Source organism: Pelecanus crispus, chromosome 19 (genome assembly GCF_030463565.1).
Source record: "Pelecanus crispus isolate bPelCri1 chromosome 19, bPelCri1.pri, whole genome shotgun sequence".
NCBI classification, from domain to species: domain Eukaryota; kingdom Metazoa; phylum Chordata; class Aves; order Pelecaniformes; family Pelecanidae; genus Pelecanus; species Pelecanus crispus.
Genome location: NC_134661.1, coordinates 2,146,983 through 2,289,022, shown reverse-complemented (window position 1 = coordinate 2,289,022; position 142,040 = coordinate 2,146,983). Strand labels below are relative to the sequence as shown.

The 142,040-nt window shown below is 45.5% G+C and overlaps 4 protein-coding genes across 8 annotated transcripts in view; 1 reads left to right on the top strand and 3 right to left on the bottom strand.

The window, feature by feature from the left end:
- PRDM10 (PR/SET domain 10) overlaps positions 1 to 39,793 on the bottom strand; it is a 46,714-nt gene extending 6,921 nt beyond the window's left edge. Inside the window, exons 1-18 of one of the 3 annotated variants that reach the window (XM_075723125.1) lie at positions 31,417 to 31,463; positions 28,998 to 29,187; positions 27,011 to 27,175; positions 25,313 to 25,372; positions 22,415 to 22,534; positions 21,187 to 21,394; positions 20,562 to 20,803; positions 19,354 to 19,557; positions 17,263 to 17,335; positions 16,485 to 16,602; positions 15,391 to 15,520; positions 13,008 to 13,235; positions 7,264 to 7,611; positions 5,286 to 5,441; positions 4,057 to 4,236; positions 3,158 to 3,268; positions 1,871 to 2,071; positions 1,135 to 1,278 (exon numbers count right to left, since the gene is read on the bottom strand). In XM_075723125.1, the coding sequence (XP_075579240.1) occupies positions 1,135 to 1,278; positions 1,871 to 2,071; positions 3,158 to 3,268; positions 4,057 to 4,236; positions 5,286 to 5,441; positions 7,264 to 7,611; positions 13,008 to 13,235; positions 15,391 to 15,520; positions 16,485 to 16,602; positions 17,263 to 17,335; positions 19,354 to 19,557; positions 20,562 to 20,803; positions 21,187 to 21,394; positions 22,415 to 22,534; positions 25,313 to 25,372; positions 27,011 to 27,175; positions 28,998 to 29,066 (2,757 nt within the window). In that variant the 5' untranslated portion in view covers positions 29,067 to 29,187; positions 31,417 to 31,463. Of the gene's footprint in view, positions 1 to 1,134; positions 1,279 to 1,870; positions 2,072 to 3,157; positions 3,269 to 4,056; positions 4,237 to 5,285; positions 5,442 to 7,263; positions 7,612 to 13,007; positions 13,236 to 15,390; positions 15,521 to 16,484; positions 16,603 to 17,262; positions 17,336 to 19,353; positions 19,558 to 20,561; positions 20,804 to 21,186; positions 21,395 to 22,414; positions 22,535 to 25,312; positions 25,373 to 27,010; positions 27,176 to 28,997; positions 29,188 to 31,416; positions 31,464 to 39,760 lie in introns of those variants that run through there. The other 2 variants (XM_075723126.1, XM_075723127.1) reach the window with 2 other exon arrangements.
- Positions 39,794 to 58,342: 18,549 nt separating this feature from the next.
- Positions 58,343 to 105,338, top strand: APLP2 (amyloid beta precursor like protein 2). Of its 3 annotated transcripts, XM_075723365.1 has the most exons (18): positions 58,343 to 58,375; positions 81,762 to 81,935; positions 83,164 to 83,293; positions 86,844 to 86,956; positions 88,475 to 88,650; positions 89,198 to 89,415; positions 91,120 to 91,287; positions 93,277 to 93,392; positions 93,758 to 93,832; positions 95,038 to 95,196; positions 95,617 to 95,745; positions 98,019 to 98,118; positions 98,681 to 98,851; positions 99,462 to 99,497; positions 102,370 to 102,452; positions 103,279 to 103,353; positions 103,834 to 103,989; positions 104,787 to 105,338. In XM_075723365.1, the coding sequence occupies exons 2-18, from the start codon at positions 81,816 to 81,818 to the stop codon at positions 104,886 to 104,888; spliced, it is 2,127 nt and encodes a 708-aa protein (XP_075579480.1). In that variant the 5' UTR covers positions 58,343 to 58,375; positions 81,762 to 81,815; the 3' UTR covers positions 104,889 to 105,338. The 3 variants fall into 3 exon arrangements, with proteins under 3 accessions (XP_075579480.1, XP_075579479.1, XP_009477999.1); XM_075723364.1 differs by lacking the exons at positions 58,343 to 58,375; positions 99,462 to 99,497 and having other exon boundaries at positions 81,784 to 81,935; XM_009479724.2 differs by lacking the exons at positions 58,343 to 58,375; positions 91,120 to 91,287; positions 99,462 to 99,497 and having other exon boundaries at positions 81,784 to 81,935.
- Positions 105,339 to 123,423: 18,085 nt separating this feature from the next.
- On the bottom strand, positions 123,424 to 127,261 carry LOC104033466 (transmembrane protein 45B-like). The gene is made up of 6 exons (XM_075723310.1): positions 127,206 to 127,261; positions 126,162 to 126,385; positions 125,678 to 125,890; positions 124,818 to 125,002; positions 123,844 to 123,989; positions 123,424 to 123,553 (listed from the first exon to the last, which is right to left on the bottom strand). Exons 1-6 carry the CDS (start codon positions 127,259 to 127,261, stop codon positions 123,424 to 123,426), a joined length of 954 nt encoding a protein of 317 aa, XP_075579425.1.
- An 8,934-nt stretch (positions 127,262 to 136,195) lies between these two features.
- LOC104036046 (transmembrane protein 45B) overlaps positions 136,196 to 142,040 on the bottom strand; it is a 19,344-nt gene continuing 13,499 nt past the window's right edge. Inside the window, 5 exon segments of the mRNA XM_009489524.2 lie at positions 136,196 to 136,310; positions 137,077 to 137,222; positions 138,106 to 138,290; positions 139,303 to 139,515; positions 139,863 to 140,064. Of these exon segments, the coding sequence (XP_009487799.2) occupies positions 136,196 to 136,310; positions 137,077 to 137,222; positions 138,106 to 138,290; positions 139,303 to 139,515; positions 139,863 to 140,064 (861 nt within the window).

The window sequence follows — 142,040 nt, the reverse complement described above, 5'->3', positions numbered from 1 at the left end:
AAAAATACAGATGGTCATCACATATTGTCTACTGAATTGAGTACTTTTGCAGGGCTGTAGTTCTATCATCACTGAATCTGCACTTACACCACTGGGCCTAGTCATTTATTTACAAGAGCTTAATGTGTACAGAGGATGGGGTCGTAAGCAATCACCAGGGATCATGCGCTAGGATTGCTCTCTTCTGTCTAAATGCTAGTCAGAACCACTAAGGGCTAACTTAACATACAATAATAAAAAAAATTATTTTCATCCACTTACTTAAAAGTATTCTAATTGGACAACAAAAATGCTGCATTTGTAAGGGGTTGACTTAGTTTCCAAGTCAAAAAGTGCTTCTCGGATGCATTCTACCTCTCCTCCCCACCTGCCAGGGTGATACTTTTCTTGACAACTCTATTTCTAAAGTGTGTAAAGACATCTAGCACATAGCTAATCAGGTTTACGAAGCCAACAGCATCCTGGTTGAATCCGCCCATTTTTCAAGCAAAACAGACTTTTATCCAGTTTCAGTCTTCAAATAGGAACTTTTAAACCATGGTTAAGATTTTTAAAACCATGCAGCATCCCAGCACCACTACAAGACACAAGACTGATGTTCTAGTCTCAGCTCTCACTTCCCTAACACCTGATCCATTAACAGCGGAGAGATCAGCCACTGGAGGTTCACGTTGCTCAGCACTGCGCTGTCTAAAGGATTACAGAAAGATTTTGACTCCTCTGAACAGTTTGATCCACGCCCCAGTCATCATTAAAACACATCCTCTTGATCCCAAAGACTGCAGGCATGTCAAGAGAACAGTTCCAGTGAAAATCCACGAGGTGTATTCCTGAGTTAATTAGGCACTTGTGAAAGCATTATGTGGAGTCAGTAGCATATGGGTCTGAATGAAAGAAGGGAATGGAGCAGGGGAAAAAGACAAATCCTTAGAGCTCCAAAAAGAGAAATACGTAGTTCCTGGCAGAGCAAAACTACAACACACAGATTCAGGAACAGAAGTGATCTCAAATAATGTCCTAACACATGCTTTAAAACGATGCCTGCCAAATAAACACTACGACTCCTATACCAGAGGGCTTCTGTTCTGCTTGTTTCGCTCCATTGGCCTGATCTAGCACGTCTTGAATCCTTACCACAACAGTCTCTCCAGTAGTGCTGTCGGTGGTTAGAACGGCAGGAGTGGAACTGATGACGGCTGTCGCCAGCGGGGCATGTATTGTGTTAGGGAGCTGAGCAAACTCCGGGTGCTTCTTGCGAATGTGTTGTACCATCTTCGTCTACAGAGAGATGCAAAAGAGCATTAGAAAGACGGTCAGCAACTCTGCTTTGGGCCAGCTGAAATCAAACAGCCCTGCAGACTGCAGCTTTTGTGTTTCCCTCAGTAAGGCAGCATCGAGACTCACGCTATGGGATGCTTTGGTCAACAAGAAGGAAACAAGGATCAGAGAGATGCTGCTGATTAGAGCTGTCTGATACTGAAATACTGCCCCAAACCTCACAACCTGTAAGCTTTTTACCCCAACACAGCCGAATACTTTGGGGACCTTTTCCAGAGGTCACCTTCTCTGCATTTTGTTTCCCTACTCCTCTCCCTCATCACTGTCAGCGAGCTGTCTCCGAACTTTTCCGTTTGTGACCGCGCTCTGACAACATTTCCATTTCTTCTTTCAAGCTCATGCCCTCTATTTAGTGAGCCTTTTTGCCATAAACCGAGCAGGCTGTACCCATATTGTCAGCATGCAGCATGAAGCCAGCACTCTGACTCAGAACAGAGAGCTCTGCTCATGGACCGACAGATGACAGAGACAGTGGTAAGAAAGCATCACCAGGGAGAGGCTGTTTTCTGAGGCTATGAGACAACCCCCGTACCTTACTGCTGTACTGCTTGGAACAGTGCGGACAGCAGACCGGAGGAGTGGCTATGGTGCCTGTCAGCTGGGTATGGGTGCTCAGCATGGGATCTGGCTCTCCTGGGCCCGCAGGGCGCAGTTTCCGGATGCTTGGAGGTAGCTCAGCACCAGGATGGTTCTTCAGGATGTGTGCTTTGCGTTTGCTGGCACTCTTGTACACCTGCAGGGTAAAGATTTGGAATGCAAGTGGTGTAATCCCGATGTCTGCACAGAAAACAGCTACCGGTTATCTTTCTCAATGGTCTGCATGTTGCTTTAGACAATATGTTCAGTTAAATCCCCAAACCATTACAACACAATTCATGAATATACATACACCTTCCAGTGTTTAATCAACCTCTAAAAGCAACCCCTTTTTGTGTAGCATGCAGAAGCCATTTGAGAACATGTGTGCCACAACAAAGCAAAGCAGGACAGGAAGGTAAGAGGAAAACTTTTTTTGCCTGATACTTGAAGTTCAAATGTCAGAGAAGCCACTGATCAAAGTTGTAATTTGTCCAATGTTAGTTTGTCATGAGGGTTGATGCCTCTGCTCTCACACAAAGCATCAAATGCTTTTAATAGCCTTCAGTGATCAACATATTTTTAAATTCTTTTCAGACACAGCAGACAAGTATTCTGTAATATGATTTAAAACGATCAATTTTTTCCCCTTTAGACAAAAGGAAGGAGGCATCGTGGAAGAATATACTGAGGATAAGAACAGTCAGTCAAAATACACTCCCTGGTAAATAAAGGCCCACACACATCAAAAGCAAAAGCCAGGGAGTAAGAACAGGAACCCAAAGGCAGTGCAGAAGAAGCTTCAGGCTCCACTGAACAGTGGGAATTGCTGGCATGTGACTAAGTAAGCAGCTTAAAATGAGTTAAAGACTAACTTTCAGAAGTGATACAGAAACCAAAATAAATTAGTGTTCAGGAATTATAGATAGATAGGATACTTAGTCCTGGGTTGCAAAAAGTCATACAGGACTAAGGGTGGGTGAATGCTTGCTGGATCACAGTATTCAAGTTTTACCAACTCCAAAGACGGCAGAAAAGGAGAACTGCCGTTTTCAATTAGCATTCAGCTGCCTTGGCCTAAATGCATTTTGTCCTAATTTCTTTTGGATAGCACCACAGAAATGTTGCTGGCAAGCACCTCAAAAGAGCTACAAACCCCGCCAGATGTTTCTGTGCAGAGACAAATTGGTTGTATACAGGTCTAGGACTGAGCTACCCTCTGAGGGGTGATTTCCTTACATACCTTATCACAGTACTGACAGAAGTAATCTCTGTTGGGTTTGATGATGGGCAACGTGAGCTCTGGCACCTCTTCTATTTTCATGTCTGGATGTCTCTTTGATAAATGATTCACCTTAGGAGAAAGAAACAAAAAGAACAAGAGAACACATTACAGATGGAAGCTGAGCAATTGCTGCTTCTCCTAGACACAGATAACATCCAAACCAAACCTGTACTGATGGTAGCCAGCAGCACCGGAAGCATTTGCTGCTGCAAGGGTTATTGTGCATTCAGTCAGCTGCTAAAGGTAAACACGGTTTTGCTAGATCTCATTTACAGCTTCTCTAATCAAAATAAAGTGGGAAGGTGTAAAACAACTTGCCAGAACTCTCTTGCAGCTGAGAGTGAAGTAATGTAAAGGATGTCTGCCCAAGGAGACCTTTGCTAGCAGAGATAACAAGCCTCATGAAATATTTGCAAGTAAGAGTTCTGGCTGCATAACACCCTTTACACAGTGGCAGATACAGGGCATGGCCAGGAGAGGTCCCTCAAGAAGGGGGAGAAAAAAAAAAATAGGAAAGACAGTCAGGAAAACTGAGGCAGTAAGGCTGAACTAGGCAATGTATCAATCTCATGTTCTGCTAAATACATTACACATCAATCAGCATTTGTGTTGAGATATGGTAGTGACAACCAGACATACAAACACAAGCAAGGAAATACACAAAGACACACATTTGCTGAAGAGACAAGACATAACAGCTTTAGAAAGAGATATGTAACATCAACTCAGCTACAAAATCCTCCCAGTTTCACAGCATCCTTATGTTCCAACCGCTGGAATTCCATCTTTATTCCTTAACCATTCATCAAAATTGAGTACAGAAGTTGTAAGAGAAGCTAGAACACACAGACACTCACCAACATCCCCCTCCGGCGGAAACCCATCATACAGAGTCGGCACTTGAACATGAAGCTTTCGTAGTCAGTGGACGCTATCCGAGGCTTGAACGTTTTTGAGCGGCTGATTCGATCAGCTTTCTTGGCCTCCCTCTCCGGGTTGTGCATCCTCTGCATGTGCTCTCGCAGCTTGTCTTTCCTCTAGGGAAAGAGCAATTGGGGAGAAGAAAATCAGCACCGCTTACTGCCTTATTACCCATTACAAGGAAGAGCCACAATGCACGTTGTTCAGAGATCTCTTTGGCTTTTCCTCTCCAGTGTTGCTGTGAAACAGAGTTGCATGCTCAGTGTTGGACAGCTCAGCAGGAACCCTTTGGGCTTAGGTTTCTCCTTCAAACCAAGCTGAGGTTGCTCAGCCACAAAAGCAGAGCCAAACTAATGCTAGTTTAGCAGCCTCTGTGAGAACAAACCCCTCCACTGCTTGCTGTTCTTTGAACTTATCCAAAATATTCACGTATGGCTGGAAACTTGCATCAAATAATGCTCTTGACTGAGGAGGACCTCAAGTCCTACAATGGTACTGAACCTACTGCCCAGATGCAATCCAGCCTCTCTGGACATACACTGTCTAGAATGTGCTTCTCCACCCAAAAATATCCAGTTCCTCAGTATCCCGCAGAAAAATAAGAGACAAGGAGCAGGCTGCTGCCACCACCACAGTCTACCTGGCTCACAGGTCTGCTCCATCTGTACTGGAGGGATCTGGAGAGGCATCTGGATGTCATGTGCTGACATGATGCGTCCCATAGACACAGGCACCTCAGCCTGGAGTATTATTAATCCACTGATATCAGCAAGAAGTTTTCTATCAGCAGGAAGTGTTCTTAACTAAGCTGATTAAAGCAACACAACCCAAGCACTTGGCAATTGAGCTGTACAATGACCCAGTTCTTAATGAGCAGATGAAACTTCCTTTGCTTTTAAATTATTAGAAATAAGATTTCATAGATGACACATGCTGTTACAGCAGAGCACACTGGTGTGGATCTTGCCCCTTGTCCATCAGAAACGAAATGTTGTAGCTCACACGACAAAGCAGAGCATGCAACTTGCAAGCGAGTCTAGCATGTTTATACATTAGTTTCTTCCACCTTTGAGAACATGAGCTTGTCTACTTGAAGGAGGGGAAAAAAAAAAAAAAAGGTGTTCTCCACCCGTATCGGGAATGATCCAGTCAAGAGTCATCTTACCTTGAACTGCTTGCCACACGTGGAGCACAGGAAGTCTTTGCGGTCTGAGTGTCGCAACATATGGAGTCGCAGCTTGTCAGGACGGCAGAAAGCCTTGTCACATTCTGTACACTGGTAAATCTTTTCTGAATGGAAACTGCGTACATGTTTCTTGACCTAGAATTGCAGATCATAGAAAAATGGAATTTATTCAAAAGAGAAGAGTGTGTGGTAAAACAGTCTAGGAAATTCTTAGCAAAAGGAAAAAAAAAGAGAGGAAAAAGGTTGTAAGAGTTCTCTAGTCTGCTTTGACTTAAAAAGTATTTTATCAGAACAGTTGGTATCTAGGCAATAGTTTCTATAAAGCCGTAACATCTTTGTGATCCATCTGGATGGACAATTTGATTTCCTCAAGACTGATTCTTGAAGGCATCAGCTATTGCACAGTTGAGCACTTAATGGGCAGCAAAAGTCCACGATGTACCAGTTTTACTCAGTCATCCTTGGAGTTAACACGTTCATCTGAGGTTCATTATCTTTACCTCATTTCTAATAAATCTAAACTCAAGGACTACTTCCTTTCAATCAGAGAGAACGAGCTTGCAATTAGAGTTGGAAAAAAAGAAAAACCCAACCAGAAAAGCATTTGCATACCATTCCTGAATGGCAATTACTTTTGCATACTTTGGGACTATCCTTGACCTCTTCAAGCATCTAGTGAGATTTTTTTTCCCCAATAAAGTAACTAATGAGGTTTGACATTTGAAATCCAAGCACCACTCAAGAAATGGATCTCTAATTAATTCTTTACCATCTTCTAATACTGATCATACATGGAACAACTTCGTATCTTTATCTGTTCCACAAAAAAGTATTTACGTAGGCAGCAATCCGTGATGACTAGACTTAATTATTCACATAGCACCAAATGAAAAAATCATCTTTAAATTCCAAAATAGAGCTGAACACCTGGTAAAAAGCCGTGGGACCTTCTGACTGGCTCAGTTGCACAGCAAAGTTTATGGGGAATTAGGTTGCAGTACAGCATTTCTGAATCATCAGCATTTTTCCTTGTTCTACATTTACAGAAGATAAAAAGTTTTTTGCCGGGATGATATTACATTAGTAAATCACGCTTCCCCGTCCTTTCCTCTTTAGCCAACTGGATAGTCTATCAGTCCCTGTTACTTGACATAAGCTGGATTTCTACATTTCAATTTAAGTCAGGCAGCTCAGCAAGACATATCAAGCTCTTTGTCCAAATGAAGGATAATATATACACCGTACGTCTCCCTTTCTTACTGAACATCAAAATAGCATCCTTAAATTCTATTAACGATCTTCTCCAACAGCTCTGCACACTGCACAAAGTAGTTACATTACTCGCTACCCCAGTGCAACCTCTCCTAAGCAGCGTGCAGAGAAGAGGAGGAATCAAGTAACCAGCTGAAGCCCAGGAGGGAAGTCAGGAAGCAAAGTAGTCTGATCCGTTCTGGCATTTCTGCCAGGTCTTCAAATGAATTACCCTGACAAGAACAGTCAAGGGATTAAAAGATATTTGTGTCACGTAAAACCACAATTTTGTTTGGTTCAGAGTCTTAACGACAAAGGACAAGATGTACTCAAGTACAAGCTGCATACAGCAAAAGACAATTCCTTTTTGTGCCATGGATCTGTACTGACAAACAGCAGTCACGACCTCTGCTTTCGGCATTTTCTGGGGATAAGGGACCACCCCTCCCACAGTACAGTGCCTTCTAATGCCAGAGTGAAGTACCATATCTGATGATTTAGTGGAAAGAGCACTTCAATGGCATAAGACAACACCTAGCCATGCTTGGTCACTCTTCCTTGTTGTTTTCTGACTGACATGGACCCGTTTATCTTGTGAGAATGAACTGACATGCAGCATTACACAAGAACAGTACCAAAAAATTCATAAAGAGAGTGCTTGCAAGAGACCCAGAAGGCAGTGCTTCAAACCAGTACGGCATCTCACCTGGATAAAATCTGGAAAGCGTTTTTTGCAGGTAGGGCAGGTGAAATAGCCATCATTGACATGGATGGCCACATGATCTTTAAGCAGATCCAAGCGGTCAAAGGACTCCGGACAGAAAATGCAGGAGTATGTTTTCTGGTCCATGTGGAACTTCATGTGGCTCTCGAGAGCACCGCTGTTGATGAAGCCCTTGTTGCAGATGTCACAAGTCAAAGGGCAGTTCCCTTCCCGTCCGTGAAACCGCAAATGCTGATCCAGTTTGTCCTTCTCGCGGAAGGCCTTCCCACACTGGAGGCATTTGAACGGGCGAAAGGATTTCCGTATGAACAGGTGCTGAAGAGCTGCATTCTGAAAGAAACATCAAAGAGACTGTTAGCTTTCGTAATTTCATATAGATTCCACATCCAAATATTTTCAAGATTCAATACACCAGCTGATCAGTGAACCTAAACGTCAAAAAATACTTTTGCATTATAGATACTGCTTCCATTTTACAGAAGGGGAGGCTGTGACAGGCAGAGGTTAAGGGATATACCTGCAGTTACAGACTGAGTTAGGAGAACACAGTGCAGGAGTTTCCTCTCCAGCCCCTGTTTTCTGCTGATTTAGCTAACTTTTGTCTTTAGCACGGCATTTTCCTGTAAAATAAAACTAAGTCTTCTCTGAAGTGCAGACCTGGGCCCGAGAAAAGCTGCAATCCCAGCTGATTTTGGGGGATTGAGTCAAAAGTTCAGCCACCATACAGAGGAAGGGCAAGCTAATACCCTGTCTTTCACGCAGGAGCTGGGCTTGTGAAATGCCACAGCCCTTTACAAAATCAGCTTCTGCACCAAAGATCACCACAGAGATGTGCAGCAGTGGTTTAGCATTGCCTGGAAAACTTCTGGTAGAACATACATTCAACCTCTTTGTTATTATCAAAAAGAAGAATGGAGTTTCAAAACATTACAGCAGGGGCAGAATGGCAGGTTTACAACCAACAGGTAAGAACTCACAAGCAATTCTCCTATCTTTGCCATTTAGCATGTATCATGTGCGAGAGCCTGAAAATGAAGAAGAAAGATGGGAGACCAACACACTGGTGCCAAATCAAGAGGAACTCTGATAGATTCTGTTGTCTACTCAAAGGGTAGTTGTTTATATACAAACTTGAAATTGCTTTTCTTGGTGCTGCAAGAAACTTTAAGACGACTGTGAATTGAGCGTAATGCGGGTTGTGCCAACATTCATTTTAAAATTTAATACATTGGGCTGCTCTTCTCCGTTTTCCTCCACTCCTACTATGCACAATTTCTCTTCTCAGTCCCTGCTTTGTTTTGGCGTGTGCCTTCCTTCAGTCTACCTCTTCTGTAGCATTTCATGATTGTTATCTTTTTCCTTCCTCCCCTTCCCCTTCAGATAAATGTTATGGAGCCATCCCAGTCCTGATAACAGTACTGTCTGCTGGAAGAACAGATGCTGCCGGACACGTTGCCTGTAGGAATAGGCAAGCGTGCCCTGCACCTGCATTTCAATATTGGACGAGAACTTTCACATTGGACAGCTGCAAAGCTGGGAGTCAGTCACACCTCCGCATGCATCAAATCCCACAGCACACTAACACCCATACAGTACTGAAACTACACTGCAGTTTTGCCACTTCTCTGCGAGACGTCTAAGGAGTATTTACTCTTCTCCAAAACAAGATCTGTACATCAGCATTTATTGATGTCTTCTCTTTTCAGATGTTACACACAGAATCTGCATCACAATAGTGAGAGAAACAGCGCTAGAACATTGCTGGCACCTATGCTCACACACGTTCAATATTACATACATCTCTGTGAGATACATTCAGGACTTCTGCAAACAGATTTCCCTGGTTTCCTCTCTCCTTCTCTTGTGGGAATGTCTGGGCTGACATTTGCTGCGTCCCTTAAGCATGTGCCAACAGCTGACACTGAGAAAGTCAAGTTAGGAGCTTTTCTGCTGGAATGAGAGAACAGCTTGGGAATACTGTGAAATGCTGTGCTAGAGATTAAATCAGTGAACCCGAACGATCCTTTTCACCATCTGAACTGCAGAGGGAAACCTATACTTTCATTCCAGAAAAAGGGAACATAAGAGCAACTGTTTTGCTATAAACAAGCTAACAGTTTCATACAGGAGCCCCAAATGAGCTCTCCCATGAGTTGTTGTCATCTCCATTCTCCATTTTAAAAGTGGAGAAGCGGAGACAATGGGAAATACAGGCATCTGCTCTAAGTCACACTGTGAGCTGGAAAGATAGACACGTGCTGTGTAAAAATGAACACGTTGCTTGAAGTCAGAAGTATATAGCTTTCCCCTTAACTATAGGGATATGCCAATAAACCAAGTAGTTGAAGAGATGCACTTCGAGTTCTTAACTCCACTATTACTGTACTTTGCTATTTGGAACCCCCAACAATCTGACTGGTAAGATAGCAGGCCAGACTTCTACACCACATAAGTCAACATCGTCCCATTACTATCTCAAAGGCTACAGAAGGGTGAAACCTTTTACTGCTCTTTGGTTAGATAAACTATCAACTATAAAAACAGAAGAAGAGAACTAAGTGTTGTCTCATTAACTGATAACATTGATCCAGTGCAAACAATTGCATAAACAAATCCTCCAAAACTTTAAGATGGATATTATAGTATTCCATCCAAGCAGCGTTCTCCTATAATATTCACCTTAAATCCACAATTAATTAGTATGAAAAGAACTAGAAGAATGCCAATTGTTATTCAGATAACACTTAGTTCTGGACATCGGTCACTTGAAGAACAGATGTGACAACTTATGATGCAGGGTCAATCAGGAGACACTAAACAGAAGTTGGACAAAACAACATGGAAGGCGATGTTGTTACGTACCATTCGATTAGATACAGCAAAAACCCAACGAAACAAAAAACCAGTCAAACCTACCTGCAGCTCCAACTGAGCAGGCAGCATTGAGGGAGAGAAAAATACTTATGTTATGCAATGGACTTTAAAACAGAAGCCTTGACTTCTGCAATAGTCACGCTTCTGCGGGTCACTATGAGGGCCAGCTCTTCCAGCTAGAGTTTACTTAGGCAAAACTCCTTTGAGGTTTTTACCTCAGGAAACACTAAGCAGATCTTCAAGGTTTACCCTGCAGTTAATAACTGCCCAAGGGGAGTTAAAGGGCAAAAGATAAAAACCACAGATAATCCTGAAGGTGTTTTGTGACCTTTCATGTTTTCTCAGAGTTGATTAATAATGATGTAATGCATACTGCAGAGCCCCAGTGAGAATGAAATGCTTTTAGCAGAAGGGGATAGTTTGGGCAGGATGACAACAGGGCAAGGATTAGAAGAGTGAAACAGTTAAGGAGCAGGAACTTTTTCTTAACCTCATCTTACTGTTTTTACTCTTCATTATACAACTGGTTGCATTTCTTTCAGCACAAAGGAAGTGACTGTGCTTTCCAAATCCTATCCCTGCCAGTTGCCTCCTCCAAGTAAAGCAGTCACCTACACATTTTAGGATCAGATCTGCATGTAAAAAAAATTTGGAAATGCAGATGTTTCTGGGATCAGCCCATAGACACTCTGGACGCTGCCCAGAACTGAATTAAAAACAAATATTCATTTTGGCTGTGGACCACACGTTCCTCTAATTTGTTACAAGAGTATCTTGAAGGGTGGGTGTATTTTTTTTCAATACGAAGGACATGACTGCCATATTTAAGGTCTGATCTCCAAGGAAACTCCACAGGCTCTAAAGCAGAGGCTGAAAAACTGACTGATCCTATCAGGACTTGAATCCTGGGGCAGAGATCAGTGCTTCCAGCTAGAATGAAAGCACTCTCAGAGCATCACTGCCTTAAACCTTAAAAAGGCTGAAGCAATTCACAAGAATTATCGGGTTTGAAAATTAAATCCTACATGAGTAATAAGGAAGAACTTGAGCTGCACAGGTCTCCAGGTCATAATCAGGAAACAAGACTTTCTACGTGTCCTTTGGAAGTGAATGATGTACTACACACCTTAAAACCAAATCTTAAAACCAAATGTTTGCTTGCTTATAACGTTAAGCGCATGTTTTTATAAGAAGGTGCTGTGAATAGCTGAATTGAATGAGTGCTCATAGGGTGCTACACCTTGCTGTGCTTTTTCAATGCTTAAAAAAGAAAATAACGCTTGCTCGTTTTATCTCAAGTTCTCCTTGCTCAGTCTGACGCACCTTGAAAAGGCCCTACGCAGCCACCCATCTGCCATTCTGCCAGTGCCCCTATCTTGAAACGTCTCCAGGACTCTGCTGAACACAAGCTGCCAGATGTATGGGAAGTTAGGGAGATTTGGCAACACAAGCACGTCACCAAGGACTAAACCACCACTGCACTCCTCTTCGTTGTCACCCATTTGTGATGAATTACCAGGCAACAAAAGCTAAGTCACAAGACAAAGAAGTTAACCTCAGAATTTCTGTCCCTTTCTTCCCACATTTACTGTTTAAGAAGATCTTAAGTTCACATCTTGGGTTCAAAAGTTCAGGGAAACAGGCAACACTTTCCCCTTCCATCACACCCAGGCCTCAACTTTCTACTGAGGAAGTTGTGGCATATCATAAGCAGTTAATACCCGTGCTCTTTACTGTCAAAACTCAGCATCTGCCTTTGGTACTCTGTTACTCACCCTTCAATACATTCAGTAAAAATCCCCCAAGCTTTTAACATATGAAAATCAAATTACTGGTAGAAACTTGTCATTCAGAGAGTGCAAGTGTTTCATACGGTTAAAAATTCTGCAATCTTAATGTGCCCCAGCCAAATTCTTTCTTCAAGATATGGGGTAACACCACGACTGGTCTTGCATATATATATATATATATAGTGTGTATATATATATTGCTGTAAACTGAGAGCAAAATTTGACTTAACATCTTCTTACAAAAGAACAGCTACTCAACTCTTTTCTAATCCTTTCTCATCCCCTAAAAATGAAGTCTTACCCCAGTTGCAGCTGTTCCTTTCCGTAATCAAAATTTTACACATGGAAGAAAAAGAAAAAGATTTTAGGCTAAATAAGCCAATCTCACAGTGACATGGCTTGAAGGATTATTCGCTTGAATCATTTCCCTCCCACACACAGTAGAGGAAAAAAAACCCAGCTCACCCAGCTGACACAAAGCTCAGGCTCAAAGTGTTTGCTGTCGATACACAAAGCTCTTCGCACAGGTTTTAATCTCAAAGACAGGCAGTTTTTTCTACCCCAAGAAAGGACTTTATCACTAAATATCATCATCATCAAGTGAGTGGATCTAAACCGAGGTCATGGTTCCTCTTTGGCAACTATTTGCAAGACAAGAGTTCCGAGAGACACAGATGGTGCTGTGAACAAGTCATTACTCCGTGCCACAGCACCGTAATTCAGCCGGCTGTTTGAAGCACTCCTGCTTGCCAGCTTGGAGGGACTGTGTTTCTATGAAAGAATTACTGTGCTGGAATTGAATCGGCTCCAATTGGTGACCAGTTCTCACTAGCATCTCATGAGATACTAGTTCTTTACATGAGATTTGTCTTCCTCTCAGCACAAAGAAATAAAAAAAAAAAAAAAATTGCTAGGAATGAGATGTTTTATTCAGGATTTGGAAATGGATACGACAGTGAGAGAAAGAGACCAGCTGGTCCTGGCAGGCAGGTCCGGCATTTTCTGGGTTACAGCAAGTGGAGAGGGCGAGAGAAGACATGAACCGCCGTCCTCTTTGCTTACCCTGATACGCTTTGCTCGCCTCATGTCATCTGCTGTCATGGTGCTCTGCGTAGGCACCGCGCTCTCATCGTGCTGCGGCTGGATTTGTAGCGGGTGGTTTTCTGACTGCTGCTCCAGTGCCGACTGCGTCTCTGATGGCACTGGAGTCTGTTCCTGCTGCTCCAACCCATTCAGTGTGGCTTGTCCGGCCTCATCAAACTGCCCCTTGCTGGAAAAATGCAGCAAGTCCTGAAATCGCAAATCATACAACCAGTGATTATTCCCCCCACCCACTGAAAAATGCTTTGATAAACTCAGCAGACAACAAGATTTCTACATATTTAATCACAAGCTATAAACAAAATGTTTCTATGCTAACGCTTTCCTGCTGTGCTCCATTGATGCTCTCAGCAGATCACCTCCACCAACAGCAACAAGGTTCAGAGCGCTAGGGAAGAAACGCTGCAGGTAGGTGACTCTCTTGGCCATCACGTCATCTCACCGGACACAGACAATCAAAACAACCTGGCTGTTAATAGCCAAGCAAGTTCTTCTGCACTCGTGACGCTGTTACTGCTTTAACCAAAGATGACATAGGCTGACCGGTGAGAAATTAAGACCAAAGTGACTAGCACAGACCAGGGAAAGCAGAGAATTTCTGTCTCGTCGAAATTGCCGTCACTTTGAAACATTATCATGTATCGTTATGCAGCGTCTCCTCCTTTCCAACAAACTAGCTGGAGTGCTTGAACTGGAGAGTGACAAACGAGATCATTATACTGTACACTGCGTGTTTTGCTATCTGGTTTCTAAGCTCTGCATACTCTCACCTACTCAGCTGCATACATCACTTATATTTATCACACAAAGCTGTTTTCCTCCTTTTTTTTGCATTAGCGTAAAAGAAAAGGGAGGGTGTTGGGAGCAGTAAGCACATATCAGAAATCTACATTCTTTCCGTATAAATTCCAGTAACTCCTCTGGGGTGGAATCCTCTCGTATTACAAGAAAAAAAAAACCCAAACATAGATCCTTCCTTGACATTGCTTAATGCAACTAAGTAAACTTAAAAGCACAAGCTAGGAAACAGAGTGCCAAAAGTATATCAGCTCAAGGCTGGGACTGTCAAAGCACAAAAGCAGGTGTGGGAGAAGAAAAACAGGGAGGTGCCAGAAGGAGCACAGCTGTTCTAAACTGTGAATGCTTACCAGATAAAGCCACTTAGAGCAATACACCAGCCAAATATCCAGTCCTGGTCTAGGTGGCAAGTTTCCACACTTGCTGACACTAAACCGTGCCCACGGCATCCTGAGTTTCAAGTTCTCAGGCGGATGAGCTTGTGCCTAGTCATTAGCGAGGCAGGCAGACCTCCAAAGGCTTGGGACATAAACATGGCCCTGCTCGAGTGTATAGACACACGTGAGCTCGCTCTGGGCCACGCTCCAAGCCGGCAGGACGCGAGCCACCTCCAGTCCAGAGGCCATTCAGACACATTAGCACGGGACTGCGCCCAGTAAGCCCTGTCTCTCCGGAGTTAAGAGTTTGGGAACAGCATTATGTTTACTTGTCTAAACAGAGCTGGCTTGGGTCACATCAGCTTGCAAAGAGGGTGATCTCGCAACTGCCTGTGCTTATTGAAACATTTAGGGCAATTCTGTACCCTCAGAAAATGAGCGGCAGGCATTCACAGGCAACAGAGACATTCATCCCTCTGAGTCAGCACTGAACCATGGCCCGGTGAGATGCCAGCGGAAAATTACCACTCCAGATATCAGCATCCAGCTAAGTCATAAAAACAGAGTCACTGATCCCTTGTGACACCTTTCATAAAAGGACTTGGTGGTAACCTAAGCATGGTCAGCATCAGAGAGAATTTAGCCTTTTACTTGGATAAATGCATCACATTAGGTCCCTACAGAATATAACCAACAGCCACAAGCAAGAGAACATTTTGCAATAAGAATGGCTACGGGATGCCCTTTTGTTAATATTAAAACATCATAAAGAATCGTAACTCAAACTGATTTAATTCTACCAGCAACAGTTATAAGAGCAGACTCTGACCTCACGTTCCAGAAAGGACAAACGCGAACCTAAATTCCCATTACAGTTTTACTGTCTAAATTACTTTTGTAATGCTCCTAAACTGCTGCAATAACCTATCTCACTACTAAGTGCTTTGGGATGAAAGTTGCTGCAGAAATGCAAGCGATTTTACAGTTTTTAGAGAAGGCAAGTAGTGTGCCCCCCTGGCAGAGAATCACAGCTAGAAAACCAAGAATTACTTGGGTATAAACCCAAAGCACACCCTCAATTCGCACCTACGCCCCAAATTCTTTTAATTAAGAGTTTGCATCCCAGGTCATGTTTTTTTTTTCCTCCTCCCCATCCCCCCCAAATATACCTGCGTCCCTTCTTCACACTTTTCCCCATTTTCACTGGTTACTTCCATACGCATGAATTTGGGAGGGCGCCCTGGGCGTCTGCCTGGTCCAAACCTCCTCTTTCCTCGCCCACGACCTCGGCCTCTGGCTCTGCAGAATACATAGTGCTCCAGGTTAAAGACAAAAAAAGATGGATTTGGAATCTCCACTGATTTTATGCATTCTTTCTCAGCATCGCTATTTACACATTCCTCAGTAACAATGGCATGCATTAACTAATAAAAAACCTGAAGGAAGTCTGGCAGCAAAATAGGGTACTGGCTGGTATCTATTTATTTTGTGCTCTATGACAAATCAAAGTCCAGAACGCATTAAAATTTATTTCACTAATCATAGGACTGAGAGGACTACTGGCTTCTAGCAAGTCCTCTGCCATGGCAACTCTCCTACTTCCAACATCCCAGTGGATGGTGTGCTGGAAAGCATTTTCAGCTAGATGAAACAAGCACACAAGGAAAACAATTTAAAACCCAAAGCTGTAACATCCCTCCCAAAAAAGGTGCTCAGCCATTGATGTCAGGCAGTAAACTGAAGGGAACAGTTTTCTGTGTCAAAAAAACCAACCCAACCAAAATGGCAGCCACTTGCTAAGTTTCAGGAAAAAGGCGGCACCAATGTCTTCTGCTCCCTGATGGATGTTTGTAGGTTCAGCTTTTAATAGGTCAGGATTCTTGCTAGCCCAATGAGGAGCCAAAGCACTAGAAGTCTTGTTCTGCAAGCTCTGTATCTGCATACATCTGAGAAGCATCAGCATTTCAATACTGTGGTGCTGAAATACCGCGATTTTTTAAGTCATTGACAAAAAACCAAAAGCAAACCAAAAAAAAAATCTCACCAGTTTCAATAGGGTATTTATTTCCCTCAAGCTACTTCTTTAGCAAAGTCTCTTACTGATCAGCTTCCTGGTGCCATATTCTTACCTTCTGGTGCGGAGCCATTCTCTCATAGGTACCCAAGTAGGTCAGCAAGATCTGTAGGGCAAAGACCCTCCTCCTCCCTGCAAGTTTGGGGAAGCACCGTAGCGATACACAGACAAAGCTAAATCTTTCAGTACCTGCTGAAGAAGTCCAGCTTCTCGTCGTGGGAGTTGAGGTGCTGCTGGAGTTGCTCTGAGCTCATGAAACGACGATTGCACTCGTAACACGGCCAGTTCTTCTCTTGCTCTCTGAGAACTACGTTCAATTAGAAATGTCAATAACAGCATTTCAGTCACCACCAATTAAACACCTCATTTCCCCCCCCCCCCAAGCCTTTCTGTCCTCTGTGGGCCACATTTCTCCCCTGAAGGTTAGACAGACTGTAGAATACTAAGCACTACTCCATTTAGCTTTGCTTTTATCCCCTCTGCACTGTGGCATGACTACAGCTCATCACAGAAAGACCAAAAGGTCGCTGGGGACAATTCACATGGATTATATACACTGCTTGCAATTCAGGGAGATTTTGAAACATACCCTTGTATGGAAGAGCACCTACAGGACTGTGTCTCTGGCATAAGTTAGGGGAGGTCAAGAGAAATTTCTCAACCTAAAGCAGTAGCACATTGGTTTGTGACAGACTTGAACATTAGACATCAAGTACAGAAACATACCTCTTTCCAGCAGCAACCTAATGCTTCCCAGAAACTGAGGCAGAACGTTAAATTATTATAATATTGGCATGAGAAGACTGAGCAGAAATAAATCCCAATAATACAATCTAGATTCAGTTTAACTTTTCTTAACCTAGCAGAAATTTGGGAGCACCGTACAGGCCATATACTTGAGCCTAAGAAGTACGACCCCCAGCCACCATCACACTGCAAAAACTGAGAGCGGAAGTGCCCAAGTTACCCTTCCTTTCTTCCTCAGATATGTCATGGATCTTCTGGTTCACAAACTCTGCGTAAGAGGCAGCGTACCACACCTGCAGCAGGGATACAAGATAGCAGAACACTTTCTTAGATGGAACCAGAACTAAGGGGAATTAATTTGAAAATGGTTTTTAAGCAATACATTTACTTCACTCGCCTCAACCACTGACTCTTATTGCTCCTTTCATCCTCAATAATAAAGCCTATTGAGATCAATATGCCCCCACTGAGGAATAAAAGAGCTTTGCTCAGAAAGCATATCCATTTAATTTTAAGGTATAGCCTCCTAATGCGAATGTTAATCTCACACATGGCTACCAGTAGCTTTAAAGGAAATAAGATTTATCTCTTTAGACCCGACTGTATGATTTTAACGGATGGATGTCAGCAGTGCACTGTTACTTGTTGTACCAAGAGGAATAGAAAATAGTTTTTAAACTCAGGGGATTTCCCACTTCTTTCCTGCTCTCTTTACATAGACAATAGGCAGCACCATCCGCAGAGACTCATCTAAAAGGTTTCTGAAGTACTGAACGATTGGAGCAATACGGTCCTGCTTCCCAAAACAAAGAACTGCCAGGCTGCAGCATGCTGGACCCACTTTCCTTATACAAGGGATTTAGGAAGCCTTCAGCAGAGAGAACCACAAGAGGCAGAAAGACAAAGTTTCTAAGAGCCTAAGATCAGACGCTCACATTTAGCTGAGAATTCTTGCTCCGTTTCTCGTTTTATCTTACTGTTTGATTCAAAAGGTTCAATTTTAGAAGAGATTTCTTTAAGAAGGCACAAACAGATTTTCCACAAGAAAAACCTAGGCAAGTTTAAACTTGTAGTGGGCCGCAGGCGTTTTCATAGCAGTGGTGAGTGGCATTTCTAACTCCTTCAAAGACTCACTAGCAGGCGCGTGTTTCTCTGCAGGCATCTCACAAGCCTGGAGCTCCTAGACTACTCACCTGTCACACAATACAGAAGTTGTCTACTTTAACTGACTGATCCTCCTAGTCCAATCTTTGGATGAAATTTATATGAATGCCCTACATCCACTTGGGAGGAAGACCCATTACAGAGCCTAGGTAATTAGCTTTCAATTATCAAACCAGTTTTACCCCAAAAGACACTACTAACACATGAAGCAAGAAAAACGGTGCTTCTACAGGCAGGTCTGTACAGATTTAATTAAAGTCTGATTTCGGATTGATTTAAAAACTGTTGAGAAAATGATGTTTGGATACACTTAAAATGGATTAACAAGGTTTCTAGCGATTCAGCTTAAACAAATTAAGGACTGATTTCAGAGAAACCAACAAGAATCCTACTCTTAAAAATCAGCAACAAGTGTGTAAGCAGGCTTTTGCCCTGGTTTAGCTAAGTGTGCCTAGAACTGTTTTTTGTTAAATTGTTGAAATCGACTTGCAAGAAAAGATTTCAAGAAGAACAAACAATTTCCTGACACCAAAGTTTTTTGTTTCCCCCAGTTCCCCAAAAGATGTTGAAAATGAAGGCCACCTCAGCCAGCCACGCTGCTTTGAGCTCAAAGTAATCAATACATTTTTAGAGGGAACAAAAAGTAACTCACAGGGAAGTCACAATATCCTTTATCATTTTCCACATGCAAAGTTTCAAAAGTTCCAGGAAAGCCAGGTAAAGTGAGAGACCATATTCACTTAAGGCACCAGAAAACAAGTCAAGGGCACACAGGACTAACTGGAAAGGGCATCCAGAACTAAAAAGAATAAGACTGCTGCAATAAAAATTAGATTGCATCAGCAAAATATATGCAGTGTAAAGCATGACAGTGACAGACAAATCATTTACATACTCTTATTTTAAACTTCCCCATTTCATATCTGAGCCAAAGCTCATTTAAAATCTGTAAGTCGGTGGCTAACTACTTACTGACTTCAGTGACATTTGATTCAGGCCATCATGTGCTTTATCAGAGGAAAAAAAAACCCTAAAACTATTTACAGCAATCATTTCTGGCACTTGGAGATGCACTTATTAGGCAGCAACTCTAAGATTTTATTTCATCAGTAGAAACATGAGTCACAAAACACAAGCAATGCCATACCTTGAGCTCCTGCTTGGGCTCCACGTTTTTAATGGTTGTGTAATAAATATGGTGGCCGTACTGATACGCTACCAGGTTCTGTTCCAAATGGTTTTGAGCTGGACGGACAAACATCATCCAGTTACAGAGAGCCTCGCTAGAAAGTTCAAACCACAGGTCCTCTTGCAAATCTCTGTCTTTTCTGTCACCCTTATCAAGAGACACCTGCAGCAAAATTCAATTACATATGATTGTAACCGCCTGGCAGCAGGTTCAAAAACATTTGAGTTTTGAAATAAACTACTATGTCCATGCAACTTTGAGATTAGGAAAGCAATGAAGGCATAGCTAATTTTCCCTCTTTGCTAACAGGGATCCAGAGACAGGCAGCACTTTGAAAAATACTTAAAAACAGGTAGAGATTTAACTAGGGAGACACCATAGACCCTTCCATGGCTTTCAAGGGCAAGAAGCATTCATTAAAAGGGTCAGGCACAGTACTTGATGTGTGGCTATAAGCAAGGCACACAAGAAACTGTAGCTTTAGCACACTATACAGCATCAGTCGTCCGATGTTTCTGACGGGCAGACCCACTTCTCCTTTCATTTCCTGACTCGTGACACTGCCTCAAGCTGGAAGCAGCGCTGCTTTAGCTGAACTTCCACTGGGTTACTGAATCTGCCTGGGGTCACACCTTCTTGTCAGACACTGACCATCGGAGACCAACGCTCCTAAGACTGTGGGTCTAGTTTTCAGCAAATAAAGGACCAATTCCTATAAGGAAACCAGTAAATAAATGCATAAAAAAGTGAGTCAAATCCATCATACCTCACACCAACGACTTGACACAAGGAAGGGAAGAAAACCACTTTTAACTTAAGTTACAGTATGACACAAAATAATGGATGCAAGACATCCTCAGATGGGGCTGCTATTTTTATGTCCAAATGCTGCTTCAGCCCATGTAAGAGTGACTCACAGCATTCCACGTTATGTGTCCTACATATCATAACACCATAACACCAGAATGTTCACCAAGATTACTGTGTCTCCCTGAATAACAGAGCAAATTTCAAGCCAAAGCAATCCGGGTATTTCCGAGTTACACTCGGAGATGGAAGTAACAAAAGAACATCTCAGTGAAGTAACTGATTAAGAAGTTAAAAAGCTTTTCATGAAAAACAAAGCTTAAGCACAAACTGATCCCTCTTGCACACCCCCCCCTTACCTTCAAGTGGATATAGCAGTCTTTGAGTTCAGTTTGTCTAACCAGGGGTCCTTCCACAGGTCCAAACTGCGTGCGTTTTGGGATACGCCTTTTGGAAAACACACCTCCCAAAAACCTGTCTATATAGAGCACCAAGGGGAGGCTGGCTCTTGCCCGGGTCAGCACAGGTCGGTTTGGGATTGGATGCAAAGGTCCGTGTTTTGGACACACAGAGGGATGTGCGTTATTACACTCTTCACACCCTACAACACAAAATCAGAGAGGACAGGACTGTCAGGCAGACACTCACGCACCAGCTCAGAAGAGACAGCTTTATCTCACTCTAAACATCTTTGGCTCAGATGTGGGAACATTTATTCCAATAGTCTGTCTACATTTTAAAATGTTAGAGAGGGCAGCCTCCTGCAAAACGAAAAACAAAGCAGCTCAGAGACTCCACCTGAGGCAGAATCTCATCTTTTCAGTAAGGCAGCCCAATAGGAGTCTGCGTCTACGGGTATAAAGGGGTTTACATATTACTGCTAAAATCTGAATGGTTTTCGACCCCATTTACCATAGGGTCGATGAAGGGGAAAGAAAAAAGGGGAAGGCGGCTAATACACTACATACTACTTCATACGCTTACATAAATCATTGGGATCAAAGGGTCGAGGTGGATCTGGATCCCATTCATCCATGTCAGTGTCTTCCCCATCTTCATCCTCATCTTCATCCTCATCATCTTCCTCTTTTGTTTCCATCCTTCCCATCTGATTCTGCAGAGGTGCCAAAGGGTCAGAACCATCCACTGCCTCCATAGGAGGTAACACCTGGTTATGCACCGGTAATGATGCCTGAGGAGAGAATTCACAGCAAACGATCAAGACTGATTCACGAGGAAAAACACTCCTACAAAGACGAGCAATGAAGGTTCTTGCTAGTCTACCCTTTCTGCTTCCTTTGGCAGTGGAAAGAAGGGCAAGGGAGAGTGAAGCACATGATAAAATGATCGCTGAAGGATGTTTTGCATCGCTGCTCCTGACAGCCTCACTCGTGACAGCTCTGTGTCACCACCTAACTCTGCCCTGTCAAGAGCTGACTTCTCAGGAGAAGCAACTGGAATCAGAGAAGTTCTGGACCCTCACAGAAGGTCTGAAACAAAGTGCAGGCTCTGTGGAAATTATCTAGAGCCTAAAGCTGTTTTTTTAACTTCTTCTGTACAAGTGAGAGAATCCTGCATTTTGGCACATGATCTTTTCTCTCCTATCATACAATCAAACAAAAACAATCCCCAGAGCACACACGTAGAGATCAATAAGGGATGAGACAACACGGCGACTAGATACAAACTATGGCACATGGAGGACAGTTGAGGGCATTGTATTCTCTCACTAATTCTGAAGTCTATCCCTTTCTTTCCCTACAAAAAAGAAAAGCAAAAATTAATTGAAGTGCACTGCACAGAATATTCCGTCACCCACGCCAGTTTCTCACGTAGAGAACAAGAAATACTACGCACAGTAAAGATGCCTTAAAAGACTGGCAAAAAGACCCAGTGGATGTTGGTCCTATGTGACAGTCAGCATCACACCTTCTGTTAACTTTGCTTTTCAAAGCTGAGAAGAGTATTTTAAGGTGGCTGCTCAAGACAGAACAATCTGTAGAACAGGTTTCTCTGTATATTAAATACATGATCTCTCCCTAAAAATCCCCACACGTTCCAGGGTGAGACTATGAAAGACAGGACAAATCTGTGCTACAGTTTTCTCGCATCTCCTCCTGTATCACTCAGACACGTTTCATCACCTGAGACAATGGAGCAATGAAATCAGTGTACTCGTACATTTAAAAGAAAAGGGTGCCTGGCAACTTACTCTATCTGCTTGTGGACCCTGCTCCAGAGCCATTTGCTGGGGGGATTCGGCAACGTTGCCGAGCACGGACAGGTTGGTGGGATTCATGCTCTGAGCAGCAGCAGGCAAGAGCACAGTTACCTAAAATTATAGGCACTCATTTTAGCACTGCGTCATTTCCATCAGTCACTTACATACGGGCAGTGCCCTGCATGCAAAGCTCCCTGGAGTCCTACACTAGGCCAAAACCTGCAGCATTGTAATGATTTTTTTTTTTTTTCAGTAGGGATGATGGACTTGGACAAAACCTGCAGATCCAGGGACAAAGGGAAAGGCTTCAAAATTCAGTCTAGATTTTGCAGCTTTTCAATTTCCTACCTCCCTCTTTTGGCTTTAACTTAAGGTCCTATCCAGCCAGGGTTCAAACTGCACTAAAAACAGATGTGAGGAGCTCTTTAGGTCTTGGTGAAACCAGTGATTTGGGGTCTTTTTCTCTTCTATCTCCAAATATACTTTTTTTTTTTTTTTAAGGGAAAAGGTAAAAAAGGAAAAAGCAGCATGTCCTCTTTTTGCCTGTCTATCTTTTTCTCAAGCCAACCAAGATCCATTATAAAAACAAGATGGTGTATTGACCTTGTTGGAAGACCAAGCACTCAAATGAGATTATTCCAACAATTATTTTTTCTTTACATTATTTGGTCACACTAAACAATTTTGGTTATTTTGATACTAAATTTTTTTGTGTACTAACAAGAAAATTAATGCATATTACCATACTGCTCCCATCCACTCAGCGATAAAACAAAGCAGAATTAAGATCCTAGGAATCACCTTTCCCGTCTTTTGTTTCCTGCTTATCTATACAGGAATTTGCACAGTTACCCCACATGATTTTTTCACCCTTCTCTACAGCCGACATCATGTGGCTTCTAGTTTGTGCTTCTGACTGTTAAACAGCTTTTACACTAAAATTAAATCCCCTGCCCCTCTACAGAATGTTTAATAAATATCAGATAAAACTGAGAACAGCAAATTGTGCCAACAGTGAAGGAGCAGACAAGAAAATCCGTAACATAAGCAGATAGACCATCTTAAAACGTCAAACCTTGTTGTTTTGTTTAAAGAGGTATTAAGAGCAATTTATGAAACTGCTTAAAAACTACAGCAAAAAGACTTGAGGGAACCGTGTGACAGTGAGGAGGAACCCGCCAAGACGACAGCTGAACCAAGCTGTCTGGTATTGACATTTCCGATGCCAAGTGGCAACAGAAAAGGCATCATTATTCAATGGCACACCTCCAGGTCTGCCAGCAACGAGAGGTTCACACAAGCTTGTGTCTATTTGTACCTCATATTAGCATTTCTTACTACTAATCACACTTCAAACATATCCTTACTTTCATTTCCATGTCAGACACTGCAAGGAATATAGGCATTATTTTTAAAAACCTTTCAATTTCTTTAAGATAAAAGTTTCTTTTGAAAGACAAGAGGTGCTTTAATTCTTATTTTAAGATTTGTTGTCAGTTCAGGGATGTCCCACACAAAATGCTGATGTAAAAACACCTGCAAAGGCAGGAGCTGCCATAAGGAGGGACTAACCATTCACAAGCAAATGACCATCTCTGCTGGGACCACTGCCAGACAGCGCTGGGAGGGAGGACGGGCTGAGGACGCACAGACAAGTGCTCATGCCCTCGATACTCAACATGGGGTAGTCACAGCACACCACCTGTCAGTGTGTCATTTGCACTGCACATATAAGTAATCTCTACTTTTTACTAGACCATATATTTGTTAAATGATCCTTAAGACAATTAAATGGGATTTTTTGGCTTCTTAATGCAAGGAAACTGACATGGCAAAAAAATTCCAGAATAATGCTCCAAATACCTCCAGAAAACTGGAAGAAAAGAGGTAACACCTCAACTGTGTCGGTCATATAATTTCCTGCCTGTGCCAACAGTTTAGAAGGCCTTCTTTTAGCAAGAAGAAAATTTATTTTCAGTGCACACTCAACCCTTCACTCTGCCCCAAGACTGTCGATAAGTACGCATTTTAATGATGGCATTAGCAGTGATTCAGATCTAACACATCAACTCACACATGCCATTAAAGACTCACCAAGCAGTAATGATTTTAAGTCTAAGACAAGCGGAGAATTTGAACTAGAGATCTAGATCTGAAAGCACCTATACCCGATTACCACAACGCAGTCTCCAAAGGTACTAGTAAAAGTTAACAACAAAACCTTCCCATCCATGACAGATGAAAAAAGAAAAATTATCAAAACTTGGCATCATCAACACTTTATAAACACAGGCTTTAATTTTATTCTGTTCCTAGCCCACTTCACATTGGCAAGCATATCAGACCTGGGATGCCCTGGTAAGGTAAGGGAGCCAGTAATTAAACTTCTTCAGGTTTTACAATTAATTTCCTGTGAATTTTCCAGCAAATCTAGAATTCAATCCAAAATTTCTATCCCTTGAGAGCCTTTTACGAATTTAAAGGCATTTGGATCAGAATCGGTACGAGGACCCAGTCTTTCCAGAATGACATAAAATAAAAGTCAGCCACATCAGCTTGCTGACTGAAAGGGACACTTTTAAAAGATTTTTTTCTTTATATCTGGGGCAGTAAATTAGTATTTTTGTTGAACACGAATTAAAAAACCTCTCAAACTCTCTAACTTTTTATTGTCATTCATGCACATACTAGCCAAGATGATAGTGGCTTGTTGTTATCACATAAGCTTTTTGCCCCGATCACTGGGATGAAAGTACATGACGGAAGACTGCCATTTGACAAATTCAGAGATAGCTTATTACGCTCTAGCACCACAACAATGTCCCTTTACCTTTGGTAACAGTTTCCTTACAGTTTCAGGCCCAAGGAAAAGAATGTCTTCTTTCTTACCTGCTGGGTGGTGGCATCCTGTTGGACGTAAGCCACTTGGGACGGATCTGTAAACAGAGTCTAGACAAAGTGAAAAAGGCTTATCAAACCGGCCTTGGGGTTGTTTTCTCCCAACTCACACAAAAATTACCCTGCCACCAAGAAGCGATCTACATTTGATCCTTTGCTAACTTCTAATGCGCCTATTACCACAGCAGAGTAGTTCAACTTACCCCTGTGAACCTACATGCTTAGAGATTAAAGTAAAATCAAGCAGTGCTCCATAAAAAGATAGTACTGTATTTATGTGGCACTTTTCATCTATATAATTAAAGTGCTTCAGGGGCTTTTTTTTTTTTTTTAAATACAGAAATCACTTTGTCAATTGCTGATTTGATAAATTCTACAGAATGAAATTCAACAGCTGTATGAAAGCTAAGTAATACTTGAGGGCAGGACAGGAGATGACTACAACTTTATCATTCTGCAAATTCACAAGAGAGTTCCTCAAAAGCAAGCATGCAGATATCAGCCGTGTCTATACATGAATTTGATATGGCCAGGATGTTCTTTTTTTAATTTCATAGAAGATATGCCAACTCCAATATTCTTAGAGTAGCCTGCAAGAACAGCCCTGATGGGAGGGTTTCCCCTAGGAAAAGCAACACTTGGATGAAAAGTAAGTATTGACTGAGGTCAGCCTTTTTTGCCAAAAACTTTGCCAAAACTTGAAATACCTGAGCTTGGTGCAGTCTGGCTCCAACAAAATAAAACATGGCATAATACGAATTCCATTAACGCTTTGAGAGTTTCATCTCAGTGGCATGATAGTATCTTAACACTGCACTTCTTTTGACAAAATTCAGAGTTTTGGAGTTGCTTGGTCAGTAACTTCCTGGGAGATCCCATCTCAAAATGCCTCACCCTCTCAGAACATCCCACCAGGATGGAGTTGTTTTTATGTAACAGCTAAGAACTGCACAAGAGATACCACACCACACGAGGCTATGCCAGCGTTGCTGCGGGTGTGGAGTACGTGCACTTTGTAGCATTGCTAATCTATCCTGTCAGCAAAGACAATACAAAACATTCTTGACAAAGCATGCCCGTTCCTCCTTTTTTTAAATCTGTCCACACAGAGGTATAGCGCATACTATATTAACGCCATATAAACACATGCTGTCAGAGAATAAAAGCTATTTGATATAATTATGAGGAGAAAGAACCTAGGTCTATAAAATCGACAACTTCTCTGCAGAGAGACTACAAAATTAGATTGACTACACTGAGATCCTCTGCAAAAAGACATGACTGTTATTGGAACTATCAATTATGAGAACTGTACTATGCAAAACATGGACTCTTCCAGAAGACACATAGATCGCTCTTAGCATTTTACTTATTAGAGAGGCAGAATTTCTGGAGAGATTATCTGTGTTTTGGAAAACACCTTTGATTTAATTACAATCTCATCCACCTTCAGCAAAATAAACCAGCATTTTGTAATTCATAGCCTCCACACCCTTTCATTACCACATTTGCACATCAGACAAGTGAACCGCATGGAGTCCCTGTTCAGCACTGGGCAGAAAAAAGCGTTAAGAGCGACTGCCTGCCATTTTCCAGTTGTATCACTTGGCTGGTAGCTGGTTTTAATCTCAAACAAGATCATTTCATTTTCTAAGTGCCAAAACAGGGTGGGCTCAGAACCACACATGCCTGCGTAGCTTCCACGGGATGGATGTAAACGAGCGTGTGCTCTGAGGTGTCCACGGAGGTGTAGGACGTGCCGTCCGCCGTGTAGACCACCTGCTGCGAGGGACGGTCCTGCTCATCGCTGTACACAATCTGTGCCACCGTCCCCCCCTCAGGGACAAAGTGCACCTAGAAGGAAAAAAAACCCACACAGATCCTGTACTGAAACTTCTGCAGTCCTGCTCCTACGGGAAACACCACAGAACACGGCAGTTTCAGAGATGCCTTGGAAAGCAGAGAGTACCTTGTGTCCCAACTACCTAGCCAATTGTTTTGAAAACACACATTTAAAATCTCATCTGAATTATGCTAGCAGCATAGAAATCTGGACATAAGAACTACCATCAGTTTCTGGTTTTACTCTGCATTTTAACTCAAGACCTAACTGCTATAAAGGGCACCTTCCCATACTTACTTCTTGCACGATGCTTTGAAAATTCGTAAGAGAAAGAAAGTTCAGATTTGAACTGCTGTATCTATGGGATTTATTGGCATATTGTTTCCCTCTAGTCCCATATTCCTTTCTGGATTTATGATAATTACTTCATCCAGCTAGTTCTGTAGTTAGAGGTAATTTTTTCTGTTTGATGAACAGCTAACAGAACCTATTAACTTTGATACTGCTTCAAGTAATAGCATTGCACCTATCATGAGGAAGCAATAGCGTATGTTGGATTGCTTCTCCGTAGTAAGTACATACAGTATCAGTAGAAAATTCAACTCTTTAAACAGAGAAACATAAAACCAAAAACATTAAGCAATGATTCCAAGGACTACTGGAACAAGTTATGTCTAGGGCAGCAGTTTAAATCCAAACAAGTTGATTTTGACAGAATATTATGAACATAAATGATGATCAGTGGCCTACCTTAAACAAGCTAGAATACTTAATTCCAGTGACACTTTTGACACCCTTACATGCTGAAAACCATTTTCAGCGCATAGGTAAAATAGGACAGTTAGCAGGAAAGCTAGTTTTAGTATCCATATTCACATAAAATGTTTTCACATGAAAATATGTGGAAAGAAAAAACTGTGGCATCATTTTATTTACTCTATTTCACCTTTTAGCTTTTGTTTTAGAAGACACCTGGTACTCCCCCACAGATGCTAAGTGCTGAATCTATACAATAAATCCTCATGCAAACACTACAGTAAGGATGCATGCAGTGTTTCACCTTTGGAGAGCACTCTGCAAATACTAATTAAGCCTTATAACTGCCATGTGCAAACAGCAGTATGGCTATCCCATTGGATAGATAACAGAACAGGCCAGGGAAAAGTGCCTTTCTTTGCAAATTTCAAAGCTGGAAATTACCAGGAGAGGCAGAATTTCTCAGCTCGTGGGTCAAATGACATGCAGCACCCTCTTCCTAACATATTCAAAAGAATAAACCAATTTACAGTCTTCTAGAAATTCTCAGCTGCGCTGTCTCAGAGACAGAGGGACTAGCTGCATACATCAGAATCTGATGTGTATTAGTCACTAACAATTAACATTTCTCCCTTCCCCAGTACCCAGATGTCTGACTGGAAAAAATTATTCATATTACTTTCCCCAAGGTCCACCCACAGTTCCAACCGATTCGACTGATGCCATCAAAAAGGGCTGCCACAGACCACAGATTTTGTTAATACTCATTAATCTGAACACCCTTTCACTTTCCCACATGGTTATATATATATTTGGACACTGAAACTTCTATAGCCACTGGCTGGTTTCGTTTAGCTGGTTTCAGATGTCTGTGTATTCACTGCTGTAGTCTGCACAGCTCACTTGCTGAAGCTTTAATCCAAAATCACCACAGACATGTTTGTATTTCTCCTCAAACGAGAGCTGAGTTTCCAGACTACAAAAAACAGTCGAATTAGACCACCTGCTTACTAAGCCACCGTACCGAGCCCAAGTCAGCCTGAGCAGAACCCCAGAGCTCTGGAAGGCACTAGTCACCTGAGCAGTATTCTGTTCCTGCTCAGCAGAGTCAGCCCACACCTGAGGACTTTCCTCTTTTGAGTCCATCTCCTCCCTGCCGTGGTGCTCTACAAGGAGAGAGATCTACTGGAGGAATGTCTGGCTGAATAGATTCATCTGTTCACGGTGTTTCTACTTCCAGAAGACAAGGTGATCTTCAGTAACATGGCTATAAAAAAACAAAAGAAGAGATGGAGATATTAAAACAAGCGTGACACATGGAACAGAGGTATGAGATATTATCATCAGCTACTGCACTACAGGAAAACACTGCCAGCGTAAAGCAGGCTTGGCTTTACGAACACGCGCTTTCTCATTTACCATGCTCAAGTTCTGCTGGATAATACTTTCCATGTCCTACTAATGAGGAGGAAACAAGTCAACCATTGCTACAATTGCACTGAAGGATTATACCGAATGCCTCCTGCAATGAAAGGTTATACTGAATTCCTCCTGCACTTCTTTCCTTGGCCACAGGCAGTCCACAAAATATTCTCCATGTTGTCATTCTGGCACCTACAGGCCCAGAAATCAATAAACACGGCAGAAAATTGACCTTAAGCTTCCAACATGAAAAGGCTATGTTCAGAGAGGCATCCCCAGTTTCTTGGTTTGTCTGAAAGAGGCTTTCTTTGAGAAGTGAGTGGCTCTACACCTACAGGCAGCTTTCACCCTGTACAAAACTGCAGTCCCAGTTGGTATTCAGGCAGTGTTACAATAGACAACTTTTAGAAAAAGACCAATGCAACTTAAACTCTAATTCATGCGAGCCCAAAGATCCTGACAAATTGCTTCCAAGCTAGGTTTTATTCACCTCTCGCAATTTTATTGGGGCCTCTCAATCCGCCGTTGGGAATCTCAGAAGTATAATTTACAGCTCTGGTGATTGGTTTAGCCATTGGTTCAGCACCTTCCCAGTCCTTCGTCTCTAATGTCATATTAAATCACAGGCCCAAGAATTAGCATGAGGCTGAGCCCATTTCATTTTTCAGCTAGTCCAATTAACTTTATTTTACACTGAGTGCCTCGCTGGGCTGATCCAATGCCAGTACCCTGCCTGTTCACCAGGAAGAAAGCAGAAGGCTCCTTGCTGACGCTTTCATTCATTTGCATTTTAAATGCAAATTATTTTAGTCATAATTTATTCCCATAAATGCTAGCAGTTGGCTTGTCATTGACAAACTAAAAAAAGATAAGGAGGAAAGAAAAAAAAAAAGCAGCAGGCACTTTCTGCCTTCTGCTTATTTTGCCAGCAATGGGTAAGCTTTGCAGACCCTAGCACCGGCTGTACCACGGGTTCTGGCCGGAACATATAAATCAATAGTACAGAAAAGTCTCAGGCTAACGTCACTGAACTGCACGGTGGAAAAAAAATCATATTACTTCCACATATACAGAGAAAAACTGTGAGAAAGATATTTCTGGGCATCGCTAGACAGTAAGTCATGCCATTATTGGTGACTGGAGCTTAACATTTACTTTCTCATGCCGAGCAACACAGTGCACGCGTGCCACACGGTCCCCCACACAAGCAGAGACTGAGGAGCAGTGCGATGGCTGTTCCAACTTCCTATTAGACCCATACAGCCTTAGGTTCTGGGATAAAGGAACAGAAATCCTTTCTGCGTTAACACTATTTGATACAAGACATCCAGAAAAAGCACTGAGGAGAAAAGGAAAAAAGAAATACACATACCTACATGCAACGATCTCATTAGTATGGAAAACTGAAGTGCAGCGAACAATGATTAGGACTGAGAAACACCAGCCTTGCTCTCCGAGTGTTGAAAGCCAGGGTCATTTACAAATAAATATTACTTTTATATCTATATTACAGCACACACAAGCTCCGATACATAAATAAATACCATCCACCCCTACATAGCACCTTCCATCCACCTGTCTCAAAGCTACTTGTTACATTATTAAGGATTGATTCAGGGATTTTCTCATATCTAATCCTACCACTTTCTCCATCACTCATTTTATCAGGTATATGACGACCAAGAGATCTAGAACTGCTTGCGTGAAACATTACAGCATTTATGTCAGTAACATAATCCAAACAACAACTTTCACATAAAATTAAATGCCTATCCTGTTGATATTCCTTAGCTGGTTCACCCCAAACAGCTCTTTTTCTTGACTGTCATTATTAATCAAGAGCCAATTCAGGTAATTGCCCTAACAATCGCCAGTAGTTTAATCAATTAACTAATTGCTTAGAAAAATAAAAATAAATGCTAGAGGTTTCAAGCTTGGAAGGTTTGGGTTTTTTTTAAATATAATTATCCTGTTAGCAATCATGCAATTAAATTATCCAATGATTGAATTAAGAGAAAGGCACAGTTCTGGCTAATTCCACATGGTGCAACAAGTAGCAGAATTTTTGGCTGACCTTCCATACAAGCAGATATTGAAGGTCTGAAAGAAGATGCTGACTCACTCCTGCAGACTCATTTTGGCACAAATAACTTACAACTTCAGTGGGAATGAGACCAAAGGGTTCAGACAGGTCTTTAATAGACCAAACTGGGCATTAAGATTCATATCTGCAAAAAAATAGGACAAAAAGTTGGAGAAGAACGCAGAAGACAGTCATTTCAAGTTTTGCCACCGTCTTAAAAGTTAACAGTAATCTCAGATCTCAGGGGAAAAAAAGCAAGGTCGAGCCAAATTCAGTGGCTCGGTGGTGCAGTTTCTATAAATGGTAGTGTTATTGCTGTTCTTCACAAAATGAAAAAAATATACTGCTCAGCCCGGCCAATTGTGTAGCAATAACAATCAGTCTTAAGAGCTGCAGGATTTGCTGATGCTTTCAACTCCTGTACTGCAAAATACACCGTGGAATCTGCCCCTCTGGTATGAATTCCTACCAAAGACTGGATCTCCGTGAATTCTCATCATTGCTATCATCACCAAAAAGACACAGAGAAGCGCATTTCCCTGGAAACATGGATGTGCTGAGAGAGAATCCAGTGCAAGAGTAGACAGGCCACGTCCCAGGGAGGTCCCAAGGCCAGGGAATAAAGAGGGTGCAAGGCAGGAGCAAGTGTTGCAATTTAGCTGGTACGAAAACAAACAGTGAGGTCAGGAGCTGGAAAGCATGATCTGCTCCAAAGTCACTGACAACAAAACTGCCAGGAAACACAAATACCCGAGTAAGTTTTCTAACACTGATGACAGAAAAGGCGGAAGTAACTTTGCTCACTAGTCCTCCATAGGATGCTCTCCCTCATTAATCCTGCACCATCTAATTTTCTTCTTTAAATTCCCCTCTCAATATCCATTACAGCTGTGACACTGACAGCCACAGTGCCTCGAGATTTTAACCATTTCCCTGTGTTTCTCTCTCAGCAGAGATGTCTTGCTGCACAAGGAAGCGGCAGATGTCCAGCTCAGCACACAGCCACCATATTTTTTCAAATTAGCTGCAGAAGAATCCTGATGAGTATGTTAGGGTATGTGCCATCTACACTAAGCCTATTAGCAACACCAGTTTGGGAGCTGTAGGTAAAGAAAATACTTATTTTCGCAAAGGGTCTAGCTGGAAACTCTTGGAGTTTTTTATATATATATTTTTTTTTAGCAGAAATAAACGTGAAACTTTGGGCATAAGCATTGCCAAACAGCTGGCATGCAAGAGGACACCCTCCGCTCGCCCATGAATCATCCTTTACGATTGCTGAGTTTTCTCCCTGTACCTCACACGCATCAGACATTTTCAGACAAGCTAAATGCTGAGGCAAGCACCTCAAAGCAATGTTCTGCAGCATCCAAGGAGGACGCAGACACACGTTACAAGACCTATCACCCTGTACAGCGACTGCAATTCTGTCACTACCCCAATGCTTGCGTACAACCTGGTAAGCGGCATGCTCGTGAGCAGGAAGCAATGCCAACATGCGAGATGCTAAACCATTTAGAGAAACCGTGAAGACACCATTCTCCTCCCCAAAATAGCAGGCATGCCTCACCCAGTCCACGCTGGGTGATGACACAAGCTGAAGCTGTGATAGGTATAAATATAACCCAGTATCACTCCAGTACGTCAGTGGCACGACGCAGTGTGTCATATATAACGTGAATCAAGATATAACGTGAATCAAGAAGCCACAAAACCTCCATTACTTTAAAGTCTAAATTCAATGATGTTACCTTGCACATACCCAAATTCTGGTGCGCATCCTGGCACACAAAATGTCTACTCCAGTGGAAGTTAAGCTCATTCCGACTTCTGTTTGCTGGAGCTCCAAGACAGCACCCATGGGTGCTGCCCTTGAGCTCCCTATGACATGCCCATGCTTTTCACAGGTAGAAGCACGCTCAGAGGTAGGAAGCAATGCTAGCGTGCAGCTGTGCTTCTCGCTTGGTGAGGCTTATCAGTGCAGGAACAACCTGGTGCTAACCACAACTAGAAAGCTAACCACAACTAGAAAGCATCCAATTTAGAGTCGGAGTGCGGTCAGCAGACACGCAGGTGTCCTGGTTTCGGCTGGGATAGAGTTAATTTTCTTCCTAGCAGCAGGCATAGTGCTGTGTTTTGGATTTAGTAGGAGAAGAATGTTGATAACACACTGATGTTTTTAGTTGTTGCTGAGTACTGCTTATGCTAGTCAAGGACTTTTCAGCTTCCCATGCTCTGCCAGGGGCACAAGAAACTGGGAGGGGGTACAGCCAGAATAGTTGATCCAAACTGACCAAAGGGCTATTCCATACCATATGGCGTCATGGGCAGTATATAAACTGGGGGGGGTGGCCAGGGGGCAGCGATCGCTGCTCGGGAACTGTCTGGGTATCGGTCAGCGGGTGGTGAGCAATTGCATTGTGCATCACTTGCTTCGTGTATCATTATTATCATTATTATACTGTTACTATTAGCATTACTATTTTACTTTATTTCAATTATTAAACTGTTCTTATCTCAACCCAGGAGTGTTTCTCACTCTTACTCCTCCGATTCTCTCCCCCATCCCATCGGGGCAGGGGGAGTGAGCGAGCGGCTGCGTGGTGCTGAGCTGCTGCCTGGGGCTGAACCACGACAGCAGGGCAGGACGAGTGTTCTCCTACATGTCCGTGCACCCATAATATCCAGCTGCCTGCCTCATCAGGTAAGCACAAATAAATCCACCACCTCTCCAAGACAAAACAGGTTCGTTTCAGTGCGCCACTCGCATTTACCTTCCTTTTCTCAGCACCCTCTGGGGACCTGCTGGTATCAGAGACCTATGTCCCTCCTCTTTAGTTCTTGCCTTTTACATCCAATCCAAACATCTCATTAATGGCGCAGCTTCTCCTCTGCAGCTCCTGATGGCTGGAAAGCGTCTTTGTGACATTGTCTGAACAGTTCTTCATCTTTTTGGAAATCTCACTTGAAAATTCCTTTTGACCAGCACAATACTCGAAGCCCTCTCTCCTGTTCCTGCGGGATGTTGTTTCCTCTAAAGCCATATTATTAAATCAGCAGCTTTCCCATTTGCTGCGTTCAGCTCCGGAGGATGAGAAAGCACTGCTCGGGGGCAAAGCGCCTCATTCACTACCCAACAGCAACGTCCTTGTTAGCCTTGCTGTCCTCAGCAGAAGACAGCCCACCCTCAGCCATTGCAGCACCCATGCCACGGCACCTCGTAGGTGCACCTATGTCCCCCAACACCTAGGGAATGGGAGCAAACGGTGCTTTAAGAGAAAAGCTCTAATAACAGCAAAGTCACTGTTACTTTGTATTTGGCGTGTAAGAATTTCTGACACAAGTTGGATATAGTGAACTCGCACGGTGCTTCGAAAGAAAGCTCGGCTCTGAAATTCAGAGAAAAGCACCACCCAGAAAAAAAAAGGATCAACAGCAACCGTATTTTCTCAGCATACCTGCTATTAAGGAATGACAATGTCTTCCAGTGCTGGGGCTACACCAGAAGCTAAACAGACAAAAACTCCGGGGACTTCATCTGCAGCAACCCCTCCAAGTCTAATTATGGACATTCTGCCAAGAAAGCACCCGAGCCAGCGGCTGCCAAACATTCCTTTTTGTCCCTTCTCTGGGATGAGAAGAACGGGGGAATATTAAAGCTGGGCAAGGGGAAAAGTCCACCTCCCTGCTCAGGGAGCCATAAAGCCACTGCAGTATCTCAAGTGAGAACCCACATTACAATAATGGTGCATAAACCAGCTAATGTGATTTACTCCCCAGTGTAAAAGAGGTTTGCATATAGATTGGGGTTCCCTGCAGCAATAATAGCAGGGGCTATTAGCTTAATCCTTTAAGTACCAAGCTCACTGACCACTCTTTTTCACCGCCAACCATATGCAAGGACAGCAAGAATTGTTACGAAAGGGGTTTTTACGACTCCAAGTCTTCCTCCAGCTTTTAATATGAAAATGATTTATTATGCTCAAAAGGAACATCACATGTGTCTGCAAAAAGCTATATCCCACACTTAAGTTAATTACCCCAGCTTGCCTAGAAGGCAGACTCGGTGCATTTCCTGAGATCCCTTGGCAAGAACACGCTTTCATTGCAGCAAGAAGGTTTCTAACCTCATTGAGGACTGAGTCACGACTGCCGTCTCCTCCTCTGCATTCTCATCCATCAAAAGCACATATAGTTTCAAGGAACTCTGGCTCTGGTGCATTTTGGCTGCACGTTAATAATCAGGTAATATATAACCACAATATTTATGTTTTACCAGTGAGTTAGAAATGGAATTCATACATAGGGCCGGGGCAGCTAAGATTATTTATTTCCACAAAAGGAAAAACGGCTTCAATTTATTTAGTCGTATAATAAATAGAAGAGCTCAGCCAAACACAAACTCACTCATTACTCAAATTGTGCATAACGAATCAATCCATCTATATCCTTATGGCACATCTGTCATCAAGGCAACAGTGAGCTGGAAGAGATCTCTTAGATCTCCGAGGCCAGCCCTCCGCTACTGCGCCCAACGTGTCACACTGGCCTTTTCCTAGAGGGACAGCGCCCAAGCAGTAAAGCGGAGAGCACGGCAGCCTGTTGCCGCTACGCTCTCACAAAGTATCACATAAGTAGCTGAAAGCCTGTTTCCACCACCAAATACAGGAGATAGTCAAGCACTCCAAGTGAGCCCCAAGAGGAGAGGCTCACATCCTCCTGGGGGACTGGCATGGGCTACGCTAGAGACCTCCTCGGAGACGCAGTTCCCTCTCCAAGGGCACCTCTGTTTAGTCCTAATTCTTGTATAACCGAGTCTTGCTCACTGTATCCGTCCTTCACCTCCGAGTGGGCTCCGAGACAAGTTAATTACACTCCCGTATATGCACCTGCTCTTCTCGGTCACCTCTCTTCCCATTTGCTCAACGCCTACATACCCACTCCAGCAACTAATCTCTTCCTCCCATCCTCAGCTTCCTGAGTGTGCGACCACATTCTTTGCAGCGTCTTCTTCCAGATGTTTCATGCTCTGAGGTCCCTATGATATCATCATCTGTTGCTACCATACACTGCAATTCTCCAGCTCCAGCTGCTTGAGGCAGTGACCCTGTCTACTTAATTGATTTGGTTTATAAATGGTAGAGGGCAAAGTATGATAAAGCAAGAAAACAGGGAAAAACGTGTATTTAAAGTACAACATGACAAAAAAAGGAAAATAAAAGGCCTGTATCAAAACCCGGGCTACAGTGCTGCATATGCAGCCTTCAAGAAGGCACGCTGGGGTTTTACTGAAAAAAACCAAAACCGTACCAACACCGCCACATCCCTCGGTTCCCCTCCAGCTTCCTCTTGCCATCTTTTTTGTCTCCTATCCCTTCTCCTGCTCAGGCAACCCTTCCCAAAGCTACCATCAGTTAGAGGAGGAGGTTGCTCCCCCTTCCTACAAGCGGATGGTGCTGCTTCTTCCATCCCTCTGCCACCCCTCTGCATTAAATCACCCCCTACTTCAAGCTCTTAAAATTCAGAAGGTAAAACTGCCTTGTTTCTGCAAATAAAAACAATTTGTCTCTTTCAGAACAGCTGCTTCTCTGAAGTACTGCAGGCCACAGAGAACAAATTAGGCTATCTGCACATTAATACAGGTGAGGACTTAACATGTAATGCCAGTTAAGGGCTACAACACAACATCTATTTCTGTGTTTTCCTTACTTGAAATAAAAGAGACAAACAGACCCCACCTCATGTTTAAGTCAAAACAAAATCCACAATACTAGAACAGCCTCCATAATTAGCCACACTTATAAGTCAATTAAAATTCAGTTTACACAGCTGACAGCAGCTGCAGGTGGTCAGAAACGCACTCAAAGTGGCTGCTGACTGCAGAGCACATTACCATAAGAGAGCTCACCCAGGGATTTTCTTTGCAGGTTAGCAGCAAGAGTGCCAGAGGAGAGCAAGCAACAACACATACCCATTTCTCTCTAAAAAAGAAATCGTCAATTACTCCATCAGATAATAAGTTACGTCAATATCTCATCCTATAACCAAGGGAATAAAGCTGTCTGCATTTTAAACACCCAACACAGGAGAGAAGCAGGCATACAGCAAAGTGCCAAAAAGCATCATCACAATTCAGGAGATAAGTTCTCCATTTAAGGACTGACTCGAGAAATACACCCTCTTACTATTTTTTTTCCCTCCCCCTAGAAATGAAGACACTAGAAGGCTTGAGACTGCCAACTATTTTATGTCCACAAAAGACCCAAAAAACCCTCTTGTAAAATTATCTGATGTTTCATTAGCATTTCACCATCTAACCTAACCAATAAAGGAAAAAAAAAAAAAAAAACAGAATTTTTAAAAATATAACAGAAGAAAGCTAAAGTTCAGAAGAGTCTCTATTCCCATTGAAACTCCGAAGCATTGATCCGCATCTTAAGACACCCAGCTTTGTGCTTGTTCCTTCTTTCAATGCCTGTAAAACCACGAATGTATCGGTAACACACCAGACAGGTTGGTGTGCAGATACCAGAAAGCGCATCGCAAATCCTGACCCTTCAATTCACTCTCAAGACTACAAAGCCTAAACCAGGTTTTTAACTCTGATCTACAGACCCCTGCAAGACCCCTTCTGAGGGTCTGCAGTGAGCAGTTGAAAGGCAAGAGGTGACCGTCCACAGCTTAAAATGTCTCGTACAGGGAAACTAATCCTATAAAGGGCGAGTTGTCCCTTTAGGATGAGCAGTTCTGAAACACAGAGCACCAGGAGCCCGTTTTGCCATTCCAACTAACGATTTAACAAGCTCCCATTAACAGTTTTTTCATGCAACTGCAGCACAGGAAGGGGGACACAGCAACCCAACGCCAAAACCTAGGTAGCCAAGAGGTCCACAAGATCAAACAGCTGCATGCTATAACGGTATCACAGACCACAAGAAGGGCCGTATTTGGCAGAGGCAACCACCACCATCGGCACAAAGACCAAAGCTAGCAGAGCAGCAGCAAACACCACGGCTTCCATCTGCGGCAGCTGCTTCTGCTCACACATGGGCCATGCCCTTTCCTTCAGGCCCTCGACGGCTGGAACCACCTCACGCGGCAGGAGTCAGCACAAGGCCCGAACCCACCGGCCTGGTCCTGCTCTGCCCGTGCATGACCCTGCCCACACAAACCCCACCCTGGCACCTCAGGGCGGTGGGGAAAGGGCTGCCTTCCCTCCACACCAAGCCCCAGGGCCACAGCCTTGCCCCGCTGGGGCCGGTACTGGGGGGCCCAAAAGGCCCCCAAACACCACCCTCGAGCAGGGGGGACCCCACGGGGGCAGCAGCCCCCTCGCCCCCCACAGCCCCTCTCAGGCCGGACTGCAGGGTCCTCCCCAGCCGCTCCCCCTTATATACCCTCGGCGCCCCACCGCCTCCACCACCAGCAGCCAATCCGGGGAGGGGGTGAGACGCCCCCTCCCCTAACTAGACCAATGGGAGGCAGGGGCGCGAGGCACGCGGCCAATCAGGAGGCGCAGGTGTCCCGTCGTCCCCCCCCGCCACACGCTCCCGCCCGCCCGCTTCCCGCCACCGCTCCCCAGGGTGAGAAACCACCGCGAGCGCCCCCCCCCCCCCCCCCCGAGAAAGCGCGAGGCGCCATCAGCCCCCCGCGAGGGCGCCCAACGGTCAGTCAGCCCCAACCACTCCGGCCCTGGGCGGGGGGGGGGAAAGGGGGCTGGCGGCGAGAGGACGCGGCGGGCGGGCAGAGGAGAGGGGACGGCCCGGCAGCCCAGGGCAGGGCAGCTGGTTTAACCACGAAGCGAGCGGCCCAGAGTAATGGGGCGGGGTGGGGGGGGTGAGGCGCCCACAGTGCTGCGGGGGGGGACACACACACAAGATGGCTCCGGCAACGCCCCCCCCCGCCACTGAGGTGCCGGGGTCCGGACTGTACCATCCAGGGAGGGGGGGAAGCAGGGGTGGGGGCAGCCCCTTCTCCCTCTGTCCGGGGCGGGTGGGGGATCCCGGCTGGGGCGGGGAGGGGGGGGGGAAGCGGACTGTACCTCTTCCGCGGGGGGGGAAGGGGAATGACTGCGCCCTGCTTCCCCCCCCCCACTCGCGGGAGTGAACGGTTTATCCCGGCCCCAGCGCTAAGGAGCCGCCAGCTCCGGGCGCCATCTTGGGTGCGACTAAAACAACAAGTCCAAAACCCCCGGCGGGTCCCCGCGGCGCCCCCGGATCGGGCTTCCCTCCCGGACCGTCCCATCGCGTTACCTGAGGGGGTCCCGTGCGGGTGCCGCGTCCCGGCCGCCGGCGCCGGCCCCGCTGCGGCCCCAAACCCCCCCACCTGTCCTCACCTCACAATGGTAGCTGCAGAGCGGGAGGGGGGGCGGCCGCCCGGACCTCATTACCATAATCTGCCTGGCAACAGGCCGCGGCGCCGCACGCTGATTGGCTGAAACGCCTCCGCCCGCCAAGATGGGGCACAAAAGTCTTCAAGAAAAGACTCGGAGGCGGCCAGGTCAGGGGGCCGGGGAGCCGGGGGGGGCCTCGAGCCACGGGGAGGGGAGGGGGAGGGGACCCCTGCCCGGGCCTTTACTCCCCCCCCCGGGTGCACGCGACCAATCAGAGCGCCGCTCTCATCCCCGCTCCGCTCCGCCGGGTGCCTTGCCACCAATCGGAGCGCGCCTCTTATCGCGTCGCTCCGCCCCCTGCTGGGGGAGGAGGGGTGTGGGGGGGCGACGCGAGCAGCGCCCCCTGCTGGGAGGGCGGGGGAGGGCGGGGCGGGGCGCCCCCTGCCGGCGGGGAGGAGCGGGCGGGGGGGCGGCCTCCGAGTGACGTGCAGTGATTTTGGGGGGGGGTGGGGGGGCGGCCGGGGCCCCCCCCATTTTACGCGGCAGGGAGGGCCCTGCCCACCTCCCTCGCCCCGCTGGATGGGGAGGTGAGCCCAAAATCCCGCCCGGGCTCCCCGCCGTGCTGCTGCTCCGCAGCCCCCGCGGCCCCGCCTCGCGGCCCCTCCGAGTGTAATTCCCCCAAATCGTGTCAAAACCAGCACTCTGGCAGCTTTCACTGTAATTTTGCTTATATACTTATAAACTACAAGCTGAAGCAAGAGCGATTACTATCTGTCAAGGGTCAGCCTGCGAGGAAATGCCCCCAAAAGGGCTCCTTCTGCCTGAAGGGACCCAGACTGGCGCTGACATTTCTTTTTTTTTTTGATGGTATATGTGTCTGAGCCCTAAATGTCAGCACAGAGAAGGATAATAATTACTATTGTTGGGAAATTTAACTAATCGGTCATTCCAGCGGGGTTATTTCCATACTTTTGTTACTGCTCGTCTTAAAGAGGTGTTTGTATTACGGTGGCATGGAAAAATACTGCTTTTCTTATTCCTTATTTGCGATTAGCATACACTCAGAAAGCTATTTGATGTAGTAATTCAGTAGATGTTTCTTAAATAAGATAATCTCTGTGTTTAGTACCTTTTAAGTTTATTCCAAACGGCTTCCTGAACTGCCTGTGTGCGCACACATAATAAACTCTGTTCCACTGAAGCGTGGGCAGCTACAGATCCGGCAATTGTGGGCAACTGACCCAAAACCTGGTGACAGAGGAAGGGTAAATTTTGGTTAAAGGGGAATCACTGCTTTTACCAAGACTGGTTCTGTTCATTCTCTGTCCTAGGAGAATAGCAAGAGGGTCAGATCTTGGTGCAATTAAGCTTACTTCTCCACTAGATCTGTCTTTTTAAAGCCTGATCTAGCCTTATAAATTGAGGCGCAGGTGTATACTGAAATCATCCCCTCTTGTCTCTTCCACAAGCAATCAAGGTTAAAAAAAAAAAAAAAAAAAGTAGTGGAGTTTCAAACTTGTGCTTAGTAACTTAACCTTAAATTGTTAGATAAGAAAAGTTTAAAACTGAAACAAGCAGAATTAGTTACCCAGTTATTTAGTTGGGTGGTTTTGGGGTTTTTTTTCCTCCACAATACTGCTCAACTCCTCTGGGCAGTTCTCGACTTGAATTAGGAAAGTTAGAGTCAATTTGTTCCTCCATCCTCCAGAAGCAGTTTTGATTTCATTATACCATGCTGAAATGTTGGGATAACAAATAGCACAAGGAAATACATAAGACCAAACAAAACTCCTTTATTTCCCATATGTCATAACAGCATTTTGTATTCATTTAAAAAAATAATCAAAGCATTTTCAAAGTGTTATATTTTTATTTGGGATTATTGGGAGTCTCCCTTACATTTTGAAGACTTACTGACTCCGATACAAACACACTATTGTGCCATGTTTTCGTACAAACACATCCTACAACTGGGCACAAAACAGCGCAGGACTGCAGGGCTGTCCTTTCCTGGTACGCAGGTCACGTTCTGAAAGTTATTCCACAGGTTTGGTTTATTTCTTCCCCCCCTCTCCTCTTAGCTTGGAAAGATGGATTCGGTGCAAGCGTACAGTGGATGCAACAAGCTGCCAGATGCAGAAAAAGCGTGCTGGTCCAATTCATCATCTGCAGTATCTGGAATCTGATGTAATGCCTATTGTATTTCCCACATTTAATGTGGTGTTTCTGATGCTCCAGCACAGGCTTTGTTTTTCCAATAGCCTCATGCTGTCAGAGAGAAGCCTTCACATTAAGTTCATTTCTAATCTTTGTAGTTCAAATAAGCTCCAGAAAATAAATTTCCCCATTCACCTATATTGTCCAGATCAGTGCTGTAACCCTTCGCTGAATCCTCCTTTTCCCCCGCTTCATGTCCTGGGTCATCAGATCTGTATCTCCATCTCCGCATCATCTCATCTGTATCCTGCTGTTTCAGCACCGCCTCTGCTGCATGCGTCCATCCCGTCTTGCCTGTTCTGTCTCTTCCCCGTGGCCACTACAAGGCTCATTTTTCCAGACCGCGGCACCATCTCCCACATCGAAGCGTGTGTACTGACAGCCTCCCAGCAAGGGCCATTTTCTCCCTCATTTCAGGTTCCAGGTGGAAAAGCAGACTGCACCCTCACCCCATTTCATTTACTTGCAAATATCTTTTTGACCTCTTTCACTTGAACCTCTTCAACCATTCCCTTCACCTCATAAACCACTGCCACAAGCCTTAAAAGCAAACCTCCTGCACCCAAACCATGGTCCCCTAAAGCTGCTCACCACCCCTCTGTCTTTCAGACCTCCTAGAAAGCTTTTCTGTTCTTTTCCTGTCTATACCTCTTTGTTTCTGGTTTTGTTCAGGTTATTTGATTTTTTTTCTTCATGACATGATCCCATTTTGATAAGCACATGGATTAAAACATGACCAAGAAAAATGCTCCAGTACTGTAAACTCATTTGAGTTATAAAAGCAGACGATGCCTCGCTGGCCTTGTTGACCTCCCAGACTACATCTGTGCATGATAAATAGGTACTTACCACCTAGATTTCCAAATTAAACCATGCACAGAATTGGGCTATGCATTGTGGTACCCATCTAACTTCCCCTGTGGAAGTCAGCAGCTGGCTGTGATTTAAAAGTCCAATCTAGAAGATGGAAAAACTTCAGCGCTCTCCATGTTTCTGTTAGAACCTGCTAAATTATAATGCAACTGAAATGCAATTACTTTACATCCTGCACACAGAATACAAAACATGAAGGTAGCAATACAAGTTTACTGATTTAGAGCAAGCCAGAATAAATTTAATTAAGATGGAATCATGTAAAACACAAATACAACAAAGTTATCCTATTTCAGTTCTCAGGGTCATTTCCCCCTCCCAAAAATGTTAACTAGTTTTTTTTTTTTTAAAGCAGCTGAATTAATCCCCTTATACTGCAAAGAAAGGTTTGACTAAAAGAAATTTGGGGCTTAGTGTGTTTTAATAGCATCTACTCAATCATCTCAAAATTTTAAAAGTGATTTTACTTCTAAATGAGATACCATTAGAGAAGGTATTTCATCACGCCTTCACTATTGGCTACCCTTTTGCCTGATCTGTAACCCACCCAAATGGCATTTATCCCCCAATATTTAAGAAATACAGGCAACAGGTACAAAAATAAGCAAGGAAACAAGTCACATAGCACATCCATAATCTTTACTGTACATTTGGTAAAAGGTGCATCAAGTCTTCAGCAACAGAAACTTTTCAATTCACCATGACAACTTAATTTAGCAAAACCATGCTGTGGTGTAGGGATGGGAAAAGTGAGTTCCAGCTGCAAAATGCCTGCAGGGAGAATGCTTTGCCACTCACACCCCACTATCTCCCCAACTCCATGATAACAGCATTTAAGGCTGCTGCTGTTCCTAGTGGTGTCTCGAGATCTTTGGGTTTAGGGGAAGATAGAAATCAACCCAGAGAGTTTAGCATTTCACAAGTTTTGATGTAAACTGCCTGTTTGCAAGCTTTTCCAGGGTAAGAAAAGCATTTCTTCTTGTGCACGGCTGCTACTGTGGAGTCCTGGCCCTTGAGCAAGGCAGCCAGGTGGCTGTGGTACCAGTAAGTGTCCGAGCTCCCAGGCTGGGGCAAGTACAGGAACATCGATGCAGCAGAATTGTTCTTTGCATTGCAAGACTTCTTAGTTATTGGAGCATTTCCCAGGAATCTGCACTGGACAGATGCAGTTCAACTTCAAATCCAGGTCAACTTCTTCATCTGGGATTACTGTTTATTTAGTACACAAATTTCTTCTCCGAGAAAGATTGTCAGCCATGATTAGCCTTACAATACTTCACCAAAAGTACCCAACTGTTCTGATTTCTCACTCAAGTTCAGGTGTCACCTGGTTACGGAGAAGCATTGTCATTAGTAAGAAATAATTTGTGCCTCAACAGCAAAGTAAACACAGAGGCTGTTTGGGTTTCCTCTGCATTAAGCAAGCTAGGAAGACTCAGAAAATTATTAATGCTTTTTGATAGTTCTGAGTTTGCTAGAAAGTTGAATAGAAATAAAGGGTGAATATTCTCCATGAAAATTAGTACTGTATCTAGGTATTATAATGAAGTCTTTAAAAAAGCATCATAAAGACTTATAGGATTTAAAGGATTTTTAAGTTTTCTAGAAGTTTCCCTGTCTCCAGCCCTGGGAAAGGACTTGTTAACACACATCCTTTTGATAGTGGTTTCAAAAAAGTGATGATAAGATAGAATCATAGAATCAGTTAGGTTAGAAAAGACCTTGAAGATCATCCAGTCCAACCAGTAACCTCACACTACCAAGTCCACCACTAAACCAGTCAAGGGCAGAGTCATAATTAATTGCATGTTTCCTGGCTTGGTGGCTAGATTATTTTTTAATGAAAGTAAAAACTAGGAATCATTAAGGTTGGAAAGGATCTCTAAGATCATCAGTCCAACCATCAACCCAACACCCCCATGCCCACTAAACCATGTCCCCAAGTGCCACCTCTGCCCATTTTTTGAACACTTCCAGGGATGGTGACTCCACCACCTCTCTGGGCAGCCTGTTCCAATGCTTGACCACTCTTTCCGTGAAGAAGTTTTTCCTAATTTCCAACCTAAACCTCCCCTGATGCAACTTGAGGCCATCTTGCCCAGCCCGTGTTGGGAAAGAAGGGATCTTCAGAGATTCTCCTCCTGCTTCTGGATATACTTAGTAGATTGAGAGCAACAACATGAAAAAAGTTCAGTGATAACTTATGGTTAAACAGCAGCTACATTAAAAAAAATCATATTTTCTGATCTAATTTAGTATATGTGCCAACCATCCACTCTGTTTATCCAGGCTTTTTATAGAAGAGCAAAAAGTAAATCCTTTAGCTGGGAGAACTCAGTATTATTTTTCAATATATATAGAGACAGAGATATTTGTATCTGTCAGATAGTCAGTCTTCCTCCTTCCCTGGGATGTAGGAATTAAGACATCTGACCTTCTCATGGATGGAGGAGCTGGCAGGGGGGTTCTGAGCCACTGAGTCCTCTCCATCACAGACACCACGGAGCCTGAGCAGGCTTTCTCTTAGAAAAAGACTGAGGATTTTGTTCTTGCAGCCTTGAACAAGGGACTAAAAGTGTCACTGAAGTTTTTTTTTCCTCAAGGCCCATTTCTACTTATTTATTCTTGTGCCAGCTTTTTTATGTAGTTTAAATAGGGGACCTTTTTCTTCCCCCAGTGTTTACTCTCCTGCTGTATTTATAGACAGCAGTCATAGCCTCTCCTGAAGTTTATTTTGTTAAACTAAGTAAGCCACATTTCTTTCATCTTCTGCTGTGTAAGATGTTCCTCATTCCCCCTTCTGTCTTACCAGCCCCTCTGCTGGAGTAGGGCAATAGGGCATTTAAAAAGAAGCTTTCATCTTATACAACGCATTTTCCAAAGCGGCTTTAGAAACCCTTGTTGATTTATAAGAATTAAAAAAAAAAGCTTTCTAGAGGAAGTCTCTAGCTCTTACCCAAAAGCCTGGATGCCCAAACTTGTGAGAGTACTCACCAGCTATAGTCTCATCCTTCAGTACCTGAGCAAGAAGAACAAGGTTTATCTGGAGAGGGTAGTTAGGATCATCTAAGAATCCAGGTCATCAAGTAAGTTCAAAAGAATGAGGTGGGTCTGAGCTACAGACAGCAATTAAATCTGCAGGTCATGATGCAGCCTAATAAGGACAATTAGGATTAGAGAAAAATCCAGTAATCACTTACCAAGTCCATAGCAATAAGGCAGGCTCAAGATCAAGCTGAGAAGCAAGGTTGGTGATCCGTAACCAGGTAGCTGAACCTCAGCATTCCTCTAGGATCCTTCAGACACAGAATGAGGTCCCAGGGCTCAGCTTAAATCGAGCTCCTGGGCCCATGGGTGGAGGCCCCAGGTGAAGCTGCCCAGGATCAGTAAGATTTATTAGTGGCCTCAGGTCCTTGGCAGGGTGTTCCTTTACTTCCTGGGTGCTGCAGGTAAAGCTTTGTCCTTATAGCAGCCCTGGTTTTAGGTAGAGCAGGGTTGTTTGGGTTTGGTGGATTTTTTTCTTTTTCTTGTAAGTTTTGCTTTAGAGCCTGTCTTAAATGTTATGTTTGTGCTGTTGGTGTAGCTATTAAAAGCTTGTGGGTCTGTTCTAAAAAAAAAAAAGCAACTTAAACGTTTGGAGGAGGTTGTATGCTTTACTTATTTCTTTTTTTCCCCCCAAGGTTTGAGTCTTTACTTCCCTTATTTTCAACTTTTTCCCCAATGTTCCACTATAACAATGAGAAAGTTAGACCCTTGCAAAGAAAAACACTGCTGAAATCTTCTTAGAGGGTTCTGGGATTTTGTGGTTAAGCATAAGGGAAGCCAGCCTTTGCAATACTAGCAGAGTTGCATTGCTGTTGACATCTCCAGCACAGGAGGCTGCAGCGAGAGCCATGTGAGCAGACACCTGCAGCACTGTGGGGCTGTATTGATTTAGATGGCATTTTGGATTGCATTCAAAACAGGTTTTGCAGAGCAGTTCTTTGCAGTTGGATGTGTCCTTCAAGAGGAGAGTTGTCTGGGTGGAAGAGAAATGTTTACTTTAGTGACTGACTAGTTTAAAGGAAGGGGGTGTTTTGAAACTAAACAGAGTTTGAGAGGTAAGTACATTCCACCCACACTATAGACTGATACCTGAATGCCTTTGAAAACAAGCATCTTAGGAGAACAGTAGGTATCAGATGGAGTAAATGTATAGCAAGTGCCAAGATTTGTCAGTGAGTTAGATGCTGCCTTATCTCTAAAGCTGACAAAAAGAAAATGGTATCATCTGAGAAAGCCATTAAGATTGAAGCTGCAGCCTCTGCCCTGGCGCAGATGGCTACAAATGAAAAACTCCTGCTGCCAGCCAGACAGGAAAAACATGAAAATTTGCTGCACAGAGGAGAAGCGCAGAGCTGCCCAGAGCAGGGAATTCTGGCAGATCCTCCACTGTGCTTCAGACAAATGACATCGGAGGAAGGATGCAGATACTGTAGGCTGCAAAGAAATAACGTGTCAATCTGCTTCGTAGAATCATTCATAACATTCAACATAACCCAATTATTTTGAGCCAGTCTCATTTTTTTCCCCTCTTTTTTATTTTTTCTTGCAGGAAATGCTCTTCATTGTCAAAGCTCATGTGATGTTATTCGGGTGCACCCAAATGTTCTGTATTCCAGGCATGTCCAGGCACCTGGCCAGCTCGACCCAAACCAGAGGTGTTTTCTTCAAAGCAGCGGATTTACATGGTAAGGCGAGAGCATTCTTTCAAACACAATTATGACAGTACTTAGAATTTCTCTGTTATTACAGAATTGTTCAACTGTTGCTTTGAACTCTTGTAACCTCAGCCTGCATACAGTGGAAAAATTCAGGGTTTGCTTGCCTGAACATGGGGCTGCAGTTCACAATAAAATACTTGCTGCAGTTCTAGCTGAGAGTGCTGGTGTGTCCTGCGTCATGTGAAGTTTGCTCTGCCTGAATTTTGCAGGGACTCTTCCGGAGCTTTGTTTCAAGAGTTTTGCTGTCAGAGTAGAATTGATATTTCCCAGTGCTCTCAAATCTGTTTCCTGGGGAAGACTGTCTTTAAGGCTAATATACTACAGTGGGAGCTCAGGTAGGATCTAGGCTCTATGTTTTATCAAAGGATACCAGAATTTTGCTCTGAAATTTGCTGATTAGTGAATTCGCCTGACTAATAGAGGACCACAGTAATAGCAAGGGGATTTCTTAAAGCGAATTTGGAGTAATTTTGATCAAGAGGCTTGCCAGCTGCAGGCCCGTCCAATCAGAAGCCAATTTTTACACTGAAATGCCTTTTTTGCCACTGTGGTAAGATTGCCTTGAAAGTTACTATTTTAGGTGCTGTAGTATTTAGAAAGGGAAAGGAGAGGAGTACATCTGAGATGACTGGGTCGTTTTAAACTTCTCAGATCAGTCTGAATTCATCTCCCGAGTGAGTTCTATTTCACTCAAGAATACTCTAATGTTGAATGAGCCACTTCACATCCTTGTAGTCCTCCTCAAATGCAAAAGGTTGTAATGAGACTTCTCCTTCTGTGTTAATCTTTGTAATGAATTCCAGAGCCTGGCCTGCCCTCTCCTCGCTAATTCCCAGCAGAACTTCTAGGAAATCTGCTGGTGATCCCTGTTTTCATTTTTTCCTTGCTAAGTTTGGCCCTTACCTAGTTTTATTTTGACCCATTCACTTTCTCTTACAGTGGTTGCAGAAACTGTAGGAAAAAATATTTTACTGAATACTGTTTCATTTAAGGCAGAGCAACTGCAACACAACAAAAACACTTCAAAGGTGTAATTAAGACTAAAAGACAACTTGGTATTTCTGTAACACCTGCTGGGGGTTTACCTCCCTTCATAGTCTTTTACCAGGTTTCCTTTAACAGCTGACATGTTGGTTGATAACATAAATGCAAAATAAAAAATGAATGAAAGAGCCCTCTACTGTACAGAGTGCAGGCTTTTGCGATGAAATCCTCAATAGTGAATCACACAATTGTTGAAAAGCTATTGGCAAGCATTTGAGTCGAAGGCGGAAAAAAGATTAAATGTGTGCAGTATTTTTCCTTCCCTTAATTTAAAGAAATGTTTTCACAATGCAAGAACCTTTAACGAAGAGAACAACTTATGTACCCATAAACTCATTTGATTATAATTTTTCATTGCTCTACTTTTTGGCTGCTTTTTTGGTAAATTATTTCCTGCCCTGTGCCAGATGCTGTTTTCATTCACAATGAAGTAATAGTCCTTTGTGAGTGATATCACAGTATCATACCACAGCCCTTATTGTGACTTCTCAAATTTAACACACTGAAATACATTCTTTGTTGGTTGTTTGGGGACTTTTAGATCTAGGGTTTGACTGAAGTCGGTCTGTAACAAAAAAGAGAGAACAGAGTCCAGAGAACTTGGTATGCAATTTGCAGAAAAACATGGAAACAAAAGAAGGGCAAATAGGAGAAGTTTGAATACTTGATATATTCTATCTCTTCTTGTGTAGACGGAGGTAGAACTTGAAGTAAGGCTTGTGTAATTTGTTGGTTTTCAGGTGGTGTAGGTATTTAGTTGCTGACCCTGCCAAGGGATCCATCCACCCGTGTGCCCGTGCTGGGCTGCTGCAGCTGATGCTGGATCATCAGGTAGCGTGGGCTGGGGGGCATGCGGGTTGGGGTCTGCTCCGGCTCTGTGCCCACGTGCTAAAGCAAGTGTGTCCAAATACACGTAATTTCTAGTTCTTCAACTAGATCACAGGCTTAGGCTCTTCCAAACTTAGGCTAGAAACATTGCTGTTGGCTTTTAGACGTGCGATCTGTGGGTTTCTTACCATGATGACATGGTTCTGTCTTCTCCCAGTATAAGGTTTATTAAAACTGGTGTAGGTGGTTGTGCCAGTGTCCATGCGCATAGAAATGAATTCTTTTGAAGGGTTATGCAAAGGTGTGTTTTTCCAGGAGACAGAACAAATATAAGAAATCCAGTTGAGTTACTTAAGGCCTGATTGTGCAAGGAATGGAGCGCTCTGAATTTTAGCTGCAGGTTAAACACTTTGTGTCCCTCAGGTCCCTGTAAGGTCATCGGGGTGTGTCTGTGTGCACATGTATATGTGTTTAAGCACGAACTGATGCAAGGACATAATTATACATGCTTAATTCTTTCCCCTTAAAAGTAAACTGGTAATTATGAAAAAGAAAGTGAGATGGAAGACATTTCTTTTGAAATCGGTAAGTAAATATTGGTTTAACGTCTTTGCTAAGAGGGCATTTTTTTTGATCGCTTTTTAGCCTTTCCAGTCAATGAAGGAGCTGGCAAACAGGTCCAGCTATGTTTTCAGGAAGCATGGAAAAGGGCTTGTTAGACTTTTTTAACAGAAAAGAGGGAGATATTTGTAATACTTGATAGAATGTTGATACATTTAAATGTACTGATATATGAAATTAAAAAAAAAAAAAGAAAATGTGGTCAAATTTTGCCCTCATTGTAGTCCACTGAGACTACACCAGGTAATATGTTGAGGAAAAATTTAGCCAAGAGCAGTTTTGAGGGAAACTATTAAAATGCAGATAAATGAAGATGTCTGGCTGACCAGAAGAATCTGTATTCATGTGGCGAGTGTTTCATTACTTATACTGCAATGCTTTCTGAAGTGTATTTTTGTATCATCATTTCCCGTTTTAAATTCAGCTCTTAAATCCCAAAAGGGAATTAACTACCAGCCATTTGCATTTTAAAGGGAAAACTCAAACCTCAATAGAGTGCTCTACTTAAGACTCCTTTTATATAACTTAGCCAACGAGCTACATCTCGGTGGGGACCTCAGGGAGTCAACCAAATGACTGAGACAAGGCAGGCGAACGTAGACATGGAAGAAGCCTTGTAATTTGCTTCATAAAATGCAGACTATGCTGGTATCGGTGCGAAGCTCTCCCATGAACTGGTGTTTTCACTACAGTGGGGCAAAATGCCTTTATTGTTGGGGAGGAGTGGGGAAGGACCTTCAACCTCTGGCAAACTGGGACAGCTAGAGCACAGGCTACTCTCTCTGCCTGTGCGTGAGGGGAAAATCATAGTAAAAAAGTTGTACAATAAAAAGAGCAACTTTTAATTCAGCCCTTTGCAAGGCATTGGAAAGCTACAGGAGAAGCGACGTGGGGTTTGTTAGAACAAAGATCTCTCAGGGGCTGACTCAACTTCTGAGAAAATGTGATTCAGGAGAGGAATCGAGGGGGCTGTTCTCCCCCTCGGGCCATGGGTTTGCAGGTGGAAGTTGTAGGCGGTCCACTCCTTCCCTTGGAGACACTGGGATTCATCTTCTACTCAGATGTCCCAGTTCCTTTCAGCTGTGTCTTGCTGTATGCCTGCATTGAACTGCCACAGACTTCAAATACATGTATTTCTTATTGCCAAGAGAACCTATATTCTAACTTTGTGCTTGAAAGCTGCAAAAGTACTGCTACTTCTCATGTTCTTGTGGCCCTCCAAAGAACTGTATGTTTCAAAGGTTATAAAAACCCAGTGCTGAATAGGAAGCCACTCTCTTAAATGAGTTAAAAAATAAGTAGTACTAGAGAGCACTGTCTGTATTTGGGGCGTTTAAAACCAAAGTTGTAGAGCGAGGTCTGAAAATATTAATTCCTGTGCCTGGGAATTTCCAAATCGCACTGATTTCCCCCTGACTGTGGTGAAGGCTAGGCTGCTAATCGGCACAAGACCCTTCGGCTCCTTCCCAAAGTGTGGTCTGGTGACAGGCACCGGAGGGCAAAGCTGCAGGTCCTGCTCTTCCCTGTGATACCTTGTGCCCAACTCCCTTGTCTCCAGGTGTGCATTTCAAGAAACTAAAATAAATATTCCTGTGTTGACTTAAGAAGAATGGCTGGGTGGTTGGGAGCCATGAGGCTTCTAAGGATGATTGTAACAGGAAATGTACCTTAATGTTTGTTTAAATTGAATAGGGCAAACTGCAGCGGTCTTTGCTGATATCAAATTAAAGTGAGTAAGAAGGGGATTTTTGGTGGAGTTATTTTGCTTTTAAGTGCACCAGAAAAATAAGCATTCAAAAGTATCATACAGCTGGTGGAAAACAGCAGTTCCCAGTAATAAAGCTTTGCAGTATCAGACATGACATGTTTCCTAGACATTTGAAAATTCCTTATTGTCTGTTCCTGTGTCATAAGCTACTTCCTAACACACCCTGTTGCTTGCAAACTGAGTAACTGCACAAACAAGTGATGGGGGGGAAACAAAAGGCAACTTCAGTAAGCCAGAAAAGAGCTTGTTAGCACAGGTTATTCCATGATGCCTGATGTAACAAGCACTGAATCAGACCTGATTGAGGAGGGAGGGGTAGATTTTTTGTTGTTGAATTGCACTTATCTCCAAAGCTGCTGGAAATGATTCTACGTTTATTCAGCAGGACAAGTCCTGAGGTTTTTATATTCGATGTTGTTCATTGCTGTGCCATTTGTTAAGATGATTTGGCTTTTAATCCACCAATGAATACTGAATGAAGAATTCAATCATGAATCAGGTCTCTTCTTTTGCTTGCCAGTAATACAAGCGGGTTTTATTTTCAATTTCAGGTTTCTTTTACAGTACAGGACAAAAATAAATTATGAGTGGAAAGAAGTTAAAATTGTTCCTCTCGAGCAACTCTCCTGCATCAATGCTTAATCCTTCCATTATGTGTGATATCATTAATCATTCTACTGTAATATTTGACACACACGTTTGTGGGACAAATTCAGATCTAATATAAGAGCTGCAATAATACTGACTTATGTGGAACTGCAGCTAATTAGAACATATTTGAATTTTCATCTTTCCTGAAAGACCTGTATAAAATGAACAACCTTTCACATCGTTGAAATGAGACTGTCTGAGTGAGACCGGCAAGCAGATAAGGGGAGAGGAAAGAAACATTGTCCAAGGAGAAGAGGAGACATCTCAGCATCATAATCGGCCAATATCTGTGGAAAAGATGCTCAATTGTTGGTGGATTTTTTGAATTGTGGGTTTTTTTTCCTCTAAGCTCTCATATGGCTTCTCTACCACAAACTGTGCTGCTCAATTTAAGTTGGAATGGTTTGGTTGTCTTGATATATGAATGACTGATCCTGCCATCTTTGGAGACTAAATGACACTTCCATCTTCACAGGTGGACTAGAAGAGATAAAGATGACAGGATGCCTTCAGCCCATTGTAGGAAGGTATTATGATGGAAGAGGGTGAGAGTTTAATAAATATTTTCTGCAATGCAGCCTCTCCTTCCTCTCTCCCCCCAGTCTCTTGACTATGCCTGTATTTGTAGACCTCTAGACTATTTGTAGACCTCCAGACCCCCTGCCTTTTGAGTTCCCTGTGTCAGGTTAAGTGTTTGCTACAGCTCTTTGCAGAAGCATTGGGCATTAATTCTGCCTTAAGATCCTGCCAGTGCCCAAAACCTCGCATCCATCTGGAGAGAGAAAATGAGCAGCATAAATACCCAGTTTGTATATTCTGAAAACTGATGGTTGGCTTAAAAGGCGGTTAGGCGGTCTTCTGTTTTTGCATTTGGGATCCTAAATCTGAGTGTGGGCTCATTACTCTATTGAATTATATATTAGAGGTAATTTCCTTTCCTGGATAGCGAACCTTACAGATGTGCAAATCTATTCCAAAAAGGACTGCTGGTATCTTTCAGACACTGCATTTGTCTTGGGGTAGTTTTCCTCTTCAGACAAACAAATCGTCCAGTTACATTCACCGTGATCATGGGTTTTGCCCTTCATCTAGAAAATGAAAGGAGATCATAGATTTAGCACATTTTCTGGATGCTAAGATTCATATGCAGAGTACTGAAGGAGCAGTGGGTTCCTTTAGCAGCCACGCTCTTGTTGTTCTAGCCTTAAGCATCCTCGATTGATGTATTTTTCATTTTCCAATGCGTTGCCACCTTTTCTGTGCTGATGTGCCTCAGCAAAGCAGTTAGTATTTCTAAACCTAAAAGAAGGGGTTATTTTGAAGTTTGCAGTTATGGTAGAGTGAGTGTTAATGTTACAATAGGTTCCTTAACAGTCTGTTACATGCTGTAGGCCAGCATTGTGCTGGTTGAGATTAACACAGCACAAACTGCTGTTTAAATCTCCCCCTGGAAAAATCTCAGAATACCTGCATGAAGTTGTTATGTGAAAGCCAGATTAATGGCACTGTTTCAGGCACAGAACAGAGCAGTAGGAAAATGGCCATCAAGAGTTAAGGATTCATAAATTCACAATAAAGGGTAGACTTTTCCTCCCTTCCCTGCCAAGCCCTTTTAAAGATGTCTTTGAGTAGCAACAGAAAGGCTTGTTGTCCACCACTATTTACTGTGTCACTTCCTTTTCACAGATTCCTGTGCTGGTTTTCCCTCATGCCTGCAATTACTCCTTTTATCCCTGTTTTTAAGGTATGACTCCACTTGCAATGCATCTGTTCTTATTTATTCTCCATCCTTTCACTTTTCTAAACTTCATTGTATTCTCATAGAAATCACCTTTTTTTTTTTAAACTCCCATCTGCCTTGCATTATCTTTCAAGGCCTAGAAGGTCTCTGCATCTTTTCCGTTACCCTCCTTCCATGGAACATCTTCATCCTCTGTGTATAACTTATATCTTAAGGCCAGTTTCTTCAGCAGTTTCCTTCATCTCATGGCTGCTGGACTTTCTACACCTTGTCTGCAACATGTTGTCCTCTTGAGTTACAGGTGGAAGACCGAGTTGCAAAACTGCAGGAACCCCACACTTCCACAAAGAAATCTTGCAGCCAAATCCAGATGTCCAATTCCAGAGCAGGCTGGCAACTTTCTGATGTTATTTATGGGTTTTGCAGAAGTATTATTTCCCATTGGCACTGATATAGCTGGATGTTGGATCAAGTTTTAGCTAGCTAATAAAAGTTTTGCATTGCTTTATGCCCCTCAGATGGCCTTGTTAACAGATAGCGGTCTTCTACGCGCAGTGTGGCTCATGATGAGTTGTGGCAGTTAACGTTCATGCAAGTTGGGTGGTGTATTTTGTCTAGAAGCACTGTTTAGTATTTCTTATGTTGCTGAGTTGTGCTGGAATAAGGAGTTCTCTTTACTCAAGCCCACCATGTGCTGTAGTCATTTTTTACATTCAGTTTGCGTTCTGCCTCCTAAACCCAAGATTGACTCAGCTCTACCTCTGCAACCTCTAACTTGCACGTATCTGTCACGTGGAGCTAGTACAAATGATATGATCTGCCATTTAAATCTTCAGTCAAGTTTTTTAATTAAAAAAGAGCTGTATGACATTACCATTCACAGGCTAGATCAATTTTATGCTTTAATTTGTGCAGTTTAAGAGAATGGTTAGAATATTCAAAGACTTTCTCACTTCTGTAAACTCATTCTCCAGGTACTGGCAGGATCTCAGCACATCAGTTTGCTGAAGTTGCTGCTCCTGGTGACTTTAATGGTACCAGACATGTTCCTCACCAACTTCTGTTTGCCTTTTTTCATCAGGAGTTTAACACTGCCCTTTCGGGGTGCACTTCTGCAATCATAAATATGCTCTTTCTGTTTACACAGTTGTGGTCTTGCAAGTGATAATGGGCAGAGATGTTCACATGAAACACTTCTTACAGAATAAACAGTAGCAGCCAAAGGTGAGGATGAGATTCTCAGTGCTTCATTAGCAGAGATGTACTGGGAAAAGGGCACTAAAAGCCCTGGAATCAAACATGTAAAATGGGATTCTTGGAAGGAAATGTAAGCTGCCACCTACCTAACAGGGTTGACAAGAGGAAAGGTGTTCTAGGGAATGCCGCAGCCTTGCAGCATTCATTCAAACTGGTGCTGTTGTCACAGGCAACAGATAACTACCAGTTCTCATCTAGAATATATCTACATGCTGAATTAACCGTGACCATTGCGAGTGTCAGCATACCTGCAGTAGCATAACCTGCTGTTCCTATGTTGACTTGTACTCATCTGAAAGGAACCACATCCAAAGCCTTTCCCTGCTGAAAGTGTTTGTGTGTGTTTTTTTTTTTAAAACTGCTGGAATAGCATTTGCATTTTGCTGGAGACTGTCTCAATCTCCCTTCCTCCCTACCGCCCAGCAGCCATATGAATTCAGTAGCATTCAGAGCTCTTGATGACCACCAAGGAAAGAACAAGGTCTGGTGGCTTAGAGCTTTTTTTTTCCTGGGGAGGACTGATCTCTGTATGAAGGGCAATCTGTTATTCTTCAAATTTTAATTGGTTGCTTGTATTTTAGGTAGTGAACTGAGCATTGATGGTCTCGCGTTTGAAGCGTTATGTGCTGTGTTGCAGCCTCGCAGCAGGACTTCAGCTCTTGCACGCTGGTGTGTCTGCAGCGTAGTGCTAGGAGAAGGCTGTGTTACTGGAGGTGAGACTGCAGCTGAGGTCGTACCTCATGCTTATCTGTGAGACTTCCCCAAAAGTCACCAGATGGAAATTGCTTTTCAGAAAAACAAGGATAACGCTGTTGTAATCGAGGCTGTCGCAGTAAAAATACTCTGAAGTGAATCAAGTATCTGTTTGGTATGTCATGCCTGTGCATGGGGATGCTGCTTTCTTTTGTGTTAACAGCCACTGTCCTACCATAAATTATTATATCTGAACAGGTTGAGGTGGAGGACTAGGTGTATTCTGGTAGAACTGTTGCTCTGACCTGGCACCATGCAGCTGTGGAAATTTAGACTCTCACGAGGGCCTCATCCTTTGCACACCTCTGTACTTAGACATCTGTGACGTGGTTGCGAGAGGTATTCAGTAACCTGCATCTGCTTCAGTTTCTGCTGTACCCCAAAAATCAAGTCTTTACCCCAAATTAACAAGCCTGCTCCCCCTTTTTTTTCAGCTTTTTTGCCATCCTCTAAATGCATTAGCTCAGAGGGGTCACGAACCATAATTAATACTCACCAAGCACTATGTAAATATTAAGTATTAAAAGTGTATTAATTTATAAATGCTATATAAATTCAACCTCAAATGAAAGCCCCTATCCAAAGATTTCTAAAGAGCTTGTATGTTTTGGCCTGGGGAGAAAGAAAAATACCTCCTTTAAGAAAAGGGAAAAGCTTAACTTGGAATGTCCTGTTATTTACTCATGTATTCATATTGCACAATAAAATATTTACATTAAGATGTATTCGTTTTCAAAAAGAACTTGTTAACTCCGTTTTGCTACTGAATTTGCCCATGTTGGAAAGAAAATTATATATGCCAGAGGACTGCAGTAAAAGAGATTTAAAGGTTTTCAAATACCATAAAAAAGAGGCTACAATAAGTGACTAGTGGACCAGTCAGCTGTTCTAATTAAAACTGGGCTGCTTATTGATCTATTGTACAGATTTACCCCCATCTGCAACGTTTCAGCAATATTCCCTTCAACCATTATAGAAGATAGTGCTTGTAAGAGACACTGAAGAATATGGAAGTTGAGAATGGAAATGTTTTATAACTGTGCAACATTTTGTATGAAAAGATCTCTTATTTTCATCAGTAATGCAGTGAAATTAAAATAGTGTCAATGCAAGTTTGGACCAGTACACAGACTGGGGAAGATGATGATGATGGGGATATGTGCCTGTTTAATTAATTAAAGTTTATGGAGAGCTTTGCTGTGTTGACATGGTCATCTCTTGCAGGTAGAGCCTGGCGAGCACCTGTCCTCAGTGCTGGTGGTGGGATGCAGCAACCTGTGACTGTTATTCAATAATTGTCTTTTTAAGAGAAAAGAACAAGAAAAAACACAACTGTCTTCATTTTTATTGCAAAATGAGGGGCTTGGAGCTTGCTGGTAGCACCATTGGTCATGGGTTTTAAGACATTAGGGATAGATGTAGAGATGGTTTTCTTTTTAGGGTGGGAAACCTGGCTGGTTTCTCTTTAGATGAGGAAACGGCCTCATTTTATTTTTCCTTTTATTACCCCAGGGAAACCCCCTCCTCACTGCGGTGGTGGGGAGAAGCAAGGAGGCCGGAGGGCTTTTAGTCCCTAGACCCCCTATACAGCATACGGCCCCGCCGTTTTAGGCTCCTCGGTGTAAAGCATTTCACGTGGGCCGTCAATTTCTACAGCAACCTAAAAAGAAAAGAGGGGTGAAAAAAAAAAATCCCCCTGGGGTGCTTCCCCTGAGGGCCTCCCCTCAGTCTTGGCCGCCATTTCCCGGCGGGGCAGGGGAGGGCAGCTCGCCCCCGTGGGCGGGGCAGCCTGCCCCCCGCCGGCCTCCTATTGGCTGGTAGCAGGAAAGGAGGGCGTGGCTCCCTCGCCCAGTCCTCCTTCTTCAGCCGGGGGCGGGCTTCCTCGGCGGCGCGGCGATTGGTCCCCAGCGGGAACGTCGCTCCTCCGCATCTCCGCCATAGGGCAGGGCGGCGGGGCGGGGGCGGGGCTTCGCGAGGCGGCTCCCGACGCGCCGCCGAGGCCGCAGTAGCGCTTGGGCGGCGGCGCAAGGCGGACGGCGGCGATGGGCTCCGCGCTGCGCTTTCCCCTCCTGCTCCTGCTGGGGCTCGCCGGCTACATCGAGGTGGGTAGGGGCTGGGGGAGGCCGGGCTTGGGCCGCTGGGGGGGCGCGGGCGGCCGTCGGGGGCTCCCCGCCGCTGCCCCTCTCCTCTGGGGAGCCGGGCATTGTGTGGCGGCGGCTGAAGGTGGAGGAGAGGCCGTGGGGGAACCGGGCTCCGGCGCAGGGGTGGGCTGCGTTATCGGCCGGGTGAGCCCGCAGCTGGGCTGCGGCTGCGGAGGCGGGTGGTGAGCGGCGCGTTCAGGGTGTCCCTGCCTGCATGGGAGGACCTGGAGGCTGAGCGGCTTCTGCAGGACCACCTCGGGGCAGGCGGTGGTGATGAGCTCGTGTTCTCCCCTTGTTTTCAGGAAAGCACTCCAGCCAGATACCGCAGGGCTCTTATCTGGCCAAAGATCGCGTGGTTTAGCAGCTTCATTTCACTGGGATGCTTGGCTTTTTTGTTTGTTTTTTTTTCTTTTTTTTAAGTGACCTCTGCATTCTTGGCACGGTAGCAAGAGCTGTGAGCTTCAGATTGGTCTAGAAGCTTAGAAGAGTATTAGAGGGCAATTTCGTAGAGCAAAGCCTCCGTTAAACGAATCCATTTGGTTGCTATCTGCTTGATAGATCCCGAATAAATCCTCGGGTTTGAACTGTTGCCTTATCTTTCGGAGGGGATGCTTCAGCCAAGCGTAAAGGGTGTGCATTTAATATAGAAATGGCTTAGATGCCGCAGTTCATATATACGCGCACCCATATACGTCTGTGTGTATGTATATGAATAGATATTACGTTTTTATCTCTCTGTATGAAAGTAACGGGAGGGGGGAAATTCTGACTTTAACCCTAAAACCAAAACCTTTGTGTAATCTAGCTAGCTAAACGACCAGATTGATAGGGAAAAAAAAATCCTCTCCATGTAAAAACTTCACGCTGTAACCTGTCTATTAGAGTGAAACAGCAAAACAAAGAGCAAAGTACGCGCTGAGCTTCAAACATGGCACGTAAATAGAGTTTAATAATCTGCGCCTGAATGTTGTTTGGAAATGCAAAACAGCTACATCCGTCTTGTACAGATTCTGGGTTATTTAGGGATTGATACCGACCAGGCTTGTGGCTACTTGAGAATGGCTTGATTTGACAGTTTACGGTAAAATTTAACAAGCTCGGTTAAGCAGAACGTCTGCCTCGGTGCGATGCAAAAATCCGAAGCCCTAAGCTGGCGGTAATTACTAAGCGGCAATAAGCGTGGTTCTTTAATAATTTTCATACGTGTCGCGTGAAATGAGTCTAGTCAATGACTTTTGCTTATTCAGCCGCTGTTGAGGAAGAGTATTCCACCTAGTTTGTACCAGCCCTTGCGTGAAATGTCTATAAATCAATGGAACGTGGCGATAATTATCTTTGGAAGAACTTGTGCGGGGAGGGGGGGCGTTATCTTGCAGGAAAGATAACCGAAGACTCGGTAGGGCTGCTCTGAGGGCGTGTGGCTAAGGCCAAGATCAGGTTCCTTGGCATTGCCTTGGTGGCGGGGGGACTGTCCTGGCTGCTCCGCGGCGGCCGTGTTCAATCTGATCCCTTGCACCTGTTTGGAAACTCCTCCAGCTGTAGGTCACTTCCTCTGTCGTATCCGAGACAAATTCGGCTGCTATGCACATCCCTTCTGGAAGCTGCCTCTGCTGCTTGTGGACATGTGCTACGGAACGCCAAGCTGGAAAATAAATCCAGCTGTAATTTTATTCCGAAGCCTCGTGTCCATCTGAAGAAGCAGATCCCAGGATTCGCCAGTCACGGGACTGGCAAAAGGTTTGGCACAGCGCGGACGGCAGCAGTGTCACACCTCGGCACCCCAGGAGGGGCTGGCAGCTCCAGAGAACGGAGCTGTTGACCTCTTGGAAAAGGATTAAAATGAAACCGTTTCCGCCTCATTCTTTTTTAGCGGATCGCCACGGGCTCGGTTTCGCAGGCCCTGGGTTCGCTCCTAAGCTGCGGCAGGCTGGTCTGCACCGACACGGCTCGGTGCTTGGCGTGGGGTTATGTCGGTGCACCCGGCCGTCCTCGCTGCCTCCGCGATCTGCTCTGCCATTCCCGCAGCGGAATTTGCATCCTCTGAAAGCATGACAGCCACCTTAATCTGCTGACAGAAAATGTCAGCTGTGACATTTTAATTCTGATTTCTGCTGCATCCTCTCCCGTTGTCTTGTCTGGGGGGACACTGCAGCTCACGAGTCCTTATTGCTGCCAGATTTTCTCAAAAACAGTATCTTGATGCAGAGCTTAGGAAGTGAAACGCTTACTTGGTTTTGATTTCAGGTAATGTGATGAAAAATACGCAAAAGATTGGGGGTTTTGGGGTTTTTTTTTTTTTTAGTATTATAGATGCTTAAAATTGTGTACTGGAGTTAAGCAAAATGCGTAGCAATGTCTGCAATTATTAGTTTAGTTGGATTGGCATCAGTCCCATTAGGTGGATTTTCTTTCACTTAGCTACCAGTCCCTGTCCCTAAAACACCCAGTAATCTTCTTATCGACTACAATTTGTTGTTCTTTCTCTCCTGCACAGAGGAAGGGGAGTGGCACTTTTTTTTTTTTTTTTAAATTATTGGTATGTGAACCTTTGAATAGGGCGTTCCCAAGGGCTTGTGTCGGTGACAGTCAGTCTCCCTTTCACATCATCGCGTGTTGATGGCAGATAACCTTTGACAATTTCTTTTCCAAATGAATTTGAACAGAAGGGCTTGGAGAAATCCTTGATACCCAGCAATTAATGGTTTTCTTTCCATAGTAATATGTGTCCTAGGGTTGTGTCTGAATTCAGCGACTGCTGTGCTTTGCTTGCGAAGTCCCCAAGAACTTCAAATAGGATGCTGATACCAATGGGAAAAAGAAAATAAATCTATTCTAATTTGATCTGTATTCCAATGATAAACTACTACTGCTGCACCCTCAAGGCCTTTAAAGATGCAAAGTTTCTTTTTTATCGCTTGACCTTTTTGTATAATCAAATCTGAGGCGATGCAGACTCGATATTGCTTTTTTTAATCATGTTTGGTTTTAGTGGTCTTTTTCCGAAGCTATCTTGAATGCTTATGTCTGTCACCCCTCTGTTTCAAATGACCAGGCTTTGGGGTGAGAAAAAACAACAGTGTGTTTTACAGCAGAATTGTGCATTTCATGTTGTTATTTTTGTATTGGATGCTTAAATTCTCACCAGCAAAAATACCAGTCTTGTGCCATTTCTGCAGACCTTAGGGACTTCTAATTGCCTGCTGCATTGAACAAAGAACTCCACCTAGGGGAAATTTCCACTTCTGTATGGAAGTCCTGAGTAGAAACAGCTCAGTAAAATTCCAGTCCAAAGGCATGTGGCCTTTGGTTTGCTTTCGGTTCCTAAAACTTCACGTCTCAGTAAGTGTTAGGAAATATACTTCCATGTGAAAGTTATTACATGCAGTGCCTCTTCTAAGCCTCAACAAAAGCTCGTCTGAAGCAGAGATATGTAGAAGGAAATAAAGCAAATCAGATGGACGTCTGATATTGCAGAGAGGCGCTGGAATTTCTGCTGCGTTGTAGAATGCCACATGAAGGTAAGCTCTGCTCTTTGGAGAAAGCCTTTAGCTCTCCTTGTTTCGCATGTGAAATATTTATGATCTTTCTTAAATGTTATTTAGGCATTAATATCTCCACCAGGGATTAAATGATTTTTTGTTAATACATTTGTTGCATTGCCTGAGAGTTATTCAAAACCTATTCTGTAGGTGGCTTTAGCTGCATGGGAGCTTTATTAGTACATACTGCTCCTCCTTCAGCACCTTGTAGTCTGTGTTCTATATACCAGTTATGCTTCTCTCTAGACGTTGCTTGTAAAAATTCTGCCTTTGCTTTTTTCCTGTGTGTGTGTCTTTTGGAGGCGTATGGACTGAATCTTGTAAACATAAGGGTTTTTTTGACTGCAGCATCTGCTTCTGCAAATGTACTTAAACCATAACCTTGTTCTTCAGTTGAAAATAGAAGAGAAATGCGCTATTCCCAACTATCTCTTGTTGAAATAGCAAAGGCTTTACCTCTGTTTCTACACTCTGGCATTTCAGACTCTTCTCGTTAACTACTTAGGTTTTCTAAATTGGTGTAATCCTTCAGATGCTTGCTCTCATGCTACTTACATGCGGTAAAACTTAAGTGTCGTTGATTTTTAGTTCATGCAGTCAGCACCTCTGAAACACCTTGTTAATTTAAGATGATGCTCACTCTTAATTGGAATGCTTCAAATACTTGCGGTGGCCTAGAAACCGTTCTGGTAAGGCTTTTAGTTCGGAACGGTACTTGAACTGGCAAGGTTGCCCCTTTTTTCTCCAAAAATGTTGTCTACAGCCATAATGGGCATGCTCTGCTTTCTCTGCTAGCAGAGTTTGTCACAGGCAAATGGCATATCCTATCACAGGTTTTACCTTACTGCTTACCTTAAATGGAGTCTGTAGGGCACTTTGACTTCATTAATTTTGTAATTTCCATTCCAGTATTTTCATTTTCAGCTTTTTGCTGTAGGTGCCAATAAGTGTCAGGTGTGTGGGGAGAGGAAATGGATTGACAACATTGTGCAAAGTCTCAAAGTAACTCTTCTCTGTGTGTGTGTGTGTGTATATATATATTTATTGTATGCTTAGTAATGTGAATTATAAAGCAGTAAGAAGGCAGATACGAGCAGAGTAAATTGTCAGGCTTCTCTTTAACATGGATTGACCAAAATGGCATACTTATTTCTTTCCTCTGGTTCATGAGAGCTGATGGGTCTCGCTGGATACAGTAGGCTAAAAGATAACTTGAGCATGTTACTGCTGGGCAGGTATTTTAGCATGTACATAGGGCAGGTTGTACTTAGGGTGAGGGGAAAGAAAGAAATTAACATTTGCTTCTGAGAGGCACTGCACAAGGAAATGCACATTTCAGGAGAAATGGTTTGGCTGGGTGGTTTTTGGTTTTTTGGGGGGTTTTTTAAGGGTAATTTCTTAATGTTAGATTTGCACTTCTTTAAATTTATGAATCCCTGCAACTGTAAGCAGGGACATGCTCCACATGTAGATCTTGCGTGTGGATAACACCTTTTTTTAAAAACTTGTTCAGCACTAGATTTACTACCTTCACCCCCATGTGCCTTCTCAGTTGGAATTACATATATATTTCTGACTGTGCTTTCTCTAAGCTCTACTACCTCATGTGAGAACATGGAAAATCCACGTACAAAAGAAGACAGAAGTCAAACTCACCTTCTAGCATGGCTTTTAAATGGTCGATAAGTTCCAATGCTTGCTCCGCAGTCTGATTGGGTTTGTGCATTTGTACAAGTTTAAGTTCCAACTTGAGATGAATGATCAGAACACTAATGTTCTGCGAATGGCGTTAAACTAATCTTTCTAGCAGCAAAATGTAGCCTGCTTGGCTTTATGTAATGAGGTGTCCACCTGATCAGAAACGCACACGGCTAAGCTGCTTACCAGCACTTCCTTTTCAAGTACTGCAGTGGATGGTTTCTATATAGCCGGTGGGGAAAAGAATGCATTTGTTATTTTTGAGAGATCGATCCATATATGTATTAATTTAGTTATAACGCTTTGTTGTCGTATTTCATGCTGTCAGCCACGATCATGTTTTTGTATAAATTTATACATTGCATACCTTCATTTTGGTTTATATCTTTAGCAGTGTGCTAGTCACTCTTAACTAGTGTGCAGAGTCAAATGTTGCTGCTCTCCGTGGCATTCGATGTTTTATTTCACTTTTCATTTTCATTGGCGACAATGGAAAGTGAGATCGCGTGTTGGTTCTCTGTGTTCCGTAAGGGAGAGAACTGATGGATGAGGCGAGGTCCCGAAAGTCTCTCGTTCTCTGTTACTGGCAGGCCTAGTTCCTCAGCATTTATGTATTTCTTCCTCTGTTTTAGAGACGGAGACTTGATCTCTCCTGGCCAAAGTGGCACAGCAGTCTGCGAGGACTGCTGCTGTTGGGCTCCCATGGTGTTGGTGTGCTGGCTGCAAGGAGAATGGCTTCGCTTGAGGTGGTTTTTCTCCCTGCAGATTTTTTCTAAAGATGACTGTGTTAGGCCTTGCAGTAACATTTTTTAGCAGTGGTTTGGGGGAAGGCTTAGTTTGCAAGCCTGCCGAACAGTGTCTGGCCACAGTTTAAATGTCTCTTTGTGGGTGCCTTTCAGAGGGATTCCTCCTCTGAACCCTTGAAAAGGTCACTGGTTATTTCAGCTGTGAGGATTCCCTGCGCGGGTGGGCAGTGCGGCAGGTTGCTGTGGCTAGACGAGCCCTTTGGTGTATGAAGCAGGGTCTGAAGTTGTTACTCCGTGCAGTGCGCAAGCTTCCAAGGAGACAAAATCAGTAATTGTTTGGCTCAGATGGCTTTTCTGTGTTTTGAGACTTAACTGAAAATCATTATGAAATGACAACTTTGAGTTCAAGTTTTTCAAGTCACCAGATATGAAGGGCTTAAAAATTGCCGGCAAAATTTAGATGTAGCCTGAAGAAAACGCAGAGGGTGGGGGCTGACTCTTCTTTCCCTGTTGTCTCGGTAAAGCTTCGCGTGTCTCAGCTCTGGGGTGAGGCACTGAGCCATCAGCAGTGTTGCGGTTCACCTCGGCTGTTTACGATGTGACTAAACACGGTGTCGTGCAAAGGTGCGGCGCGGATGGTAACTGTGCTTCAGCGCTCGGATTCCAGGCTTTGGCTCAGCGACAGGGATGCATTTAAGTAATTTCATATAGTAAGCTTCTCTCTAACAAAATTACAGCCATCAAAAGTGTATTTTGATTCAGGTCAAGGACAGAGGGAGAGACAGATGCGCACAAATGCACCGAGATGGCTGGGGCCGTGGTTTCTCCTTACTGTAACAGGTTGATACTTAGTGAGGTTTCCATTTAAAAAATCTCCTTACCTACGACTTCATGTTTAAATAAAAGTAGTGTTTAACCTTGAAAGTTCCCTTACTCATTTAGGTCTTTTTTTCCCCTCCAACAAGCATTTGCTGGCTTAGGTTATATTTTCAAATGTCTGATATGTTCTGAGCTGTTGGTCAGTGTTTTGGGTTTTTTAATTCTTGCAGTAGAGAGGGTTTTGTTACTCTATTAACTCTCTACTATAACAGGGGCTTGCATTTTTCTCACGCAGCTGCTGTGCTTGTTCTTTAATCTGCCACCTCAAAGCACTAAAATAGTTAGTGAGGTGAGATCAAAAATTGTCTTCTGATGATGTTGTTGCAAAGATGAAACAGCACTTTGGTAAATTACTTGGTATTTTCCAGGAGTTGCCCTATGCTAACTTCAGTACCGAGATGCTTAAATCAAAAGCCAAACATTTGCATTTTTAATCTTTGGGCTTTTCTTTAAAGGCTCTTACGTTATTTTTAGCTCCAGCTCCCTGCCAAGAGCTTTGTCCCTTTTTCTTTTGGATTTTGGGCTGATGAATCCCAGTAGTTATGATGTCATTGTGTAGTGTGAAGTGACAGCAACAAAAAGAAAAATCTTGCCGATACCATCTGTTACAATAAACATGATGCACTCATGTTAGATTTCAAGCGGATTTGGATTGCATATTCACTACAGAAGCTGGTCTCTGCTTAGACGTATGGTAACCTGCAGCATAAAGCCTTTAATCACCACATTCTCTGTATGGTTTTGGACTTGGCGTGACACGTTGCCAGGTCCAAGTTAAGTAGTAGGGGGTTTTATTGGTGTTTAATCTTTCCCCATTCATACTGGGACTAGTAACTTGCCAAAAATGGTCCTAGAGGAATCTGCATGAATTAGTAGAATTCACTAATACCAAATGCTGGTTGACTTCTTATGCTGGTAGTCCTATAATAATTGTGGCCTAGAAATAGAGAGGGGCAGATTTGCTTTAATCTGCTAAGTATTCCTCTCAAAAGATTAAATGAAACATGTTGATTCAAACCTGTGGTTTGAGTTCCCAGTGAGTATATCGGCATTTGAATGTGAATCTTTCTCTGCATAATTTATCAAAGCTCTTGCTGAAGAAATTGAATTTGGCATCTCTTTCGTTTTACGCAGCAAGGTCGCATACACGTTTAGAAACCCTGAAGAACGAAAGCTTGTCGGGATCCACGCTAAGCACATTAGCCTGTGTAACGGTCTTGGTCAAAGATTAATTCTCAAGTGTAGGGTATGGTAGTGCTCATGCACAGACTGAAATGTTGCTGCCTGTCAGGAAAAAGGGAAACTGCGAAATTGTTGAGGGTGCACGTTATCGTGGAAACCAGTTATTACTCTTGAATGGAGTAGGATGATCGCAGCTCCTATTTGGACTGCTGGAATAAGATTAAGTGCCTCTAAGTAGTTTGAGTTGCAGGGTTTCAAATAACTGCTTCATTTCCATTTCCAGCATCTTTAAGTAGAGCCTCGTAGCCTCAGCGCTGGAAATGTCAAGCAGTGGAGAAGTTTTTTCGTTTTTTTTTTTCTTGGTAGCCAGCCAAAAAAGTTGGGATTTTGCGTTTGCGACGTATTGGTGTATTAGAGCTCGGCCTTCGGACGTGAACGTACTACACGGTGCTGCAGACTTACCTGGGCAAGAGCCAGAGCCTAGAAGAGGCCGAGTGAATTCTGGACGGGGGTCACGGAATGAAGTTAGGGTGTTCTTGTGGACGTGTGAAGCTCGGGCCTGGGACAGAGCATCGTGTCACAGTGAGAGAGACACACTGGAGGCTTTAAAAACAGGAAAAAAAGTGTTCCTGTCTCCGTCACTCCTGATAAATGCTCTCTTGTTTAAATTGCATCAATACTTGCTCTGCAACAAAGCTAGTCAGTATGTGGATATTCTGTTTAGGGCAACAGCCGCTTTCTCGGAAGCACTTTACCAATAACAAAGGCAGGAGATGAATGGCCTGCCAGAGTGCAGGCTTGATGCAATGTCATATTTTGCAGTGCTGGATCCCTGCGTGGTCCGCAGCTGGCTTTATGGTCTCAATCCCAGCTTGTGATTTGCCTAGGTCCCTCGCCTTCTGGCTGCGTGCTTACGCTTCTGTTTTTATCAGCCTTTTCATTGTATGCGTGTACAAGATACGTTTGAGTTTGCGAGTAAGAACTGATCACAAGAGCTGAAATCTCTTACCCACGTTTGAATCCATAGTACTGTGTTTTATGCATAGTATTTTAGATAAATTAATCCTTCATTTTAAATGCTTGCATCTTGCTTCAGAACGTCTTCGTTTCTCAGGTTAAGAGACCAAGAAATAAACGTCAGCCAGCAGGTCACCTCGAAGTCCTTTTGCCTCCTCTTCCTCTCCACCAGGTCCTTCGCTCAGCAACGTGGCTCCAAGGAAGACTAATGAGAAGAGCCGGATTCCTAATGTAGCAGGGCTGTTAAGGTGGCAGGAAGTTGTCTTTCAAATTTGCTTAAATGTAAAATCCACAATACAGACAGAAGGCATGTTGAAGTTGAGGCTGAAATTCCTACATTTGGATGGATTTGTTGCGCTCAATTATATTGAGCAAGCTTTTGCAACTTGCTTCATGTGGGAATTAGCGTGATGAGAAGAATACTTTTCAAAGTATAACCGTATGGGAGGTTTTCCGCAGGGCATCTGTAGCATGTTAATTCCCTCTTTCATTGCAGGGCACTGACTAGAATGCATCATTGTAGTGCTGTTGTAAAGGATGCTGATGTATTTCAAGAGCATTACTGTTCTGAAATGGCCAGTGTCATACTTTTTAGTTGTGTGTATGCAAACAGCTGAGCTGGTTGCTCCAGACAAGAATATTATGAAGATACCTGCAAAACTTTGGGCTGCAAGCTTGATCTATACCGTAGAAGAGAAGTAGTGAGGAGCACTGCTTTCTAAGACTCTAAATGGCCTTTTTGCTTCAGGCAAAAGCAAAGATGACTTTACTTCATTTGCCATGCTGTCCTTGGTTTCAATTTGGCTTTTCATGTTTCCTGTCACTATCTTTAAAGACGTTTGCAAGAAGTTAAATGGTTATTCCCCATGATGTAAGTGGCCGGTAGCTTTACTCATACTGTTCTGTTATTTTATTTAACAGTCTCTGATTATTAAATTTATTTTGATCGTATAACCGAGGGCATAACAAACATTTAGCCACAGCTGGCAGCAAAGTTAACTGTCTGAGATGGGCTTGATGTGCACAGCTGTTTGTAGCTAAACTTCCAGCAGCTACTCCCCTGGTGTTGACTCTGAGATGCATTGCCACTTACATAGTTACTCGTTTATTTTTTTTCAAGAGGATGCTACTGACCTTCCTGTAAGCTGCTTCTCGTGCCATAACAGGGGGCTGGCAGATTTTTACTGTTTATAGCAACTAGCTTCAAATACTCCAGATCAAGTAAAGCAGAGATTTTTGTTTTGTAATATTTGCCTTGGAATGACTTCTGTGCTTTGGAATATCTCCTCAAATACATCTCTGAGCAGCATCCATCTAACAATATGTATCTACATTGCATCTAGGATGATGTTCTTCAGCGCTGAAGAGGATTAAAATAGCCATTAAGCTGCAAAATACACCACATGTCCTGTAAAGCACAAAATAAAGATACAGGCAGACTGAACATGCTGGAGTGGTACAGTCTGTTGGAATGCATCAGGATGTGAACATCTTTAACTCGAGCCAAATTTCAAATGCTCATATTGCAGAAAGATGAAACGGGGGCTGAGTTCGCATGTGGAAACACTCGGCCTATTGTTGTCTGCAGACACACTTTCTTGCTTTCATTTTCTCTCCTGTGTATGAATGGATAGCTGGTCCCCTCTGCACCACCTTGGCTCTCGAGTGAAACTTAAAATCATGTGCTTAGCAGTATTTGTTAGGATACTTCCTGTAGTGGCGAGAATTAATTTTGGGGACAAATAGTGGCCCCAAAGCAGAGGACTGTTCTTATTATTCCTGCCTCTCTGAACTTATATTCACATCCTTTTATTGATAGGTATAACTGTGAAAATACGGACAACCTCTACTGGAATTGTGCAACTGCGTAGTTAGTCCATGTCTTTGCTGTCCAGGCTTTAGAATTGCCACAGAGCCTTGACGCACATGAATTTGTTTTGTGGCGGTTACCTAACCTGTTTTCCTCCTCAAACTGGTGTTACACTCAGACAGAAAAATTCTCAGTGCAGTATTCTTGGAGTCTTCGAAATGTCCCTAGCCTCAGAACACAAATTCATCTGGTACTGGTATCACTGCTGTCTAGGCTAGCTGGGGACTGTGCAGGGAGAGGCAGCCTCAAAGATAATTAAGACTTAGTCTGTTAAGGAGCTTGTTCAGGCTCTCAGTGATATGTTTGTTTTTGGTTTTTTTTCCAAAGGACGTCCAAACTAAGAATATGAGAGATGTTTCTCACTGTCGCTCGCTATTGCATCAAGCTGTAATTTCAACATGGCTTTCTCAGGTGCTGGTCTGTCATTATGCAAGACATCTGACTATATTCCATAGTGCTAATCCACAACAGTGATTTGCCAGATTCTGGCAAGGTTAATATTTGCAGCCGACATGCCTACACAGCTGTGTTTCTGAATTAAAAAAACCACCTTAGTGGGCCATGTCTGAAGTCAACTAGTGGAAAAAGAAAACCACGGCTCCCTGGGGTTAGAACTTCATGCAACATTTTCATCCTTTGACTTTGAGAAAGCTCTATTGGAACTACTCAGCCTATGGCTAGGAAAATGGTGAGCGGCCTCTTGTATCAATGCGCAAATCAATCTACCCTCCAGTCGCTGTCCTAGTGATGGGATTTCCCAGCGTTTCCCCTGCTGTCCATATCTGCTTGTAAAGTCAGGGAAAGTGAAACTTGTTTGTGATGGCTGACCATTTCTTTCTTTCTCACTCAAGCGTGTATCACGTTGGACAAGAGCATCTGAGCAGGCAAAAAAGCTTCTCTGAGAAAAAGTAAATAGTCCCCCTCTTCTCCTGCCTGATAGCCTTTTCCAAACAGGAAAATAAAGAATTGCTTGGAATCCTTGCATTCAAAATAACACATCTTGAAGTTTTTCTTTACTGTTCCTCCAGCTGGAGAATACTAAGTCTTCAGGGAAAAAAAAAAAAAAAAAAAAAAAAAAGTTTTGCTGCTCAGATGGACAGCCTGGGCAAAGGGTTTCAAAAAAGAAAAAGTAGTAGTACCTTTCAGACCCTGAAGAGGAATTTCTGTTGAGGTGATGGGAGTTCCCAGTCTATACTGCCTCTAAGACATAACTAGATTGTCTAAAACTGTTCTGCCCGCTCTTTTTCAAAGAGCAATTTCCCTCCCTGTTGCAGAACAGGCAGTTTTTGCTTCCACGTTTGTAATAAAGCTTTCAGCTCATGATGGTTTTGTGCTTCGAAGCCCTTACTCAAGTGTCACATTTCTTAAAACTCGTCAAAGAACTGACCATCAGGTGTATGCAGCTGCAGTGTTTTACTTCTTCCACCAGTCTAATGTTCAGCTGCAGTTCAACTAAGTAGACAGAAAAAAAGAAGGTGCTGCTTTCTATCCCCTACCTTGAAAATTTCCAGAAAATGCTTAAGGAAACCTCAAGGAAATAGGTATAGGTGTACACAGAGTACATTCTTCCTGCTGAAACCTGGAAGAAATTGCTAACGCATTGAAATCTCATTTTATCAAAGATAACAATCAGTTCTCCCATTTTATTTCTGTCCAATGCTACACAATCTGATACAGCTCCATAAACTGAAGAGCTATAAAACTCAGCATGTGAAAATCAGGTGTGTTTGTACAACATACAAAGCCAGTTTAAATGGTATGCAGTGGTAGCCCTGAACTATTTGAGGTTCTAGGCTAGCGTCTGTTGAACTGGTTTTACTTTCTGGTTCAGCAGATTCAGTAAAGGGGATCTCAAGCTAGCCTGCTTTAGTCTGTGCTATAAATTACCACTTAATTTTCTAATAGCATTAAGCAGTTGCAAGTAGAGATCTGTTGCTTCCCTTAAAGGAACTGTTTAATACTCCATTAGAGTTTCAGTATCCTAGCCTACCTATGGTATGACGCTCTGCTGTGACTATTAAACCCCAGCTGATAATGCTTCAGAAATAAAATGGTACTAAATTAGTCAGGATTGCTTTTAAAGAGTAAAAAAATTGAAATCCATTAAGCTATTACTGAGGTCCTTCACTTTCTATGACCCTGCTGCTGGCAAAACTTTAGGGGTGCTTTAAAAGGCTCTTTGTCATTTGACCTCTCTCTTGTGTCAGACTGCTAAATCTAGGTGTTGGAGCTTGGGTCCTGAGGTTTGAGCCTAAATTCTGCTAATAGGACCAGGATCCTTCTGAGAGATGTTCGGCCGTGGGGCGACAACCTTAAAAATAAACAAGTAAAGCTTTTGCAGTCTGACTCTTGGAAGTTAGAAGTGTTGCTCCGAGCCATCTTCCTGCACTTCGGCCTCTTTGCTATTTAAGTAAGAAGTGCTTGTCGTTTTTTATCCCGCTCTGCTTGCTCGCTCACCTCCAGGTTGCAAGCGTTAGTGGAAGGAAACTGGCAGCCTTTCTTCAGTTTTAGTGCTGCTTACTGGGATCAAAAATAGCTGCAGTCAGGAAAATGAAAGACCATTTTTTGGTGAGAATTTGAGATGGTTTTGCTAGGTTAATTCTCTCTTGCATTTATTTTTTAGCCATAAGTGGTAGGAACTTTTCCTCATGAGCAGCTAATTGAAAACTAAACTTTCTTGGGGTGATGTTCACGTTGAAGTTTTCTATTTAAGGAAAAAAGATACCATTTACTGTAGCTGAATGAACTCACACGATCAGTATGGGCATCTTTAAACAGCAAATACAAAGATTTTTTTAAAGCGCCGATTTCTGTGCCCCTAGACGTGAAAGGTTCTGTTTTGTATGCGAGCCATGATGTAAGGTGCTGCCTGAAAGATGCTCCATAACAAGCCATAAGCGGTTCTCAGAATAAATAACAGGAGGAGGTATGTGGGAAGGTACGTGGGGAGATGGTTTTGGTTTAAAACTCGCATTATTTCCTAAATGTATTTAATAAGAGCTGGAGTTAAGTTACCCATTCTCAGTGATATCTACTAACTGCTGACTATTTTCGTAGACCTGTAATTTATAGAATTAGCCTGTGCTTTTGACGGAACTTTAAAAGTTTTAAGTATAAACATATCCTCACTTTGGACGCTGAAAACAGCAAGGCTGTTCCAAAACTTTTTTGGTAACGTGTTAATTTTGGTCTGGTTCAGCGTATACTTGGCCAAGCTCCGGGAGCAGCAGCAAAGATGAAAGCAGCCCTGTATTTTAGCTGTGGGTTTCCTATTTCCAAAAGATGGTCATTAGCATGGTTTGGAAAGCCAAGACTTTAAAACCTCACAGTTTCCTCTTCAGATCAGAAGTTTCATCTGGACTGTTTGGAGGGCAGAATTACCAATTAATTTGGGTTTGCTTTTTTGTTGGGTTCCCCTCCCGACCCCCAGAAGATTGTAAATTTGGGGGTGGAAAGCAATCAGCATGGCCCGCGGAGCTTCAGTGGGGTTAGAGCAATGCCTGTTGCATTATTCCTCTGTGCTGTAGGAAGTTCGTGTGTAGCCTAATTGCAGGACTTTATACTTTAAAATGAGTATTTTATCATGTGCCAAAAGAATTGCAATCTGTGCACATAAATAGCCAATCTGTGATACTGAACAATGTCTATAAAGGGAGGGATACTTGAGCTTATGAATCGTTGAAACCAAAACCAAACTGCATTTCCCGCTTGTTATCTTTCCTTTATCTTGCATTTTTTCCAGGTAGTTTTCCTTGCCGTTTCAAATTCTCGATGCTCTGTTAAAATACGCCTTTCAGTTTCCTGCTTGCTTTTTGGATAGTTGTGTGTTAGATAAAAAGACAATCTGTGCAGCCTTTTTATCTCAAGTCATTCGAGTGGTTAGGTGCATCGTTAGACTGAGTAACCACAGGTTCCTACAGTGGTCTCTCCATTGCAGGCTTTTTTGTGAAGCTCCCAGCGAGCTTCACAAGATCTTTCAAATAAATATTCCTGCTCTTTGGGGGGAGGTTTTTTGGTTTGGTTCGGTTTGGTTTGGTCCGTCCCCCCGTCCCCCCCCAGCATGCTAAATCACTTCGAATCAGTAGTGAGGGTTTGTTTTTTGCCTGCCTGATGTTAATAAATGATTCTTTAGGTCTCCTTTCTGCCAGTTTTGTCCGCTAGGAAAGCTGGTGGACAAGTTGTGTGTATATGTGAGTTGTGATGAGTTTTAGTCCAGAAGTTATTTTTGCTTCGAACAAGTTGTTTTGAAGTGGTGAAAGATTTTGTACATGTACTTTTCTGTGTATTATGGAATGTCTGTATCCTGGTAACCACAGTGATTATATTCACTGACTCTTACGTAGCTAAAGTGCCTTAAGAGGGAAAGGACTTGCTGTCGAACCACGTGGAGAAGTTACTTACCAAATAGCGTATCTCGGTACTCCTCCGTATGTGTGCTGTTGTCAGTGAAGCCATTACGCTATGAACAGTGATAGTTCATATTAACAGGCAGCTCAGGAATGCAAGTTAGATCAGAAGGGAGAGTCAAACGTGTTGCCTAAGCAGACTGAAAACACTGTTCAATCACAGCCGCTTTTCCTACGTTGTGTTTTGGATCTCCGTTCCACTTGTCCAGGAAGGCAAAATTGCCCTGTGGCCACTTTCGTCAGTCGATTTTTAGTGTACATGAAAACATGAACTTGCGCTGAAGTTTTCTCTTGCTGGCTAGCTAACAAGACATCTTGAGTCTCTGTGGTTCAGATGCCCAAATAATTCATGTGGGAAAGCAGTAATTAGTCTTGCTGTGCAAGACAGAACGATGACACAGATTGGAGCGATGAGGGGTTGAGGATTAAACCGGGCTGAGCCCGCTGACGGGTGACCTTAGGCAAGTCACTTGACTTTGTGCCTTAGTTTAGCCCAGTAATAAATAGGTCTAGCCTCCGTGTGCTGTAATATGACTTAAATCGCCCCATAAAAAAGGTACTTTAAATAGCACGGACGCTGTGTTTTGCTGAAAAGGGGAGGGAAGTGGCCGTAAGCACAGCCATCTGATACTTTGCGTGAAAATTATTCCTGATGTCCTTGTGACGAGGGGAAGGCAGCCTGACTTAACAAGCACGATTGGACCTACCTCTGCACTCCGTAAGGATTATTAATGGCATAATAGTACTGTCTGTCTCTTCTCTCACCCTTACATTTTTAGGGTGGCTTTTGTGGTAAACTCTTCCAGCCGTTACACGCAAGCTTTAGTTTTGAAAGCTCGAGGCCTATCAGTTAATCTTTTTTAAAGGACAGCTGTGCTGGGTACAGTAACATTTTTTCGGGGAATGTTCCAACTGAGTTGTTCCGAACTTTGTCTCTTGGGGGGTAGAAAAGAGGATGCCAAAGGCAACCCTGTTACGCAAGCAACTTCAGGAAGCCAAGGCCATGCTGATTTGTGGCTTTACTGAATTTGATCGCTGCTCCCTGAGACCAGCTACGCACCAGTACTGCTTGCAGTGTTGCTTTCCCTGTCTGAATGTGGCAGTTCCTGAGTGCAAATGTCTGACAGGCAGATTATCTGCCCAATGACTCGTGTAGGCTTGGTTTATGGAGCATGATAAACCGGACGAGGAGGGGGAAATAACCTGCTACCTCATTAGTACACATTCCAAGGGCAAAAGGGCTGCCCGTGAGTCACAGGTACTTGGAAATCGTCCCTTTTCTCTGTAGAGAAGGTGCAAAGGCAGTAAGGAATGCTTCAGGCTTCAGCAATGTTTTGGTCCTTGGATCGCTACGGTTGCTGTCGGCACATATGAAAGTCCACGGATTATCGTCACGGAACGTCCGAGTGTTCGGGGCTACATGTTAGCCATAAACAGCAGCGATCTAAATATAAACTGCACCCAAGCTAGCACTGCAGCTCCTGCATTGGCTTCCAGTTCTCTGCTGGTGCAGAATCCTCTACCACAAAAGTCAATAAAGGACAAGCAGATGAGAACTCCACCCCTTCCAGCAAGTTAAAGTAAGCCAAAGACTGCTTTACTGAGATTTCTGCCATTTAAATTCAAAAGCAAACACAGGCTGGTATTATCAGCTCACACCAGATCTGCCTGCAGACAATAATTTTTCCTGTCTTGGACCCCTGCCCATGTGCATTATTGTAATTATCAGCAATTGAAAAAAAAATAAAGCAATAAAGCTAGGATGAGCTGCTAGTCTGTAGATTTACTGCCTGCTGTGTCAGGCATTCATTAGCCTTCCTGGGTTCAAGCCACCTATCTGCTGAATAAAAGCAGGAAGAGAAGCTAAGGAAAACAAAGCGTGAAACACAATTTGAAGCACGAATTGCAAGCTCTGCTCCTGTTTACAAGTTATAAATCCCAAACCAGGGGAATTCTAAGTATGCTGTTCAGAAGTTCTTGTGCATAAAGTCTCGCTGCCAGCTTCCCTCACTTTTTAATTGAAGTGTTGGTTTCCTGAATACTAGCTTGCCGTAAACCATTAATTCACAGGTGAGATTCACCGCAGTGAACATTAGGTTTAAGGGCTGTGCGGCACATCAAGACCTGGGAAGGCTCAGCTCTACGATTCCAACCCAGCTGTTCTCCTTCCAAAAGCTTAATGCTTCACATCGGATGGCAGTGGTAGAGTTTGTGACTGCAAGCATCTCTTCTTGATTTTTTTTTTATTTTTATTTTGCCAAGGGCTGGCCTCTCCTTACGGAAGGAGGAATGCCTGTGAACTTCAGCTCTGTAGACAGCAGTAACGTGGGGTGTGCAGCTGGGCTTCGAAGCAGTCAAGTGCCTGCACAAACGTGCGTACTAATTTTTCACCCAAGGAAGGGGGGAAAAGGTGGAATGCTCAGACATTTAAAAGTGGCAGCCATCAAGGGTTGTGCTCACAGGAAGGCTGGTAAGGTAGCAAGACTCGTTTTTGTATCAAAGGAACTTTAGAATTCCTCAGTGGTCTTGAAAGAGCTCAATCTGTGTCCTCCGCATCTGTGGATAGATAGTACACTGATACAGGAAGAGTTGCAGTGCTGACACCCTCGTGTTGCCTCTGGATAGAACAAGAAATGTATTTAAAAAAAAAAAACAGAAAAGCTTCTCCCCTCCCCTTCCTTTTTTTTTTTTCTTGTTTAATTAAGTAAAGGTGGGAAGTGTAATTTATCTGGATAAGGACTGTGCTGAACAGCATGTTCTGAAGTCCCTCAGGTTGCCGTTCACGTGCCTTCTGATTTAATAAGCAGTATTACTTTCGAGGGGCTTTGCTTAATTAAAAACAAACTGCGCAAATAATCTTTCAAAGTACTGCCTGGCATTTTTTTGTCAGTGTAGCAGCAAATAGTTGTAGAATACTTGCAACTCTCCTGAGCATTCCTGCTGATTTCCATCTGATCCGTCCTGCAGGCAATCCTGCAAAAGGCTGTGCATTTTCTTGTGAGGCAGTAAATGCCCTCAGCAGCTATTAATCTGTGTTCTCTGGCCACCAAGTCAATGCAATTCACAATTAGAGCTTTTTTTCAGCAGCTTATAAATTCTGGAGGCTGAAGTTTCAGTTTTAAAGCAACTTAATCTTCCGTGGTTTTATCCAGCCAGGGCTGCTCATTGCTGCAGCAGAAGCTTGATGCCTCATACTCATATGAGGAAGCCTCATACTGCACCAGCAGCGTGAGTTTTCCTAGCAGGCTCTTGATATTTTGCAAGACTTGCGGCCCTTCTGCCCTGTAACCAGGGCCAGCATCTCTCATCATGCTTGTGCCACAGGGAGTGCCCGTGCCCATGTTTGCACATAGCTGACATGTTTGCACCAAACACGTTAGCTGGGAGACTGTGGTTTTTCTACAATGCATATTCCTAGATTTTCTTCAGAAGCGATATGCTGCGAGAACAATGTTTTAGCATAAATGAAAAGCGAATCTAAGGTTTCCTGCTGAGCTCCCGTCCGCCCTGGTTTTGCTGGAATAGAGACTCTCATTCTGGCTACTCGGATCAGATGAGCAAGGGCAACTGTAATGTTTGACCTCTCGGAAAATTCAGAATGTAGTTAAACTTGACGTGTTGCAGATACCTTTGTGCTAGAAAGGAAAGCTCTCGGGAGCTCATGTCTATGAAATACAATGAACAACAACAACTCACAAAAGAGAAATTCCAATCACCCTTCTATCCTGAAGTCCCCAGCAGCGTGCCAGAAGGCTTTCCTGAATAGCATTCGATAGGGACCTGAATAGACAGCATGCTCCATAAGCTCTGTTGTGATGAGGTTTAACAGAGCCTGGAAATACAAGGCAAGAGAAATGAGTGTGTTTTTCAGTTTTATGCCTTTTTGAACCAGAACTGCAGTGTATTGCTTACGTTTCAGGGCTAGATGTCAAATATTCCTTACTTTACATAAGCTGGTAGGAATTCCTATACGTTGTTGTTTCCAGCATTGAAGTAGAGGAACATTAGAGAGCAGAAATGACTTAAATTCACAAAAAATCCTCCCTAAAGAGTGTCGTCGGGCTGTGCCGTGCCCATAATCTCTCTAGCCTTGCATCCCTCATTTGAGGTGGTAGATACTTGCAGGAAGAAAAGGCATGGCCCTTTTTTAGAGCATAGAGCCCAAGCCTCTGGATGGGCAAAGCTCACCGATCATACCCGCTGTCACAAGTTGAAGAGGCTAGTAGTAAATAAAAGCCTGGATACTTGGGCAGAGACACTTCCATCAGAGAAGAAGATGATTTAGAGGTTTGAATTCCAGTGTTTCAGGACCATAAATCAGGCACTGCGTGACAGGGTGAGGAATTTAACTGACAGTAACTGGCTAGAGATTTATGTGTTTATGGAATCAAATACTTCTTTGGTCTTGGAAAGCAAACTGGATTACAGAATTACACCAAAAGGCAGAGCGGAATTTATCATGAAACGTCTTGTAAATGCAAGTGCCAGCGAGGAAGGTAATGGTTTATGTAACAGTCTTTCCCCAAATAACATTCATTGTGCTCTTATGTTATGGTTATATATTAATAGGATAATAGCTACTAAAATAATGTTCGCCGAGGACGTCCACAACTGGATGAGCTCTCTTCCATTATGTGTATGTTGTCCCTCCCGAGCTGTCAGTCTGCTTATTTAAGAGATTGAATAGTTGCTCCCCAGCACGAAAAGAGGCGGCTGCTTCCATTTATGGCTGGGAAATTCCCGAAGAAAAATGTGCTGTCAGTTTGTTCATCCCTCTGCAATGTGGAATGGGTGAATTCTCTGAAGTACTGAAGAGCTTAACTAAGGACGTGGCTTTATCCCAAGCTTCGTGCTGGCTTACATGTTCCCCAGCCCTCCTTTTGCAAAGTGATGCTTGAACGTAGGCTAGCTAACCTCAGGCACTGGCAGCCGGAGTGATCCGCTTTTATTTTTGGTACACCGAAGGCAGCTGTGGGGAGCAACAGAACCCGCCTTTGTCCCCAAAAACTCTTGTAGGTGACTTTCTTCAGTACCTAAGTAGCAGTGTTAAAGGTGTACCTAAGTAGCAGCGTTAAAGGTGTGGCCTGCGCCGTTACAGATGAAATTTGCTGTGCTGTATTCTCTCGTCACCGGTAGAATGAGATAAAAATTAAATAACTGATGTGTTTGGTGTCTGGAGTGGATTGTCAGTGGTGAAAAATTGAAGCCCGTTGAATTGAATTGAAAAATTGAACTGAAAAAATCTTATCTTGCAGGTCATGGGGTTAAAGATTCAACTTGTGTATGTCAAAGTTCATTAATTTACTCAACAGCGCAATTCAAAAAAAGATTCTTCCATTTGATTAGAAGTGATGAAATCAGGCAAGTAATTAGTCTCGTTTGTTCAGCTGTGAATTGGGGCTTAGCATGTTCTGGTAGCTACGGCAACAGCACTCTACTGATATGCAAACTATTCGAGCAATCCACGGAGGAGGAAGGATACCTTTGCCACAGTGCCGAGGTGTCAGGCCGGAGAGACGGCAAAAATAAACACGAGCTCGCATCAGTATGTAAACAGGGGGTGGTCATGATTTCAGGAGGTTGGTATGTGTTTGAACAGGAGTTTTGCTCATGCAAGAGCTGTTATGAATGGATTGCTGATGGATGTTTCTGCCTCTCGGGACGGAGCCTGCACCTCTCCTGCCTATGCGGTTACCTTATTTTGCTGCATACTTGTTAAGTTTGCTTTGAAAAAAACAGATTTCAAGCATAGGCAGTGCTAATGCTCTCCAAACTCTTCGTAACGCGTACATTTTGTTCTCTTTGCGCTGTATTCTTCTTAGGAGGATTAATGCTTTGTGCATACTTGATCTTGCATTTCTTTTTGTTCTTTTCAGAGTTCAGCTCGAACCTTGGATGTAGTTGTAGCGTTGTCATAAAACAAAATTGTGTTGTGGATTGTTTCCTTTGACGTGTCAAGTCTTGTGCTCTCTGGAAAGTGGTTGTTGGTACCAAAGCGGTGTGTGTTTGGAGAGAGATAAAAAAGCCCTCTTTACAAAGTTTGCATGTATGTGTTTATAGAGTTACGCAGGATCATTCCACGTTTGCCTTTTCCTTCTGAAACGGTACGGCAGGAAGGAAGGCAGTGCGAGAGCCTAAGTTTTGGCGAGCGGTATCAGTCAGTGCTTGTTAGGAGCACACGTTTCTTAAATGGTTTGATTTCTGAAAGAAAGAAGTTATGCACCCTGTTATCCAGCCTCGGGGTATTCGTCAGAGGTCCTCCTATACCTGATACGCACAACTATCTTCGGTCCGTTAGGACAGAGAGTACAGCAAATGCACCTACACTAAACTGGAAAGAATGTAGGAACTTGGAAGCATTTTGTTACTGGGACATCGACGCCGGTATCTGTTACGTAGAGTTCAGTATTTCCTTGCTTTGTGATCTGTGCTGAAACTTGCTCTCGTGAGCGTCTGTTGAGTGAAGGGGTTAGAGTAAATAGAAGCCACTTGTATAAGATGGTTTCTCTGAAGTGATGTGCAGTTGAGTAGTTCTTAAAACTCAAGGGGTAATTTTTCTGAAGTTAAGACGTGAGTTTATACTTCTGTGCCTCGAGTTGGTCTTATCCCCCAAGCACTAGCTGTGTGTTCAGCACTAAACAATCCTTGACGCTCTGAGTGTTGAAATGTCTTGTCTCCAGGCAGTGATTTTGTGTGTAAACAGGGAGGGGGAGAAATGAGCTAATTATAATGGTGTTAATTTTTTCCTGATATCCAGCAACTAGGAGCTGCAGATAGGGGCCGTCCAATTGAATTCTTCTCTTTGCTCCTTTATTTGCTTTAAGCATACACGTATTGATATAAATTGAGGGGGATCTGCAGGCAATAGGGAATGAACAGTGCCCCCAGTAATGTATGCATTTTTGAGGGCACGAAAAGTTAAATATGAAGGCAGGACCAGTGGCCTAGGGTAGTGCTGCCTGCCAGGAAAAAAGAAGCTTAGGGGCAGTGGTGCCCTGAAGCCTCTGTGTATTGCTGTTTCTTATCTGCCTCGTCTGAAGTAGCTGAAATGGATTTCATTCCCCTAAACACCTTAAAGAGCTTTCGATTTAGGAGTTCATCTGCTTTTTACCTCATACCTCTTCTTTTCTTTTTTTCTTTTTCTTTTACTACAGCTAGTAGTTATGTAGGGAGAGGATGTTCAGCTCCCGGCATCCACTCAGTCTTTTCAGAAAAACCCCAACTCTGCAATTTAATTTAATCCCCTTTTTCTTCTTTTGGTCAGCCAGCAAGATTTCAGAAAGGGAACCTGACCTTGTTTTCATTGATCAGTCTGCAGTTTGACCCCAATGTGGGTCCGGGTTGTTGGGTTTTTGTCTGCTGGTGCAGGGAGGGAAGTGCACAGAATACACATCAGAAAGCAGGCAGTACAAATACCCGTAGGAGTGCGCTGAATGAGAGACGACAGGCTTTGAGGAGCTGCTTGCAACAGCTGTTTTTCTGATTCAGCAGAAGTCATCTTTACTTGTCTGTTTGGGCAAGAAGCTTAGGTGTTTCTATCCCAAATATTTGAAGATTTTGGCAGAAACGTGTGGCTTCAAACTCTGAGCAGACTTCATGCAGTTGGAAGTAGTTATTTTATTAGTAGTATTGTGTGTAACCTCACAGAGGTGTCTCTGCCAAAAGTTATTAGTTACTTATCTTCAAATACCGGTTTTAAGTTTTTCAGACATCTGTTTTAGCCTTTGTGGGTGCAACCTTTTAAGTGTGAATTACTCTTGGTTTTGGAAAGCCTTTGTTGCAATAATAAAAAAAGAGTTTGGAAAAACAAACTTCTTGCTGGTAAAAACTTGGTGTGGGCTCACCAGCTTTAAGGAATGTGGTTACGAAAGAAGTTTGCAAGACTCCACTGATACCTGGATTAAGCGGGAGCTCTCTGAGAAGATGCCAGAGGGTTTCTGGTTCTTTGAGTTGTTCTGCTTTCGATCACATAAAGCAATCAGCGTGTTTTGTTTTTGTTTGTCTTCACAGGCGCTCGCAGCCAATGCTGGGACAGGGTTTGCAGTGGCAGAGCCTCAAATTGCCATGTTCTGTGGGAAGCTAAATATGCATGTGAATATCCAGACTGGGAAATGGGAACCTGACACTTCCGGGACCAAGAGCTGCTTTGGAAGAAAGGAAGAGATTCTGCAGTACTGCCAGGAGGTGAGTTTTTCTGTGTGATCCTGGATCGTCACCGCTGCTAAGGAATTGGATTCCAGTTTAGCTGGTCAGTAGCAAATTAACCCTGCAGGAGGCTAACTTGTGTTTGACTAGCTCAGTTCCTGAACTGTCTTCCTGTGTTACTGCCCAGGAAGAGCAGGGAGGATGCTGCAGTAGGATTTAGGAGCTACCTCTGGTTTAGATCAGCTTACGCTGCCGCAGAAGGTCCTTGGTCTGTAAGTCAGAGAGGTATCTGTGTCTGTCTTTGCAAGGGTTTCTTCAGATGTTCTGCCTCTGAGCCAGATAACCAGCATCTGCTCCGTGTCTGTGCCAAATGGAACCTGACACCTATTCTAATTAGAATGTGGCTGTGGTGTTCTCGGTGACGTGTTCAGGTCAGCCAGAATATTAGAAAAATATTTTCATCAAAATGTTGACAGTATTTTTAGGCTCCTCATGCTTCATTGTAAGAAACGTAATCTCCTTTTAGTGCGCTCCAGATACACTGCAGCGTATTGGCCTTGATAAGTGTCTTTAATTGCTCCTCCGAGGTGACAAGCACGTAAAATACCACAAGGAATGGGTTTTTTTTGAAATGGGAAAGTGATAAGAGCACATCATGTCTGGACTGGAAAATGTTTAAAACTGTTTTATAAGGCTGATATAATTGGGGCTACATTTGGTTCACGTAGCAGAAGCCTAAATATAAGTCAGTGTCTGGACTTGAGAACTCAAGCAGGACACAGGGATCATATTAACACATCATAAATGGAGCAGGCATAAGGAAACCTGAGGAGGTAGGTGTGTATTAGCTTGACAAGGGATGAGAGAGACCAAAGACGTTACTAAACTCTCTTTGTTGCTGATTGCCCTCTTCCAGAGGGTGTTGTGCTGCACCAGACGGAACAGCACAGATAAATACTTCTCCTCCGCTAGCATGCAAAGCCAAACGCCTCAGCTTAGTGCTGATGAAGGCTCTTGTCCCTGGCCTGGCTTTCTCCTGTCACAAAGAAGGGATGGCGTGTTCCATTTCTCAAGCCCTGTGTGACAAACAGCTGGGGGCTTTTTTATGTCTTAAGCTGTTGTAAGCTTGATCCAGAATGTGTGTCCACGTGCAAATTTGAACTCGTTTTTGTGTAGAGAATTACCCTCGCTCCTTGTGGTTAGGAGCCGCTTCGCTCATTCTTTGTCCTTTCTGGAGAGAAACCTATCTCTGCGTCTTGTTAAACAGATGTATCCAGACCTTCAGATTACGAACGTCGTGGAAGCCAATCAACCTGTCAGCATCGACAGCTGGTGCAAGAGAGGGAAGAAACAGTGCAAGGACCACACTCATATTGTCGTGCCCTACAAGTGCCTGGGTGAGTGCGTGGGCTCATGTGTGGGTGCATTCTTGTGGGAGGAGCAAAGAATTGCCTGCTGGCATCTTACAGAGAGAGCGACTGAGTTTATAAGGCTTCTCTCATGTCAGGTTGCCATTTCCACATCCAGCTTCCACTTAAAACGTTTTTATTTCCACAAGATGGAACTCTGCCTTTCTCGAACAGATCGACAGCTTGATAACAGCTGTGGTGGAATAATGGTGCCTGGCGTGAAAAAGAAATCCCCATTCTCTCTGCAACTGCCATAAAAACCTGAAGGCTATTGTATTTGAGCATCACAAAGACATTGGGATTTAATAATCTGATCCTATTTTTGTGGAGCTTTAATATTTTGTTGCCTTGGAGACTTAAATGCTCGGTGTGTTTAGGCTTCCTGCTTTGGTCTTGGCAAGAGATCTCCATTCTATTTCAATGACTATATTTAAACTTTGCTGTTTCAAAGAGGCCCTGCTTCTTGCAGCTGTATCCCATGTCCCCACTTTGAACAGTGAAAGAGTATGAGACAAACTGTGATTGGTTTCATGGTGCTTTCCAGAATCTAGCCACCCACTTGAATTGGGCAACATGTTTAACTTGTTTACCTTGCAGCTTTTGACCTGTAGGTTGTGCCTGACACTGTGCTACAGCGCGTGTGTTCTCGGTAGTAAGCTTAGTCTCAGCTGGCTGAATCTCTTTTCAGTTATCCACTGGAAAAGACTTGTTTTGCAAGAAGTCTTGTGCGATCTTGGAGAGTCTGATTGCTGGGAGCGTTCGGTGGGAACCAGTTTTCATAACCCGTATCTATACCTCAGGTTAGCATGTGGTTTGACATAGGAGAACGCAAGCAAATCTGCAGAACTGTGTAGGTGCTATTCTCCTATAGGTAATACCCTTCACTAGACGATCATAAAGCACTTCGTAAGAAATGAAATTTGGTGTGGGTACATCCTGGGAGAAAGATGCATCTCTTTGTAGATGTGGAAATGCATCTCTTTGTAGATGTGGAAATTCAGGTTTGAGAAGCAACCAGCTGATTATACTGAGAACTTCTAATGGAAATAAGGATGAAAGCAAGATCTCTGGATTTGTAAGGAGTCGTCTCTTTTAGAAATAATCCTCCCCCAAGCCTATTCTCCAGCTGAAAAATAAGCTGGGTTTAGTGACACTGCCCTAAAATTTGATAAGCATTGAACTGTCTGTTAAGAGTTTTTAATTGGTGTCTTCCACAGTGTTCTTGACTTGTTGGGCCCACCCTGCAAGGCAGCTTTGGTTTTCAGATCTGAGTTGCAAGTCAATAGTCCATATGTGTATAAAATACCTTTTCGTTGTCTTTAGCAGTCCACAGATTGCTTGTTGTAAATGGATGATGTGTTTCTCCGGGCTGCCTATGACTTTTTGATTATAGTCGAACTATGGTTTTTTGTTCCCGTTCCTGCTTTGTGTCTTCCTTGCTACGTTAATGCACAGGCTGTCTTGAGGTAGGATCTTGCTATCATACCATGTTTAACCTTCTCCTGTCTCCCCCCACCGCTGAAAGCTCTTTTGTATTTCAAAGGTGGAGAGGGGAGAAGAGGAGAACCCATTAGCACTCTCACTGAACTGTAAAATAAAGGTAACAATAGGATGATGGGAGCAGGGCTGAGCCTGGCGAGGTGTGAAAAGACAAACTGCTGACAGTTCTGGCTAAGCTGCTGGGTGGCATGGAAGTGCCTCTTTATGCGTGCTCTCATCTGAAAAGGGAGAGGATTTTTCTTTTTGACAGCAGTGGCCATGAATGGGGAAGGTGTCCATTAATGCGCAGCCTGCAAGGGTTTTCCAGTTCCTAGGTGAACTGAGAGAACCTTCCGTGTGCCTTATGCAAAGGTGGTAGGATTCAGTGTTTTCAAAACAGCTGTTTAATGGCTGCTGTTGATTACTGATGATTGTATTTGATCAGTTTGAGTCTTCTGCCTTCAGTCCCCAGAACCACAGTCTCTTGTTGTTAAAGTTTGGTCAGTTTTAGCTTTCTTATCAGAAACTTTTTAACTAACCTCTTGTGAGAGGGAAGGAGGAAGGATTATTAACTCAAAATTGTAACTGGCCTGTTTTGAGAGAAGAAAATGGGGAAAATGCCATTTCTCTGTGTCTCTTAGTTCAAAATATAACTAATTTAAGAGGAATGGTGAATGCTAGTTGATTGTGTTATCTTGCAATTCTTATCAGCTAATCTCTCCCTAAACCGTACTTGACTTGTACGTAGAAGTGTCCATGAGCCTTTGGTATCAGTACTAACTGACTGCAAAAAAATTGGTCATGCAGAGTATTGAAATTTATTTTCAAAAGGTAGTGTTGAAGATTGGTTGGACAAATAATTCTGCTTCCTGGAGACCCTGTGAGAAAAGGCCTTTGACTTTAAAAAGTTTCTCCAATTTCAACAAATGATTCTTAAAGCTGCCGGTCATGTGTGCAAGGTATGTTGCTTTGAAACACTTGGACTGAAGATCTTTTCCTGGCCTTCTCAGAGATATCTCTAGATATCTCTAGATATCTCCTTGTTTTAAAATTACTGGATGTAGCATTTAAATCTGCAAAAAAGAAAGATAAATCTCAACTTTGAGAAAATTTCACTTTTTGGATTGCAGTGGCAGTGTTTGTTAGGACTTGTGGGCTAAGAACAGGAAGTAATGCTCATATAGTTCTGATACTTACTTCACGTGTGTTGGTACCAAACTGCGTTGTGGTGGAAATTTAGGCTAAATAGCTTTTAAGTGCAACTAATACAGAGTCTGCAGAGCAGACTGATTCTCTCTCGCTCTCCTGCCTTCCTCAAAAGCAAAAGTCTGGTTTTAAGATTGTGCCAAAATTGCATCATGCTGGTCAGCTTGTGGTTATCTAATGTTGGAATGCAGTGTATTTGCTGACTCTGGTTGTACTCTGTTTTTTGGGTTGTATAGTTTTTATTTTTCCAGCACTAAGTGTTTTGGTTAGGACTGTCTGAGTCAGGGAGTGTGCTGCAGTTGATCCTGAATTAAACCATCTGAAAACAAAACAAAACAAAAACAAGACTTTCTCAGATACCCAGATGCTGACAAAGTAGATAACACTCATGGCTTAGAAAAATTTCCAGGCTGTTACAGCACCAGACAGCATGAACTAGCTTTGGTATGATGCGGCTTGTTTAGAAATTAGTGATTAAGTGGTTTGAAAACTTCCGTATGCAGATGCAATCTTTTCAAAGATTTGCGCGAAATCTCTTCAGTCAATCCTGTCTGTTCCGTGAACAACTGTTTATTAACGTGCATTGTAAACTTTGCCTTCAGGTCAGCTTTAGGGTTTGCATAATGTTGCGGTGATCAGCCCCTACTCCTGTTTTTACCTTGGAAACTCTGAGGCTCTCTTTTTCTGAGAATTTGCAGAGATAGCGGCTGACCTGAGCTGTCCCTGTTAAGAAGATACCACACCTTTAAGGCACTTGCAACGAAGTGTACTTTGGGGGAGTTCTGATGTCTGATGCTTTGTTTTCTGTTGGAAGTTGGGCATGTGTGATCTATGGGCATTTCTTGTTTTTCAGTGGGTGAGTTTGTAAGCGATGTCCTGCTGGTTCCAGAGAAGTGCCAGTTCTTCCACAAAGAGCGGGTGGATGTGTGTGAAAGCCATCAGCACTGGCACACTATGGCAAAAGAGGTAATTGAGCTGCTGCGGCAGGAATATTTATTCTGGATCTGTCCACTTGGATGCTTGTAGTATTGGAGCATAACAGCATTTATCTCTGGGGTTTGTTATTCCCATGTTGCAGTCTATGGACTGAGGCAGAGAGCAATGGGAAAAAAAAAAAAACTAAAAGTACTCAAGTGACAAAAAACCTGTGGAACTAGCAGAGTTATTCTTCGCTCATGAAAAGTAGCTTGCCCAAGATCATACTCTAGGATGGAGCTAGGAATTGAAATCAGGTCTCTGGGATATTGCTTTAACCAATGGCTCATCCGTCTTTCCGGGGTAGAGAGCTACAGTGGTCATAGGATGTTTCCTGTTTTTCCTGCACATTTTGCGTTAATGTACCTGCTGCTGCTGGGGATTTGGTTGGGAGTGCTTGCTTGGGGACAATCTGAGTTTTGTTGTGACTGATTAGTGGAGGTTTTACATAAGAGATGGATTATCTTCTCAGAATAAATCTAGCCCATGGGTTTTTTGTGGGTTTGGTTGGGTTTTTTTTTATCTGACTAGCAAATTCTCTGCACACCCATTTGAACTGGCAGTAATAAAAACAAGATCATAATGAAATGTACATGTTTTCCATTTTGTAGAAAAGCAATTGTAGAAACAGCAACCCAATGATTAGTTGTGATGATGCTAGTAAAGATGAGGTTAAGGATGCACCAGTTAAAACTTCCTATTTCTTTAAAATCCCGGGGGCAAAAACCCGTCTAAATAAAGCTGTGCTAGAGGAATCACCTTTTAATTGAGGATAAACTTGTTAGTGCCTAGCGAATTTAAAAAGCAGTTGCTTTCAACGTAGTTGGAGAACTTTTCTGGAAGTATTAGGCTCATTTTACATCCGTGCTCTAAGAAAGCAAAGCACAAAAGGGTTCTGATGTTCTCATAATAAGCCTTTCTTACTTCCTTCTTTCTGGGGCACTACAAAGCCACGTATTCCTTAGCTTAAGAGAGTTGTCTAATCACAATTTGCATTTGGCTTTTCCTTGAATGATCTGATTGATTTTCATCTACAGTATGTTAAAATAATCTTGACACAGAGTCCATTTGGGCGATTATTCACTTGCTCCAACGCAAAGTTTAATAGATAAAGTGTAATGAAATGGCCAGCACAGAAAAGCAAGCAACAGTCCTGTTCCGTTCAAGTGCTCTCTCCCTTGAGTTGGCACAAAACGTATAGTTATTTTTCCTGAACTTAGACAGGCTGACGAATCAGCAGTTGTTAGGGGCTGGGGGGCGTTTGATACGTTAACACCAGGAAGCACTGCGTGGCTCTGAGTCTGGGACATTTCTGGGGATTTTGTTGAAGCTACAGGTTTCAAATCCATTTTCCTTTGATGTTCAGACTTAGGTCGTATGTTGCTGTTGTCTTTGTGCTGTAAAATTTAGACCATTGGTAGCATTCTTGGCATCTACGGTAGGCAAATTTTAGCTTTGTCCAAAGCAAGAGCATGATGCTAAACTGACATAAATGGGCTCCTTTTTCAGGCCTGTCTGACAGAAGGGATGATCCTGCACAGTTACGGCATGCTGCTGCCCTGTGGAGTAGACCAGTTCCATGGGACAGAATACGTATGTTGTCCTCAGACAAAGGTTGTGGATGAGGCTCTGTCCAAAGAGGAAGAGGATGAAGATGAGGACGAAGACTATGACCTTTATAAAAGGTAGAGTTCTTACTGGCATAGATGTTAACAGCTCTGTGTGTGAAGTTGCTGTCTGAATATTTCACACAGTGACTCCCTTGTGGCGAGGATTGAGAGGAGAATTTCTGTGCTTTTGAATTTCCCAAAGGGATGTCCTGAGCCTGAAAAAGCCTTGCGGAAGGACAAATGACTTTGCAGTGCTCCTGTTACTGGAGGAGCTAAACAGCCCCCCTCCCTTCATCCTTAGTCAAAAAGACTGTCCGATTGCTACAGTAGGTACCTCCCCCAAATATGGTAGACTTCCACTTACTGAAAAGAAGCTGATGAGAAAACGCAAGGAAACCCCACTAAGTCAGAGCTTCCTGCCTGTAGTAGCAGGTGTGTCTGTAATGAGGGAAGTCCCGTTGCGGCCGTTGATTGGCTGATCAATAGTTGGTACGTGTATTTTTTCCCATTTCTTGTGTTTCTAGAACAGATGAAAAGAAGAGTCGTTATTCTGGTACATCAAAGGTTGGCTGCAAAGGGATTGGCCTTAACTTTACCCCCTAACTTAACTGTATCCCTTCAGTGAGTTCCCTACAGAGGCAGGTGTAGAAGATTTCACAGGAGCAGCTGTGGAGGAAGATGAGGATGAAGAAGATGAAGGGGAAGAGGAGGAGGATGTGGTGGAAGACCGTGATTACTATTACGATAGCTACAAAGTTGACGATTACAATGAAGAGACCCCCACAGAGCCTAGCAACGACAAGGCTGTTTCCGAAAAAGAAGTCAGCAGCGATATGAAATGTAAGACACGTTCCAGCCTCCAGGCCTCTGGCTTCCTTGAGAGTGTTCTTGTTGGCTGTCAGTTGGCGATGGGTTTTTGATCAAGTCAATAAATGCCACTTGGAAGTTTTATTTCCCAGATAAGTTAGCAAACAGAGGAAAGCTGATGATGCTTACGTTTCAAGTGTTGAAATTAACTCTCTAGAGCATGGGCCATATGTTTCCAGATAAACAGCAGTTCTGCTGGCAGAAAGCCCAGTGTTTGGCACATTGAAGGAGCACCTCCATGAAGGTGCCGTGTTGAGTCACAAAACCATATCTGCACAGGCTAATTTTTGAAAATCTTAAAAGAGGCATTTGGCGTACGCTATGAATGCAAAATTCTCGTTTGGGGTATTATCTTGGATTTGGTGTTTTATACCAGTTCACGAAAAGGAAGCTAAAAGCGGTGGGCCGTGCTCTGCAGAGGTGGCCTGAAGGTGCCATCTGGCCGTTTAAGGTTGAGGAGGATACTTGGTGCTGCCTTAACAGCCTTCGCAGAAACCCTTCTCTTTCATGAAAGAAAGTCAGCCAACGCAATTGGCCCGATTTTATTATATGAGTAATAGATACTGGCTGCGGTAGTAATATATATTATACTTGGGGTAGCTTTTGTTAAGTGGTAGGTGCCATTGCAGAGGGCATCTGCTGATCGCATGGTGCCTCAGCGTTATACAATGTCCTATACTTTACGTGTAGAAGTGTCTGCAGAGGAAGGAGGAGGGGAGAGGGAATGAAATTCAATTAGCTACAGATCACTGAATCATTGCCAGCAGTTCTTGCATCTTTTTGGTAAAATGCCAGCATGCTGCAGATAATTTTACTTGCTGAAACAAGGCTTAGCTCATATGTACAGGACTGTGACAGATCTGCAGGTGTTGAAACAGAATTGGAACAATATGATTGGGGTGTCTGTTTTGGGGGTACACAGTCTTTTTTTTTTTTTTTTCCCCAAAGTACCGTGAACAGTTGCTAACTTACACACCATATCTCTTCCCCTGCCTCAGAATAGCCCAGCTGCTTATATTGCCTGCTTATTGTAAAGCAGTCCATGTGCCATGGCTACCTGGAGTTTCAATATTTAGTGTGTAGATGATTCAAAACTTAAAAACCTAGCCATGGCAATCATGTTCCTTTTGCTTAGCGTGCCTTTTCACTTGCTCCCCTTTAAGATATGAAGTCTCTATCCAGGCAGAGCGCAGCGGAATAGGACATCTTTGAATGCTTTAAGCAGCCCTAATGGGTTTTCTTTCCATCATGTTCGTTTTATACAGTGGAGGCTCTACCACTGGGACACCCGAGGCATAACGCTGTGGCATCAGCAAAATAGATCCTTGCTGTTTCACCCTCTAGCTAGGGAGAAATCACTCTAGCAGATGAGAGCTCCATGTCGAGACAACTGCTCGGGTAGCCTACCGCCGCACGTTCGCTCCAAAGCACCACGTGCAGGCGCTTCCCCGAATAGCGCTGGCAAGCCTTGTGATGGATGCTTTTGCAATGTTAAAAATCCCCCCCCCCCCCCGCCCCAAAACTGACAAAAGCCCTGTGGTCGGTGAAGTAGCGATGCTGAGGCCAGCGCTGGTGCCCCAGAAGAAGGTGTGGACCAGAGCCACCGTTGCTTTGTCTAAGTCACTCGGCAAGGCCTGTGCTCCTCGCTAGCTCATGTTCTAACCCGTCTCCACACAGCTGTCTGCTCCCAGGAGGCGATGACAGGGCCCTGCCGGGCTGTGATGCCTCGTTGGTACTTCGACCCTAACAAGAGAAAATGCATTCGCTTTATATATGGAGGCTGCGGAGGCAACAGGAACAATTTTGAGTCAGAGGAGTATTGTATGGCTGTGTGTAAAAAGATGAGTAAGTCCTGCCTCCCACTGGCCCTTTTGCAGCTAGCCTCTGTCTGTCTGGCGTTTGGTGTCTCCTCCTCCTTGCCTAGGTCAAGAGAGGATACGTGTGTAGCTCATCCTTTTGGTTCTGGTGTCTGCAGCAGTTCTTGTCTGTCCTTTTGCAGCAGTCTCCTCTTGTCTCCGCTTCTCTAGGTTTTCAGGGTGAACTTTCCTGGGGAAAGTGGCTCTCGACGTATGCTGTCTGTGCTCAGCGTTGGCTCGCAGCTCTTGCTGAGGGCTTAGTTGTCATCTTCCAGATCTGTAACAGGGACCAGGGGCTGTCTCTAACCTCTTGTGAAAACACGTAGCTTTCCTGTTCGCCTAACTGGCTTTTTTTCCAGATATATGGAAGGAAGCACTTGCTTTCCCCAGTCGTGTTACCATGCATATGTTTGACCAGTCGGTCCTGAAAAGCAGGCTGCTGCTTGCCATTCCTCTGGTAGTAGGTGTTTTCTTGGATTTGGGGAAAATCTCAGAGAAGTAGTATAGAATTCAGATTCCTACTTTCAGCTCGGTTTGAAATATGAATCATGACTCAATCCCTGTATTTTTTGAGAGCTTGAGGTTTTTGGCACCAATTTCAACTGGCTTTTATGTCAGATGATAAAACTACCAAAAACATTTTAACCTCCTTATTAATCTTATTGTTGAACTCCAGCACTTCCACTTCAGCTACCATTAAAGCCTTTTGAAAGGCTTTTTGTGTTATCTGGGGCTTGGCAGTCTGACTGTACAGCCATAATCCTATTTACAAAATGGGCTTCATGCAAGTGCTTTAGATTGGGCTGATCTAACTGAAGTGGTGAAATAAAAGATGCGGATCTCAGGAGCTTTTTGTACAAAAGTTTGTCCTGTTACAGAGGGATTTGGGGCTGGAAAGAGAGTTCTCTGCGTCCAAGCTTGGTTCAGAAACGCCATGAGCAGGCCCAGAATACAGTACCGATCTGACGTTGTCCCTTGCACGCAACTCTTCTTTGCCCTTCTTCACTCCTCCTTCCCTAGTTAGAATAAAGGTTTGTGGATTTAGGTGCATGCTAAACTGCAAGGTAAATTTTTTTTCTGAGGCATGCTATCTTTTAACGACGTGTTGGAGGTTTTTTTCCTACCCAAATTACTAAAATGGTTGAAAGGTTGCCTTAACTTTCCCTTTCTGCCCTCCCTCTGCTAAAGGACAGCAACGGAGTGCATCATGTTTGCCGTAGATCCTTTCAGAAAGGTCTCTGGGGTGTGTAGTTTCTAAACCAGAAACTTTGTTCAGCGTTTTCTGAACTGCAGGATGTGGAGTACAGAGCCCCTGTTGTGGATTTTGCAGATGCTTGAAATTGTCAGTTCTGAAATTTTATTTCTCCCCTTGTCAGATTTGAATGTCTTAAAGATACAAACCGTCCAGTTTATTGGACAAGTCAGTTTGTCACACTGAGCCTCCTTCTGTTGCTGTCTTGTCTAATATCATTGCCTGTTAGTCCTGCATGGTGCATCTGGTAGGGAAGGTAGCCTTGAAGTGTAAAATATTGGGTAGAGTTTCGTGCAGATTTATTGTTGAGCTCCCTAATCATATTAATGATGTCTGGAGCCAGCTTGTCAGCGAACAGCTAATGCACAAAATGCCATTTAAAGCCAATGTGAAAGGGAAGAGAAAACAAGTTCTTTATTCTGCAATCCAAGTCATTCTGTTGCTGGAGCTGAATAATGCTCATCTCAGAACTAATGAGAAGACCGAACAGGTGCTGGTTGCCACAGTGCATTACTGCGTTTTTGGGATGATGTAACTAACTGATGTTGTGCAGTAAATTGGCAGCTTAAAGATACCAAAATGGACTCCTGGTAGGTGGCGGTTCAGTAAACTCAGCCTGCCAGATTGTTAATTATGCGGGCGTGGAGATTCCTCTCCCTACCTATCCTTTGCAATCCAGGATCACTGTTTTCTGAACCTCCGCTTAGCCTTCCCCTCTCTTTGCAGTGCCAACTGATGATGTGGACGTCTACTTTGAAACCCCCGCTGATGACAACGAACATGCCCGCTTCCAGAAGGCGAAGGAGCAGCTGGAGGTCAGACACCACAACCGCATGGACCGGGTGAGCATCTGGCTTTTAGTCTTTTGTGCTGCACTGCATAGTTGCTGCCCATGTTTTTCTGGACAAATTGATGGTGAACTGACTTCCTTTCCAGTCGCCAGCCTTCCGTGTGTTTCTTGCAATATGACCACACTGTGGCAGTTAGATTTTCATTTCCTCAGAGTGTTGGGAGAGAGGAATCACTGGGGACACTTGGCTTGCTGCTCAGAGGGCTTAAGTGCTAGGTTTAAACCCCACCGCAGCTCTGTTGTGCCTTCAAAACCTAGCCAGGCTGTACAAGGATCTGCCTGTGAAGGCAAATCAGCTCACAAAGATCAGACGTCGACTTGCATCTTCTTGACGTGTTCTGTCCTTTTCTTGTCCAGGTGAAAAAGGAATGGGAGGAAGCAGAACACCAAGCTGTAAATCTCCCCAAGGCAGAAAGGCAGACTCTCATTCAGGTAAGAGTTAAAGGACCTAAAGAGGAAAGTTACTGGTGCTTGGCCTTTGTCTTTTCAATGAACTAAATGAGAGATTGTAATATTCAAAGCCAAAAGGTGACTGAGATGGAAGAACAGCTTTCCTGTTCTGTCAACAGCTGCTTTTTAGAGGAGATCTGATTCAATTGTGTGCTTTGTTCTTAAACCTGGAGGTGATCCAGTACTCTGCCAGGTGCTTTCCTAAGCCCAGTAGTAGGAAGCTATCTCGCCCCTCAAGCATAGCGACAGCAGAGCCAGATTGTAACTTCAGACCTTTGGCCTGTTTCGCTCTAACCAGTGGCCTCACAGCCCAGTTCGGATCGGCCCTGACTCTGGACACACCTTTGCTGTTCGGGTAGACGTAGCGAAAACCACTTTGGCAGCAGGTAGAGCTGGTTTGCTGCCAGAAGGCCAATCTTGTGCCTTATGAGGAGAGCTCAGTTCGACGATGAAGTTGATCAGGGATATTCTCAGTATGGGATTGTTAGGGGCAGGCTCTTCTGGCAGTGACAACTCTATGAAAGTTCCCTCAAACCAATATACAACTAAGTGACCGACTCCAGCTTTTAAGCCCACTTTGGATTTTATCCTGAAACATAGTTTTCTCTCTAGATTTTTTTAATTTAAGCCAGTGTTTCGAAACCTATGCAAGTCCAAAAGAGTTTTTCATCATCTCTGTTGAAACACAACAACGCTTAATGGACTTCTCTGGTTCTTTTGGAGATGTGGGTTATGACCTTTCTAATAGAATATATAGAGATTTGATCTGAAGGCGCGCTGATGAAAAATCCCCTACACGATACCTTTGTAAACTTTCGCAAATTCAGGTTAATGGCTCTAGGCTGAAGGGATCAATCCTGTTTCCATATTGCAGGTTCAAGGGAAAGAGTTAATACTGTGTCAGTCGTTCAGCGCAGTCTGGATCTCCCAACCCCAGCGCGATCTTTATCTGCAAGGCCATTTGCCCTCTTCATGGCTTGTGAAGGAAGTTGGGAAGGCAAATTGTCACTGTTGAATTTGCAAAGATGAAATCTGCATCAATATTTCTCAGTGCCCTTCTCTCTTTCTGTAAATGCCTAGGACATGGAATGTGACAGGCTCCATTTGTTGTCAGGAGTTACGTGAGTGAGCATAGGTGACCCTGATGCATACAGCGCACTTCACGCAGACTCCTTTCTTTGTTCCAGCACTTCCAGGCAATGGTTAAATCTCTGGAGAAAGAGGCAGCAAGTGAGAAGCAGCAGCTTGTGGAAACTCACCTGGCTCGTGTGGAAGCCATGTTGAACGATCGCCGTCGGATTGCTCTGGAGAACTACCTGGCTGCCCTGCAGGCTGACCCACCACGGGTGAGTGTTTTTTATTTTGCAATGAATTTTTACGATCAGGTAGCGCTGGGTTGGGTGGAAGGTGGGAATGGCTTGGCGAGAAGACTGCCTGTGACCTGCCAGGCAGAAGCTGGGAATAGGTTCCCAGTCAAGCTTTCTCCATCGTGGCAGTCTGTGCTAAAGACCTAGCAGCGGGTCTCCTAATTGACTCACTCCCCTTTCTGCCCCGTTAAAAAACCCTCCACTTTCTTTAGTGTTCATAAGGCATAGTGTTCCGAGTCAAACAGACTTAATTTAAAAAGAAAAATATCTAAGAGGTTAGCACAGGTGATTGATTTGTCCAGTAACAGAGCAGTTTCGCATCTGAAGTGCTGTATTTCTGCTGTGAATTTTATTTGAATCAAAATGGATTTGAACTCTTCCCCTCCTTAAATCCTGCAGCCCCACCGCATCCTGCAAGCTCTGAAGCGCTACGTTCGTGCTGAGAACAAGGACCGTCTGCACACCATCCGCCATTACCAGCACGTCCTGGCAGTTGACCCAGAAAAGGCTGCGCAGATGAAATCTCAGGTATAAGAATGTTTCTATCAAGGGAGGCATTGTTACCCAGCTCCGGCTGTCGGAGACTCTCTAGAAGCCATGCATCGAGTCCTCACGCTAAATTGCTGGGTACTATAGCAACTTCTCATACTTGTGCAGAGATCTCCAAATCTGTATGCATATTGCCTGTCACCAGATACGCTGTCTGTACGATTTTCCTTGGTACTTGACTCTGTGTTAAAAATTGGAACTCTGGTTTTAGCCATGAATTATTGTTGGTCACAATGACAAGGCCAGGGGTTTAGAACTAGTTCGGTATCATTTTTCTGTTTCCTTTTGACAAGCACCCGTGAAATTATTTGCTGGGGGCGTGGTCATCCTTGAACAGGCCTCCTCACTTCTTTCAAGACCTCGTGTCTATGTGTTCCTTTCATTAGGCTCGTTCTTCCTGATGCCTGTGTTTTGGGATTGTGGGAATTCTCTTGTGCCTCTGCAGAGTTATTGCCTTGTTTCCAAAGCGTAATACATAATCCTTGCCAAGCACTTGATCGTCATTGTTAGCTTTATTAGAAAGTCTGTTTTGATGAGTTTGTTTTGTGGTGTTACCATATATTTTACTCCTGAGCAGCAAGAAAGTCATTTTCCTTCTGCTGGGTAGTGTATGCGAATATGCTGCTTCGAGTGGGTGTCAAACCTGGCCGATGTACTTGTAAGAGGAATTGCAGATACCCTACAGATCTTTTGAATTATCTCCTGATTCTTGTTTTTACAACCCACTTTTAAAATGGTGAAAGATGTACTGAAAGGCCTAAGGTTCAAATTAAGAATGGCCCGTTAACGTTGAAAGGTCTGTTCATAGGGTATGTCCTTGCACAAGCTCAGAGAGGAGCAGAGAGAACTGACTGTCCAGTCACAGCTGTAGGAATGTAATCTGTGTTTTACCAGTCCCAGTTTACTGGAGGAAAAAATGCTTTATTACTTGGCTGTATAACCAGTAGACGGAAATATTGTGGTTTAAGAGTAAGACAAGGACTGGAGTCTTACTCTCACGTCTGGTGAGGTGTAGAGTAGTGTTGCAGTGATTTTCTAAGAGTGAACCTTGGAGGTGCCCAGTCCCCCAGGTTCCATGTTGATTCAGGGTGCTAGCGGTGTACCTTCAACTCTTGTCTCTCGGGTTGCCTGCCACCGATTCTATGATTCTTGTTAAGGTGCGCATCCTCAGAAAGAGCGGTAGCAATTGTGGTACTTATTAGCTGATGTTTGGCTTGTGATGCGGAATATGTGGTAGCGTTTTCAGACAGCTTAGCATATCAAGCGCAGTCCACCCTGACCCTTTGTTCTGATGCTGCCAAAGCCCAAGAGGGAGTGTGTGAACTGTATTCTTAAGCTAAAACCTAAACAGTCTTTAATTCATTCTGAAGGCTGCAGTGTCAACAAATCGACATGTGAGGGATGTGGGTGGTACAGTTCAATTTCCATTCGCGTTACTTTTCAGATGCACTTTAAGCTCTTCAATCGATTCCCTTGATTGACAAGCTGCCACATGTAAAATTAAATTGCTTTCATCCTTGCTCTTAAAGGTCAGGCACACGTCAGATTGTAAAACAGGTCCATTCAACTCCTTAGCTTTTTCCAACATTTGGCCGTCCATATAAATGTTTTTCTTGGTCTGCGTGATCCCTGATTATGCAGCACCCTCTTCAGGTCAGGCTTGACTTCACCAGTGAATTTAATACGCTAGGGAAGAGCGATTTGAGGTTGCACAGAGTTTGAATTTATTTCTCAAATGAAGGGAGAATGCTGTTGCCAGTGAGTGGGTGTAAGACAAATGTAATGCCACTGTTGTTCTGAAAGGCACCTTTGTTCTGAAACCAGGGTTGATAAATAATATTGTCTGCTCCCTTTGCGTGTATCTTTTCTAGTAGTCAGGAATGATAATCCGTTTAATAAAGCACTTGCTTGTAGTTGCTGCAGGAAACGAATTATGACTGTATCTGGCATATGGGAAATAGCAGCTTCAGTGTTTCCAGTGGAGAGCTGGTTACAGCAAGAGTCAGCTGAATCCTCTCTCTCACCCCCAGCCTTTCCCAAAATATGGAGAGCGCCGTGTACAAATGGCCATTCCAGCGAAGCGGGACGCATTGAGAGTCAGAGAATTGGACTAGATGGACCTGTGTTGCATTCTGTTGCCTGTCATGGCAGATGCACCAGTAGTAGATATTTCATTAAACAAGTGAAGTGTCGCTACCAATCGAGTGACTGACAGCCTTTGCCTACTCCAACACACTCTTGTACGCTTGCAGGTGATGACACATCTCCATGTGATTGAGGAGCGGATGAATCAAAGCTTGTCTCTGCTCTACAAGGTGCCATATGTGGCTGAAGAAATCCAGGATGAGATTGGTGAGTGTCTCTGTGTGCCAGCTCCCGTGCCAGCGTGTTAGACTACGAGCTTTTATATCAAGTGAAGCGGGCTCCAGAAAGACCGCTAGCTCCTTTGGAGGGGATGCACTCAACAACAAGCGCTTGGGCTCAGGCCTAGGTACCGCAGGGCAGATAGTCTCTGGGTTTTGCAGCACAGCCAGTCAGAATAGCTTGTTCCTAAGAACTGTCGCTGTCCGTTTAAAAAAAGTCAACAACATGCAGAATAGGAGAGCTCTCTCGCAAAGGGAGATGAAAAAGATCCATAAAAATAAGCAGATGCTTTCCTGCTTCATAGGAGTTTAATCCCATCTTGCCAAAACCTCTTGCCACATCAAACCTCTTGGCCCTTATTTGTATTTCTAGCCAATGCCTTTACTGAGAATTCCAGATGAGACTTCAGAGCATGCAAGATCAGATAACCTGGCAGCCCCGACCAGTGTTCCCCTGCAGCCCTGCCTCAGCTAGGTTCAAACCATCTGCCCCTTTCTGTTCCTGCCAGGCTTCATGCAGTTTGTGTAATATTTCCTCTTATTCCTTTCAGATGAGCTGCTCCAGGAGCAGCGTGCAGACATGGATCAGTTCACATCCTCCATTTCTGAATCCCAGGTGGATGTCAGAGTGAGCTCTGAGGAGAGCGAAGAAATTCCCCTGGAGGGCAAACCTTTCCGTCCGTTCCAGGTGAAAACCTTCCCAGCCTTGCCTGAAAGTGAAGGTATGTGGAACTGAAAATCAGGTTCACTGGCTTTACAGAACGCAGGCGCTTTGTCTTAGCTGGTAGGCTCAGCTCGGTGGAACAGAAAGCTCCATCCCTTTGGGTGATTTCAGAGTAAAGCGGTCGCCCCAGCAGTACCCCTCAGACTCTGTCCATTGGAAAGAGGCAGTGCTGCTAGTAATTTGCACTTGAGCTGCTGTCTTGGTTTTCCGATTCTTCTCTTTGCAAAATTGTTTCCTCTATTTCCATTTTGCAGGGAGTGTTAAATTTTTACTGTGTGGCTTGACTCTGGAATTAATTTTCAGTCTTTAACCAAAACACTCTAATGTAATGCTAAGTCTTTGTGCCGTGACCTGCTGAAGGGCTGCACGCATTCTCTTTATTTTTTTAAAAATATATATCTATATTTTGTGTATCATTGGGTGTTGACAGCTGGCGTGTGTGTGTGTATTTATTTTAAAAATGCTTGAACAGAGTCCTGAGCTTAAAGAAAGCCGTAGACTAAAAGCTTTTCCCAGGGTCTGAGTCAGAAATCATGCGCAAGCCTTTTTTCCTTTCTCTCTTAATCTCCTTTCTCTGCTATTTTTGTTTTTGTTTTCCCTCCTGCTAGATCCTCAGCCGGATTTGTACCATCCAATGAAAAAAGGTTGGTTCTAAGCTGCTCCCTCACAGTGCTTTCGATCACTCTTCTGCCTCCTCAGTGTGTTTGATAGCTTCATTTTAGTTTCATACTCACCTTTGTTTTCATTTCCCTGCTCTCATTTAGATCAGTAACTTTTGATTTTGCTTGTTCAGGCCTAGTGTTAAAGAAACGAGCCAGTCTGAGCATCTAATTGATTGTGTACGTTCCTCCCTGATGGGCTCACAAGGTGTCTCAGAGTGCATGGAGTAGCTGCTTTGCCCTCAAGAAACGTGGGCCTTGCAGTCTGTCTGCAGCCGTGCGGTACTTTGCATCTCTCCACGTGTACTCACGTTCGACACTTCTCAAAATAAATCTAGCAGTGCTGATGGTAAAGAGTCTAGAGGCTCTTCTGCCTGCTGCGGACTCTGTCCTCACCGCCCGATGACAGCGCTAAACTAGGAATGAGAGTGCTGCGGCAGACATTGGCTGTGTTTCGCAGCTAAATGTCCTCATAGATATTACAGAGCGCAGATGGTCCGGGGCAGATAAATCAGGAGATTCCTTCTTTGTGTCTGTGGTCTCCTCGGCATCACCTTTTCGCACGTAGCGTCTCTCCGTACTGGCAAAGTCCTGTGTGATTATCCATTTCTCCTTTAGCTCATTATTAATTCTGCAGTAACTCGGTGCCTGGCTAAAAAGGGGCTGCCTGGGCTTTAAGAGCAGCATAGAAATATTGGCATTAAATGAAATCCTCTGTTAGCGATACAGTCTCAGGTAGAGATCGGGCCTGGCTGATCTGCTGCCGCAGATCTAGTTCCTGAAGTAGAAATGGAAGGTTCATTCTTAAAATGCTCTTGCAGAGCAGGGGTACATGTGTGGGGAGTAAACCAAGCATTTTAATCTGCCTTTGGTTCCAAATGTATTGTGCAAGATCTCAAAGGAGAGCAAAGGATTTTGCTAATAACCGTTTAATATGAACACAAATAGTTTTGCGACATGGTGAAGGCCAGATAGCCTGAAACTCTTCTCATTGTCAGAGTTTCTCTACAAATGTCAAGTCACCTTCATCGCTCTTGTGGAACAGTGTACAGCTCATTCAGTGTACTGACTGCTCTGGAAGGAATTGGGACAGCTTTTAGTTTGAAAATTTTTCTTTTTTGTTGGCTTAAAGAGGCTGGTTCTTCCCATTTGGGTTAGTGGAGGAGTTTCTGATGACTTGGGGACAAGATTATATCCTCCACTTGCCCCTTCTCTCCCTTCCCATTTCGTTACACGAGGGCTGCTAGGGAGTTTGGGCGTTCTTTTTGTGGGTGGGTGGGGTTTTTTTTCCCTGGAAGTACATAAACTAAGCTGTGCCTTTGAGCTACATAGAACTGTGTCTGTTATTTGGTGTAGCACTCTGTGACAAATGGCAAAGCTCAGTGCAGCAGCTGAACTCACAGCCCTGGAGACTGTGCTACATTGGCTCCTGAGAATTGAATAAAGCAGCCGTCAGCCAAAAGCTGACGCAGGAGTTCTCTAAAAACTGTTTGTGGCTAGTCTCTCCAGAAAATCCCAATCATTGACTTTCACAATAACATGACCTGCTTCGACAGCCGTGAGGAGTCAGACTGGCAGTCTTGGCCGTGCCTGGAATCTGATTACTGTCTCCAAAGAGCCGTACAGGAAAAGGGGATGCGCTAAAACCCGAGATGCTTCTGTTGGGAGGGGTTGGAGTGAAACGTTAGTTTCCTTGGCATTTTCAGGCAGTAAAAGCGTGTCGCTGTAAAAACTTGCCTCGGAGCCAACCCAACTAGCCTTTCCTTGCATCTCATCAAAGAACATGCTGCCAATTTCAGCAGCAGTTGACATAATGTCTTAGGCAACCTGCAAGCTCAGCAGCTTGTGGAGAGGTACGTGCGATCACCGGCAAAGTGTGAAGTGCTGTAGTAATGTTTCCCCCACATCGTGCTCCTCATTGGAGAGACTCCGCTGTAGGTTTGAGGCTTCGCCGTCCTCCTGCTTTTGCATGAGGGAGGCATAGGTGTTGCGAAGGACGTCACGTTGTGCCTACTGATAATGGAAAACTGGCGTTCTCCTGACTTGCTATGTTATGTGAGGTCTGAGTAACTTGCATCAGGCTCTTCTGTTATTGATCCGATCTATTTATAAACGCTTCAGATCCAAACAGTTTATGCAGAGCAGCCGCCTTCTGTTAATTGATATTCTTCTCTTGAGCCTATGGTAGTTTCAGCCTAGAAATGGGTGACTGATGTTCTGGTACAAAGGCTAGTGTAGTTCTTTGCTCCTCCCTTGCCCTGGGATTTATTGTTTCTGGGCTCGTGCCAGATACGGGACAGCAGCTCATTACAGAGCCACGCTGGGTGACCTTGAAATTCTCATTCCCGAGGCACTTGCTGATGCGCTCGATTTCAAAAGAATGGGTGATGCTGCCCGTGCGGTTGAAAGCGTTCCCTGCGCGCTGGCCCTCGGCAGAGGGGAGCTGTCTGCTTCCCTCACGGGGGTCGCGGTCAGGTGGTGGTGACCCAGGGCGACATTTGCAGACAGGAGCTGCGCGCTCACGATTCGCGTTACGTGTTGCCTCGGACCTTCTAACAGCAGCACTTAATGGTACGGTATTTCTGGATTTACACTTCAGCCTGGTTTTGGTGAGTCTTGTCTGCTCCTCTCATTGCCACCTCATTTCCCCTCATTAACAGAACCCCCCCCAATCACTTGTCACTGTAGCATAGCTAATGAGCTCCCCTTCTGACACAACAGCATGAAGACAGATTAATAATCAGCGGTCCATGCGGTTAAACACACTAGCCATGGCAGCTCTACAGAAGAGTAGGTAACCCTTCCTAAATGTCACCGAGGGCTCGCTAACGGTCCCTGCCTTGCTCTTTTGGTGCAGGTTCTGGCATGACTGAGTTGGATGGGCTGATTGGCGCTGAAGAAAAAGTGATTAACAGCAAGAACAAAGTGGATGAAAATGTGGTGAGCCCTCCACCTTTATTTTGTACAGCAAAGCCTGCCGCGGACACTAATTAATAGCGGTGGCTTATTTCCATGTCTCCTTCCTGCTTGCAGAATGTCAGTGTATTCATTATCCATATGGTGTGGGGGAGTCAGTTTTCTGACTATTGTAGGCTCTTAATACTGATTAGCATCAGAAGGGTGGGAGGGTGAGGGAAGGAGAGAGATCTAGATCTTTGGCAGCGTGTGCTGGAGAAGTGTCTGATTTAGTAACTGCTTTCCCAAGCTGAGACCCTTCGATACATCTTTATTTTAGCTAGGTAGCTCGCTGTCCGAATGCACCGAACGCTGGTGTGTTCCATCTGTCTTCCCACCTATTTTTCGTGGCAAGAAAGGTGGCCTTACCGCCTTCTGAAGGTGAGCGAGCCAGTAGGTATTAGCTCTGTCTACAGTGTAAAGAGGCAGCTGACTTGCCTCAGTTCCCTGGTTTTTTAAAAAAAAAAAAAAAAAAAAAAAAAGACGACCACCCTTGAGAGTTCTCTTTCCAAATTGTTTTAAAGCCACAGGTTAGATGTGACACGGCAGAAATGCTGCGTCCAACGCAAGTGCCTGGTTTTTAAATTGGATCTTTAGTTTGAGGTAGTCTGAACATCCAAATGGTTGCAGTGCTAACTGAGGTGGCTTGAAAAGTTGGAGAACATCCCGCGCTGTTGAGAGCAGGGGAAGGATGGTAGGTGGTTCTGAGCCTTTGCTAGTATTCATTAAAGGTCTCCTGACTGCCTTCGTATTCCTTCTCCCACCTGTTTGGTATGGCTCCTTTCATAAAACGCTTTTGTGGCTGTTTCAGGTAATTGATGAAACCCTTGATGTGAAGGAAATGATTTTCAATGCGGAGCGTGTCGGCGGGCTGGTGGACGAGCCGGTATGTATGTGGCTACCGAGTCCAGCCGAGCGATGGGCGAATTCCTAAAGCTGCATTTCGCTTCCTGTGCGTTACTGAATTCCAGGGGTTCGGTGCCTTGACGCTGCTCTGGGAGGTCCTGCAGCGTATAATGCAGTACAGCATTTCTGCATAAAGATGTAAACAGTAAACGCCCGGCGATGCTAACCTGACTCTTTGGTTGCAAAACTGTTTTGTGGGATAGGAGAGCGGTGTGGGTCAGTGCATGTCCAGGATGCTGAAGTGGGGAAACAATTGTGCGTTCATTGTCCTTTTGGTGAAATACTTAGGGGTGAAATATTTAGGGGTGAAATATTTACACTGTCTGGTGTAATCAGTCATGCCTTGACACCACGGATGGTTGAAGACCTTATTGGCGGCCGCCTTTTAGGTTTGCATTTAGCAGCGCATCTCCCGCATCGCTCTTCCTCTACCCGCTCCCTTATTTTCTTCCCCCTCCAGGATAATGACAACTCCCTCCGCGATGACTTCAGTTTCAGCAGCAGCGCCCTTATCGGCCTGTTGGTGATTGCTGTTGCCATAGCTACTGTTATAGTCATCAGCTTGGTGATGCTGAGGAAGAGGCAGTATGGGACCATCAGCCATGGAATTGTGGAGGTGAGAAACAACTCCTGCTCCATAACCAAGGATGAAAATAGTCAACATTGAATCACATGTTGTGTGGAGGGGGCGAGGATGGCGGTAGCTGCCAAGCCATCAACTGCTCTGCTCCTCGCTCAACGGGACTTAACTCTGTAGATGCCAACATCTCCATTGCTTATCTATTAGTATGCAGGTATCGGTCATCGGCGTGCCGTGCTGGGACCTGTCGCTTCACAGTTGCGTTCACTTATCGCAAGGAATTCAATTAGACTTCCCTGTCTGGCTCAGGGTAGGATTTAGCAGTAAATGAGCTTTTCAGGCGATATCTTTAGCAGGGGAGTCAGTCAGTCAATCTATAGCAATTTGTCCTCCCAGCTAATGTAACAACGATTAAGACAGCGCGATCGGCTGAACGCTGAGAAGCAATTCCTCCTTCTTGCTTCTGCTCCCAACATGCGCGTTTCTAATGACAACTTAATGGAGTCTGGAGAAAGCTGCTTTTCCCCCTTGCCCAACCGATGCAGGAAATTGTAACGACCTCCTTAATGAGAGAAGCGGGTCCCAAATTTGTAACATTAGCTAACTTATTAGAGATTTGTGGAGAACGTCCCCAAAGAGGCAAGGGCAGGCAAGGAAGCATTAGCACCCGAATAAGGAACTCTGCTAAGCAAATTGGTTTTTGTGGCTTACCTTTTTTTCCTGTTTACTGCTTACCACGGTATTTATCCAGCGTTTGTCTGTCGGCTCTTGTTGCTGTGAAATAAGGCCTGCAAGTACCAACTTTGACCCGTAACCGTCTGGTCTTTCTAAAGGTTGACCCGATGCTTACCCCAGAAGAGCGGCATCTGAGCAAGATGCAAAACCACGGCTACGAGAACCCCACTTACAAATACCTGGAGCAGATGCAGATATAAAAGAGATGAAGATAACAACAGCCCTGACCGGGAAAGGAGCAGGGCGGAGGGCCAAAGTGGTCCAGCGTTTTGGATCAACTACTGACCAACAGTTGCTTCGAGAGGACTTCATCTTACATTCAGAACTCCTGGATCATTAAGACTATAATTACTACTGTAGAGTTGCAATTTCCATTCTTTTAAATGGGTGAAGAAATGATAATATAACAATATGATATATAAATCTCCTTAAATGGGAAAAATGGATCTATTGCAGATATTTGACTGAGATGTAGTTTTCTTTTTTTTTTTAAATAATCTGAGAAATACCAGTTCCGTTGTACTGTTGTCTGATACAAGCTCTATATATATATATAAAATGGGAAATGTTGATTTTTATTTCTGATAGACCACCTGTTTATTGAGGGTCATTTGTATCAGCCCGCCTTGTAAAAAGGAGACAGTTGTGGCTCTTCAGTCATTTTGGCTTTTATATATAAAGCAGTATTCTTTTTTTCCTTTTTTTTTTTTTTTTTTTTTTAAAGTGAATTTCACTGGGAGTTGCAAAGAGATTAATTTAGGGATAGAAACTGTGACAGCATAAGCAAGGAAGCAATTGGGAACGGTAACTAACAAAAATCCTTATAATGAGAAAAAAAGAAAGGAAAAAAAAAAAGAAAAAAAACCCCCATCCTCATATGCCAGTGATGTGCACCCTGCTGCTTAGCAGTTTGGGCTCTAGGAATCAAGACTCCCTGGAGGCAAGGAGTTAAAAGGCTTCTAGCATCTCTGTTTATAGTTCTTCTAGTGGAATGTTAGAACATGGTTTGTGCATACTGGGGTCTGCACATTCCCCTTCCAGATTCAGTTCTGCTCTAGAGTTGGAAGTTCCTGGTATTGAATTTAAATCCTCCGTTCTGAACCAGTTTCCTTCAGTACTCACCTGGCATTAACAGCCCCCTCTTGCTACTACTTCCTAATTTTCCCCAGCTCTCCTGCCTCACCAACATGGTAAGTAGTTCGGAGACGCAGGTTTTTGAGCCGTGGAGTCTCTTTTGGTGATGTTGGGCCGTAGGCACGGCTTTGGGCGTTTGCCCAGAAATGACAAATCACTGCAATAATCATCAGTACCTTGGGAGCTGACGAACGTGGAGTTCGCTTTAACTGGGGTTCAAACAGCAGCTCGCTTAACTGGGGTTAAGAGAGGGGTAAGTTGGGAAAGGGATACTGCCTGCTTTAAGGGAAATTGGATGCATAGGCCCCGAGAAGAACAAAAGGGGTGTTGTTCCACTCACCATCATGTCTTTGTAATGCTTGTATAGTTGGTGTTAATGCTCACGGCTTTTTTAAATCTGGAGGTTCTGGTAACCTGTGGTGTATTTTTTCTATTTTTCCTGTGACTTTCTTTTTTTCTTCCCCCTTCCGTGTCTCTTCCCACTATGCACAGATTTACCTGCAAACTCCTTAGTGTGGTCTGTGGGGAATGTACAAAGTTTAAACACATCAATAAACACTTTAACTTCCAGATCGTTTCTTTTCTTTATTCACGGGCCCGCTTAAGTTGCTCTCTCCTCACACCGCATCCTTGCCAAACCTGCTGAGACCTCTCCCCACCTTTTTGTCCTCCTCCGCTTCAGCGGCCGTCGTTCAAGGAATGTGCTGATACTGAGTTACGTGTAACCGTGCCCAAAGTCTTTTGCAGTACTTCCAGATCCTGCTGACCTTTGTGGAGAGAAGGAGGCACGGGACCAGCGCCCGGGACTCCGCAGTAACGTTACGTCCTTACGCTGGAGCGCAGGTCGGGTAGAGCTGTGGCTGCTGTTTGTCATCCGCCTGTCTGTAGAAGACATCACGGATGGTTCTGCGGCGGTAAAAGTGCCCGAACCGCTCCCCGGATGAAGGCGGCCGCTGGCACGGCTTCTCAGAGCGAACAGAGCCAAAGCCCTCTGCAAAAGCAAGCTGTTCCTGCCGCTCGGCTGTCCACCTGCACTTCCTCGCGAGCCGCAGGAACAGATCCAGGCGGTGGGGAAGCAGATTTGGGTAGCAGGGTGATTGTGATGGCTTGGCACTCGGAGCTTATATTGCCCATGAGCCCTAGAAATAGGGCTGGACGGAAGGGGGGCTGCAGGAAATCTCCAAATTCGTGGATAAGAGGGCATAGAAAAAGACGGGACTCAACCAGTGGCATGGTTTCTTGAATGCATCCCGTCGTGGATGGCCAGTCGGAAAGACTTTGAAGACGTAAAGAGCCCGGGGCAGTAACTGGCTAGCAATGGTTAGCGTTTACTGCACCGCTTCTAATGTTTCCATTTTACAAAGGGAAATGACTGTGTGGTTTAACTTCCTCTTCCAGAACACCTGAAACTAACAGCCTGCAAAGCTGTCTCTGCTCCTGCATGCCATTCCTCTTTTCCTTCTTTGAAGCGTGACCTCGAACGCCAATTCCTCCTCTCTCACCTCTCTGTGAAATGACCAAAGAGTCATTGCCACTTGAACACTGGTTTAGGAGGCCAAGAGGCAGAATTAATTTTCCTTCGCATTGATCTGAGCGGTTCCCAATAGGTCTGAACGAAGAGAGGGAAACGTGAAAGCTTAGCAATTTTGAATAGGAAACAATCGCGTGCCCTGGTTCTCCTTAAACGTGGGCTCCTTGGTTCCGCTGGAACTTCCATGTTCTGGTTAAATTATTCAGGCTCTGCAGGAAAGAACAGATGCTGTCCTAGAAAACGCCGTCTGTTGGCTTGTCACAACTACTTTGGAAAGAGTTTTGCTTTTAAACCGTAAATTTCATTTAAATGATGCCGGAGCAAATCTTCAGTCTGAAGCTATTTCTTGGACTGCACCCTCAGGTAGGGTGACCTGAAAGAGAAACAAATTACAGAGGCTGTGGATTGAATTCTGGAATTGAATTTGGGTATTAGATTTTTTTTCCTTCGATAAATTCTATTAGTCCTGCAAAATAAATACATCAGGCTGGAATCAAAGTCTATTAGTTACATGCTTTGGCACAGAGCGCCAAGCGCTCAGGATCGATTCTTTATGATGGATTTTGACCGCAGCCTCTGAAAAGTGTTGTTTAAAAGTATTCGCTTGAAGATCGGCGCTAAGACGTGTCCCCGATGTTACTGGTGTCGGCCGTGCAAATGAAGGGCTGATGTCCCAGCAAAGAGGCCGCAGGGGGAAGCCTCAAAAGTTTCATCGCGATGAGGCACTTAAAATTAGACGATCCAAAGCGCAGTGGAGTAGTTGGTTGGTAAAAGACTTGCGGAGTGTCGTAGAGAGCTGCATTTCAGAAGAAAACCTGTGATTTTTTTTTTTTTTCTAATAAAAAATTGAATCCTCTGTTTACCTCTTAAGAGGAGCGGTGTAGTTCTTGGCTGAGGAATAAGGATGTTTGAGAGAGGGGCCTTTGGTAAGTGGGAAAGCTGAGCCGGTTCGTCTCCTTTCTGGTTGTAAAGCTGTTTGTTAATATCGCTCCTCCGAGGGTGCGGTGGGGCGACGCACCTTGAAACCGCTCTGTGCGCTGTGCCGGGTGGACATAACGTGGGCGGATTTCTTTTACCAGCCTGGCTCGTCTTCCCTGTGGAGCGTGTTTTCTACCTTCAGCCCCGGTCGAAGGCGCTTGTGAGGAGAGGAGCCCAAGGATGTGGTGACGCGGTGCCTTGCCCCGTGCAGCTCCACCAAAAGGTAACGTTAACCCAACAGAGCGCATAAAACCTCCTAATCCTTACACCTACAGCAGTTTTGCCCTGAGCATCCATGTCTCTGGGAGCAAGCTGAAGATCTTGAGGGGAAAGGCTGAGGGGAGACCTGATTGCTCTCTGCAGCTTCTGACAGGAGGGGGGTGTTGGTCTCTTCTCCCAAGTACTTAGCAATAGGACGAGAGGAAATGGGCTCAAGCTGTGCCAGGGGAGGTTTAGGTTGGATATTAGGAAAAATTTCTTCATGGAAAGAGTGGTCAAGCATTGGAACAGGCTGCCCAGAGAGGTGGGGGAGTCACCATCCCTGGAGGGGTTCAAAAAATGGGCAGAGGTGGCACTTTGGGACATGGTTTAGTGGGCATGGGGGTGTTGGGTTGATGGTTTGACTGATGGTCTTAGAGATCCTTTCCAATCTTAATGATTCCTAGTTTTTACTTTCATTAAAAAATAATCCAGCCCCCAAGCCAGGAAACATGCAATTATGACTCTGCCCTTAATTGGTTGAGTGGTGGACTTGGTAGTGTGAGGTTAATGGTGGGACTGGATGATCTTCAAGGTCTTTTCCAACCTAAACGATTCGATGATTCTGTGATCTCAGTGTCAAGGTGTCGTACATCCTTTTGCCCAGCTCGAGCGCGGTGCTTACAGTTGGTATCATCATGCGGGAATTTCTTTCTGTGGGTCTCCAGAGCAGTTGCAGCTCGGTGTTTAGCATCGGCGCTTTGCTGGTGGCTGTACTGCAGCGGCGGAGGCTTTTAGATGTGGGCAGCGAGGGTCAAAGAGTGATCAGCCAGGAGAAAGCCTGGGTTTATAGGACGTAGTAACAAGTAATGCAGTAATAAAGTGTAAGGTAGGGAAAGCGAGGGCGAGTGGAGCTAAATGCTAACGTTGGGTACCTTGGAAAGCGTGGAAATATCTCAGTCAGGCCTTTGAAAAATGGTGGGCTGCTGGAAATGAGCATTGATCTTCATGCTGTACGCAGGGCAGCAAGCGGAGTCGGTATAATAACCTTGTCTGTGCTGACCCGACGTCCCACCCGCCCGTGCCGGCTCTGCAGCAATTCCTCAGCCCTTGCAAAAACCCTGTTTGTGCTCTCGGGTCTCGGTGGGACCGCGTGCAAATGACCTGGCCGCCATCCCTAGCAACGGCACGGGATGAAAGCCTTGGGGAGCTGTAAGGCAGCAGGCTTAAAAGCTGTTTCTCCAGTGCAAGAAGTCAGGGCATCCTTAACCCGTGCCGTTCCTTACCGGGCGCTGCTCTGGTGCCAAATTCACCCTTTGATCCCGGTGGGCACAGGCAGCAGATGTGGCCAGAAGGCTCTGCTGAGTGCAGCAATGAGGCATTAATGCGCGTATACGTGATTCCGCAGGAACGAGTGCCTTAAAAACGCAAGAGTTTCGCTGTATTTACCAGCGACCCGTGGGGAGCCTGTGCTTTGTTGCAGGAGCACTTCACCTCCAGCCTGTAGGCTCTCCGTGCCGTCTAATGTAGACTGGTTTTATTTCCAGCAGCTCTCCTTTCCCGAGAGCAATTGGAGAACAGGCTGAACAAGTCGGTTGTTAAATAGCATCGGCCAGGCCTCTGGGAGGTTCTCCGAATGGGCACCATTGCCGACAAACCTGCTGCTCGGGAGCAATGGGCTGACGGTGATGGGAGCAGCCCCATCGCCCCAAAAGGTTGCCGTGGGGCACCTCAGTGGGAGGGGGAAAAGACCCCGCAATGGCAGAGGTGACGGAGCACGGTCTGCGAAGCTTGATACCCTCTTCCAAAATTGCTGGCTCAACTTGGAACAACATTCCTGTTTTCTGGAGGCTTCCTCATCCTCCCTCCTTACAGCTTCGTGGAGCTGCGGGTCCTACAGCCTGGCTGCGTGTCGTGCGAAGGTACGTGACTTAGCAGATTTTTCTCTTTGCCGTGCCCAGATAGAATCATCGAATCATAGAATCATTTAGGTTGGAAAAGACCTTTAAGATCATCCAGTCCAACCATTAACCTACACTACCAAGCCCACACTAAACCAATCAAGGGTAGACTGGACTAAACCATGTCCCCAAGTGCCACCTCTGCCCGTTTTTTGAACCCCTCCAGGGATGGGGACTCCACCACCTCTCTGGGCAGCCTGTTCCAATGCCTGACCACCCTTTCCGTGAAGAAATTTTTCCTAATTTCCAACCTAAACCTCCCCTGGCGCAGCTTGAGCCCATTTCCTCTCGTCCTATCGCTGTTCCTTGGGAGCAGAGCCCAACACCCCCTCCCTGCCCCCTCCTGTCAGGAGCTGCAGAGCGATGAGGTCTCCCCTCAGCCTCCTCTTCTCCAGGCTGAACACCCCCAGCTCCCTCAGCCGCTCCCCACCAGCCCTGTGCTCCAGACCCTGCCCCAGCTCCGCTGCCCTTCTCTGGACACGCTCCAGCACCCCAATGTCCTTCTTGTGCTGAGGGGCCCAAAACTGGGCACAGCATTCCAGGTGCGGCCTCACCAGCGCCGAGCACAGGGGTACAATCCCTGCTCCGCTCCTGCTGGCACACTATTCCTGATACAAGCCAGGATGCTGTTGGCCTTCTTGGCCACCTGGGCACACTGCTGGCTCATGTTCAGCCGCTGTTGACCAACTCCCCCAGGTCCTTCTCTGCCAGGCAGCTTTCCAGCCACTCTTCCCTTTGATCGCTGGGTGGCAGAGCAGAAGGGGCAGGGGCAGCCAGTTTTACCCGTGAGTTTTCCTCCTAGCATCCTCTAAGTCCCTGTGGTCTCCATGGCAACGCGAGATGGTCCAAATCCTTCCTCCGAGCCGGGCTCGAGGCCACTCCGGAGTCAGAAACCTCTCGAAGGCTGGCTGCCCGGGAGCTTCTCTCCATGCGAGAGCACGGATTCCCCCGGCAGGCACCCTCAGCCCGTCCGTTCTCCCGCTGGAGATGGCATGGCTGTGCGAACAGCCCCACGGACCGCGGCTTTTCTCCGCAATAAGCGAAGCGCCCGAGGCTTTCAAGGTGTCCGGTCTTTGCTTTGAAACTTCTGCTCGCATTGCTGCTCCTTCCGCCCATCTGTGCTCGGAGGGAGGAGAAGGACGCGATTTTTTTTCCCCTGTACCACCGAGGCTGCCTGGTGACCTCCAAGACCGTAGTGTGCCATCGGTTTCACCAGGAGCTGCGGGGTTTCTTCCATCCGAGGAAGCTCAAACGCGTTTCCTGCGAGAAAGGCACAGTACTTAGCCTGGAAGCCGCGGTGACTCTAGCAATCTGCGTGTAGCCATAACGCTGGCGTCTCTGGTGCCATAGCCTTGCGAAGGTCGTGCTCCTACAACGCCCCGAGCACACGCTGCTGCCTTGCAGGTGCGTTTGGCATCGCTGCTGCTGCCCACGACTCTTTTTTTTCCACTTTTTTTCCCCAGCGGGCTGAGTCCTAAATTTCTGGGGAGGCGGCTGGGTGTCCTGCAGTACGCCTTTGTTTGCTGACTGTGCCGGATCCCACGTTCTTCTACTGGGAGAAACAAGTATGGGCTGGAATTGGTTTGAAATTCTCTCCCTGTAAAACTTATTGCTCGAACGGCGAAGAGGCTGAGGGTGCTTTTTTTTGCTCTGCTGGGAAGGAAGTTGCAGTTGCGGCCGAGCTGGATTGAATATCCTTCGGGGTCGTAGCGCAGCGGTTATTTAGTGCATCCTCCTGCAAGATGAAGGGGTCTGTCTAGTAATGGCAAGCTCAAAATATAGGAAAATTCTGGGCTGTTGGATGGTGCCAGGGTGGATTTTTTTTTTTTTTTTTTTTTTTTTTTTCCATTTCGCTGAAAGTGCAGCTGCTTCAGAGAAAATACCTGCAGGGAGAAAGCAGTGCAAAGGCTTCCTGAGCCGAGGGGGGCAGGGATTGATTCCCTTGCCTGTTCCGTGTTTGTGCTCCCCGAGGAGCTGCTGGGGAGGGTACCCAGCACCGACCTGCAATTCCCACTTTTCTGGAGCTGGGCCCGGTGCCCCCAGGACCTGCCTTTGAACACAGAGCAAAGAGAGGCAGTCCTAAAAGCAATCCAGGTGAGAAGAGGCGTTACACGGCGGGCTTTTCAGGATGTTTTTCTGCAGCGCAAGCTGGCACAAGAACAGAGCGGAGCCGATTCTCCCAGGGCTGGCACTGCGGTATCAAATGCAAGGTGAGTAATAATAATATTCTCCAGCGTGGCGGTTTGGCAGGGAATAATCCCGCAGCTGGTGCAGGCTCCTGGAGAAATGTAGATTGGAAGGGGCTTGCGGAGGGCGTCTTGCCTAAATCCTGCGGAAAGGGCCAATTCTGAAGTCAGGTCGCCACGCGGTTGAATGTAACGCCGCCTTTTCCTGCAGCAGCTCCCCTTCCCGTGGGTTTTGGGGCACGAAAAAATATGTCTATTATTATATGAGGTCAGTAAAGTCTAAAGGTGAATGCCTACTCCACCTTAACAGTCGGTCATAGGACAAATGCATCCTTTCCTCCTCTGCTGGGCAAATGTCTTTATTCATGTGCAGCTCTTTCTCTGGGGATGCTAAACCCTACTTCTGTGTGGAGGGAAGGGTCCGGGTGTCACTTTTTGGCAGCTGTTCTTCTGATGCAAAGGGATAATCTGCTTTACAGGCTCCGAGGCGTTGGCAGACCTGAGTTTTCAGCAGGCGACACTCCTCACGCAGCATCTTTGGAGAGCAGCTCGCTGCCACGTGAGTACTTCCATGCGGGAAAAGAAATAACCTGCAGGCAAAAGTGGTGGCCTGGCATGCCTTTTTTTTTTTTTTTTTTTCCCTGGAATTTTGTTTTTAACGCTTGCTGGCAACACAAGCTCGTGCCCCTGTGGCAACATTTGGACCAAGCTCTCTGGTACCATGGCTATTCCAGCTGCTTAAAGTAGTAATCCCTTTTGTAAAGATGATGCGTATTTTGTGGCCGCCTCTGCGCTGAGAGGTTTTTTTCCTTACTACTATCTCCTTGTCTTGAAGGGTGAATACCAAGACCATCACTGCACGGTGTGATGAGGTGCCCTTCATTTCTCAGGGTGATGCACCAAGAACTGCAAGCCACAGATGAGAAAAAAAACCTGAAAAGTCCTTGCATTTTACTTTCAGGCCTATTTGCTTAAGTTTATTTTTAAAAACCTAGAGAATACTTGAATTTCCTATGACCCAAAAATCATGAGTGGGGTCTTCCCCAGGAACCAGTTTTGGTGTCCAGCGGAATGCTCCGGATCAGGTATTGCACGCTCTTGTTGTAGATGGTGCATTTTTTTCCTGTGCTGCCAGGCCATATTTTTGCAAGGACTTAGACATTGGCTCATGTTGAGGTGTTCTCTACAGTGGCCATCCAGCAACGCAACACATGACTGTGGAACAGGTCCCCCTGAAATACCATTATGAGGACAGACAGGAGCTTCAGGGCAGAAATTAGGATTTAACACCCCACAAAGGACTTAGCATGTGGCTCACTGTAGAGAGATGTTAGTATTCTGCATTGTGGTTTGTCTTTTTACAGATGTCTAATAGAGCATGGGGGAAACAGGATTTTTTGCTTGTGCTGAGATTTCAAGAGGAATTCCTCACATATGTATATATGATGCTGGGCCGTATGTGCTGTTTGTTTTTTACTGTGTAGAGCTGAATAAAAACGCATGACTTGGTCTCCTTTTTGGGTGTGGGTCTTTTTTTTTTCCCCTTTTGTAAAATCTAGGGGGGGGGGGGGGGCGCTGCAATTTTCATTTCTAGAATACTAAACGTCACACATCTCATGCGTTTTGGGTTTTGGCCAAGGTAGGGGGTGGGGGTTGTGGTGGGTGGGTTTGTTTGTTTGTTTGTGGGTTTTAATTTATTTTATATTTTCCTTTCATTTTTTTTCTTTTTTTTTAATTATTATTTTAGGGTTGTTGTGTTGTGCCTTACTTGAACATACTTAGAGGAGGTGGTCCCTTGCAGAGAGGTCTACGCCTTCCTCTGCACCCCCTCTTTACCCGAACCGTACCAACTTAAACGATACCATGCAAGTAGTGCAAGTCATCTTTTATTTCAAAGCTTCGCCACTTCCACCTGTTGAATCACAGCCACAAGAGAAAGCATACAGCACTTAGAATAAACCATAAAACGCAGAATAAAAGCTTGCTGTCACAACAAGCTGCCTCTTTACCCCTGGAGAGCTAACGAAGCAGCGTTGCAGTCTGATAGACAGTGCAGGCTCCAGCTCTGCACTTAAGCCTGGTCCAAAATACAAACTGGTTTCTACAGAAGCTGAATCAGGTCTCAGCTCCTGAGCTCAAGTGATAATTAATCAATCAGTTAATCAAGCAAACTGCTACAGCCATGTACTACAAAGTACATTGCCAGTCCTTTGTCTCTTTGCCATTAAAACCTAAAGTGTACCTGGGCTTTGCTACAGGACAACAGCAGCCTGCTCTAACTCTAGGTGCACATGTGTGGTAACTTAGTTTTCCTTCAGTCAATAAGAAGAAACAGCAGCTGAGCTTTTTCCATTCTTCTGCATTGGAGCCTCTCGGAAGGACAGGGTAGATGCACAGTTTGAGGCCGACTCCTCGTCTCTGGTTGCATCCTCCAAAGGCTTCTGGAACAAAGAGTTTTGTTGCAGTGTTCATTTAAAGCAGAACTACAGTGCAATGCCAGCACAGTGTAAAAACAAATAAACTTACTTAACAACCAAACTTAACTTGCTTGCTTGCTTAGCCAAAAACTTCTATTTAAAGCCAAAACCTTCTTAAACCACTACTGGTCAGACACAGAAGAATACAAGACCGGTTGGTCTTAAGACAAATATTTTGAATTTAAAGCTAGGCCAAATCAGTTTTATTGTAATAAGAGTTTAAGAATAAAACTTTCTATTTATGGGATGCTGCTGGGGCCCAAGCTGTAGTTAAGACCCAGACATCTCCTCCAAGAACATTACTGGAGCGTAGCCACACCTTGTCCAGGGGGGGGAATTCGTGCATTTTGTCCATTGGGTTGCAAATAGAGTCTTCCAGTGAGGAGGAGGAGGCAGAGCTGCACCATGTCCATCTGATGCTACTAGTCCACAGGCAGGCAAAAAAAGCCCAAAACCCAACAGAACAGACATTTTTTTCCACCCTTGCATCTCAGTGACAGTACTCACCAGGTGATGGAGCAGCCAAAGCACATCGTAGGCGGTCAGGTCAGCAAAAGAGATGCATCACAAACAGGCTGCAAATCAAGTGAGAGGTTATCTAATAGAGTCACAAATACAGCCATCTTTCTACCAAGCTCACACATCAAAGCAGGCATTACAGACGTCTTATTTTGCAGCAGTATGGAGAAATGGGGGGCAATTACAGTCACCAGGGGAGGAAGGCTAGGAGGCAACTGCTGTTCTTTGATCATTGCACCAGCAGTTATGGAGAATAGCTAATAAAAGCTATTCCAGTTTTTGATACAATATTAATGGCTTGAGCTGCATTTCCAAGCAGTGCTGGCAGCTCATCATTTAATCCAGGTATTTGTTCATGTTCTTGTTCTTGTTCATGCCCCCACCACACATGATTATTTCTACACACAATCAACCCAGATTCTGGAGAAGGAAAGTCCTGACAATAACATTAAGCATTAGAAAGAACCTTTCTATATATTGATACCCAACCTCTTGCACCTCAGCACGTGCAACGGGCCAGAAGCACCCGAGGCAGGACCCTGACTGCTACTGCAGCTGGGGACTCCGAGGATGACCTCAGGTTTGCTATGGCACACTGAGGACAAATTTTTTTTAACCAGATTTTAGCAGTTGCACGCAAGATGTCTTCAAACTTCTTTATGGAAAACGGTAGGACAGGTAATTAAAAATTCATTGGACTCCACTTGGCTATATGGAAATGTTGAAAGCCCTTAGCACTTACTACGACTATCTGCACACACATCTGTTCCCCGGCTGCCTACCGCGTTTCATTGCCTCGATCTTTACAGCGTCAGCAGCTGCGGAAAGCTGGCGGGGCTCCGTCTTGCTGACGTTCCTCCTACGCCTATCCATGTGCAGCTGAGCTCTACTGAGAGTGACAAGGGCACGGACTTACCTGAAGCCACCAAGGAGAACGGCCTTCTCAGCAAGGCGTTGACCTGGGAACTTCACGGGCGACCAACACGGTGCTGTAGTGGTCCAGCGTCAACGGTGCTTCCCGTGAGGAGAAGGATGCTCTTGTTGAGCTTCAAAATGCCCCACAGAACCAGCACAAGCTGGGCATCCAGCACAAATAGGTAGCCCAAGACCAGTCTTGGCAAGTAGATGGATGCATAAACCTTACCATGTCATAGAATCATAGAATCATAGAATCGTTTAGGTTGGAAAGGACCTTTAAGATCATCCAGTCCAACAATTAATCTAACATTACCAAGTCCACACTAAACCAATCAAGGGTAGACTAGACTAAACCATGTCCCAAAGTGCCACATCTACCTGTTTTTTGAAGGCTTCCAGGGATGGTGACTCCCCCACCTCTCTGGGCAGCCTGTTCCAATGCTTGACCACCCTTTCCGTGAAAAAATTCTTCCTAATATCCAACCTAAACCTCCCCTGGCGCAGCTTGAGCCCATTTCCTCTCATCCTATTGCTTGTTACTTGGGAGAAGAGGCCAGAAAGCGTGACATGCCAGGTGGCAGCATGTCCTGCAAGGCAAACAGATATTACTAAACTTAAGTAAAAAAGACAGATTGTAATTGTTTGGGGGGGTTTTAAAGTACATTTTGAAATACCTCCTCTATACCCAGAGTTTTTGGCTCACCTGAAGCTGCCAACATGTTTCTATGTTTTGCAAAGCAGCAGCTCTTATCTGAAGTAAGCAGCGCACGACACTTTGCCTGTTTGCTGAACAACCATAAAGCTACAGCGCTGCTGTCTGATACCAAAGGATGCCCTACGAACGCGGCAGTTTGTTTTGTGAAACACAGAGGCACACCTGGGGTTTTTTAATTTTAGTTCCCCCCCCCCCCCCCCAAATTACAGTCGCTCCTCTCTATTTTCAAAGCAATGCTGGAAAAACTCCCTGCCAGAAATTCAGATACCTGTCCCCACATCAGGCAAGACACGAGCGGTCTGAGCAGTACGGGACAGGTTAGATCCCACAGATGAGGTATCAAGGGGTAAATGGAACATTATTTCAATAATGCCACTCTAACACAAGTGTCACCGAGACTCTTAAAATGCATGAGTTATGAACAACACGTTATATACACGTGCGTTCAGCAAAGCATTCGCTCATCTGGAGTCCCATGAATTTTAGTACAAACATGTTAACAGATAACGATAAGTTTGTCATCTCGAACACTTCATATAATTCCTGATGAAACCGAGAACTATGCGACAGCAGAACAGCCAGAGCATCACGCAGCGAGAGCGGCCTCCTTGCCACCTTCTCACCGAACGCTTGGTGACCACCATCCAGACACAGCCCAAGATGCCGGACTATGCCCATGAACATGCACCAGCTGGGAATTCGATCCGCCGAGGTGCCAAGCACTTCAGCCTGACCCAGGGTAACGCTAAAGCACATACCCAATTTAAGACCAAAATTGCAGCATCTCCACCAGCATTGCATGATGACACGCTTCGCTGGATGAGGACAGAGCGCTCAGCCCTTTACAGAAGGGGAACCTGGGTTTATCACAACGAATAGGCCAACACCTCCGCAAGCCAGTGCTCAGAAATATACCTTCAACGGCCAAACTCATCAGGCACCCAGCCCTCAAATCAGTGCCAACATCAGTATGGGACCCTTTCGCCACATTTCACCAGCGCCTGCACCGCCTGTTAGTAAATACAGCAGTACACGAACGCCCCGGCAGTCTCACCAGAAAAAACTACCCCAACCAAAGCCAGAAAACTTTCCCCTCCTTGGCAGCACTTATCTGTATCCTTCAATTTCCCAAGAAAACGTGCAGCCTCTCCTTTTTGCAGCCAAACACTCAGTTTGTAAATTAACGGAGAGAAGAGGAGGCTGAGGGGAGACCTGATCGCTCTGCAGCTCCTGACAGGAGGGGGCAGGGAGGGGGGGGTTGGTCTCTTCTCCCAAGTAACCAGCGATAGGACGAGAGGAAATGGGCTCAAGCTGCATCAGGGGAGGTTTAGATTGGATATTAGAAAAAATTTCTTTATGGAAAGAGTGGTCAAGCATTGGAACAGGCTGCCCAGAGAGGTGGGGGAGTCCCCATCCCTGGAGGGGTTCAAAAAACAGGCAGAGGTGGCACTGGGGGACATGGTTTAGTGGGCATGGGGGTGTTGGGTTGATGGTTGGGCTGATGATCTTAGAGATCCTTTCCAACCTTAATGATTCCTAGTTTTACTTTCATTAAAAAAATAATCCAGCCACCAAGCCAGGAAGCATGCAATTAATTATGACTCTGCCCTTAACTGGTTTAGTGGTGGACTTGGTAGCGTGAGGTTACTGGTTGGACTGGATGATCTTCAAGGTCTTTTCCAACCTAAACGATTCTATGATTCTATGATTTGCACTTGATCTGAACAGCTCTCATACAGTTAATACAGCAGGCCTCCCACATCTTGACCCTCTGCTTATCCTAGGACAAATATCAGGCTTCCCCCCCAGAGGTATCAACTGTGCAGCCTTGCTAAACCCCAACCCCAAATTGCTGCTTTTAAAAATACCTCTTACCTCACAGGAGATAAAGCCAGCAGCAGAGACGCCTGGTACACATCATTCACAGCAGCCAGTGGGGAGGGCAGGGTGGATGCATGCGTCTGGCTTTGGGTTTTTAATCTTGATCCATCCCTCTCGGGATCCTCTTCCATCTCTTCAAGCTGCTGCAATGAAAAGCTTAATGCGGGTGCCATTTCAAACAGTGCTGCGAGGCACAGCTCACCAGGCGCCAATATTTCCCTTTTGCAGCTGGGACGGCCCTTCCCTCAACCAACATTTCCCTGCGGCGCCTGGCTGGCACGTACAAGATGACAGCCAGCACACATCCGGCGCTCGGCAGGGGTGGAAATGGCCAAATAGTGCTGCACCGCTTGCCATGCGTCCTACCAACCGCTCCGCCCTGGCCCCTCCGGGATGGATGTTTGCAACCGGGGTCCGCGAGCAAGCCCCTGCCCAAACTCCGAAGGGCAGGCAGCAGGCAGGTGATCCCTTCTCTCATAACACCATGCACAAGCGGCCGGCACAGGTAGGACCCAGCTACTGCATTACTAAAGCTGCTAAACCGTTCATCACATGCTGCTGTACGTATAGCCTACCCACGAGTTCTAGATGAGATTCGACTTCTGCATATATATAGAGGACATGTAAACATGTACTGCTCACTGTTATTCTTTAAATCAGTTGAGTTAATAGGCAAGAAAAGTATTAAGATTTTTTTAAAAAAAAAATATATTACAAGTTCTGGAAAAGTGACCTAGAAAATCCAATTGTCCTCTGAACAGCAATTGCACTAAGTCTGGGAACTAAGTTCCCTAATTAAACTGAAGCAGTAGATTTTAGTGGTGCTTAAAGTGCTAATTTCAATTCTTCTTGAAGCCCTGAATCTCCAGCAAGTCTCTCAGTAATAACAATAAGAAGTTTTGCGTAAAGTTGCCAGGTACCGAGGGTCTGCAAAGCACTTCAGCTCTTCCAGCAGCACCTTTCCCTACGGTCTCAAGAAGCTTCTCCTCCCTCCAGCTGCAGCAAGAGGTCCCCTAAATCGCACCTTGCCTTCACCAGCCCTTCTAGGCTGTCACGGCCGAGTCCTCCAGGCTAAAAGCCTGTCCCCGACATCTGCCAGCAGCAGAGGATTTGGGGAAAGGGGAAAGCTTTCATCTCCCCCTTCCAGCGGTCTTCTCGCAGCCCTTGAACCACTTCCCGAGTTAAATCTGGAAGTGCAAGGGTCTCTATTCCTTCCAAACACTTCAGCACGTGTGCGCTCCATGTAGCTCAATCAATTCCCTAGTCTAATTGCGCTGCAGAGAATATTTGCCATTAGAAACACTGGTCTTAGTGTTTCTGTATGCTAGTAGACAGGAAACAAAGATAAAACGCAGGTAAGTATTACCTCAGCTCCTGGCTCGTGCGGTACCGGTTAATTAAACATTAACAACTTGCTAATGTGCGGATCAGCAAAGAGATGTGGCATCGCTGTCTGGCCAAGGTAGTTCCAGGAGTAGATCACAGCCCACCAGACATCCAGAACCGTGAAAAGAGAAAATCAGTGCTGGAGCGGCACGTCCGCATCGCCGCCCTCTCCCTGGGGACCGACAGCGCAGACAGACCATAGGAGCTTCCCAAGGAGTCAAATGTGCTTTCACAAAATAACACTACATCAGCAGGGAAAGGGCATCGGTTGGGTCTGTGCATAATAATGAGTTCCCTGGTAATGAAACCCACCCCAGCACACATCGTAACCCACCTTGGAGAGGCAGGGATTGCAACGGGGCGGGATCTCCCAGCTCTACGCTCCCACCCTATTTCAGGGTCACCCATGTCCGTCTGTAGCATGCTACCAGCACGGACAGCAATGGTTTTGGGGGGACGGTGCAGGCTTTCCTGATCGGTAACACATTGCCTAGTCAATGAGTTTTATTGCCTTCCAGCTTCAGCGGAAACAGGCGCTTTGGGTTAAAGGCTTGTTATGGAGGACATCAATTCCACACACAGGTTAGCTAGGAGCTGCTCTACAAATGCAATTACAGCCACAACAATCTCATTTCTTCTTTCTATGCTATTGACCCAACGAACATTAGTCATATCTCAAATATGGGGCACCTCTATCACCCAACTAGATGACAGGTAATTTTGCACGCCCTGTTCGAAGAAACCCTCGTGCGTTAGCTTTAGGCTCAGAGTGTGATCCCGCTAAGCTTGTTAAAAGACACAGCTAGATGATCACTGAGTATTTGCTCTTATTTGCATTTATTCAAGGAACGAAAAACCATCCCCACTAAAGACCTAAATTTTAAGTAGCAAAAAACTCAGAGAGAGATTCAGCATTATCTAGATAACACCAGGGCAAGAAAAGACAGGGGAAAAAAAGTAATATTAGTTGCTCAAAGGGCAAAGAGATTTTTTTCCCTTTCTTTTCAATCAAAGTGCAGTACATAGGGTTATAACCTATGCACTAAGCTTCCCGCTAATGGCAGCTAGTCTATAACAAGTTGACCGAATGACCCTGCTTCTAGACCCATGAGGATTATTAATAACCAGAGCACATCACCTCCACAAAACACGTTTGAAGCTCTCATGCAGGCACGGGAGATCCACATCAGCCTGAGTTAAAGGCAACCCTCCCCACCAGATCCTGGAGAAACCATCGCTCGTGAACGCCAGCCTGCTTTACAACCCCAAATAACAGTCCTCTGTGTGTGGGTGCCAAAAAGGGAACCCAAAACGCTGCGCTAGCCTTGCTTTCTTTGCTCCTCAAGGTCCTTTTCTTGACAGCCACCAACAGCACGAAGCATTGGTCTGCTTCCAGCTCTGCTCCAAAAGGAGAAAATAAAATAAAATATGAAGTGCTCACGCTTCCAGGGACCTCTTGTGGGGCTGGGAATTGCAACCGCTTTGACCCAGGGAGGATTTTTCTTTCCTCCCGATGCCCGCTTGAGTTTTTGGAGTTGTGCAGACCAGCAAGTGAAGTGTTTGGACTAAGCTGTCTTCTTGCACATCTCCAGGGAGGAGCACAGCAAAGGTATTAAAAAATAACACCACCACTGTTTGTGCTCCCCTGCTCACCTAGCGCAGCCCTTAGGGAAGGACACAGCACAAGCATTTTAAATGTTGATGATGAACTTTCTGATGAGCTTGCTGTTCTTTCACTAATCCTGCTTAATGATGTCTCTTAAATTTGGTTTTGATCTTGATCTCTCTGTACTATTCTGCTGCAAACCAAATGAAGGACCTAAGGGAAAACCAACACAACCCCCCCCAGACACCAAGCGCAAAGCAGACACCGAAGTGAAAGGTTTTGTTTGGAAGTGACCAGCTCCAGGGAGGGAATAAAGCTGTTGGTTGAGAAGAAAAGCCATACCTGACCGAGACTGCTACACAGCCCAGCTCTCAGAGACTCACCAGGAGTATCCGTACGCCCAACCCGGGCCTGCCAAAGCCATCGTCTTGCTTCAAGGGTCTCTCTGCAAGCTGAACACTGCCCAGCAAACACCCCAAATCCTCAGCACACCAAAATCCATTGTAACCAGGCGGCCTCACCTATCTAACTCATCCTCTCAGCTTCTGATTAAAAACGCACAAGAGCGCAGCTACGTGGCAGCGCTAATGGGGAAAATGCCCCATCCTCTCCATCCGCTGGCCACCCACCCCTTTCTCCAGGCAGATTTGGCCATGTTAAGTCACACGCAGTCCCATCCCTCTGATATTTCATGCACCCCCAAACCATTTTGAAGCTGGCCATTGCCTTAACCATGCCTTCAATCTCAAGGCATCGTATTCAAGAGATCCATCGAGCTGGGTCATTAAAGTACTTTATTGGTGATCACGCATACTCTGTGCACGTTAAGCTTTGTACAAAAAACCCCTCCATTAACACCAGAGTGAGTGACAGCCACCAGGAGCTTTGAATGCTGGTTTGGCTCCCTTCTGCAGAAGCAGAAGCGAAAACAATGTTAAAAAAATAGCTCAATCGGCCACACGAGTTGGACTCCACCAGCAAACCAGTTCTGCAGTTCACAGCCCCAGCTGCAGCATGGAAAATTAAAAACTCCCTCCCAGACGAGCCTGGTTTGCTTTTGCTGTTGCCAAAGGGGTGCACAGGAAAGGCTTTGCATCTCCTGCCACTCTCCGCCTTCTGGGTCCTGCCTCCCACTTCTGATGCTCTGCCATTAAGTGTCGGTGTAGTTTATCAAGACTAATTAAAAACCTCATCTCAAGAGCTCTAAGCCACAGCGGGGAAGAAGTTTCCATGCCCGCCACGGCCTCATTTGTCGTCCGAGCCGCTCTCCGGCAGCAGGGCACCGCTGGAGCTCTTGTTGCCTTTGCGGATGCACATGCCGCAGTCCAGCTCCACGTCGATGTCCCCAAATTTCAGCTGGCAGGACTCGTTGCAGCTGCGGGAGGGACAGTGACACCGGTCAGGTACTTGCGAGCAAGCGAGAGCCATCGGCTCACCCCAGCCCACTCGGGAAGGCTGCTGAGGACCGTCCGCTCTGCGGTGGCACCGAGCCGTTCCTTTCCAGCCAAGCCACGGACTTGTCCATGCATGGACACCCACTTTTCTTATCCCATGATACACTGACAGCTGGATTGCCCAGGGTAGCATCGGGTCTAGGTATTGCTTTTGGCTGTCTCAGCTCGTGCACGGTGCTGGGACCCCCCGGGACCCCTCTCCCCCACGTACCAGCGAGATGCAGCAGAGTTTGCTGCCAAGACGGCAAGAGTGCCCGCATAGTGCCAGCAGAAGCACATGGTGAGGAACGTGAAGTTGCTGCGGTCAGTCTGATCCCAGCCTGGTCCTCCCCACGGAGGGGACAGCACAAATGCAATCTGGTCACAGACAGAAGAGGTGTCAGGCATCAGCACATGTCAGGCTTTAGCACATCCCTTCTCGCTTTTCCTCCTGTTTTTACCCAAGCCGCTGCACCTTATTGAGGCACAATAATCCCCAGTAACGCCTGGACCAGGGCCCTCAGCACCCCCAAGCACCCTTGTCTCCCCAGACTGACACAGGGGTGCATTTCAGGAGGAGAGGGATGCTCTGCAGACAAGCCTTGGGGCTCGCAGTGCAGCCCAGCATCCCCTCAGAAAGCTGACGACCCAAAGGCTGCGTTGCCAGGCTGTGCATTTCTCCTTAGACCCAAAGCTGGGTGATTATGCACGAGGTTGCCAGATATTTCCAGTTACTCTGGGTTGCCCAGAGAGGCGGTGGAGGCCCCATCCCTAGAAACATCCCAGGTCAGGTTGGACGGGGCTGTGAGCACCCTGGTCTGGTTAAAGCTGTCCCTGCTCGCTGCAGGGGGGTTGGGCTGGATGAGCTCTAAAGGGCCCTTCCAACCCAAAGCATTCTATGATTCTAAATAGAGGAAGAAGTTAGACCTAATAAAAAGAACCAAAACTCATATGATTGTGGTTTCCTGTTCTTGTGGGGTCTAATTCCCATTCAGCATGCAGGTTTGTCCATGCTGCATGCATTACACACAGGTATCTCCACAATGACAGCTCTAGCTCTAAGCCTCCTTTCTCCCTAAGATATTCCAACCAGCCTACAAGTTTAACCCCAACAGATGTGCCGTAAGGGGCAGAGCAGCCCCGCTCTGCTTGCCTTCCTGGGTGCGAAGCCCACTGCTCAGAGCAGAGCGCTGGATACGCACTGACCTGCCAAAACCAAGAGCCCTGGAGAAGGAAGGAGCTGGTCCTGAAGGTCTCCAGGATGATGTGGTCTCGTAGGAACACCTCTAGTAGGGCGCAGAAGGCTCCAGCAAAGATAGCCATGGCCAGCAGAGAATGGATGTGGTGGTCCAGCGCAGCGTCGCTGTAGTCTTGGAAACAGAAGAGCAAACCTGCCAAGATTCACGCTGCGTTAGAAAAGGATGCTCCGGGATTTGTTTGTTTGTTTTTTAAAAAAAAAAAACAACCATCTGAAAACTGAGACTATGCTCCAGGTCTTGCTATGATCTTCCTGGTGGGAAGGTCCAGGCAGCACACAGCCTGCTGTCACCACCTTCACTCTGCCAGGACCAGGCAGCCCCCGGCGCCCACAGAGTAGCCCCCGTAGCCGCGGGGATCCCCGTGCCCCAGCCAGGGCCGTAGTGCTGTCAGGAGGAGCGCAGCCATGGGCACCTCTGGCTCAGAAGGTGGCAGGGAGCTTTGTATCAGGGTTTATCCCTCTCTGCACCCAACCAAGGTTGGGGGACAACATCTTTTTGCGGCTCTAGAGAGAGCCAGCTGCTTGTCACCAGGAGAAGCACACGTCCCAAGGGCCTCGTGCATCCCCTGTGCACCCAGGACATCCAGCCATGGCTGGATTCATATTTGAAGAGGAACAGGGAGGGGGTGACTTCGGCACGCAGCCGGTGCCATCGCGCATCTGCACACCCTCCCGCTCTGGCTGCTTGCGCGGCACCTCGCCAGCCTCCAAACAGCCCAGGGATTTTGGGCTGCTGCACATCGGTGACCGTCCCAGCGCTTCCCCCAACCCATACTCCATTCTTCCCCAGGCACCGCGCGCGATTCACCTTCAATGAACAGAGCCATGGACAGCGAGAGCCGATCCAAGCCAAGCGGCAGCTTGAGCGGGGAGTGCGAGATGACGTCCACGATGCCGGAGAGGAGGAAGAAGAGGTACATGGTGGTATAGTGCCAGTGGGTGAGGTCCGTCCAGCTGTGCGTCTTGGGGCTGTACAGCTGCAGGTGGGGACCAGCAGGAATAAACTGCTCGACCAATATCCCTGGGCAGAGAGCAGAAAGGTCATGCTTTTCCTTTTGCACAGGGGAAGGGACAAGCTTGCAGGAAACCTTTCTTTGCAATGGTGAAGTCGTAGCGGTATTTGCCCAGAGGAACGGTAGCAAGGTCCCATCACAGAGCATGCCACAAGCATGTCCCCAAGCCGTCCCACACCAACCGCAGCCGTTTCCCACTACAAACAGCCCCAGTCTCATGGGAGAGAGTGGCTGCAGTGCCAGTAGATATTGGGGCGGAAACTCATCATCATCTCTTACCTGCTAGAGCAAAGAAAGCTTTGACTGCCCCTTCAAAGACTTCCACGCGCTGGACCCCATAGCTTGGCTGGCTCTCGGCATTGGCTTTCCGCCTGAGATACCTCAGGGGGTATCGCACAGACCACCAGAGACCAAAAATGAAGAAGAAGGTGCCCCGGAGAGCACTGCCGAGGAAACTCGTTGGCATCGGGCTCGCTTGCTGGACCTGCAAGGACAAACAGTGCCTGGGGACCGATTCATTCCCAAGAGAGATGTTAGGCTGCTCACTTGCTCGTGTCCTTGGGGAGCCGTATCCCAACAGAGTGGGTCTGTATGGCCCCAGCATCAGCTGCAAACAGGTAGTACCAAAGATGTGGCATCACCTTGGAGAAGCTGCCACCATGTGCCACTGTACATATGCATATACAGATGTATGTATGGGGTTGCACGCATGCAATCATCAGGATTTCCTCGTGCCAGAGAAAAATACATTAGTGCCTGAGAAAGCGTAACAGCTACATGCTATTAGAAGAGGAACCATAACAAAGTTTTTGCTAATAAAAAGCAGTATGACAATTATTTCCCTGGAACATAAACTCCCTCCGAAGTAGGTAATTACCAGGGCGTGAATCCAGCCAGCGTGTTCAGCAGCTCCAGCCAGTCAAGGCTTTGCTGGGCTCTACCAGCTGCGCAACAGAAGGAGGAGGTAACCCAGGAACCATTCCCATTTCCAAAAGGAGTCTCATGCATATTACGCACAACCTTCGCGTCGCACACGAGCGGTGATTTGACACAAGGGAGAGAGATTTCATCTCCAGTAGGAAGAGCTTGAAGACTAAAGGCATGAAAATTGCCTTCACGCTAACCCAGGCCAACACCGCCGAGTACCAGCAAGGATGGAGAGGAGCAGAGGTATGGCAGCGCAACCAGCTGCCGCGGGCAAAGTTATATCCTGCGAAATATTTTAGCCCATATTCAAACTGTTGAAAGAAATCCCAGAGCAGCAAGCACAGAAGGGAATAAGTAGTTATCTAAATGCTTATAGCGGTGAGCTTTCGATGTTACCTTGGGGTGGTCTTGTTTCCTCCAGCAAGACCTCTCTGCTTGCTCTCTGTATGCATCTATGTCCTGAGGAGGCCTCACTCTTCCCCTCCTCAAGGGCTTTCTGGTCCTTTTCTACCACTCAGATGTGCACGGAAGAAGGCATTACTCATCCTGAAGCTACCACACCGACTTGCCCTTGCATCACAAATCACATTCTCGCTGTGTTTATAAATACCAAAGCAAATTGCAGAGGCTGGATGAACAACTCCAGCACGTTCTCCAAGTCCTCCCACACTAGAAAGTAATTAGGTACTGCAAAATAAGGGTAGGATGTGGCGTGGCAAGTGCCTTAGGTGAGGGAGAGCTCTGCGAGACATCCTCGGTCGGGTTTTGGCTGCAGAGCTGGAGTTGGTCAAACTGGCTCAGCCCTGCGTGGGCAAGCGCGGCGTTTGGGTTTAGAGACTATCATCATCCATTGCATCTCCGGGACACGGGTAATCTGGGGAAGGCTCAAAACTGTTTACGCCGTGTTAAGGTTTCCTTTCAGGAGGGAAGTTACTAAACAGCCTTGCAGGCAGATGAGAAACGCCCCATCCCAGGAGCTGGTTCGGGGATCGGTGATGGCTTTCTGCTCTATTTTGGATGCCTGCATTAGGGCGAGATGGCTCGTGCCCCAGGACGACCCGTGTCTTCCCTGATTATAGCCTGGACACCCAGCCCAGGGCACGTATCTTCCTTGCACAGACATCTACATGCCGAAGCGGCTAAGAACAAATGCTATTAAAGCGCATTTAAGTGGTGCACAATTGCACGATATATAACCAAATTTTACTATTGTCCTACAGCGACTGTGACTACAAGGGCAACAGCCTGAAGCTGGAGTCAGGAGCATACCCTGATCAAGATACATAGCAGGAGCATTAGTTTGATGTGCTTCATTTCTAGAGGAGGACAGAAGAGACATCCCAGTGCCCAGGCAGCAGCAGTGACAACGGACACATCCCACCCGCAACTCCGGAGGCTGCTCTGAGCCGCACCAGCATCCCGCTTTGACCCAGGGATTTATCACCCCACATCTACCGGGCATCCCCCCTTTGCCTTAGTTACCAGCAGCCCCCAAACCACTCTGTTTCCAAGCTGTCCCTGGGATCTTCTGCCCCAACCATCCCTCTCCCCAGCGGAGCAGCCTCAGTCGTCTTCTTTTTGGTGCTGGGGACCCTTTTGCTTTGTAACCTCTCTGCAGCCCAATTCAGCAAGGCTTTTGGGAGCAGTCACAAGGCCCCTTTGCTTCCCACCACTTTGCCTCCCACCACCCGGACACAGCTCTTCAGCAGCCACCACATATCCTGGGGCATCTCTCACTTAGCAGAGATGTCCCAAATCCACCCTTTGGTCAAAGCAGAAGCTCGGATATAGCCCACTCAAAAAAACCCACCTTCTTTTACAAAACAGCCACTATTTTGCAGAGAAACCAAACCTGTTTCCAAGCAACAGTCCACTTGCACAGCTCACATATTCGAGGCGCAGCAAAACAACCCCTGACATCCACACAGCCCCTTGACCAGCTCACCGAGCCCAAACCTGACACCTCTCACCCGCCAGCTTCCCTGCAGCCCCGCCATTTGGGTCCACACTCACATAAAAGCTGATTAAGCTCCAAGTGAGCCGCAGCCGGGGAAGAGAGCACCAGTTGAGGAGAGGCACCTGGGTTATTTATTTTTCCTGTGAGCTAGTTTGTCTGTCAGGACTTGAATTATGGCTGCAGTCAGAAGTTATTACCTGAGCTGCCCTTCTCCCTCTGCAGCTTCCAGGCTGCGATGCTTTTGCTTAATAGGCATATGGGAGCTGCCTGCTCTCCTTACGGTGCCTTGCACTGACTGCTCGCAGCCTCCCCGGGCTCAGCTTGGGAAGGATGGCATTTCTGCCCAATTTCCAGGCTCTTCTCCCTCCTGAGGCAACGCAGCTCCAGGTCTGTCACCATCGATGATTTTGGCCCCATGCGGGGACATGTTCCCACTGATGCGGGGGGATTGATGCTGCCAGGAGGATGCTGTCCATGCGGACGCTTGAGTATCCCCTACAAGCACCCATGGGCGCAGCCATCAGCCTGGCAGGCAGCATCCCAGGACAGCCAGCCCATAGCAGAGGGCAAGCTCAGCACCTGGCTGTGGACATTTGAAGAGTCTTCTCTTTGTGGATCCTCCTCCATCCTTGCTACCCAGGCACACGTCTCTTGCGTCAACAGCCTTCACCCAACAAAAGAGGCACAAGCTCCAACTCTTGCCAATCCTCTGCCACGATACAGCTCCAAAACACGATAACCCCCTCAAAAAAGAGCTAAAGCCACAGATTGCCAGCAGACTGCCTCCATCAGCACCACCTCCACCAGCCTCATCAGTGGCCGTCATCACACTAAACCTTTGCCTTGCAGAGGTGGACTCTCCCCGCATCCCTTCTTCCAAGCTCAGGCAGCCACATCCATCCCACGGTGCAGCTGCTCACCAACGCATTTCCCTCTATGGGTAGGAGAGTTTACCTGCTACTCCTGCCTGTCCTTCTCCCAGCTCCAGATGTGGCAGCAAGGAGTGGTTATTACTCAGAAGAGGCAGATAAAGGGAGAAGCCACCATGGGGAGGTGGCCCTCAGACAGGATGTTTAGAGCCGAACAACCCGCGGGCCAGGTCAAAGCACGCTGAGTCAACCGGCTTTCATAACCTTGGACACCTCGTGTCTGCTATTTAAAAAAAAAAAGTCTCCTGGAGTTTGCCACAAAAATCAGGATGAGCAGCCAATTCCCGTTCCCATGGCAACCACGTGTAGTCAATCATTATGTTGTTTTTTTCGGATGGCTGGGGAAGGAGCCAAGAAAAGAAAAGACAAGGCTGCGGCATTGCCTGGCATGGCCAGGCTCTGCTGGAAGGGCTCTGAAGTCTCTGAACTTGGCCACCAGGTACACAATAACCCTTTTAGGGGAGTGTCTGGCCTTACAAAAAGTGCCTGTAGGCAGGAGATTTTGGGCCAGCAGCTCCCAAACCAGAGCAGAGCCCTTCTGAGATCCATCTCCCAGCCCACGGCAGCCAAGAGGAGGAGGACGATGGCCCTCTCTCCCCCAAAGGATGGGTTGGCAGGACACAGGGACCTGCCTCCACTCCTTTTCACCTATCCAATACTCAATACTGCCCAACGCCAAGCACCCACAGACACAAGCCGCTACCTATCTGCCACACATCGCATCGCCAATGGCTGCACACCCAGGCTTAGCACCTCACCAGCTGCATAGATGAGCAATGCAAGTGCCTCAAGGCAAATAAATACCACAGACCACCCCAGCGTCCCCATCGCCCTCCGAAGCGCCGAACTGATGGTGCAAAAACACTCGGCACCGCTCAGGAGTGCTGCCCAAGCCTCTGACCACCCAAGGACCACTAACAACCACTCAGTGCATTCCCAACCCAGTATTTCTCCAGGTTGCAAGCACGCACACATGACTCCTCCGGCAACCAAAAAAAAAAAAAAACCCCAAACCCAACAGGACCTCAGGATAAGCCATGCCCAGCCCTGCCAAGAGCCACGCACGTGAGCCAGCACCCCAAGGAAGCCCCAAGGCTGGAACAGCATGGAAGCAAACCGGCCTGCACAACCCTCCCCAGGGTGATGGGCTGTTCTCCAGCACAGCCGTAAAAGCTGTAAAAGCCATAAAAGCCATAGCCAGGAGCTCTTTTAAACCCATTATCTCCATATCAGCAGCAGCAAGTAGGAGGAAGGAAGGAAAACAAGAAGCTAGTGGTGGTGCTGGCATGCAGCCGTGCCGTACGCCCATCGCTGCTCGCCTCCAACGGTGCTCGGGGAGCAAGACACGTTGCAGAGGACTGAGCACACATGCAAAAGGGTCCTGGAACATCAGGGAAGCCCACAGCAACAGAAGGGCTTCCAGAAACACAGGCAGCTTCACCCAAACTAAAGCTTCAGGAGCTTGCTACCACATTAAACCCAAGCACAGAGAGAAAGGCAACCCCCCGTAGGAGCTCTTCCTTACAGACCCACCCCAAAAAATAATACAATAAAAAAAAAGCATACCTTTCTTGCTGGAAAAAGAGGAGCAGCACCATCAGGGATCTCTTTGCAGCTCAGTTTTCCTTCCTGCACCCACCCAACTCCACAAACCAAAACCCCAAGGAGGGCGAGTCAAGACCTCGGAGAAAGTGGGAAAATACAAGCTGGGAGGGCAGCAGCTGGAGGGAGAGGGGAGGAAATGAGGCCCAGCTGAAACGTATCTGCTCAGAGGCTGAAGGTGCCTTTTTCCATGGAGTTTAAAGGGCCAGCAAAGAGTAAAGCCCAGAGAGAAAGATTTCTATGAAAAGAGCAACTTGTATTAAAGTACCTGCCAGTCAGACAGGGAAAAAAGTTGCAGGTGCATGAAACAGTTGAGGAAAGGGGGTTTCCAGCCTTTTTAAACCATTCCCATGATAAAAATGAGGATGCAACCATGACAAGTGGTTGGGAACAGCAGCCCGATGAGGGGACACCCGGAGGAAGGATGGCAACCCCCCACCCCAGATCACAGAGCGGGTCACTCGCCCACCGTGCGTGCTAAAATCGCTGCAGGCACAAGTGGATGCAACTCCATTACGGTTCCTTAGCTGCAAAGCACTGAGGCGTGGAGGAGTATTATGGGACTGTACCAGCACATGCCTGCCCTCCTCTTCGTCCCAGGGAGAGACCGGGGGAGGCAGATCTGTGTCCGACCCACTCCAGCCCCTCTAATGTTCTCAAGCTAAACCACGAACTGAATTTGATTTTGGGTTTTTTTTTTTTCTTCTTTTTTTATTTTCCACCTCAGCTGTAACTGCAACATCCTCTCCCTGAAGGTTCATCATCAGCCTCGGTGCTAATGAAAAAATGTGATAATGTTTGCCTACTTCCTGGGGATGGTGGGAGGCACAATCTAATTAAAGGTTTGCCAGCAGCTCGAGCGCTGCAGATGGATGGTTGTTCGGGAAGTGCAAAGTATTATTATTACTATTATTATGACGAATGCTAACACTGGCTTTCATAAACAGGCAACAGAGGAGGTGAAGCAGGTGGTATAAGCATAGGCAGGGCTTGTTCTGCTGCCTACACCATCATTTTGGCCTTCCATAAATGTGGCCGTGAAGGGCGGCAGCAGTAGATCCTATCTCTGCCCGAGAAATGAGTGGCTCGGGGACGGGCTGTGCTAGGGCTGCTGATGAAGGGCTTGTCTTCCTAGCTGGAGGAAGAGCCAGCTGCCAGGATGCTTGGCTGCTTTGGGGGGTGTTGTCTGGGTTCCTTCGTAAGAGGAGGTGAGATATTACCATCGGGACGATCAGCAGCTCCTTCCTGCCTCGGATGAGCAGGTCACTTATTTCAGGAAAACCAGCAGCCCGCACCCTTGAGCGACACCATCCAACAGCATCAAGCTGCAGTTACACAAGACAAAAAACACCCCCGAGACATCGCCCAGGGCATTACAGTCCTTTTAAAGCCAGCTCTGGATACGGCTACAAATACAGCCCAGGTCCGCTCCAGCCCATGGGTCCAGTACAAAGTTTCAAGATGCTAGCTGAGAATTCAATTTATATGGTGAAAAACATAATCCAGGCCTCCTGGTTGATATTAAGGTCGTGTTAAAAGCACTGCTCCGTTTAGGACTGCCCTGGTGTATCTATCACAGAAGCAATAAATGTGGGGATGGCTTGTGATTGCACCTCGCTATATAATAAACCATCCCTGGACCGCTCACCGTGCACCCAGCAACCTTCACACCCTTGTTTGGGTACCTAAGCTATGTACAAATGTGGGGTTTAGCTAAAACAAAAATCCTCAAATCCCATCCAGAAATGAACACCACCTGTATTTTCTTAATCACAGGCTATATCTCTCCTCCTTCACTGACCTTCATACCTCAGGAAAAAATGTGCTCCAGAGTTGGAAAACAAATTAGCGAGCACTATACTGACAGTCCTGGGATGTTTGTAGGAGTGGGGAGTTAATGAGGCAGACAGAAACTATTCCAGACACCGGCTGCTACAGAGGAGAAACGTGTTTTGTGGCCATATAGTGACAAGGGACACAGAAAACCTCGAGATGAAAGGAGATGGTGACGTGATTAAGAGCAGCAGAGAGAGCCGTAAAGAATTAAGTCAACCTTCTCCCACCTTCAAAAGGAAAGGGTGCTTTTAACAACCAAGGTCAGCTTTAACCTGTGTGGCCTCGGGTGGAAATAACCTCTGACTTGTGGGGGCAGCAAGGAGGAGGGCAGCTGCAAGGTGACTGCAACCTCAGCCAGCCCGGAGTGTGTTCCTGCACGTCCAGCACCAGCTTTGCTACCTGGTGCTGCCCTCATGTGGCTATTTCCTGGGAATAGAAGCATCGAATCGCTTGCGTTGGAAACGACCTTGAAGATCATCCAGTCCAACCAGTAACCTCACACTACCAAGTCCACCACTAAACCAGTTAAGGGCAGTACGGCCACCAGCAAAGCGCTGATGCTAAACACCGAGCTGCAACTGCTCTGGAGACCCACAGAAAGAAATTCCCGCGTGATGATACCAACTGTAAGCACCGCGCTCGAGCTGGGCAAAAGGATGTACGACACCTTGACACTGAGATCACAGAATCGTAGAATCGTTTAGGTTGGAAAAGACCTTGAAGATCATCCAGTCCAACCATTAACCTACACTACCAAGTCCACCACTAAACCAGTCAAGGGCAGAGTCATAATTAATTGCATGTTCCCTGCCTTGGTGGCTGGATTATTTTTTAATGAAAGTAAAACTAGGAATCATTAAGGTTGGAAAGGATCTCTAAGATCATCAGTCCAACCATCAACCCAACACCCCCATGCCCACTAAACCATGTCCCAAAGTGCCACCTCTGCCCGTTTTTTGAACCCCTCCAGAGATGGGGACTCCCCCACCTCTCTGGGCAGCCTGTTCCAATGCTTGGCCACTCTTTCCGTAAAGAAATTTTTCCTAATTTCCAACCTAAACCTCCCCTGGCGCAGCTTAAGCCCATTTCCTCTCGTCCTATCGCTAACTACATGGGAGAAGAGACCAACACCCCCTCACTACCCCCTCCTGTCAGGTAGTTGCAGAGAGCGATGAGGTCTCCCCTCAGCCTCCTCTTCTCCAGGCTGAACACCCCCAGCTCCCTCAGCCGCTCCCCACCAGCCCTGTGCTCCAGACCCTTCCCCAGCTCCGTTGCCCTTCTCTGGACACGCTCCAGCACCTCAATGTCCTTCTTGGAGTGAGGGGCCCAAAACTGGACACAGAATAGTGATGTTTGCTCTGTTGTCTAAAAGACAATAATTCAGAGCAGAGCAGAAATAATTCAGAGCACCACGCAAGGCCTTTTTGCTGTTCAGTTGAGCTGATTCCTGTCCTGCAGCACTCTAGGTAACTCGGTTATGTCACCTTGCAAATGGGGTTTTCTCTGTGCATTAGGAGGCAGCAGCCTGCAAAATGCGCTCCCCGGGTTGCGTCTCATCTTAGCAGCAAGAGGAATTTGTGCAGTTTAGGTAAACGATTCCACCTGGCAGAAAAAAGTATCTGCAAAACGCTCGTCGTGTTCAGCGGTTACAACTCAGGAGACTTAATTGCTCGGTGTTTATCAGATGGACTTATGGAGATGTATTGCTCCGCTGCTTAATTCTCTTCACACCGAGCCTGTTTGCACCTCCCGACATCCAGCCCTGCAAACTAAAGCGGCCCAGTGGTGGAAATACAGGAAAGCTGGCATGCAAGGAAAGCTAGTTAGTCTTTATAGCTCTGTTAATAAGCAATAAAATCCAGGCTGCAGCCCCCTTAGTCTGCAAGCAGCCCTTTGCACGAGGGGAAAGGGTGTTACAAGATGAGCTTTGCCTTCCCTGGGTGCGAGCGCACAGTCGCAGACGCTGGGACCTGCCAGGAGCTGCTTTTTTGCTCAGTCATGAGCACAAGCAGAAAGAAAATCAGCTGCCATCCATCTCGCCAGCTACGCAGCAGTGAGAAGGCTTCAGTGCAGAGCATCCTTCCAGCCCCAGGGTTTGAGACATGAACAGCTGCAATTCAGCTTGCGCTGGTGTTTATTTTTCGTATCTATATATATTTTTAATCCCCATACTCGCTTGCTGGCACATTTTCTTCATATCTAGGAGGTGACATTTCCAGTCACTTTTTGCAAGAAATTAGCTGGCAAAGGCAGGCTAAAAACAAAACGTGTGCCTGTTTCGTCTCACTTTCCAAGCTGAGGGGTTTATTTTCAATAGAAAACTGGGACGTTTTATGAATCCCTGCTGCTTCGCCATGTATCTTACAGCCCTTCAGGCTTTATGGGTCTAAGGGATGGATTTGTCTAAGCTATTATTACACACTCTATAATTTATCAGACTTAAATTTAAGGATATCAGCTTGTTGAGGATTTTTATTTCACATTTTTTCACTCTTTCAGCCTTTAAGTGAATATGAAAACTATTAACAGAACCCCGCTTTGGTTCAAAGCTTCGCTAATAAGATTCGTATTGCGCACAAACAAGCCACGATGTTGCAAATTTGACATAAGCTCACATTCAGCACTCTTTTACTCTTCCTCCTTGGGGCGACGCCTTGGTCCGGAGGTGCACGACCTCAAGCCTGGAGGTTTCCCTGACTTCAATCACGGCAGGTCAAAGCCTCCAGGCGCTTTGGAAAAGTCAGCTGGCCAAAGGGTGCCCTCCATCACTATGGAAACACACTTGGGAGCCCATCGGACAAAGCGAGCTTGTCGCATTGAATTTCTGCACTTCATTTTGTTGCTAAAAATCACTGCAAACAGCGCTCATTTCAGAGATGGCGATATTCGGGTACGGACGGAGGGCAGATACCACCCGTGCGCTCAAGATGCTTCCCAGCCGCAGGACGGTGGCACCTCTCTTCGCTCTTCCAAAACATAAATTTGTAATTAGATTTTAATTATTTTTTTTTCTCCTAGAAAACAGACTCTTTGCGTATTTGGAGAAGGAGATTGCACCCTCTTCATTCTTCATCAGATCCATTTAAGAAGGCAGCTTGGGAGCTCGTGTCACACTTTTGCTGCCGGACTCCGAGGCCGATGTAGGGCTCGCCGCCTCTCCTGCACCTCTGGACGCAGCTGTAACACACGAGCAGTAAACCACCATTAGAGAAACCCCCAAACTAGTGCCACTCACCAGCCTGTTCAGGGGAGCGAAGTGCGCTTGTAATGAATACTCAGAGGGGGAGAAATTGTCATAAAGCTCCTAAAATGCTGGGGGTTTGGGGTTTTTTTTTGTTCTGTATGAAGTCTATTTGCTTGCGTAGACCAGACTACCCCTTCTGTAGCCCATGTCCCAGCAAGCCATGCAGCATCCCTTAGAGGCTCACAGGCTGTAGGAGCATCCCTAAAAGTGGGATAACGTCCCCGTCCCGCTCCCTTGGAAAAGCCATGCCAGGGGCTGGCGATATCTTAGCAATCAGACAGTGCTGTTGTACCTCAGCCACTGTCAACCGCTTCGAAATCCTTGCAAGGGAGGGGACAAAGTGTCAGGCTGTCCTGGTAATGCTTTGATTTCTCTATCGAATTAAAGTTTGACTTCCAGCACTCGGTGCAGAGGAAAAAAAATGATGCGAGTTCCAGGAGCAGCTTCAGGTGCTCGGTTATTTGACTCCTCTGCGTTTAATGCCCGTGCCTCTTGCTGACGCTCTTTTGCATTCTGTGCACTCGACAAATAACACGCACATTTGTCGCCGTGCCCTAAAACTTGCAGCAGTTAGGGGCTGCTTATTCAGCTGTGACTTTGTGCTCCAGGATCGGCCGGAGCACATCCGCATCTCCCTCCAGACGTCCCCATCCCTGTCTGCCCACCCCTCTCCTGCCCAAATTCATGCCCCAGCCGTACCAGCAAGTGAGAGTGTAGTTTATCGTCAGGATGGCCACAGCGGCTGCCCAGTGCCAGAAGAAGCACATGGTGATGAACATGATGTTGTTGTGGTCCTTCTCATCCCACATCGGACCTCCCCACGGCTGGAACAGCACGAACCCGATCTGGGTGGAACAAACAATTTATTACCTCGGGGGGGGGAGAAAAAAAAAAAAATGATGTACTCAAACCCTCCAGCATCCCTCTGTGCATCTCAGTTGTCACCATGACCCACGTGGTGACCGAGGGACTTGAGCCCTGACCAGGACAGTGGTTTTTGCTGAGGCAGTGCTGGCCTTGTTGAAGTCCAGCCTTGCAATGAGAGGCCACACAAAGCAAGCCTGCACCTGCGGTCTCTCTTTTTCTGTACAATACCCAGACACAAATGTGCTTCTGCATTGCAGACTCCTAGCCATCCTTTAAAAGCTCCAAATTTCGTATTTTACAATCTCAGCCCAGTTTTTAATCTCTGAATAAACCGTTTGCGTTAGTGCAGCAGACCTGAGGCTGAGAAAGAGGAGGAGAACTCACATTTCTTTTCGGCAGTCTAGTTTTGGGTTATCTCCAGCTGATTTCTTCGCTTCCCCAACTACTACCAAAGCAATCAGCTGGCCGTATTTTTACTCAGCCATTTTATTGCTTGGTGGGGTTTGCATCTTTCCACTAAACCAGAGGGAGTGCTGCAGGGTGCATTAGACACATTAAGCAATTAGTACTTTGTTGTTACATACTGTAAAATGTTGCTCGCTCACTGCGAGCGCTCGCTTTTGCTGTTCCCCCCAGAGAAGCAATAAGCCAAGACAAACAGCTCTTTCAGCAGGAGCAGTCATCAGAGATGACCTGTGATAAGTAAATTTTCATTCTGGGTTATGATCTATTTATGAAGTGAGCCTGGCAAAATTATCCTTCAGAGACGTGCGATTGATACGTGATGTACAGCTTCTTTTCTTCTTTTCTCGTTGCTCTCCTAGCTCGGTGCTCTGCTCTGCAAGAGAAGGCGGAACTGACCTGCCAGAACCATGTTCCTTGGACGATGGTGACACCAGCTCTGAACATCTCCAGGACGATGTTGTCACGGAGGAAGACCTCCAGCATGGTGCTGCAGGCCCCTGAGAAGATGGCGATGAGCAGCAGGGAGTGGATATGCTGATCCAGCATAGGGCGGTGAAGGACGTGGTAATAAAAGAGACAACCTGCCAAAATACGTACCACGCTTAGAGGAGCGTTAGTGATACCAACCATGATCACAGAGCCCTGGTGGAGTAAATCAGCTGCCCGGTTGGCAAGCTGAGACAGGTCACCACAAAAACGAGGGACTCCATGTAGCACCATCCCTCTAGGTCTCCTGGCATCCCACCATGCTGGAGGGATGAGACACCCAACCTTGGGGCAGGAGGATCCGAGCAATACGGGGACCAAAGACAGAGGACAACAGAAAGGTGGTTTTCTTCCCTTGTCAGTGCCATCACCTCTTCAGATCACCTTCCTCTCGCAGCCAGGTTCCTGCTGTGTCCTGCTTTTTTATTGCTAAACATCACCATTTTCTTGGGAGCTGGAAATGATAGATTTCCTTTTCTTACATGCCAAACTGTGCCTGCTGAGCTGTCCCTGCTGCTGCTTCAAAAACCACTGGGATCGGGGAAGGGAAAATAACAAGAGCTGTGCCTTCATTAGGGGGTTTTCTACATAAGCAAGACCTTAATTTCCTAGTGTCTTTTCCCTGCATGATCCAAGAGGGGTCTGAAATCCTGGCTCACGACTTGCGAGACAGCCTGAAGACAAAATGATATTCGTGATGTGCTGAAGCCGGAATAAGTCACTCGAATTTGCCACGTGCAATGCAAACAGATTAGGATGACGAGGTCTGCAGTGCAATTAATGGCTCTCGGGGGGGGAACAGGGGGCATGCAAACAGCTCTGTAGATGTAAGATAAATGCAGCATCCACCAGCCATTTATCATAACGAGGAAGCTCAGTCTGCTGCTGTGTACCGCTGTCACCCCAGAAGTCCCAAACCAGGCAAAGCCAAGACCTATTGATGCCTGTATTTCCCATCTTGCTACAGATTGCCCTTTGGTCATATATCACCTACAACGTGTCCTATCTTCAGGGGCTTTCAAAGCAACATCTCAGTCTGGCAAATTTTGGGCCCTCTGATGCACCCTCCAACATCCCCCCCCGAATTAAGTACCACCTTCTACCAACCTTCAACAAACACAGCCATGGACAGCATGAGGCGATCCAGACCCTGCGGCACCACCTGGGAGACGTAGGTAAAGACGTCCACCATCCCGGAGAGGCCGTAGAAGAGGTACATGGTGGTGTGCTGCCAGTTCATCAGCTTCACCCAGTCGTGGTTCTCCCCGCTGTAGATGTACAAGTGCGGACCGTCCGGGACGAACTGCTCTGCCAGCATCCCTGCACGGACACGCGAGAGCATGCCATTTCTGATGGTTCATTTGCAATCGTGGTTGGTGCTACTCATGGCTGGGGGGCAGTTCTGAAGCAAGAGCCGATGATTTTGCGTTAGGGAGAAAGGACTGGATATAAAAATCAGGCCTGCTGGTATTAGTGGTAGCTCAGCTTCGGGAAGGGGCACGAGACTTGGTCTTTTCACATCAGACTCTATTAGACATCAAGACAAGATGAACATCGAGGACTCATCCTTCCACGTCTGGACCAGTTTCTCTGGAGTAAGGGCTCCAGTACAGTCATCACTACAGGCTGAGAATTTACCAGCATAGCTCGTAAAATATAACCCTTACCTATTAGAGCAAAGACGATTTTGATTCCCCCTTCGATGGCATCCACACGCTGGAAACAATAAATCCTGTGGGGTTTCTTATGTACTTTCTGGCTAAGATATCGCAGCGGATATTTCACAGACCACCAGAGCCCAAAGAGCAGGAAGAAACTGCCTGGAAGCGCATGACCCTTGAAGTTCGCCATCCTGACAACCTCCTCCGGCTACAAGGCAAAGAAAAACAATGTCATTATACAATTTCCACCAGTTACTTGACGTAACGCTGGAAAAAAAATGGGATTTCCCTTTCAGGGAGGCCTGGCAAAGGTTTGACCAGGCACACGGGAATAGGAAGGAACACTGAGAAACCCTCCAAGGGTGAGAGGTGGGAACATCAGGGACCTCTCTGAGGTCCTTGCCCCAAAATTAGGAAATACCCAAAAAAGCCAGAGCCCAGACTAGTTTTGCAGAGGCCCCATATCTGCTGCAATCTCTGATACATCCCAGCCTGAACTTCGCATCTCCTGGGATCCCTCCCAGCAGCAGCCCCTGCTTTTCCTACCCTTCTGTAGTACGAGCGAGAGCATCCGCTGCAGCCCAGGGCAAGGTGGCTTGAGACCAGGCAGGAGAGAAAATAGACAGGGAAAACAGTAAAGTCTAGGGATGAACATCAGTGGGTTTCTTTAGCTCCTTGAACAGCCACAGAAGTGGTGTGCCATGTCCAAAAAATTTTTAAATTAATTCCTGGAATTTTTTCAGCCTGTGGAGGGGGAAAAAAACCCACCCCACACCTATTTCGCAAAGCCAAAGCATTTTGTTAAAAATATAGCTGAAAAAATACCCCAAAAGCTGCTGGAAAGAAGACATTTTGGTTCGGGGCAAAGAAACCAACTCGTTCCCTGCATCACCACCTCCTCCCACCCCTCCTTCTCTCTCCGGAGCATCGCTAAGCCAGGATTTGCACCATGCAGAGCCCGGGGATCCCGGCTGAGCTGCTCGAGCCTCCGTGCCCCTTCGTGCCGGAGCACACACGTGCGCGTTTTGTAGGAGAGCTGGGGGACCCGTTTCCCAGGAGAGTTACAGCAATAAAAACCCAGCCGGCTCCTGTTTGCCATTTGCTGGTTTGCTTAATTAGGTGGAGAAACGATTAGCTTTTTCATGTGGGCTCGAGCATATGTTCGGGGGCCTGCCTTGGCACGATCGCAGGTCGGTTGTGTCAGGCTGGTCAATTAGGATTTTTTTAATTAATAGCAAAGGCTGTGCTGCTGGCACCCAGGGCTTCCTTCTCCGTTTAATAACGCTCCTCTCTGCACCAAGCTGCGCTTAACGTTGGGCAGAGATCGGCTCTCTCGTGGCAACGGATGCCGTCCGTCCACATAGCAATGGGCTGCGTAGTTGGTGCTGGGTCTGACCTCCCCGTCCCAGATGCCCACGACCCGTTTATCTTTAAACTGCTTTCCCCAGCTGCATTTTGGGCTTCAGTCCCCACTTGCTGGAAACATAAACCAAAAGATGTTCTTATTCTGCTATTGCCTGCCTTCTGCATAAAGGGTAATTTGGGCGCAAAGTTGGACATAGCTTGCTGCTGCCAGCCTTTGAGAGGGGAGAGCGGTTGCTTTGGCTTTATTAACATCTGATTTCAGGTCGCTTTGCCCCAGGGACACCTTGTCTCACCCCACCAAGTCTGTGCCCCCGGAGCTCGGCTGCGTGCAGATACCATCTCCCAGCGGCAGCTGTCCCCAGGCAGGAAAATCCACTGGGTTAGATCAGACCTGCTAAAGCCCTGTAGCCGACCTGCCCGATTTGAACTGGTTTCACCAAACCGGCTAATCCAACACCTCAAGGTAAGCAAACATTGCCTCCTTGTGCAAACATCTCCCAGGTGCATGCAGCTACGTGCAGCAGCAGACATCGCTGATGCCCTCGCGGCTTACGCCAGGCTGGTCCCGCAGTCCTGCCGTCGCCAAATACCTATGAGCTATCACGGTGGGTTTCACGCAAACGAATTCAGGAGGGGATTTAATCTCAGGGTGGACAAGCTGTGCATGGAAATATGATTTTCTACTGTATTGGCTAGCAGCTTTGCAGGCAGCTGCTAGCAGCACTGCAAGGCTCTGCCTTATTTCACGACTTAAAAGGAGAGATTTATTGACAGTGGGTAATTAAACACAAAATCAAAGCAAGACGCCGTTTACTAGCA

Coding starts and splice junctions, on each gene's coding strand:
- APLP2 (XM_075723365.1), top strand. CDS start 81,816: ATGTTCTGTGGGAAGCTAAATATGCATGTGAATATCCAGACTGGGAAA. Junction 91,288..93,276: donor GGCTGTGTGTAAAAAGATGA/GTAAGTCCTGCC, acceptor CTCTCTTTGCAG/TGCCAACTGATGATGTGGAC. Junction 95,197..95,616: donor TGCAGGCTGACCCACCACGG/GTGAGTGTTTTT, acceptor TAAATCCTGCAG/CCCCACCGCATCCTGCAAGC.
- LOC104033466 (XM_075723310.1), bottom strand. CDS start 127,261: ATGCATACAGAGAGCAAGCAGAGAGGTCTTGCTGGAGGAAACAAGACC. Junction 125,003..125,677: donor CATGGCTCTGTTCATTGAAG/GTGAATCGCGCG, acceptor GAATCTTGGCAG/GTTTGCTCTTCTGTTTCCAA. Junction 123,990..124,817: donor AGGGCTCTTGGTTTTGGCAG/GTCAGTGCGTAT, acceptor GTCTGTGACCAG/ATTGCATTTGTGCTGTCCCC.